The 113,886-nt window shown below is 43.1% G+C and overlaps 1 protein-coding gene across 1 annotated transcript; it reads right to left on the bottom strand.

The window, feature by feature from the left end:
- Positions 1-15,767: 15,767 nt before the first annotated feature.
- Slc35d2 (solute carrier family 35 member D2) lies at positions 15,768-113,570 on the bottom strand. Its single transcript, XM_004656521.2, has 13 exons — positions 113,551-113,570; positions 112,654-112,905; positions 94,938-94,971; positions 89,148-89,234; positions 75,913-75,980; positions 68,787-68,858; positions 66,144-66,212; positions 58,137-58,239; positions 55,470-55,562; positions 43,013-43,080; positions 18,625-18,703; positions 17,669-17,751; positions 15,768-16,241 (listed from the first exon to the last, which is right to left on the bottom strand). Exons 1-13 carry the CDS (start codon positions 113,568-113,570, stop codon positions 16,133-16,135), a joined length of 1,137 nt encoding a protein of 378 aa, XP_004656578.2. The 3' UTR covers positions 15,768-16,132.
- Positions 113,571-113,886: the final 316 nt, after the last annotated feature.

Here is a 113,886-nt window from a genome sequence, read left to right as displayed (position 1 = left end):
AAAGGCCTTACAAATGGGACATGGTATTAGATGCACAATGGGAGCAGCTAAACAATGAAATGAAAACAAAACACCAAAGAAAGAAACTGAGAAAAACAAGAAGATAGAAAGATCATGTTCATGAATTGGAAGAATTAATAATCATGAAAATAGCCATCCTCCCAAAACAATACACAGATTCAATGCAATTCCAGTCAAAATTCCTGCAAGAAAATTCTTCCCAGAAATAGAAAAAATAACCTCAAAATTCATTTGGAAGCATGAAAGGCTTCAAATAGCCAAAAACGTCATCAGTAAAAAGAATACTGTTGGTGGTATCCTCATACCTGATTACAAGATACATTACAAAGCCATAGTGATAAAAACAGCATGGTACTGGCAGAAAAACAGACACTTCGACCAGTGGATTAGAACAGGAGATCCAGATATAAGCAACCTGATATTTGACAGAGGCCAGAACACACAATGAAAAGGCATTTTCAACAAATGGTGCTGGAGAAACTGGATAATCACATATGGAAGAGTGAACAAAAATCAACTCCAAATGCATCAAGGGCCTCAATATAAGACCTGAACCTGTGAAACAATTACAGGAAAGAGTAGGGAAAACACTCTAAGATACAGGCATAGAGAAAGACTTTCTGAATAAGACCCTTAATAGCCCAGGAAATTTGTCAAACACTTAACCATTGAGATCTCATGAAACTAACATGTTATTGCACAGCTAAAAAAAAAAACTACCAACAGAATCAGCAGACAACCTACAGAATGGAAGAAAATCTTTGCCAGCTCTGCAACTGACAGATGATTAATATCTGGAATATATACAGAACTCAAAAAAGCAATAAAAGAATCAATCTAGCCACTCAAAAACTGTGTCAGGTAACTGAACAGCAAATTCTCAAAGGAAGGAATACAAATGATCAATAAATTTCTAAAACATGGTTAGCATCTTTAGTCATCAGAAAAATGCAAATTAAAACTACTTTACATCTGTGTACTTTATATCTATGTAGGGCTGGAGGGAGGGGTGGTTTAATGGTTAAGCCACATGCCAAAGGACCCAGGTTTGACTCCCCAGGACCCATGTAAGCCAGATGCACAAGGTGGTGCATGAGCCTAAAGTTCGTTTGCAAGGGCTAAAGGTCCTGGTGAGCCCATTCTCTCTCTCTCTCTCTCTCTCCTCTCTCTCTCTCTCCCTCAAACAAATAAAATAAAATAAAAGTTTTTTTTTTAAACCTACTTTAAGATTCCATGTCACTCCAGTCAGAATAACTATCATCAAACAACAAATGTTGGCAAAGGTGTGGAGAAAGAGTAAACCTCATACACTGTTGATATGAGTGTAAACGTGTAGAGTTACTATGGAAATCAGAATTGAGGTTTTTCAAAAAAAATTACATTTGATCCAGCTATACCATCCTGGACATATACCCTAAAGACTGTACTCTTTACTACAGAGAGCCTTGTACAGCCATGATTTTTGCTGCTCTATTCACAATAGGTAGGAAATGGAATCAGGCCAGATGCCCACCAACTGATGAATGGATAATGGAGATGTGGTACATATACACAATGGAAATTCTCTTCAGTGGTAAAGAAAAAAGAAATTATGAAATTTTCAAGGAAGTAGCTGGATGTGGAGAAAATTATTCTGAGGTAACCCATGGTCAGAAAGACAAATGTGACATGTTCTCTCTCACATGTGAATCCTAATATTGAATAGTTCGATTTCCTTGTAAGTTGTAGTAAGCAACAGTAGTGCTGGTCACAAAGCTAAAATAAAGCTTAGAGAATAGAAGCAAGAAAGGATTAGAGGACGGGATAGCAGACAGGCAAGTGGCAGGTCAGAATACCAGGGGATGGAAGAGTATAGAGGTGGAGAGGGGAAAGGAAGAAAGAGGAGAGGGAGGAATACACGAAACTAAAGATGGCATGAATTAGTACTATAGAAACCTACTTCCACATTAGCTAAAGAGTGAGTTGGGGCCAAAGTACCCTGCTAGGGTATAATAATGCAAACTCTAATGAGAATACTTTCATTTGAAAAGAGACTGCTAAACAGAGAGACCTCCAGGACATCCTGTTGAGCAGGGTCACCCAGGAAGTCATTTTTCCAAGGCATAGCTGCTCAGAGATCTCTGCAGCTGTGGAAGGGGACCAGGCTACCTTTTGAGCTGGCAGCAGAACCTGATGACAGCATCCACATATTGCTGATTTCCCAGGTATGCAGAATGAAAGCATGATGGGATTATCACTAAGAGATTTATTCTAGCAAGGTGATTTGATCTTTTGTTTCTTTATGGTTTGTCTTTTATATAGTCATCTTTAGTGTTGAGTATGAGGCCATCAAAAATCACCTAAATGCAACAAATTATTTTGAAATGATAACACCTAAACGTGGTCCTTAATTTAAGAAGAAAAACAGAATGAACAATGGAAAACACGCCAGTAAGAATCCTGTCTACTTGCATTCCATTCTGCTTCAGGTGTTGTGATTTTTATTATATTATTTATTTACTTATTTGGCAGAGAAAGAGGAAGAGCGAGAGAGAGAATAGGTGCTCCAGGGCCTCCAGCCACAGCAGACAAACACCAGGATGCATGCACCCCCTTGTGCATCTTGCTAACGTGGGTCCTGGGGAATTGAACCTGGGTCCTTTGGCTTTGCAGGCAAACAGTTTAACCGCTAAGCCATCACTCCAGCCCTCTTCTTCTTTTATGTTTTATTTTATTTTGTGATTTTCTTTTTATATTGACTTGACTGCTGTGACAAAATACCTGACAAAGAAAACTGGAGGAAGAGGGCTTTGTTTGGGCTCACAGTATGAGTGTACAGTCCATCATGTCAGGGAAGGCATAGCAGCAGTAGTGTGAGGTCACATTGTATTTGCAGTCAGAAAACAGAGAGAATGTTGATAAGATACAAATAATTGTTTCTTTTTTTTTTTGGTTTTGGTAAGAGTTGCTTTATAGAGTAAATAGGACATATTTTGGAGAAAATTTAATGGACTGCTAAGAAGAATATGTGTTCTGCAATTGTTGGATATAATATTTTGTAGATGTCTGCTAAGTCCTATACAGTTTAACTCTGGCATTTCTTTGTTAATTTTTTTTTGGGGGGGGTCTGGATGACCTATATATTGATTAAAGTGAATGGGGTACTGAGATTATTCACTATTATTGTACCTGAACTTGTCTGTACCCTTATGTTCAGTAGTGTTCCTTTCATAAAATTGGATATACTAGTGTTTGGTACATATTTACAATCATTAAATCTTACATCTTCTTCTTGACTTTAGGTTTTCTTTGTCATGTATGAGTACAGCTGCTCCTATTTGCTTTCTGATTACATTTTCTAGAAAAATTATTCTTAATCCTTTCACTTTCAGTCTGGGTGTGTTTGTGGTAAATGACTTTTTTGCAGACAGAAAATATTTGAATCTTGCTTTTTAAAGAATAGCTTTACTGGATGTAATAATTGTTGGCAAGGCTTTAGATACATTATTCCATGCTCTCCTGTCCTGTAGAGTTTCAACTGAGAGGTCTACTATGATTCCAGTAGGTTTAACTTTGTTAGCAAATTGGCACTTCATTCTTTAAGCTTTCAATATTTTTGTTTTGTTCCTTATTCTTAGAATCTTAAGGACAATATGAGATTCTTTTCTAGTCATGTCTGAGTTCCTAAATAATCCTTGTATTTGGATGTCTACTTTCTTTCCTAGAAGTTTTGGGGTTTGGGATATAATTTCATTGAATACACTTTCCATTCCTTCAGTCTTGGTGTTATTTTTGTTGTTGCTGCTGCTATTATCTAATACCTGATATCAACAATGTTAAGTGAGGAAGTATTTATTTTGGCTCACAGTTTCAGAGGGCTCAGTCCATCATGACAGGAAGATTATGTTGCAGTAGTTCACATCATGATGGAAAGGAAACAGAAAAAGGAAGAATTCATTTCACCATTTTATTCAGCTACTGAAGAGTTATAAACATTTGGAATAGTCATGTTGCCTTACTTTTTCATTTTCTTGAATTTCTATGTCATTATTTCCCCTTCATTTGGGATGGATATCTCTTTCAGTTTCACAGGGGCATGATCTCAGTGGGCAAGATAAGGGCCCAATCAACAGTATCACTCAGACAGAAGAAAACAAAGGGCCATAATATCAATGACACCAAACTAGCTCAGACATAGGAATACAATAAAAATCAACTAAAGATAACCATTACAAAATTTGTAATCACAGAAGAAAGACAAAAATAATATATAATTATTAATGTATGTACATATATGTTATACTTATGTTTATGGAAGACATATATGTATTATGTTTGTGAGTAGGATATATACATTGCTATTATATATGTGTAGTTGCATATATGAAATGTAATATAATATGCAATACATGTGTGTAATATATATGTATGTTTTTTAAAACTGAGTTTAAAGCTTCAGCTCCTAGCAGGTAGACTCCTGCTACAGGGGGCATGTCATTGGAGGGGGAATCTAATTCCAGTCCAAAGGTATAGGCAGAGCAGTTTGAGTTCTGGGTTCCAGTTTGATGCTTTTGGATTTTACTTGTTGCTCAGTTTTGCTCTCTGATTGGAGCCAGCTTCTACCACCATTGATGGAACTTCCTCTGTACCTGTAAACTTGAAATAAATCCCCTCCTCCCATAAACTGTATATTGTTGGATTATCGTCCCAGCATTGTGGAGCTGACAATAACAGAATTTGGTACCAGAGAGTTGGGGTCTTGCTGTGATGGATAGTACCATGATTATTTTGGTCTTTTAGAACTTGTGTGCTGGAGGAACATGGAAGCACTTTGAACTTGCAATTGAAGATGCCTTACAGATCATTAAGCCAGATTTTATGGGAAATTCTAGTAAGAGTTTGAACATTTTAAGTACATAGAGAATTGTGTTGGCTTATGAACTTTCAAAGGGGAAGGAAGGACATTAGAGAACTTTGTTGGAACTGGGCTATTGTCATGAGGGCTGTCTATGTTCTTGTGCCCAAGCTCTAAATTTTGAGCAATGTTGAATTTAAAAGTAATATACTTGTATGCTTGGCAGAAGATATACAACTGAAAGATGTACAATTGAAGGTTGGAAAAATTCAAGTACATTTAAAGTTACTGACCCTGGGCTAGAAAGATGGCTTAGCAGTTAAAGCACTTGCCTGCAAAGCCAAAGGACCCAGGTTTTATTCCACAGGACACAGGTAAGCCAGATACACAATGTGGCACTTGCATCTGGAGTTTGTTTACAGTAGCTGGAGGCCCTGGTGTGCCCATCCTCCCCACCCCCATTTGCCTCTTTCTCTCTCTCTCTCAAATAAATAGATGAAAATAAAATATTTTTTAAAAATAAATAAACAAATCTGCTCACCCAGAGGCTGATTTTAGGTTGCTACTGCTGTTATTGTTAAACAGATTACCACCATTAAGGGTGGGCCAACTGCTTTATATTGAAACAATGGAAAGGGTGCCTGAAAATTATGTTTATCCAGAAAAAGCTGAATGATAGAAATGCAAATTATTTTGTAAGAAGATGATTTAAAGGACGAATTCTGAAAATGTAACCTGCTTTCAAGGTCAAGATGTTCTTGTTGCCAGGCATGGTGGCACACACCATTAATCCCAGCACTCAGTAGGCAGAGATAGGAGGACTGCCATGAGTTCGATACCACCCTGAGACTACATAGTGAATTCCACATCAGCCGGGGCTAGAGTGGTGAGACCCTACCTCAAAAAAAAAAAAAAAAAAAAAGATGTATTTGTCCCTGGATTAAGAAAATGGTTGTTTTGCTGGTATTGGTTTTGGAAGCACAAAAAATGCATGATCATGAAGTGGGTATTTAAGTGCACATGGTTCCAGGAGCTGCTGATAAAATGCAGCATGTGAAGTAGGGTGATGTGTTGAGAGGCTAGTGTGGTCATTGTTTGATTAACCATGGTTTGCAGTGGAGAACTGAATGTTTTTTATACCAGGATTATATGGAGGCTACCTTGAAGTGTTGTTGGCTTGGGATGAAAGTTTTCCCCTGCTACTCAGCCCAGCTAGAGGGATGGAAATTTGAAATCCAGAGACTATCATCACTGGCTATAGATGTCAGACTTAAATTCAAATATTGATATTTACCTAATAGTTATTGATTTTGCATTGATTCAGTCTCTCTTTATCATGCTTTATAGCAATGGAAATGTTTGCTCTGTGCCACTATATGTTGGACATATTGAACTTGTTTTGATTTTATAGCACTCACTGTTAAGTCTTGAATATCAGATGAAACTTGGGACTTTGAAATAGTCTTAAAGTTGGTAAAGACTATGGGAACCTTTGACTTTGGACTGAATACAATTTGCAGTGTGAGATGGACATAAGTCTATGAAAGCCAGGGGAAGGATATAGTAGTTTGAATGTTTGGCTCCATAGACTCAGTGTTTTATTAAAACTGAGTTTGTAGCTTTAGCCCCTAACAGGCAGACTCCTGCTACATGGGGATGTGTCGTTGGAGCAGATCCAAATTCCAGCCCAAATTTGTATAGAGAGAAGTTTGAGCACTAGTGGTGATTGCTTGTGGTACTGGCTACTGGTTTACTTGCTACTTTTTCTCTCTGCTTGGATGTATAGAATTAAGCCGTTTTTGTTTTGTTTTTTTTTTTTACCATTGATGAAACTACACTTGGATCTGTAAGCTTGAAATAAATCCCTTCCTTTCATGAACTGTGTCTGTTTGGAAGTTCATCCCAGCAAGGAGGAGCTGACTATAACATACATAAAAACAAATGTGTGTATGTATATATTATATAAACTTTATTAATCTATAGTAAATATACATTATTAAAATAATATAAATTATTAAGTTAAATTGATGAGGGGAAAAGTAATAATAAAATAATAAAATGAAGTAGCAAGCAGAGAAATTCTGAGAGGTTTTGGCCTAAGTGTTAGTCATGGGGCTTTGCCTATCATTGTTTTTCAGTATAGTAATTCTCACCCCTGATTTCACATGTTAGGCCTGGACTTATTTCTCTCTTTTTTCCAAAGCAGGAGGCATCATCACTCTCTGTGCTGGGCTAGCTTCTTAGTGTTGAGAAGGGCACATCTGGACAATATTCCTGCCCTCTTTAATACATCTTTTCATTTTATTATACTAAAAGCACCACAGTCTCTTGCCCATTTTCCCTGGCTCTTTTAGAGGCAGCTTTGTGGACTTAATATGGAGTATCAGTGGGGAGAAGAATTCTGAAGGATTTTACTCAGCCACCACCTTGCTCTTTACCATAAATAAATATTTTTAACCAAATTTGGAAAGTTCTCCATTATTTCTTTGAATTTTTTCTACTCATTTCTATTTCTCTTCTCTTTCTGGTTTCTACTTTATTTGCTCATTTTCCTTTATTTTCTATTTTTGGGGGGTTGAACACTTTCTATTGATCTCTCAAGTTCACTGATCCTTTCTTTGATAAGTTCAAATCTGCTGTTGGGCCTCTCTATTAAATAGCTTGATTTGGGAATTGAATTTCCAACTTCAGGGATCTTCATGCAGCTATTTGATCAGACACTGTCTTAAGATCACATTTGCTTCCTTACCCGTGTGTCCTGCAGGTTCTTGAACTATTTATGAAGACTGCCTTGAAGTCTCTGTCAAATGTGACACCTGCTACTTCACAGGTATGATGCTGGTTGCCTGCTTTGATGGTCACATTTTGTGGCTAATCCTGTTTCTCTGAGTGTCTTGTAATGTTTTATTGAAAACTAGACATTTGAGGCAATAAATCACAGCAACTCTGGGTATATGTTCATTCATTTACCCTCATGCTTATTTCTGTCCTTGTCTCATTTGTTTGTGACTTAGGAAGGTACCAGACTAATTTAGTAAATTCTGCTTCATCTTTTCTGTAACTCTTTGGAGGGCAAGTCTCTGAGAAGCACACTGTTACCCTAAAATGATAGTAGGTTTCCCAACCTATTGTACTGGTGGTTTGTGTGTGTATAGATGGCTATGTTTGTATGTCTATGTTATTGGGGGTGAACCAAAAATCTTATATATGTTAAACAAGTGCTCTTTCGTTTATCTACATCTCTAGACTACTTTAGAGTCAGAGTCGTATTAAGGCCTAGGCTGGCCTCCAGCTTTCCATGAAGCCCAGGTTGGCCTTGAACTTGTAGCCATCCTGCCTCAGCTTGTGAAGTAGCTGTGATGGTAGGTGCGCATCATCACACATGACACCTGATTTTCACAGTTCCTAATTAAACCATCTGCTTCATTTGGTCTACTCCCCAGCCCCTCAGGGCCCAGCTACCAGAACTTGTTTCCATAGTGCCCTGGGGCATAACTTGCTCATCGGTCTGATCCAATTAAATTCTGCCAGAGGCAATCACTGAGATTGGTCTTAACTACCACTTGCATTGGTTCTTCCTGGTAAATTAAGGTTTATGATTTACCTTGTTGGTCATATTAAAAGAACAACATTGCTTTCAACAGTATCCTTATGGGTCTGGAGAGATTGCTCAATGGATAAAGTGCCTGTTACACAAGTATGAGAACCAAGGATGAGTAACCCTGGCATTCATGTAAGGGCAGACATGGTAACTCCAGCACTCTTATAGTGAAATAGGAGGTAGAGACAGACCTGGAATATACAGCAGTGAACAAGAGAGCTGCCCCAAACAAGGGAGAAGGCAAAAGCCAACACTTAATGTCCTATGACCTGCACACATGCACTGTGGCACACACATACCTGCACACACATATACCACAAGATTTTTTTAAGTGTCCTTATGTGTGAGTGCCCCCATATTTGTTCCTTTGGGGGGTGCCTTGGCATTCTTTCTTATGAGATGTTTGGGTTTACACAGCCCACAAGAGGCCACCCTCACTTCTGATAGCAGCTGCAAGTTTAAGAAGTTCCCCGAATCACACTTAGTGGTGACAATCTGCTAGCAGGACTTGCAGAGTTCACATGAAGCTGTCACACTGTGGTTACAGTTCATCACAGGAAAAATACGCAGCCTAAAGTCGGCCAGGGAGAGAGAATGATCCTATGGAGATACGGAATGTGCTAAATGTGAGTCCTCCATTGTCTTCTGTTTCTGGAATCAGGACACACCATCGATATGTGACAGTACACATGGACTGTGCCAGCCAAGGAAATTAACCCAGCCTCAGGGATGAATGCCTGGGGGACTCATCACATAAGTTTGGCTGGTTGTCCACTTAAGTCTCTAGTCTCCAGCATCCCCCAGACCTCACTTAAAGCGCCTTCCCTACACCACACTGCTCAGGTGGGTAGCTTCTATTTAGACATGACCAGATCCCTTTCAAATTTGCCTTACTAGACTATCCAATGTGACCCCAGGCCCCAGGTAAACCAAGACATCCCTACTAGGCACGACATTCCAAGAAGATAAAGTTTACAGCCTGAAGGATCACTTGTAAAGTCTATGAACAGATGGACAGTGGTGTATAGAAATCTGTGGATCTATTTTCCAGAGAAATCAGCAAAGCTGGTAAAAACTATAGACAATGTTTCAAAGGCCATTTGAAGGACATCAAGGCCATGAAAAAGCCTTGATGCAGGAAAAACAAATGGAACTTGGGTGAGGACAGTGAGGAACCTGCATCATTTGTGCCCTGACCACGTCCCTTTTGCTCCTCAGCACCTCTCCTTGGTGGCAGCTCCACTTTGAGTAGCTGTGATGGTTTCTATTGCCAACTTGAAGGACCATAGAATCACCTGTAATCTTGAGTAGGTTAACTGAGGTCATGGGCCAAGTTCTGGGTTGTATAAAAAGGATAGAGCTGCTGGGCATGGTGGCTGTGGTTGTTTGATTCAGGTGTCCTCCATTAACACAGGTGTTCTGAATGCTAGGTTCCTAATTGATAGAGATTTGGGAATTAACACCTCCAGGAGGCAATGTATTGTTGGGGGTGGGCTTATGGGTGGTATAGCCAGTTTCTCCATGCCAGTGTTTGGCACACCCTCCTGTTGCTATTATTGTCCACCTTATGTTGTCCAGGGGGTGATGTTCACCCTCTGCTCATGCCATTGTTCTCCCCTGCTATCGTGGAGCTTCCCCTCGAGCCTGTAAGCCAAAATAAACCTCTTTTCCCACAAGCTGCTCTTAGCTGGGTGAGTTCTACCAGCAATGTGAGCCTGACTGCAACAGCAGCATACACTCTTAATCCCAGCACTCGGGAGGCAGAGGCAGGAGGATCACTGTGAGTTCGAAGACAGTCCGAGACTTCATAGTAAATTCCAGGTCAGCCTGGGTTAGAGCAAGACCCTATCCTGGAAAAAAAAGAAGAAAAGAAAACAGCTGAGAGCTGGCTGAGCCCCAGCATGCGTCGCTCTGCTCTTCCTCCTCACTGTGGACTGAAAGTGATCCACTCCTGCAGCCATACCTTTCCTGCCACGCTGAACTGCAACCTGAAGCTGTGAGCTAAAATAAACCCTGGCTCCCTTAAATTGATTTTCATCACATATTTTGTCTCAGCAATGAGAAAGTAACTGGTACAGTAGGTGTGGCCAAAAGGACAGTGCTCACCCTCTTCTGGGATCCCCACTGAGAGTCTCTTTATCTGACTGCACGGGTGAGGGCTTGGAAAGGATAGCTCTTACCTCCTCAGCTGCAACCACAAAGATCTAAATATCTTCCATGGGGAGTAATTGAACACAATGCCAGTGGCTTCCCCAGCCCCAGTCAGAGTCACAATGGTGATCTTACCATAGAAGGCACACACATAATGTTTCCTGACTCTCTGTTACAATTTGGAGAAGTATCTCCCAAAGGTGCATGTGATAATGGCTTGGTCACCAGCCTGTGATGCTAATGGAAGGTTGCGGAACCAGGAGGCAAGGACCTACTGGGAGGGAGTTAGGTCATTAGGGTATACCTGAGAAGATATGAAAACCCCACCACTCACCCACTCACCCACTCTCCCTCCATCCCTTTCATGATGGGAGCCCAATTTCTCTACCTTTCACTCCCCACTATGATGTTCTTGCCTCACTACAGACGCAAAGGCAACAAGGCCCAAGTCCCCAGGGACTAAAACCTCTGAAACTGAGTCAAAAGAAACGTTTCTACCTTGTAAGTTGTCTAGCTCAGACATTTTGTCACAGCAATGGAAAGCTAATTAATACTAATAATCATGTGGGATTTTCTGGTTTCACTTACAGTGATATACTTTCCTTTTCTGTAAGCTTCAGTCAGTGAGAATAGGCAGGAAAGTTAGATGGAGATTCTGAGCTCCTAGAAACCCTGTTTCCTGAAAGCTGCCATAAAGCTCTGGCTATGGGTCAGGTCAGTTTCTGACCTTCAGCAACTTTCAATACCCAAAATATGTGCATTAAGTACACCTGCCAGTCATAGAAAATAGTAATCACAAGTCCATTAATTATACTTACCCAGTCACAGAAAACAGTAACCCCAAGTTTAGGAGCCAGCCTTAATGGTGAAGATGACGGTGTGAAAGGAAAAATTAAAGACTTTTACAGTACTGCTATTTTTTAAACATTTTCATCCATATGTGTACGCATGTGAAGGCAGAAGCCTCGGCACACATGTGGAGGTCAGAGGACAATTCTGAGGAGTCTTGCTCCACCTTCTTTGAGATAGGGTCTCTTGCCACCTGCCCAACTAGCTGATCTGTGAGCTCTGGATTCTCCTCCCATTGTTGAAGGTGGGCTGGGATCACTTCACATCCTTCTTTACATGGGTGCTAGGGAATTGAACCCAGGGTCATCAAGCTTTTCAAGGGAGCTTTTTTTTTTTTAATTTTTATTTATTTATTTATTTGAGAGCGACAGACACAGAGAGAAAGACAGATAGAGGGAGAGAGAGAGAATGGGCACGCCAGGGCTTCCAGCCTCTGCAAACGAACTCCAGACGCGTGCGCCCCCTTGTGCATCTGGCTAACGTGGGACCTGGGGAACCGAGCCTCGAACCGGGGTCCTTAGGCTTCACAGGCAAGCGCTTAACCGCTAAGCCATCTCTCCAGCCCTTTTATTATTATTATTATTATTTTTTTTTTTTTTTGGTTTTTCGAGGTAGGGTCTCACTGTAGCTCAGGTTGACCTGAAATTCACTATGTAGTCTCAGGGTGGCCTCAAACTCACGGTGATCCTCCCACCTCTGCCTCCCAAGTGCTGGGATTAAAGGCATGCATCAACACGCTCAGCTTGCAAGGGAGCATTTTAACTGCTGAGCCATCTCCCCAGCTGCTAGGCTGTATTCTTTCAGCAAACTCAGCTGTCAAAAACAAAACAAAAAATCCAGTACATCTGCACTCAAGATATATTTAATATATAGAAAAAAATAACCAGCAGAAAAAAAGTCCCAGCTAAGTAAAGGTGTCACTGTTATTTACAACAAAATGATCAGTAGTTGCAAACTATCAAGGAAATTAAACGAATTTTCTTTGTCCCACCCACTGTTGGTTTTAGTTGAAAAATAAAAGTTCCAGAGGCCTGTATTACTAGGTAGGTGTCTTTGTTAGCCTCCTGAGGGTAAAACACCCCTTTGGTTCCACCTCTTGCATCCAACACCCAACTAACCATAATTTAGAACCTGGATCAGAAAACTCATCAGCCACATGAGGTTTTCTGATACAGTGAAAATCACTAATGACCACCCAGCTACAAGGGCTGCTATTATGGTGCCCTCTGCTGGTGGCATATGGAAGAGGAGGAAAAACCTTAAGCTACAAAACCCATTTTCTGAAAGAATCCCAAGGATAACAATTATAGATAAGGAAAACAATTTTGAAAGAAAGCACAAAGTAGCTTTTGCTTGTTTTGCTTGGCAAGTTTTGGTCTCTGCGTTTCAAGCTTCAAGGACGTGTTCTAGCAGCCTTTAGAAGTAACCTGAAACACAGCCAGGCGAGACGACTCACACCTTCAATCCCAGCACTGGGAAGGCTGAGGTTGAAGAACTGCCATGAGTTCAAGGTCAGCTTGAAGCTTCACCTACAGAATGAGTTCCAGGTCAGCCTAAATGTGAGACCTTACCTCGAAGAAAAAAAGTAAGCAGAAAGAGTAAAACACTCCCAGAACTCAACAACAACAAAACAAACAGCACGATTAAGGAATGGAGAAAGGGCTCAACAAGGCATTTCTCTAAGATTTACAAATGGCCAGCAAGCCCAAGAAGAAAATGCTCATTGTCACTAAGGCATTAGTTAGGGAAATGAAGATCAAAATCAAACCACTCATTTGAGTGACTGATACCAAAAACTAAGAACAAAGCAGAAAATAAGGCATTCTCTAGAATAAGTTACCCTTCTTCATGCTGAGACCAAATACCTGACAAAAACAACTTAAGGAAGGAAGGGCTCATTTTGACTTACAGGTTGAGGTTTCAGTCCACTGTAGCAAGGACGTCATGGTAGTAAGAACTCAAGGTGGCTGGTCACATTCAGCCCACAGCCAAGAAACAGAAAGTAGCAATGCTGCTGGTGCTCAGCCAGCTTCTACGTTCTGTATAGGATAGTACTCCACCCCATGGAATAGTGATGCCCAAAATTAAGGTGGGTCTTCCTACCGCAATTAACCCAGTCTAGAAACTCCCTCACAGACATGTCCCAAGGCTTGTTTCCATGGTGGTTCTAGATCCTGTCAAGAGGATCAGCCGGGCGTGGTGGCGCATGCCTTTAATCCCAGCACTCGGGAGGCAGAGGTAGGAGGATTGCCGTGAGTTCTAGGCCACCCTGAGACTCCATAGTGAATTCCAGGTCAGCCTGGGCTAGAGTGAGACCCTACCTCGAAAAATAAAAAAAAAAAAAAGAGGATCTAAACCATCAAACATGATAAGTATATTTAATTTTATTAAAGTGCACACTTTAAGATGGTAAGTTTTGTTGCACATTTACAATAAATAAAAACTAATTTTAAGTAAATTGAAAGAACTCATCAGCACACTCGTTCCTTCCTTGGCCACCACTTCCAGCCACCAGCTTCTAGAAAGTTTGAAAGCTGCTGCAGGTAACTGGTTAACTGTTAGGGATCTGGCTGGATTTTACAGATGTACTAGGAGCCATAAGGGGCAAAGCAACTTGTGAAGATCCTTGGAGTTCACCAGTAAATCAGGGCTGGGAGGCAATGTTCCAGTGAGGGACTTTATAAAACCACATCCCAAATATGGTGCCTTCCCAGGCTGGTTTCATTAAATCAAAGGCCTTGGGGAAGGGAGCATGAGAGACACAGCTTTTCTCTGAGGTCCCCTTATCTACTTAAAGATCAAAGCCACCAGAGAGGATTGTAATTGCTTTCACTCAATCTTTCTCTGAAATTTCATTAACCAAGAGAGGAGAAACTCCTACCACAGAAGAGGAAAATGTACACCAAACATGACACCTGCCATCCAGAGCAAGTCTGACTCAGGCCACTGTGTCCTTCCACCCATTCATCTCCTAAAAGTTACTCTCTGCCCCTCTGGAATCACCCACTCTCCCACCTCCTCCTCTCCTATGAGAAGAGTATTTGAACTTAAACCACTTTTCATATTTTGTATGGCTCCCATGCATAGTTGCATGTCAGGAAATCTCTATGCCTTCTCTCCTGTTAATCTCTTCCCAGTTTATTTGGATAGAATTAAGACTCAAACTTTGTGGTGAAAAGAAACAACTTGTCCCTACACTTGAATCACAGCCCCACTCCCTAATGGAGGAGGGTAAGTTAACTCTGTAAGCCTCACAGGCACATAAACCTGCAGGCCACAGGCCACAGGTGACTATGGATAGCTATGAATATGACCCAACACCAAAGCATACACTTACAAAACATTCTAAGATTTTTTGTGATTATTTTTCCAGATTGACTGTGAGGTTCTCAAGCATGAACTTTGTAGACGACATGGTATGTCACAAGGTTGTCACAAAGTTGGGCATCCCTACCAGGAATAGAACTTAGCTTAAAGTCTACCTGATCTAAATTGCATAGTCCCTCGAATAAACCTGGTGTGGAAGGCCATTAGGAAGAGACAGATAATCCACTTACGTATTTTTCCACTATCTTGTAGTGTTTTATTTTTTCTCCAACATGAATCTTGAAAGTAATATCTCACCATTCTCTTAAGGTGAAGTATGCTTTGACTGGGTGAATAACCATTTTCTTTTGTGTGTGTGGTGGGGGTACTGGTGTGTATTGTTCATGCACATATTGTGTAAATTTGTGCACAGGGAGTTTTACACATGCCAAGGTCAGAGAATATCGGATGTTCTCATATCCACGTGTTTCCTTGAAACAGTTTCTCATTGAGCCCAGAGCTGCCATTTTTTGGTCAGATTGGCTAATCAATAAGTCCCTAGTCTCAGCTCCACCCAGGACTGGGGTTACAGACATGTATGGCCATGCCTAGCTAGTTACATGGTACTAGGGATGTAGGTCAGGGAGAATCAGGCCCTCTCAGGCCTTCGATCGTAGGCTACAAAAGCTCTTACCCACTGAGCCATTGTCACAGCCGCATTAATAATGATTTCCTGCCTGTCTATAATAACACACTATATAAGTCATGCATACAAATGACGTTTTTATTTTTTTATTTGATTTTATTTGATTTTCAAAGTAGGGTCTTGCTCTAGCCCAGGCTGACCTGGAATTTAATATGTAGTCTCAGGGTGGCCTTGAACTCACAGTGATCCTCCTACCTCTGCCTCCCCTTGTGCTGGGATTAAAGGTGTACGCCACCACACACAGCCAATTTTTTTTCAATGTTACTTTGATTAGGAAAAATATACCAACATAGTTTCAATCAAAGTTAACTAGCTGAGTTTTTATTAAAATAGATGTTTGTTTCAACTAAAGAAAATCTCCCTGGCACTGCTGGACCTTCGAAGTAAATGCCAAGGTGGCCTTGAGCGCACTCAGTGCTCCACCTTCCAAGTAGCATGGCCCATATACACACTCACGTTGGCTGGTCAGCCCCGCACTGCACTGTGCGCAGGCGCAGGCCGCAGGGCCCCAAGGCTCGTGCTGTGGTGGCACGTGAGGTAGTTCTCTTGGCATTTTGCAGGCTTCCTTCCCTGTTTGTGCTCTGACCAAGGGGGCGACTGTCCCTGTGCCACGTGTGGAACCTCTGGCCAGGTCCGCCAGTCCATCCGCAGCTCCGCCCCCTGCCTAGCTCTGCGAATCCGGCGGGACTGGGACGTTCTCTTCATCCACAGGGGGCTTCGGCTTGAACTGGCTGCTCAGCGTTAGGAAAGAGTATCGTAAACCTCCAGCCATGCTGCAAGAGAAAGGAAGACGAAGTGAAGGTGCCGCCCCAGTGCCACTGATGTCTTTGTAAACACCGTCGGCTATTGAAACAGAATTATTCAACGCCTTTAATCCCAGCACTCTGGAGGCTGAGGGAGGAGGATCGCCCTGAGTTCGAGGCCATCCAGACACTGCAGAGTGAATTCCAGGTTAGCCTGGGCTGGTGTGAAACTGTACCTCGAAAAACTGAAAGAAAAAAAAAAATCCAAAGCCTCAGGAAGAGTTTTAGTTGTGTATTGAATAAACTATATACAATTATCCTAAAAACAGAGGCCATGTCTGGGAGCCCAAGACATCTGAAAGCACAGCGGTCAACTCTCAAGGCATCTTGTGGTGGTTTGAACGGAAAATGTCCCCCACAGCCTGTGATGACACTTCCTGGTTAGTCCCCAGGGTGGAGCTGTTGGGAGGTGGAGCCTTGCTGGAGGAGGTGTGCCTCTGGGGGCGGGCCTTGGGCTCTATTAGCCCTCTGCATGGTCAGAGCTAGCTGGCTCAGATGCTCTCTGCTGCAGAGAGATGGTGGGAGCCGGTTACCATGCTTCCTCCACCATCATGAAGCTGCCTCTCAAAGCTATAAGCCTAAACCTGACATGGTGGCACTCGCCTTTAATCCCAGCACTTGGGAGACAGAGGTAGGAGGACCACTGTGAGTTCAAGGCCACCCTGAGACTATATAATGAATTCCAAGTCAGCCTGGGCCAGAGTGAGACCCTATCTCGGAGAAAAAAAGAAAAAAAAAACTATAAGCCTAAAATAAATCTTTTTCTTCCATAAGCTACTTCCAGGTACGTGTTTTGTCCCTGCTACAACATCTTAGGACATGACATGTTGAAGGGCCATAAGAAGATGCAACCCACTTGGCAGAGGAAGACATTCAGCTTGGGAGGCCTTTCAGTGAGGAACATGCATGAATTAAATTCAGATCTGTGAATTTTTATAACGAACACCCACTGGGTCAGGGAACTGGGGTGTGGGGTGTAGAGCAATGGTGGAAGGCTTGCCCAGCATGCACATGGCCCTAGTTGCATACCCAGCATGGTAGAAAAAATAAATAACATTTCTCTTTCCTTTTTGTACTTATTACATCCCAGTTAGTCACATTACATTTCTTTTTTACTAAAATACGTTTGCTTAAAAATCTCACTCACCAGGGACTAGAGAGATGTCTCCGTGGTTAAGGAACTTGCTTACAATTCCTGCTGGCCCTTTTTCCATTCCCCACATAAAGCCAGATACACAAAGTGACACATGCACTTAAGAGTTCATTTACAGTAACAAGAGGCCCTGGTGTGCCCAAACCAAACCCACATGTTGTCGCTCTTTCTCTGTCTAACACATTCTCTCTATCTTTGTCTTAAATAAATAAATAAAAATATTTTTTAAAATAATCTCACTCACCAAATATTTAGTCCTACAAAGTTTAACAGAGAAAAAATGTAGTCTCCGCCAACTAACATCCCAATGTACGCAACTGATACGTTCTGCAAAATAAAGAGAGTGTTGGTCACTAAAAGTAAAAAAAAAAAAAAGAAGGGTTAGGAAAAATATATATGGTGAAAACTAGACATTTTAGTTACTCTGCAAAGAGACTTATAGAGAAAAGATGTTCATGGAATGCTGAATAAATAACTGAATAAAAACATTACATGTGGCTTTACAAATAACTTTTGACACAATAACAGAAAACGGTATCATCTTTCCCATTTCTAAGCAGAAGACAGAAGAGTTAAATATAGTAGAGCCCATCTTGATACCATCATTGCACAGTGAATTTAAATCATATTCCTCCGCCTTGAATAGGATAGACATCTAATAAATTCAAAGGACTCTGACAGTGTATTCTGGAAAACTCTGAGCAGCCAAAGGACAGATTAGAGCAAGCCAGTTTTCCTCACTCCAGGAGCCTGTGTGAACCCCTCCTCACCTTCATTCACCAATGCACATGCGCACATACCCTTGAGATCTGCAAGTTCATCGCCTTATCAGTGAGCACACACCTACTGGAAAACAGTTCTTCACAAGAGTTCCCTTTCTTAGATGCAATTTTTTCCCCAGAAAACCAAACTGTAGATAATGGGGTGATCATAGGTATTTAGATTTTTTTTTCTTTCCAGTTTCCACTTTTTTCCAAAACCATCCCCATTCACCTCACCCCCAATTTAAAAGAAATATCTTTCCCTTTTCATTTGTAGTTTCTCCTTGTTTCATGAATGACATTAGAAGTAAAAAGGGATCAGATAAGCCCTGCTGAGCATGTCACAAGTTTCCTGCTCACTGCACCAGTGCTAACAAGAGCAGAAGCAAGCAGCTTCTGGAGCACAGCATGGGTTTGATTCCCAAGGCTCCATCCCTACCTTGATGGCTCCAACCACTGCCGTGGTCAAGGCTGAGTTGTAGTAGCTGCAGAGAACAGTGGAGTACATCAGCAGAAACCTGAGGCAGGGAGACAGTGTGAGAGCCAGCCAGGGGTCCATGTACGAGCACTTCAAGCAAACACACAGAAGCACGCATCATAAAACCTTTATAACTACATCTGGACATCTTGTTCATTGTTTGTCATGGGAATATGGTCCAGCCACGCCGTAGCCAAACCTCCCAGCTAGAGTCCTGCTCGTTTCTTTTTGGGCATGTCCCACTGATGATTCCATGAAGTAGGGGCAAGGAGAAGATGTTTTTAGTTTTACTTTTTATATGACAGAGAAAAAGAGATTGACAGAAAGAGAGAGAATTGGCATCCAGGGCCTTTAGTGACTGCAATAAAACTCCAGGCACATGTGCCACCTTGTGTGCATGAGTGACCTTGTGCACATGCATGATCTTGTGTGTCTGGCTTACATGGGTTCTGGCCCTTAACCACTAAGCCATCTCTGCAGCCCAAATTTTGTTGCAACTGTGGTATATGAGCTTCCCTCAGCCTCAAACATCACCATCACCTGTAACAGGCCAGGGCAGAGGGCTGACTTGAGTAGGCTGAAGGTGGGGCACCGGGTGCGCATGAGAGAGAAGCGTCACAGGTGGCTCTTACGCGTCAGCTGAGCAACCGTCAGCACTGGACAAAGGAAATTGAAATCAACAGGGATTCACATGTGGATGATACTCCTGTTCATTCAGGCATTTAACTTGTCAGCAGAATGGCTGCAGTGCTGTGAGCAGCCACCAGGCGAAGAATGCAGACTCCTGGGGACTGGGGAGATGGCTCTGCAGAGTGCTTGTCTCACAAGCATGAGGACCTAAGTTCAAAACCCACATGAAGCTGGATGCGCTAGTACGTTGGCCATCCCCACACTCCTGCTGCGAGATGAGATAGGCAAAAGACGCTCCAGAAGCTCACAGAGCAGATAGGCTGACATATGCAGCAGTGAATTAAAAAAAATAAATAAATAAAAAACAACCTGTCTCTAACAAGGTGAAAGGCAAGGACCAACACTCGAGGTTGTTCTCTGATCTCCACATATGTGCCACAGCCCTTGCAAGCACATGCACGTATACACACACACACACACACACACACACACACACACACACACACAGAGAGAGAGAGAGAGAGAGAGAGAGAGAGAGAGAGAGAGAGAGAGGGAGGGAATAAAGAAAAAGAATTCAGACTCCTGTTAAAGGGAAGGAAATGAGCTGATTCTTAGCAAGTATTGGCAGAAATTAGCTGCTACCTAAGGGGAACAAACCTTACCCATGCAAATCACATGATAACATTCTGAAAGGGATTACAATCAAAATTGGCTGACGGAGAATGGGGTGTATGTTTGCCTAGCCTGAATCAAGTTTCCATCACCAGCACACACGCACACACCCCATATTACTGGCCAGGAGTGGAAACTGAAAGGCACACTAAGAGTATAATATGTGAATACAGTATGTGTGGGACTTAGAAGGCCAGATAGAAGGCATGAACTTGGATCCCACATTTACTAGGGAAATGAACTTGGTACTAAGAAAATGTAACAGAATCAGGGTCACAAGCCTTCAATGTTCTGGCTGCTAATGGTCCTAGTATGTTGATGACCAGGGCTGAATGGAGTTAGGGATGGAGCATCAAGCTTTACATTAGGTTGAAGATTAAAATTACAAATTTAAAGTTTGTCAACTTCAGCATAATACATACATTTGTTATTAGAAATTAAAACAATTTGGAAAGTTTAAGAGACTTTATGGTTTTACTTGCAATTTAATATGAAAGAAATAAGAGTTGGAGTAATCCTATGGACAGTGTGTAATGTTAAGTGACATTTTCAATAAGAGAGTTGGAGTAAGCCTGGACACAGTATGTGAATGTTTCCTTAGAAAGCTGGGTGACTGGGCTGGAGAGATGGCTTAGCAGTTAAGGTGTTTGCCTGCAAAGCCAAAGGACCCAGGTTTGATTCCCCAGGATCCACGTTAGCCAGATGCACAAGGAGGCACATGCGTCTGGAGTTCATTTGCAGTGGCTGGAGGCCCTGGCATGCCCACTCTCCCTCTTTCTCTGCCAAATAAATAAATTAATTATTTTTTTAAAAAAAGAAAGCTGGGTGACCACACTTTCAAGTTCAGTTTACTAGATTTACAGAGATGCTTAAGTGCATAAAGTCATCAATTAGTTTTGGCAGTCAGCCTTGGAGGTTGGAATAGCCAAAAAATCAGGAAGGCTGCAATTGTGAATGCAGCTGAGTGTCCAAAATTGTTTCACTCACTAAGATGTGAACGGAACTAGTTTACAGTGAAGTGTTCAGGCACTTGTAATCAGTTACACTTGAGTTAAGGGGCAGGCTCAGTCTGTAAAGTACTTGCCACACTAGCCTGAGGACCAGATTCAGTTCCCCAATGTCTATGTGGGCATAGTGGCCACCTGCAATCCCAACACAGGAAGGTGGAGGTGGAGTCCATGGCTGAACTGGCTAGTAGACTAGCTGAATCAGCGTGCTCACATGACAGACCCTGACACAGTAAAATAAGGAGGCAAGTAATCAAGGAAGACACCCCTTGTCAACTTCAGCCCTCTACATAGACACATGTACATGGGCACCTGCACACACAGGGACACAACCACACATACACACGTTGAAGTAAAACAACTTGAGTCAGTAAGTCACAAACCAAATAATGAAAGTCAATGTCCTTTAGTTTTGTTTTGTTTTCGAGGTAGGGTCTCATTCTACCCCCAGGCTAACCTGGAACTCCCTCTGTAGTCCCAAACTGGCCTCAAACTCATAGCAATCCTCCTACCTCTGCCTCACAAGTGTTGGGATTAAAGGTGTGCACCACCCTGCCCAGCTAATGTCCTTATTTTTATGTTACTAGTTTTGTAAATAGAGCACCAATATTTAGAGGTTGAACTTTGAGATTTAAGAAAATCTGTCTTTAAATTGTAACAAAATTCCGCACATATAAATTATAGAAAATTCTACATTATAAATAATCCCACTCATACATAAAATGAACAAATTTAAAAACTCAGCCCTATGTCTATAACAGGCCATCTCTGTTGGGCCTCGGGGAATCAGAGAAGTGAACTCACAGCACTCAGAGCCCCCAAAATACAAATGTGCAGCCCTTGGGAGTACAGGACATTCTGTGTCCCATGGCCTTCTGAATGTGATCACAACCCTCAATGGGGTTCACCATGGATTTTGACTTTAAAATCCCAACTCCAGTGTTCTAATCAGGTAGCCCTGGAAACCACTCAGAATCAGTAGCTGGAACCCTAAAATCCCACAATGCATATGCAAGGAGTGTGGGCAGCCAGCACCTTCATTCACCAGCCCAGCTGAGCGAGGGCAGGAGGCTCCGTCTCTAACATCGGGAGTGACTGAATGAACCCCAGGTATCCTTCCAACAAAAAGGCTGCACTTCTCAATAAACCCACTAGATGTCCCCAGAGAAGAATAAAGACAACAAGGACAAAAGTTGTGTTTAAAGAAACCTATTTCTTTTTTTTTTTTTTTTAATTAATTAGTTTTGTACTCAGTGAATACAGTCAGCCCACAGTTATGGGCAGGAGAAATTTCTCTGTATATCATGACCCAATATGTGGCTCTGACATTCTTTCCGCCCCCTCTTCTGCAAAATTTCCTTGAGCCATGTTGGGTTCATTTTGGGTCCGCTTCAGTGATGAGGTGTTGGGAGCCTCTGAAAGAAACCTATTTCTACATGCAAATAGCTACCTGTACAGTGCACTGAGTGAGGCTAAGACCTTGAGTTTGGAATCTCCATTCACTTCCTACTATGGAAACCGCAGCACTTTTGGTTTTCATGTATTTATTTATTCAAACAGGGTCTCACCATACATCCTATGCTAACCTATACATGTATGAATGTATGTATGCAATTTATTATAGGTTTTCACCATGCATCCCAGGCTAGCCTGAAACTCTATTGTAGCCCAGGCTAGCCTCAAATTCATGATCCTCCTACCTCAGCCTTTTGAGTACTGATATCACAGATGTGTGTCACTATGCCAACTTTTTTTGCCACTTTTTTGTTTGTTTGTTTGTTTTGTTTTTCGAGATAGGGTATCACTGTAGCCCAGGCTGACCTGGAATTTACCATTTAGTTTCAGGCCTCAAATTCATGGCAATCCTCCTACCTCTACCTCCTGAGTGCTGGGATTAAAAGCGTGTGCCACCACGCCCGGCTTCCGTCGCCACTTTTAACATTACACCTCGGCAGTTTTGATTTTAGAATCTATAGAGGAACAATGCTGAATTCTCAGTGAACTTTTGTCATTCTATAATTTTTAAGTCATTAAATCGTCTGTGTACATTTGAAAAATAATAGTACATACATTTGTTGCACATTTATTCAGTCAACAGATAGTGACAGTGTTCTGACTCCGGTGAGTAGAGACAAACTGGCAGAAACCTCTAGAATTGCTCAGTGTCCTTCCTGACAAAGTTACAGTGGATTTGCCTGACATATGATCATGATAGTACCAACAACTGAAACGACCTGGTTCAACACTTGTTACAGTACTGTTTAGCGCACCAGTGTATGCAGAAATGTAGCACAAATGTTAACACAATAGGACCAGGAATGTAGCTCGGTTGGTAGAGAGTTTGTTTGATATGCACGAAGCCCTGGGTTCGATCCCCAGCACCGCACAATCCAGGTGTGGTGGCACATGCCTGTCACCCCAGCCCTCGGGAGGTAGAGCTAAAAGGATCAAGAGCTCAAGGTTAACCTCAGCTATGGACTGAGCTTGAGGTCAGTCTGGGGTACACGAGACCCTGTCTCAAAAGAAGAAAATATTCAGACTAATAAAAGACTAATTTATACTCCTGTCACCAACCGCAATGATACCATGCTGGTGAACCTTCATTGTCAACTTGGCTGGACCCAGAATCAATATGGAGCACACCTCTGAGTGTGTCCCCAAGGGCGGTTCCGGCAAGGCTTACCTGAAGAGGGAAGACCCGCTCTAGATCTGTACGACTCTCTCGCAGGGGCTGAGGTCCCAGACGGAGTGAAAAGGAGAAAGAAAAGGCTCAACCCCAGCCTCGTCTCTGTACTTCCTCACCACGGATTTTCGTGTGATCAACCCCTCCTGCTTGCGCTCATGCTCCTGCCTGTGATGGGCTGGACCCACAAACTGTGAGTCAAAACAAACCTTCCGGGCTGGAGAGATGGCTTAGCGGTTAAGCGCTTGCCTGTGAAGCCTAAGGACCCCGGTTCGAGGCTCAGTTCCCCAGGTCCCACGTTAGCCAGATGCACAAGGGGGCGCACGCATCTGGAGTTCGTTTGCAGAGGCTGGAAGCCCTGGCGCGCCCATTCTCTCTCTCTCCCTCTATCTGTCTTTCTCTCTGTGTCTGTCGCTCTCAAATAAAAAAAAAAAAAAAAAAAAAAAAAAAAACACCTTCCTCCTTAAGTGGCTTTGGTCCCAGCAACGAGAAAAGAAACAAGAGGGAGTCGTGTAGCTTTGTTAGGCCATCAGGGTGACTGGGCCCCTGAAAAGGCAGAAATGTCTGCTCTTTTCAATCTGCACTTGCTACAGATCAAAGATGATTTGACTCCTTATCTCCTACCTAAAGGAGATCTGTTTTTCCACAAATGACCTGGGCCCCTCCTGGGAGGGAGGACCCCTTTCCTAATCCAGACATTGTGGTTGATCGAGTTCAGCCCCTAGAACTTGGTGTCATGGCTGGCTTCTTCCTGAGACAGCCTCTAGCCCAGACCAATCGGCAGTCTCTCTGGCACACTTGAGCCAGAAGGTGAGACCCACCACAATAAGGTTATAAATTGATGGGTGCGAGGGGACAAGCCTCCCGCTGGGCTGCCTGACCACTCATGAACCTCCAAGTTCTGGTGATACTCCCCTTGTCTCAGCCAGGCTGGGCCAAGATGACAGGAGAACCCCTCGACCCCTACTTCCCACATGGCAGGAGCTCTTTGTAGCTTCTTTCCTTTCCTTTCCTCTCTCTCTTCTTACATTTCTTCCAGGCCTACCCCAGGGACTCTCAGACCACGTGGGTATATTCATTTTCTTTCCCTTAGTCTGTTTCCCTCAATAAATATAACAATTTAATCACTATCATTCTCAGTTTGAGTTGTCCTATTTTTTGGTTAAATGCCAATGAGAGCCCAGGGTTTGGGGTTCAAGGATCTTCCTAGACCCCTAACCATGGGTTCACGTTTAAGTATCATACATGCTTTTCATCCGTGGTTCCAGGTGCAGAACTCTGCCCACGGCAGCCAATAGAAACTATAATCTCTCCTCTCCAAGGCAGTCAGCAACTTTAACCTCTCTCCACCTTTCAGTCTTGGGACAGGTGGTAAAGAAATTCTCTGACCTCTCCCATCTGGTAAGAGAACATTAAGAACCCCACTGCTTGTTGGAAAGATGACTCAGCAGTTAAAGCAGTGTGCTTGCAAAGCCAAAGGACCCAGAACCCACATAAGCCAAATGCACATGGTGCATGCATCTGGACTTCATTTGCAGTGGCTGGATGCCCTGGCGTGCCCATTCTCCCTCCCTCTCCCCCTCCCTCTCCCTCTCAAATAAATAAATAAAATATGTTTTTAGAAAATTTTAATGAAAGTTTCTGAGGATACTGCCCCATCTAGGAAGAAGGGAAGCTATAGAGAGAGGCATAGAAGGTATAAACAGATAGGCCTTCCAGGATTCTCCACAGTATATCAGAACTGGATCACATCCTTCATATCTAATCACATTTCTACATACATGTCCATGCTTCAACCATATCTATATCATGTGGCCATCATATAAACATGCCAGAAGAGTTATGGGCAGGTTGCTCAGTGATTATGAGTGCTTCCTATGTAAGCACGAGGACACGAGAGGCCCAAGACCATGGTGTCCAACTCCCCAAACCCATGTAAATAGCTGGACATGACCATATGGTTTATGTCATAGTCAGCCTCAGATTTCTGGGATAAACCTCCAAAACAGACATAGTTTATAGGAGGAAGGGAGCTTATTGAAGCTTACAGATCCAGGGCAGGCTACATCATGGCAAAAGAAGCAGATCCACACAGACAGAACCACCACCAGCAGCACTGTAAACAAGCGCAGTCCAGGAGCCCCAGGCAGAGCTCAAGCTCTCCTGTACACCTTTAGACTGGGAATCACATCTGCCCCCAGGAACAAACGCCTAGGGCTGGACCCCAGGATCCTCCCAGTGACACCTCCTCCAGCAAGGTTGCTTCAAATGCAAGAAGTTTTAATAAAACTCCTGCATCTGTTGAGGGATGTTGCAGTCAGGTTCACATTGCTCTCAGAAAACACCCAACCAAGAACAGCTTCTGGGGAGAAAAAGGTTTATTTTGGCTTCCAGACTAGAGGGGAAGCTCATGATGGCAGGGGCGCATATGGCATGAACAGAGGCTGGACATCACCTCCTGGGCAACATCAGACGGGCAACAGCAACAGGAGAGTGCACACAACATTGGCGAGAGGAAGCTGGCTGTAACATTCATAAGTCCACCCCCTACAATACCCTGCCTCCAAGAGGCTTTAATTCCCAAATTGCCATCAGCTGGGTACCTAGCATTCCGAGTATCTAAGTTTACGGGGAACACCTGAATCAAACCACTACGGGGGATATCCATTCAAAGTAGCACAGACTATAACCTCAGTCTTGTGGAAAGCAGAGACCAGAGAATCACTGAGTCTTCCAAAACCACCAAGGCTCTAGAGACTCCATGTTAAGGAAACACAGGAATGCACAATGCAGGTGAATCCAACCTTCTCCACTGACCTCCATGCAAGCGTATGGGCACTGCCACATCTGTAGCACATGTGCATACATCACATGTGCATACACACACACACACACACACACCACAGAAGCACACACAAAACCATTTAAAAAGTGGAAGACAGCCAGGTGTGGTGGCACACGCCTTTAATCCCAGCACTTAGAAGGCAGAGGTAGGAGAATCACTGTGAGCTCAAGGCCAGCCTGGGACTACAGAGTGAGTTCCAGGACAGCCTGAGCTAGAATGACACCACACCTTGAAAAAAAAAACATCAGGGCTGGAGAGATGGCTTAGCGGTTAAGCGCTTGCCTGTGAAGCCTAAGGACCCCGGTTCGAGGCTCGGTTCCCCAGGTCCCACGTTAGCCAGATGCACAAGGGGGCGCACGCGTCTGGAGTTCGTTTGCAGAGGCTGGAAGCCCTGGCGCGCCCATTCTCTCTCTCTTCCTCTATCTGTCTTTCTCTCTGTGTCTGTCGCTCTCAAATAAATAAATTAATTAATTAAAAAAAACATCAAATAAATAACTTTTTTTCACAAATTAAAAATGGAGGACAGTCTGGTGGCACACACCTTTAATCCCAGCACTTGGGAAGCAAAGGTAGGAGGATTGCTATGAGTTTGAGGTTATCCTGAGACTGCATAGTGAATTCCAGGTGAGCCCGGGCTAGAGTGAAACCTTACCTTGGAAAAAAAAAAAAAAAAGGAAGACAGAGTTGAGAATGTTTCTGGACAGCTGAGCACTTAGAGGCTTATAGGATGGAGAACGAGGACTAAGGCCTACACATGCCATAACAGAGTGCATACTCCAATACCATGGGTCTCACCCTGCATCTGCTTATTTTTATCCTTTAACTTATAACTTATAACAGTTGTGTGCACTGCTGTAATAAATGGCTCAAAATCAAGGAAGGGGGCTGGAGAGGTGCTTAGAGGTTAAGGCACTTGCCTATGAAGCCTAAGGACCCAGGTTCAATTGCCCAGAACCCACATAAGCCAGTTGCACATCTGTAGTTTGTTTACAGTGGCTACAGGTGCCTGCTGTGCCCATCCCCCTTCTCATAAATAAATATTTTAATTGAGGAAAGGATCATAAGAACATCAATTATATTTTTATTTTTATTTACTTATTTATTTATTGGTTTTTCAAAGTAGAGTCTCACTCTAGCTCAGACTGACCTGAAATTCACTATGTAGTCTCAAGGTGGCCTCAAACTCAGAGCAATCCGCCTAACCTCTGTCTCCCAAGGGCTGGGATTAAAGGTATGCGCCACCATGCCTGATTTATATTCTATTTTTTGAAACAGGGTCTCATGTAACTTAGGCTGACCCAAGCTTGCTATGTAGCTGAGGATGACTTTGAACTCCTGACCCTCCTGCTTCTACCTCCCGAGTTCTGAGACTGCAGGCATACCCACACCCAGTTTTTGTGGTGCTGGAGATCGAACACATGGCTTTGGACATGCTAGGCAAACATTCTACCAATACAGCTACATCTTCAGTCCTGAGAACCCCTACTTTAGCCAGGCAGTCCATCAGAGGTTCTGGGCTTACAGGCAGTGCTGGGGACCTGCAGGAACTGGTGCTACATCATCTGTAGGCATTTGGGGAAAATGTCACAACTGAATTGAGTTGGAGGATGCCTGGATGGCTCACAAATGGCTTGCCTGCTTGTGAGGAGTAGAGATCTGTGTGGGGCTGTATCATAGGAGAAACTGGATTTGAAAATTTTTCTAGTAGGACCCAAGCACATTATTCTCTTAGAATTCAAGGAATTTCAGGTTTCCCTAGCTTCTCCAGCTCTGGGAAGATCTGGCTCCAACCCAGGACTCCACAATGTGAAGCATTGCACAAGGTCATGAGCTGAACGTAGTCTATCTTTCTAAAGCATTGATGTTCCACTAAGACCTTCCTCACGGAGAGAGGGCATGTATGTTCATTCCCTCAGCATGTTCCATCTCTCCTGTGCCCAAACATCAGTAGACCCCAACTCTCCTGAACCTGTCTCTTCAGAAGTGTGAGTTGAAAATTTAACAATAGCACTCTGTGTGTGTGCACACGTGTGTGTGTGAACATGTGTGTGTGTGTGCATGCACATTTGTGTGTATGCTGTAAGTACGAAAATTGGATAGTTGTATGTTTCAGTGAAGGAGGATGTTTCTGCCTTGTATGAATCAAAGAGCCTGTTACTAGCCCAGAAACTAGACTAATCCTCTTGGAACCCAGGGTGCTGGAGCCAGCTGGAAGAAATGAACAGGAACCTGTAATTTCTCAGCAAGATTAAAAAAGATGGTATTTTTCAAATGGAGTCTGCCAACCTTTTAAATCACAGCCTGCACCCGACCTTTGTCCACGCCAGTCACCTCAGATCTCATGGTCCAGTTCACCTTCCTGAAGCAACTTCACTGCCTCGCTACGCTGTCTCAGCAAGCCCTTGATCACGCAGCACACTTTCTGGAAGCTCACTCTAACCTCACTAATGAAAAGGGAAAATAAACATCTGCCGGGCATGGTCGTGCATGCCTTTAATCCCAGAACTTGGGAAGCAGAGATAGGAGGACCGCCATGAGTTTGAGGCCACCCTGAGACTACATAGTGAATTCCAGGTCAGCCTGGACTAGAGCTAGACCCTACCTTGAGAAACCAAATAAATAAATAAATAAATAAAATCTACCTTTCACCATTCTCTTGACTTTGTAACAAGCTTTTTTTAAAATATATGTATAATAATGAGCTGGAGAGATAACTTAGCGGTTAAGTGCTTGCCTGTGAAGCCTAAGGACCCCAGTTCAAGGCTTGATTCCCCAGGACCCATGTTAGCCAGATGCACATGGGGGCACATGCATATGGAGTTCATTTGCAGTGGCTGAAGGCTCTAGTGCGCCCATTCTATCTACTTGCCTCTGCTTCTTTCTATCTCTGTCTGTCGCTTTCAAATAAATAAATAAAAAATAAACAAAAAAAAACTCTTTAAAAAATGTAATAATGTTTGGAATGGGGTGTGTGTGTGTGTGTTTTAGTGTGTGGAGACCAGAGGACAACTTCACATGTCATTCCTCAAGTATGCTTTCCACCTCGTTTTGAGACAGGCTCTCTCATTAGGGAAGGCTAGCTGGCCAGGGAGCCACAGGGAGCCACTGGTCTCTGTCTCCCCAGTGCTGTGGGCTTGCATCACCACAGTCAGCATTCTAGGTGGATTCTAGGGTTGAACTCAGGTCCTCTTGCTTTTGAGGTAAGCAATTTACCCACTAGGCTATCTCTAAACTCCCAAATGGAATAATTTTCAATTATAGCTTCAACTTGGAGTAGAAGTTTGGTGAAGTCTGAGAAAAGTAAGTTTGGAACACAAAATTGACAGTAGTAATTCTGGTTAAGATGGCGGCACAGGCACCACGCCAAAGCAGCCTTGGGGGGGAAAGACCAAAAGAAACTCAGCAAAATACACATTTTTACTAAAAAGTGAGGTGTATAGGAAATTGAAACAGCAGCAGAGAAGTAGAAGAGATCCAGAGCATCCAGAGGCCACACAGGCCAGCAAAAGCGGCCCCAGCAGGTCTGCGCTGCAGAGGGGCCTGCGCACCAGAAAGGCGCCAGGCTCAGGAAAAGCCAGGTGCGGGATTTTCCCCTCACACCACGCTCTCCGCAACTCAGGAAACGTGAAGAGAGAGCGGCAGCGAGCAACAGAGGAGCAGACCACGAGGTAGAACACGTGGAGCAGCGAGAGAACCGGAGCAGCCGCGGCTCCCTCCCCTACTCCACCGCCTGAGCCCAACTCCAGCAAACAGAGCAGTGGTCCCGGACCCGACCACGCCAACTTGAGCTGACAACAGGACCCAAGCAGGAGCAGAGTCTGGCAGCAACATCAGGGGCTCCAGGACAGACAACAGCAGCCCCAGCAATGGAGGATCCAGCAGCAGCAGTTCCAGCAGCAGCAGCTTCAGCAGCAGCAGTAGCGGTTCCAGCAGCGGGGATGCCAATCTGCAGGGCCACAGTTGCCAGGCTCAGTTTGCCCTGCAGGAGAAGCCAGTGCCCAGCTCCAGAAATCAGAGCAGTGGCCCAACGACCCAGCCAGCAACTTGACTGAGACCAAAATCATCCAAAAAGGTAACTGGGATTGCACCAGGGAAGGGTCTTGTTTGGTCACAAGCTGACTTGGATCCCTCAACAGACCAGAAATCTTAACCTCTTTGTTGATAGAGGATCTGGTTGTTAAAACACCTACTCTTGCATAAATACTCAGTGCTGTTTTTGATTGAATGTGTACAGTGTTTAGTTAAATTTTAGAATCTACCTGTATTGTATTCCACTCAGCCTACTTTAATACTCCCATGGCAGGCAAACTTAACCCCTAGGAACACCTTTGTAGATACTCTGAGAGTCTTAAGAGCCACACCTAACACCTTAAGCTCCTATCCTGAAGATATATAACATCAGATCAATTGATACAGCTAAGAATACCCAGCTAGCTAGAAAATCCAAGCATTAACTTAATCTAAGATGCAAAAATATATACATTATAACACAAGAAACACTAAAAAGCAAGACAATATAAATCCACCTAAAAGTATTAATGCATCAGAAATGACGTCCAGTGAGAACGAGTTAGAGGAAATGCCTGAGAAAGATTTCAAAAGAATAATTGTAAATATGTTCAAAGAAGTCAAAGAACAAATCAAAGGAGTCAAAGAGGAAATCAAAGGAATCAAAGAAAACGCAGGACACCAGTTTAATGAACTAAAGGCAACACAAGGCATAAATAACGAAATAGAAATAATAAAGAAATACCAGTCAGAATTACTAGCAATGAAGAACACAGTTAATGAAATAAAAAAACTGTAGAAAATCTCACCAGTAGAATGGATGAAGGAGAGGACAGAATATCTAAGCTAGAAGACCAGGTGGAAGATCTAATACAGTCCAACAAAGAGAAAGACAAACTAATAGAAAAGTATGAATGGGAATTTCAAGATATTCAGGATACTATGAAAAGATCAAACATAGAATTCAGGGCATAGTAGAAGGAGAAGAATTTCACTCCAAACGCATAGTAGGCATCTTCAACAAAATCATAGAAGAAAATTTCCCCCAAATTTGGAAAGAGGTGCCAATGCAGATACAGGAAGCCTTTAGAACCCCAGCCAGACAAAACCTGTAAAGAACCTCTCCTCGCCATATTATAATCAAACTACCAAACACACAAACCAAAGGAAAAAAAAAAAGGCAATTAGAGAGAAAAATCAAGTTACCTACAAAGGCAAGCCCATCAGGATTACAGCAGATTATTCAACACAAACTTTAAAAGCCAGAAGGGCTTGGAGTGATGTATTTCAAGTTCTGAAAGATAACAACTGTCAACCAAGGTTACTTTATCCTGCAAAGCTATCCATTCAAATAGATGGAGAAATAAGGACATTCCATGACAAAAGCAGGTTAAAGGAATATTTGAAGAAAAAAACAGCTCTACAGAAAAGACCTGAAAGAATCCTCCATGCTGAAGAAAAGAAAAAGCACACATATAAGGAACCTAGAAAAAACAAGCAATACTCAAATACTAGTTAACACAAGAGAGCACAGGTAGAACCGGAACCACAAAAAAAAAAAAAAATGGCAAACATAAATACACACCTTTCAATAATATCTCTTAATATCAACGGCCTCAATGCGCCAACCAAAGACATAAGTTTGCAGACTGGGTTAAAAAGCAGGGTCCTACAGTTTGTTGTCTCCAAGAAACTCACCTTTCTACAAAGGATGGACATTATCTTAGGGTGAAAGATTGTAAAACAGTGTTTCAAGCAAATGGGCCTAGAAAACAAGCAGGGTTGCTATCCTAATATCTGACAGTCCAACGTTAGTAAAGAAAGATAAGGACGGTCACATTATATTGATTAAGGGCACACTCCAACAGGAGGACATTACAATCCTAAACATATATGCACCTAACATGGGGGCTCCCAAATTCATCAAACAAACAGTATTAGAACTAAGGTCACAGATAACACCAAACACAGTGGTGGTGGGTGACTTTAACACCCCACTCTCATCAATTGACAGGTCATCCCGGGAAAAAATAAACAGAAAGGCATCTAGACTAAATGAGGTCATAGAAGGAATGGACCTAACAGATGTACCTGATTTTAACCTATACTACAGAGCCATAGTAACAAAAACAGACATGTAGATCAGTGGAACAGAATATAGGACCCAGATGTAAGTCCAGGTAGCTATAGCCACCTGATATTCGATAAAAATGCCAAAATACTCATTGGAGAAAAGACAGCCTCTTCAGCAAATGGTGTTGGGAAAACTGGATATATATCTGTAGAAGGATGAAAATAGATTCTTCTCTCTCTCCATGCATAAGAATTAAGTCCAAATGGATTAAAGACCTTAACATCAGACCTGAAACTCTGAAACTGCTAGAGGAAAAAGTGGGGGAAACCCTTCAACATATTAGTCTTGGCAAAGACATTCTGAATACAACCCCAATTGCTCAGGCAATAAAACCACAGATTAATCACTAGGACCTCATGAAATTACAAAGATTTTGCATTGCAAAGGACACAGTGAATAAAGCAAAGAGGCAACCTACAGAATGGGAAAAAAATCTTCACCAGCTATATATCGGATAGAAGATTAATATCTAGGATATACAAAGAACTCAAAAAGTTAAATTATAAGGAATCAAATAAGCCAATCAAAAAATGGGCTATGGTGCCAGGCATGGTGGTACACGCCTTTAATCCCAGCACTCAGGGGGCAGAGGTAGGAGGATTGCCAGTTCAAGGCCACCCTGAGACTCCATAATGAATTCCAGGTCACCCTGGGGCTAGAGTGAGACCCTACCTCGAAAAACCAAAAAAAAGGGGGGGGGGCTATGGAGCTAAATAGAGCATTCTCAAAGGAAGAAATATGAATGGCATATAAGCATCTAAAAAAATGTTCTACATCACTAGTCATCAGGGAAATGCAGATTAAAACTACATTGAGATTCCATCTCACTCCTATCAGATTGGCTACCATCATGAAAACAAATGATCATAAATGTTGGAGGGGACGTGGAAAAAGAGGAACCCTTCTACACCACTGGTGGGAATGCAGTCTGGTCCAGCCATTGTGGAAATCATTGTGGAGGTTCCTAAAACAGCTAAGATTGATCTACCATATGACCCAGCTATAGCACTCCTAGGCATATATCCTAAGGACTCATCTCATTTCCTTAGAAGTACGTGCTCAACCATATTTATTGCTGCTCAATTTATAATAGCTGGGAAATGGAACCAGCCTAGATGTCCCTCAACTGATGAGTGGATAATGAAGATGTGGCACATTTATACAATGGAGTTCTACTCAGCAGTAAAGAAAAATGAAGTTATGAAATTTGCAGAAAAATGAACGGATCTGGAAAGGATTATACTAAGTGAGGTAACCCAGGCCCAGAAAGCCAAGGGCCACATGTTCTCCCTCATATGTGGATCCTAGCTATTGATGATTGGGCTTCTGTGTGAGAAGGAAAATACTTAGTAGCAGAGGCCAGTAAGTTAAAAAGGAGATATAAAGGGAAGAGAAAGGAAGGGAGGAGGGTGCTTAATAGGTTGGTATTGTATATATGTAATTACAATGATTGAGATGGGGAGGTAATATGATGGAGAATGGAATTTCAAAGGGGAAAGTGCAGGGGGGAGGGTATTACCATGGGATATTTTTTATAATCGTGGAAAATGTTAATAAAAATTGTGAAAAGATAAAAGTAAAATAAAATTAAACCAAAATTGACAGTAGTGAAATTTACTAAGAGATTGCAGCTAGCTGTTCTGGGGTCTTGCCTTGGGATATGCCTGAACCCTGAACCCCAAAATGTGCCCTGTGGGGATGAACCAAGTTGGGGGCTAGCAGACCTGAGTGACATACAGGCTGCACTCAGAAGCTGGTGGTGACTGTGAGGAAGAAATGATCCGGTCAGTCATGACATCCTTTGAAAACCCAAATGGAAGCAAGACTGAAGAACGGAATATGCCCAAACTGAAGTTTCCTTCTGGAGCATTTCAAGAATTAAGACTTAATCATTACAGTTCAAGTATATGTAAAAGAGAAAGAAATGTTGAAGTCATGGGCAACAGAGCTGAATCTGGGGAGAAAGAAGGTAGCCATGCTGTGATGTTTTGAATCAGATGTCCTCCACAGACTCATGAGTTCTGAATGTTTGGTCCCCAGCTGGTGGCCATTTTGGAAGTGGATCCTCCCCTGGGAAGGTTTGTTGTTAGGGGTGGGCTTAGGGATGTCGCAGTCAATTCCCCTTTGCCAGAGAACTTCTGCTGCTGATTTCCAGCTGCTGTGGTAGAGGTGATATCCAGCCTCTGCTCATGCCCTGCTGTGCCCTCCCATCATGAAGCTTCCCCTTGAGACTGTAAGTCAAATAAGTCATTTCCTTGATCAGCTGCTTTTAGTCAGATGCTCTGTCCCAGCAATGCAAAGGTAACTACAACACATGCCAAATAGGTGGGCCTCAAAATGAAGACACTACAGGTTAGACATGGGTGGCACATGCCTGAAATCCCAGCACTTGGGAGCTAGAAGAAGGAAGAGGAGGCACTCAAGGACAGCCTTGACTACACAGTGAATTTGAGGCCAGCTTAGGCTACATGTTACCCTGTCTCAAACCATAAAAATGAGTTGATGAGATGGCTCAGTGATTAAAGTGCATAGATGGATCTCTCCATTCTGGCTGGTTTGTTTGTCTAGCCGAATCAGTGAGCTCAGGGTTACTGAGAGTCCCTGTCAAAATAATAATAATAATAATAAGGTGTAAAGATGGATCAGCAGTTAAGGTATCTGCCTGCAAAGCCTAACAATTCATTTCCATTCTCCAGAACCCACACAAAGCCAGATACACGAAGTGGCACATGTGCCTGGAGTTTGTTTGCAGTGGCAGGAGGCCCTGGTGCTCCCATTCTCATATTCTCTCTCTCTCTCCTTCTTTCTTTCTTTCTCTCAAATAAGTAAAAATATTTTTAAAAAAATAAGGTGGGGGCTGGAGAGATTGCTTCATTGTTAAGGCACTTATCTGCAAAACCTAAGAACCCCGGTGTAATTCTCCAGTACCTATGCAAAGCCAGATGTGCAAAGTGGCACATGCATCTGGAGCTTGTTTGCAGTGGCTAGAGGCCCTGATGTGCCCAATCTCTCACCCCCTCAAGTAAATAAATTTTTAAAAAAAAAACATTTTTTAAAAGAAAAACATAAAGCCAGGCATGGTAGCACACACCTTTAATCCCAGCACTTGGAGGCAGAGGTAGGAGGATTGCTGTGAGTTTGAGGCCACCCTGGGACTACATAGTGAAGTCCAGGTCAGCCTGAGCTAGAGTGAGACCCTACCTTGAAAAACCAAAAAAATAAAAATAAAAATAAATAAGATGGAAGCCAGACATGGTTGCATACATGTTTAATCTCAGCAGTTGGGAAGCAGAGGCAGGAGGATCACTATGAGTTCAAGGCCAGCCTAAGACTACATCGTGAATTCTAGTCAGCCTTGGCTAGAGTGAGACCCTACCTCAAAAAACCAAAAAGAAAAAAAGAAGGGAGAAAATAATAAGAGAAAGACATCAAACATCAACCTCTGATCTCTACATGTACATAAATACGTGTGCCCAAACATACACACACACAAAACATAAACACATGCAAAAAAATCCAAAGCCAAACCAAACAAAAAGAAACCAAGATACTAGCAACAGGGTCTCCTGCCACTGCAAACAAATTCCAGACACATGCAGTCCCTTGTATATCTGGCTTACGTGGGTCCTGGGGAACTGAACCAAGGTCCTTTGGCTTTGAAGGCAAACTTTGCCTTAACTACTAAGCCATCTCTCCATATTTATTTTTTTTAAATATTTTTATTTATTTGTTTGCAAGCAGAGAGAGAGAGAGATGGAGAAGAGACAGGGAGAATGGGCATACCAGGGCCTCCAGCCACTGCAAATGAACTCCAGATGCATGTGTTACTTTGTGCATCTGGCTTTATGAGAGTACTGCAGAATCAAACTTGGGTCATTACACTTTGCAGGCAAGTTCCTTAACTGCTAAGCCATCTCTCCTGCCCACCATTTCTTTTTCTTCCTTTACCCCTTGCCTTAGAATCTCACTATGTATCCCAGGCTCACCATGAACTGAGATTCATCTGCCTCAGCTCCCAACTGCTAGGATTAGACATGATCCACCAGACCCAGCTTAGCGTTTCTTCTGAGCACTTTGCACGTGAGCAGCATGTTCCAAGTCTTCCTTACTAGGAAATCATTCGATCTGCACAACCACATCTCATGAGTCAGGGTCTTCAGCTCACTATTCCTGTTTTGGAGACAGATCAACCTGCTGCCTAGAGGGGCTTAAAGGCTTGTCCAAGAACCCAGAGCTAGTAAGTGGCAAAGGTCAGATTCAAACCCAGGCATCTGGCTCCAGAACCCAGGGACTTCCACTGGGATAATTCCATGTTAGTACCCATAGAACACTCTTCCAAAACTCATGTCTGGGGCTGGAGAGATGGCTCCGTGTGCAAACATCAGAGGCTGAATTCTGATTCTCTGCGCCCAAGTAAAATGCTTGGCATGGTGGTACGTACCTGTAACCCTAGTGCTGGAGAGAGAAAGACAGGAAATCCTGTGCTCACTGGCCAGCTAGTTTAGTGACATTGGTAAGCTCCAGATTCAGTGAGAGAACCTGTCTCAAATAATAAAATGGATTGCAACTGAGGGAGACACCCAACATCAATTTCTAGCCTCTACACATACTTGCGCACCCATGTACATGTATGCACATGTTTATAAACACACACACACACACAAGTCCTGGCATCTGCCTGATCTTCATCCCAAAAGTTGGATGGAAATGAGCTTGTTAATAATTGTCATGGAGCTATAGAGATGAATTAGTGGTTAAGGTGCTTGACTGTAAACCCACTGCCAACAAACTCCAGATGCATGTGCCACTTTGGGCATCTCACTTTATGTGGGTATTGGGGAATTGAATCTGAGTTTTAAAATAAATGTCAAGCATAGTGGTTCATACCTCTAACCCCAGCACTCAGGTAGCTGAGGGCTGAGGGTGAAGAATCACCATAGTTTAAGGCCAGCCTGGACTGCAGATTAAGTGCCATGTCAACCTGGGCTAGAGTGATTCCCTACCTCAAAAAAAAAAAAAAAAAAGCAGTTGGGTATGGTAGCTCACACTTTTAATCCTAGGACTCAGGAGGCTGAGGTAGGAGGATCACTGTGAGTTTGAGGACAGCCTGGGCTACAAAATGAGATTCAGGTCAGCTTGGCCTATAGTGAGGCCCTACCTCAAAAAAAATTATGACATTTTCATTTTAAAAATAACAACTGATGATAAGTTATCAAACAAATTATAAAATAAGTATAAATCATCAATACAGTGTTTGTTCTCTAAGCATATTATCAGATAGAAAGAAGGGTTCAGTCTTGTACACAAACAAGGTCAGCCCTCAGATGGGAAAGTCCTTAAGCTGCAGCTCACCGCCGGAACTGTCAACCCCTCAGTCCCGGGGACAGCTGACTCCACATAGAGGGTCTATTTCCAATTTCCTTCATGGAATGACTAAATGGGAGAAGACAAGGAAAGCAGTACCTCACTAAGTCTACTCTCAGAACAGACTGTGAAATACTGCCCTATGTGAAATACCAGGGAGGGGCTGGTCTGGGTGTACGTGGTATGGCCTGACTGGTTTTTTACACATCTAGGTGTGTATGACGTGAGTGTATGTGCATGTGTGTATGCAGGCCACAGGGTGACTTCGGGTGTCTTCCCCGATTGTGCTCCACCTTATTTACTGCAGCACAGTCTCTCACCTGAACCTAGGACTTACTGATTCTGCTAGTTTGCCCTCAGCAACCCCTAGCTTGGCCTCTCCAGTACTAGGAATCCAGGCAGGTCACCACCCCTGCTCAACTGTTATGTGGGTTCCTGGAATCTGAACTCTAATCCTCACATTTGTATGGTAAGTGCTTTATTCACTAGTCATCTTCTTAGCCCTTGGACTAATTTTTCTTTTCTTTTTTTTTTATTTTTTATTGTTTGGTTTTTCGAGGTAGGGTCTCACTCTAGCCCACGCTGACCTGGAATTCACTCTGTATTCTCAGGGTGGCCTCAAACTCATGGCAATCCTCCTACCTCTTCCTCCAGAGTACTGGGATTAAAGGCATGCGCCACCACACCCAGCTTAATTTTTCCTTTAAATCAAAGAGAAGGAAAAAAAAATGTTGACAAAGAGTGACTTACAAGCGTGACTTGGGTTTTTTCCCCAAGATTAAATGTTCCCAGTCAACAGCTAGGAAAACTGCAAATACTTAACTAACTTATGTTCCCAACAATGGCTATGAACTCTGAGGACCTCCACTGCAGAAGAAATAGTACTCAGAGAGGGCATGTCACTAGAGGCACTGTGGTCTCGACAGAAGTACGGGAGGTCCCCCAACACCTCACCTGGTTGTAAAGCCACTGGTCGGAATAGGACAAGGTTGCCTCAGAATGCTCTACTGTGAACCTGAAACTTGGCACAATTCCACCAAGCCAGACCCCCAGTAAGGCCTGGTGAAAGCCAGGTCCAGGCCACCTCAAGCAAAATCATAAATGACTTGCCCCTGCAGGAAGTTTCTCACATTCCCAATGGTCACACCCACCAAACACACAAAGAAGCCAAGCACAGCGACAATCAGTCCCCTGAAGCAACCAGCTCTACACTTAGCGTCTCTGAGGACTGAAGACCTTTTAGCCACAGTTAAGACTATAACTGGCTTCAAATAAATAAAAGGTGCAGAAGGAACAGTGGAAAAGGTCACCAGTGAAAGCATGTGGGAATGAACAGGTAAGTTTGAATTAAGGGAAAAAACTATTGCAATAAATTACCAAGTTGGGGTGATAGCTCAGATGGTACAGTGTTTGCCCTGTGAGCATGAGAACCTGAATTTGGTTCCCAGGTAAAATGATGGCATGATGACACACAGTTGTAATCCCAGTGCTGGGGAACAGAGATAGGCAGATTCCTGAGACTCAATGACTAGCCAGTCTGGCTCATTTGGTGAGTTCCCAGGCCAGTGACAGATGCTGTCTCAAAAACAGGTGAATGACACTTGAAATAAAAGGGACCTCAGATAGTCCTCCGGCCTCTACATGTGTGCACATGCACACACCCCACCATACATATGAATATGCACACCTACACATTCCTAAAACAAAAATAAATAAAATATAAAAAGCAGGGTGGGAAGCTGGGTGTGGTGGCTCACGCCTTTAATCCTCAGGAGGCAGATGTGGGAGGATCATCGTGAGCTTAAGGCCAGCCTGAGACTACATAGTGAATTCCGGGTCACCCTGGCTAGGGCGAGACCCTACATCGAAAAACAACAAGAACAAAGGGTAGAGAGATGGCTCAGTAGGTGAGGTGCTCTTTGTGCAAGTGTGAGGACCTGAGTTCAGGTCTCCAGCACTCATGTAAATGCCAGGCAGGCATGGTGATGGCTGGTCTGCAATCCCAGCACTCAGGAGGCAGGGACAGAGGATCCCAGGAGCAAGCTAGCTAAACTAAGGCATGTTGGCAAGCTCTGGATTCACATGAGTGACCCGGTCTCAGTTAATAAGATGGGGAGCAACCGAAAATACCGCTGGCATTAATCTCCCACACATATAAACATTTACATATACGCATGCATTCCACATGCACACTAAGAACACACAGAATACATTCAAGCCTCCATTAGCAGGGTAACAAATCCAGCATGGCCAAAGAAAGGGTTGGCAAACGGGAGATACACGTGGAAGCTTGATGTAAAGATGCCTACATCGTGCAACTAAATCAAGTTTGAGAACTAGAGCTGTGGTCAAAGAGATTTTGAGTTGTCTTAGGTGGTTTTACACATAATGAAGACTGTGGTAGAAATCAAACATAAGATTTTTCTGCCTGGGACTAGACAGTGCTGTGGACAGCGGAGGCCAGCTCAGCAAGGCCATCCCTGACAAGCTAGCTGCTCAGAGCCGGGAAGAAAGGATGCGGCCAAGGCACCCTGTTCATTCGCTTTCACATTTTGAGCTGTTTACTGGTTGCATGTTATCATCTACTAATGGAAGGTAAATGTGAGGTTTTTAGATGATTAGAACAAACACAAACCACATGGGCCCAGTGAGGCATGCCTGCAACCCCCACACTCAAGGAGGTGAAGACAAGACATGGAGACTGCAAGTCTGAGGCCAGCCTGGGGGGGGCTTCCTATGAAAGGAAGGCAAGAAAGAAAGAAGGGAAGGAGGGAAAGAGAGAGAGAAAAGAGAAGGAGCAGAGGGAGGGAGAAAAGAAGGCTATCTGGCCTGTCAATGGGAACATGCCTCTAAAGAAAATTTCCACAACAACAAAAAAAAAATGTTGAGCCAGGACAAGTCTCCATAGAAATGTCCCTGAGCACAGGAGGTACAACACTTAAAGGAAATCAAGAGGCCGCATGATACTGTAGAGCAGATGGTGACATGAATTTCCAAAAACGAAACAGAGTGTACTGCTTGTTCCTGACCTTTGAGGCTGAGCGCCTGAGTGTCCTGGGTCCCCATCAGTCCTTCCACCGCGGGCACAGCCGCCTCTCCATACATACTGGACCTTGATTCTAGGGCTCTATGGGTGCACAACCTTCAGATGCTCTGACCCTTCCATACCATGGTGTATAACCTACACACATCCTACCAAGCCCTGTCCAAATCATTTCAGGTTACTTATAACACCTATGAGTGCAAATGCTAAGTGGGGAGTTGTGAGTGTAAAGTGCACCCAATAGTGAGCACAGCTGGTGGCGCTGGGAGGTTGTGGAACCTTTCAGAGGTAGAGCCTTGCTAAAGGAAGTGAGCCACAGGCCTTGAGGTTTGATAGCCCAGTCCGCTTGGTGTTCTTGCTGGTCCTGACTGCCAGAGTGATCACAGCTTCCCGCTCTGGTCTGTCAAGCCTTCCTCACCATGATGGACTTTACCCTCTAGAGCCGTAAGCCCGGTTAAGCCCTTTTCTTTCCAGAAGTCACTTCTGGCTGGGTATTTGTTCCCAGCAATGAGAAATTAACTGACACAGATGCAAAATGGTTTAGGGTATAAAGACAAGAATAAAGGGGTCTGTACACTGTAGACACAGTATTTTTTTCTCAAATATTTTTCTGCCCATGTATGGTTAAATATACCAATGTGGAGCCTATGGGAAAGAAGGGCACTTCCCAGAAAAGCTATAAGGGGATCTTGACAATAGAACCGGGCATATTTAGACCTGACTTGTGAGAGACACTATCCTCCAGGAAGGGCTCATAAGACCCTACAACTCCCAGAGTTAATGGCAACTAATGGTTGCTGGGAGAAGGGAAGACATGTTCTTCAGTGATGTACCCACTGGTAAGCTACCTGTACTAAACAGTAGATAACCCCCACACCCATACTCATGGATGCAGATTATTTAGGAAGAAGCAGGGCTGGGGAGGTGGCCCAGTGGTTAAAGGTGCTTGCTTGCTTGCAAAGGCTGCTATCCCAGAGTTTAATTCCCCAGTATCCACATAAAGCCAGATGCACAGTGCTACATGCATATGGAGTTCATTTGTGTGGCAAGAGACCTTGTCACACCCATTCCCCATTCCCCTTTCTCCTCACATATAAATAAATAAAAATAGTCTTTAAAAAAAAACATAAAGGGTGGGCTGGAGAGATGGCTTAGCAGTTAAGCACTTGCCTGTGAACCCTAAAGACTCCGTTCTAGGCTCGATTCCCCAGGACCCAAGTTAGCCAGATGCACAAGGGGATGCATGCATCTGGAGTTCGTTGCAGTGGCTGGAGACCCTGGCACATCCATTCTTTCTCTCTCTCTCGCTCTCTCTCTCTCTCTCTCTCTCTCTCTCTCTCTCTTTCTCTCTTTCTCTCTCTCTCTCCCTCCATCTATCTATTTATCTGCCTCTTTCTCTCCGTTTGTTGCTCTCAAATAAATAAATAAATAAGCTAACCAAAATACATATATATATATGTATGTATATATATATATATATATATATATATATATATATATATATATATATATATATGAGCTGGAGAGATTGCTTAGTGGTTAAGACACTTGCCTGCAAAGCTTAAGGACTCATGTTTAAATCTACAGGTCCTACATAAGCCAGACACACAGTGATGCAAACACAAAAGGTCACACACACATGTGCACAAAGGGGTGCATGCATCTGGAGCTTGATTGCACTGGATGGAGGCCCTGGCATGCCAATTCTCTGTCCCACTCTCCCCTGCCCTTCACACTCTCACTTTCACATAAAAAAGGCAGTCCATTGGGCTTGCCTATATACAAGTGTTTGTGCACATGTGTATGTGTGTGTGTATGTTTATATTTATATTTATATTTAAAGGGGGAGATGATAGGAAAGGATAACTGAGAAAATAAGATCAAAATATATACAAGTAAGTTGTCAAAAATTAAAATTAAAAGAGATACCATCCTCCAACACTTCTTATCTATGAATACTTACCCCAAAAAACAGGAAAGAAGAAACTGTATGATAAATAAGATATCCTTCCACTGGTTGAATTCAGTGGCCTATGGTTAAAAAGAAAAGAAACTCACGATTAAGTACAATTCAGGTTAAATCTGTTACTTTGACTAAACTGGGTGTTCTGGTTTAGAAAGCAACTTTCTGCACAGAACATTTGATTCTGTTTAAATCCTAGGTAAGCTAGGTGTGTGACCGGGATAAATAAATTAGTTAAACTCAGGGCTAGGAGTGTAGTGGTAGAGCCCTTGTGTGGCATGTACAAAGCCCTGGGCTTGATCCCCCAGTACTACAAAAAAAGACCCTGAAAAAACTCCTCTTACTACAGTAAGAAAACTTCTCTCAATACATTGATGTGAGGAAGGATTGAGTGAAATCCAGGTTCATAAGTTCACTGACAATAAGGACAAGCTGAAGCCATCAATAACTACAGTCCCAGAATCAAGGTTGATTTTTTCCCCCCCAAATAATCTTAGAAGAGGTATTAATTACATTGCTGGGACAAGATACCTGGCAAAATCAGTTTCGGGGTGGAAGGGTTTATTTCATCTACAGTTCCAGGTCCACAGTCCATCACAGCAGGGTATGCAAGGCAGCAGGAGCTTGGAGTGGCTGGGCACAGTCAGTCCACAGTGAGGAAGCAGAGAGCGATGAACGCCGCTGCTCAGCAAGCTCTCTGCTTTGTATACAGGGCAGGAACCCAGCCCACGGAATGGAGCCACCCACAATTAAAGTAGCTCTTCCCACCTCAATTGACCTAATCTAGATAATCCCTCACAGATATGTACCCAGGCTAACCTAATCTAGATAGTCCTTCACAGGTAATTCTAGGTCCTGTCAAGTTGACAATCAACAATCACAGAAGAAATTTTATTGGCAAGAAAAGTTTAATTTTATAAACTGTTTTGAAGAACTAACATCATGGTCTGGAGAGGTGGCTTAACAGTTAAGGCACTTGCCTCCAAAGCCTAAGGGCCCAGGTTCAATTCCCCAGTACCCACGTATGCTAAATGCAAAGGTGGTGCACGCATCTGGAGTTTGTTGGCAATGGCTAGAGGCCCTGGTGTGACCATTCACTCCCTCTCCCTTTCTCTCTTTCTGTCTCCCCCCCCCTCCTCTTTATCTCTCTTTCTCTCGAATATATAAAAATAAGTAACTAGCATCATAAACAAATAAGCTATTTTTTGATGTCTATGTGTGTGTGGTTTCCATGTGAATATGCATGTTTATATGTATGTAGGTGAGCACATATACATGTATACATGTGTGCATGTGTTTGCACAAGGCTGCAGAGGTCAGAGGTTGACATCAGGTGTCTTCCTCAATCACAATCCACTTTATTCTTTGTGACAGGTTGAGCCTGGTTCTCACTTTCACCAATTCAGCTAGAATATGTAGCCAGCTCCCTCAGGACATAAAAAAAGTGATCTTATATTAACTATATATAGCCTCCTGTGAATTTTGCCTTAGTAAACATTGTGCCTTATTTTATTGAATTGTTTTATTGGAATCCAATTCTGTATTTTGAAAAGTAGCATTTTATTTCTAAGCAAGCATTTACTTTTTAAAAAAAAAGTCTTGAGCCGGGCGTGGTGGCGCACACCTTTAATCCCAGCACCCGGGAGGCAGAGGTAGGAGGATCGCCGTGAGTTCGAGGCCACCCTGAGACTACATAGTGAATTCCAGGTCAGCCTGGACTAGAGTGAGAGCTTACCTCGAAAAAAAAAAAAAAAAGTCTAAAATCTTTACAATGCCTGTAATTGTTATATCATTGTTTATCTGTTGAATTTATATAATATACAAATCTACAAATTTTTTAAAAAATATGTAGCTAGGGAGCCTCCAGTCTCTGCCTCCCCAGTACTGGGGTGACAGGCACCCATCACCATGCCTGGAATTTCAGGTGGGTCCTGAGAGTCCAAACTCAGATTTTCAAGCTTGCACTAGTAAGCATTCTACCCAATGGATTATCACCCCAACCAAAAATAAGCCTGTTCTTTACAAAGCAGCTGAGTAATTGGGGTGGAGAAGATGGTAGACAGAGTTCAATACAGTTTCAACATTCTAAGAACTTAATCCCTAGCTGACAGAATAAAATAATGCCTCTTGAAGTGACAGGTAACAATCTGAAGGAGTATCTTCCTGGTAACTGTCTGTTGCCTGTGTCCAAAGCTGGTGTTTTTTTTTTAATTTTTATTTATTTGTTTTGAGAGAGAGAGGTACATAAAGAGAGAGAGAATGGGCAAACCAGGGCCTCTAGCCACTGCAAACAATCCCCAGATGCATGTGCACCCCTTATGCATCTGGCTTACATGGGTCCTGGGGAATAGAACCTGGGTCCTTGGGCTTTGCAGGCAAATACCTTAACTGCTAAGCCATATTTCCAGCCCCAAAGCTGACTTAAAAAAAAAAAAAAAAAAAAAAAAAAGGACCTGCGTAGGATTCCACAGGAGGGAAAAAGTGTGATCTTTATTTCTCTATAGTTTTTTTTTTAACTTTTTTTATTTATGTGAGAGAGAGAAATAGAATAGGCACAGGGCTTCCAGGCCCTGCAAACAAACTCCAGATACATGTGGCACCTTGTGTATCTGACTTACATGGGTCCTGGAGTATCAACCCGGGAACCTTTGGCCTTAACAGCTAAGCCTTCTCTTCAGCCCTACAGTTTTTTATTTAAATATTTTTATTTATTGATGTGGATGTGTACACCTGAGTGAGAGATCCCCAGCTACACACACACACACTGATTAAAAAGACAAAACACCCAAGAGAATTCATGAGAAAAAGAATTATACTAATGTTTTTGAGGTATTTGTGGGGGTTGGGGGTTGAGTTATTGTTTTTCTAGAGGCACAGTCCCACTCTAGCCTAAGCTAATCTGGAACTCACCCTGTAGCCCCAGACTGGCTTTGAACTCATAGTGATCCTCGTACCTCAGCCTTCCAAGTTCTGAGACAAAGGTGTATGCCAAAATGCCTGGCTCAAGAATATGCTAATGTTTTGGTCAAAGGTTGAAACAAAATAAAATAAAATAATAAAAATTGTGTAAAATATTTAGTATTTTACATTAAAGTAAAAAATAGGAATAAAGGAAAAGCAAAAGCTCCAAATTTCAAACCACAGATAGAAAAACATTTATATACTCAAAGAGCTAGATGTATTAATGCAAACAGTAAAAAAGAAAAACTATATACTCCTGATACCACAAAACCCACCAAAACTTACTTAGTAATTTTCATTTCTTTTTTTTTTTTTTTTTTTTTTTAGTTTTTGAGGCTGACCTGGAATTCACTGTGTAGTCTCAAGGTGGCCTCAAATTCATGGCAATCTCCCTATCTCTGCCTCCCAAGTGCTGGGATTAAAGGTGTGTGCCACCACAGCTGGCAGTAATTTTCATTTTTCAAATTTAATTTCATTAACCAGCCTAATTTGTATGGATGCTGCTTTTATATTGCAGGCCACATTGGGAATTTTAGGGAATAATGTAAGATGCTGCTTATTTGAAGACATTAAATAGGACTGAAAAGATGGCTCAGCAGGTGATTCAAGCATGAGGACTTGAGTTTGATCCCCAGCACCTAGCAGAGCTTGGGCAGGGAGGAGGGGAAAGATGGTGCCAACATATGATGCATCCATACGAACTATGTTTTTAATAAAAAACTATAATAAATAGGGCTGGAGAGATGGCTTAGCGGTTAAGCGCTTGCCTGTGAAGCCTAAGGACCCCAGTTCGAGGCTCGGTTCCCCAGGTCCCACGTTAGCCAGATGCACAAGGGGGCGCACACGTCTGGAGTTCGTTTGCAGAGGCTGGAAGCCCTGGCGCGCCCATTCTCTCTCTCTCCCTCTATCTGTCTTTCTCTCTGTGTCTGTCACTCTCAAATAAATAAATAAATAATTTAAAAAAAAAACTATAATAAATAAATTTTTAAAAAGCAAAATAAAAACTTGAGCCTGGATAATACCTAATATAAAGATATTCCTCTAGATAGTGAAGGGAAAAATGTCTTTGATCCATTAATGTAAAAATGACTTCGTGGTCTATGAGAAGCAGCTTTTCACTGGAAATGAAACATGAATTTGTAGAACTACAAAAAGAAATCATTCATAATGATGTATACAGAACCCCAACACTGAGGTAGGAGGACACAAGGAGGCTCCCAGAAGTTCCCTGGTCATCCAGTCTAACTGAAAAATGGGGAGCTCCAGGTTTAGTGAGAGACTCTGTCTTGGAGAAATAACGTGGAAGAGCCATAGAGGAGGACACACAATGTCTTCCCTTGCACCTGTACCCTTCCCCCCACCCCACCTAAGAAAAGACCAGAGGTGAAGAGTGGCTAGTACTCCATCCTTGAGACTTAACCGCTGTGGTCAAAGCATGCTGGGCTGTAAATCTTTTTCATTTTGAACTTTGGAGCTTTTTAACTCAGAAAAAGTCTTAATTTTTACCTGTCTTCCTCCACTACCACACACTACATGTACTTTGGACCACGGGTCAGATGACTGCATGTTTTGCAGGGGCCTGCCTTGCTTACAGGAAGCTGTCCAGCTAACTGCATTGCTGAGGCAGCATCATAATGCTATTAATTATCCACCCACTGTGAATCCAAAGTCCAGGACTGAATGCCTAGAGCCATGAGCCATATGCCTCACCACCAGCTTTCCTCCCTCCACCTCACCAAGTCAAATGGGAAAATGACTCACCCACTCTTCCAGCATGAAAGGGGAGTGAATATTTTACTCAGTTTCATCTATAAGCTCTCATCACATTTAAGTCCAACCTGGCGAGTAAGACATGATTTTATACCAAATTTTTATACCAGAATTTTATATGTAAACTCGTTTCTTTTCTTTTTTTAATTTATTCTGAGAGAGAGAGAGTAAATGGGCATGCCAGGGCCTTCAGCCACTGCAAACAAACTCCAGACACATATGCCCCCTTGTGTGCATGTGTGACATTAAGTGATTAAGTGCTTGCGTTACTGTGTATCTGGCTTACATTGGACCTGTAGATTCAAACATGAGTTCGTAGGCTTTGCAGGCAAGCACTTTAACTGCTAAACCATCTCTCCACCCATAAACTCGTTTCTTTATCACATTTGGTTCATGATCTAATGTAGATTTAGTCTGGAAGGATGGCTCAGTGGTTAAAAGCTAGGCAACTGGAGTTGGGCTCCCTAAAACTACATGTCAATAGCACAAGTGCCTGTAATCCCAATGCACCTATGGTAATGGGAGGCAGATCCACAAGAATCCAACTGCTCACCTACTAGCAGTGGCAAAAACACAACAGAAAGGCAGGAGAGATGCCTTAGCTGTTAAGGTGCTTGCCTGTGAAGCCTAAGGACCCAGGTTCAATTCCCCAGTACACACATAAGCCACATGTGCAAAGTGATTATGCATCTGGAGTTTGTTTGCAGTGGCTAGAAGCCGTGGCATGTCCATTCTCTCCCTCCCTCCCTCCCTCCCTCCCTCCCTCCTTCCCTCTCTCTCTCTCTCTCTTTCCCTCCTTCCCAAATAAATAAATAAAAATAATATTTTAAAAAACACAATAGGGGGCTGGAGAGATGGCTTAGCGGTTAAGCACTTGCCTGTGAAGCCTAAGGACCCCGGTTCGAGGCTCGGTTCCCCAGGTCCCACGTTAGCCAGATGCACAAGGGGGCGCACGCGTCTGGAGTTCGTTTGCAGAGGCTGGAAGCCCTGGCGCGCCCATTCTCTCTCTCTCCCTCTACCTGTCTTTCTCTCTGTGTCTGTCTCTCTCAAATAAATAAATAAAAATAAAAAAAATTAAAAAAAAATTAAAAAATTTAAAAAAAAAACACAATAGGAAAAACCCATCTCAAACAAGGTGGAAGGCAAGAACCAACACCCCAAAGCTGTGTTCTGAACCCCACACGTGCCCTGTAGAATGGACACTCATACATACACACATACACACATCAATAAAACAAAATAAAAATGGATTCAGCTAAAAGTAACCAATTGAAAGAAGTAATCTTGATTCGATGAATACAGACCACTGTTGAGGACTAAAAACCATTTTTTCCCCTAAAAGGTTACTCATATCTTTTTTTCTTACTGATTACAGTACATATCCTGCATCATTTGGTATCTTCTCCCTCATACAACACTTTGAGAGAGAGTGAGAGAGAGAATGTGTGTGTGTGTGTGTGTGTGTGTGTGCATGCATGTGTGAGTGTGTGTGTGTAGTGTGCATGGATGTAGGGAAGTTTGCATGTGTGTGGGTGCAGGTGAGTGTAAGTGCATGTGCACAAACATGGAGGTCAGAGGTTGGTATCAGTGTCTCCCTCAACTTTCAGTTACCTTGTTGAGACAGGGTCTCTCACTGAACCTAGTATGCACCAATTTGGCTAGACTACCTAGCCAGCAAGCCTCAGTGGTCACCTCTCTTCCCAGGACTGGGACTGCAGAAGCATGTCCCCATCCCTGACTTTCATGTGGGTGCTGGGGATCTGAATTCAGGTCCCCATATGGCACTTTCCCAACTGAACCATGTCCCCAGACTTGCAAACTTTTAAGTAGTAGTCATAGCTTTCAGTTTATTATGGTGTTTATATTTTATCATTTTATAGAACCAATCTCTGTGTACCCGTGTGTGTGTCTGTCTGTCTCCGTTTTAAGTACTGGAGATCAAAACCCTAGCACTGTGCATGGCAGGAAGTGCTCTACTACTGAGCTACATCCCAATTCTAGAAGGTCTTTTCCTATGGTTATAAATTTTTTCTATTTTTCTAATTTAAGCTTTTCTTGATTAAAAAAAAATCTGTATATTTAGCCTTTTGGAATTTCAGTGAGTGGTAAATTCAGAAAAAGAAACTTCAACTTGAAATCTTCTATCTGTCAATAAAGATGCTAAACCGGGTAAAAACTGGGATGCTCCCGCTCCACAAGGCAGGATGGCATCCTCCTAGAACAGAATATTAGGACCTAATACATTAGCAAGCAAATGTTGTTTGACATACGATGAGGCTACTTCCCAGTAAACTCATACTAAATTGAAAGAATCATAATTCAAAACTGCATTTAACATGTCAAGCTACCACACATCATAACTTAAACATGCCCAGATGTTGCATTAGCCTACAGATGGACAAAACCTAACACTGAGCCTAGTTTGTGTATTGTGTTTATGTGATCTTGAGAATTCCTGGGAGCTGAGGCTCACTGCCTCTGCCTAGCATCCCCTAAGAGTATTCAACACTGTCACTAGAAGAACAGCATTTAAAATTTGAAATATGAATCCCATAAATGAGCATGGCTTTCTGTTTTATCTTTTATTTTTAGGAGATGGGGAGGGGACATGGCAAAGCCTCTGGCTACTGCAATAGAACTCCAGATGTGTGTGCTACCTTGTACATATGTGACCTTCTGTATATGTGTGACCTTGTATGTATGGCTTATGTGGGTTCTGGGGGGGGTTGAACATGGGTGCTTAGGCTTCACAGGCCATTTCCTTAAACACTAACCCATCTCTCCAGCCCAAGCATGGGTTCCTTAGTGTTGTAAGTTCAAAAGAACCAGCCAGGCTGGTGGCACATGCTTATAGTTCCAGCTATTTGAGACAGGAGGCTCACTTGGGCTCAGGGGTTTAAGAATATAGCCTTGATAACAGAAGAGAGCACAGGTAGAACCAGAAACACACACACACAAAAAAAATGGCAAACATAAATACACACCTTTCAATAATATCTCTTAATATCAACGGTCTCAATGCCCCAACGAAAAGACATAGATTTGCAGACTGGGTTAAAAAGCAGGATCCTACAATTTGTTGTCTCCAAGAAACTCACCTTTCTACAAAGGATAGACATTATCTTAGCGTGAAAGGTTGGAAGACGGTGTTTCAAGCAAATGGGCCTAGAAAACAAGCAGGGGTTGCTATTCTAATATCAGACAGGGTAGACTTTAGTCCGACGTTAGTCAAAAAAGATAAGGAAGGTCACTTTATATTGATTAAGGGCACACTCCAACAGGAGGACATTACAATCCTAAACATATATGCACCTAACATGGGGCTCCCAAATTCGTCAAACAAACACTAGTAGAACTAAGGTCACAGATAACACCAAACACAGTAGTGGTGGGTGACTTTAACACCCTACTCTCATCAATTGACAGGTCATCCAGGGAAAGAATAAACAGAGAGGCATCTGGACTAAATGAGGTCATAGAAGGAATGGATCTAACAGATATATACAGGACATTTCATCCAAAGGCTGCAGAATATACATTCTTTTCAGCAGCACATGGCACATTCTCTAAAATAGACCATATATTAGGACACAAAGCAAATCTTAACAAATTCAGGAAAATTGAAATAATTCCTTGCATTCTATCTGACCACAATGGAATTAAACTACAAATCAGTAGCAAGAAAGGCTATAGAGCATACACAAAATCATGGAAACTAAACAATACACTACTAAATGATGAGTGGGTCAATGAAGAAATCAAAAAGGAAATCAAAAAATTTATAGAGTCAAATGATAATGAGAACACAACATACCAAAATCTCTGGGACACAATGAAGGCAGTTCTAAGAGGTAAATTTATAGCCTTAAGTGCCTATATTAAGAAATTAGAAAGGTCGCAAGTAAACGACCTAATGCTTCGCCTTAAAGCCTTGGAAAAAGAAGAACAAGGCAAACCAAAAAGTAGTAGACGGGAAGAAATAATAAAGATTAGGGCAGAAATTAATGAAATAGAAACAAAAAGAACAATCCAAAGAATTAATGAAACAAAGAGTTGGTTCTTTGAAAGGATAAACAAGATTGATAAACCCTTAGCAAATCTGACCAAAAGAAAGAGAGAAGAGACAAATTAATAAAATCAGAGATGAACAAGGTAACATCACAACAGATTTCACAGAAATTCAAAAAATCATAGGGACATACTATAAAAGCATATACTCCACAAAGTATGAAAATCTGAAAGAAATGGATGATTTCCTTGATCTATATGACCTACCTAAATTAAATCAAAATGAGATTAATCACTTAAATAGACCTATAACAAACATGGAGATCTGAACAGTTATCAATAATCTCCCAACTAAAAAAAGCCCAGGCCCGGACGGATTCACTGCTGAATTTTACCAGACTTTTAAGGAAGAGCTAACACCATTGCTTCTTAAGCTTTTCCAGGAAATAGAAAAAGAAGGAATCCTACCAAACTCCTTCTATGAGGCCAGCATCACCCTGATACCAAAACCAGGCAAAGATAGAACAAAAAAAGAAAATTACAGACCAATCTCCCTCATGAACATAGATGCAAAAATTCTCAACAAAATATTGGCAAACAGAATACAAGAGTATATCAAAAAGATCATTCACCCTGACCAAGTAGGCTTTATCCCAGAGATGCAGGGATGGTTCAACATACGCAAATCTATAAATGTAATACATTACATAAACGGGTTGAAGGACAAAAATCACATGATCATCTCATTAGACGCAGAGAAAGCATTTGACAAAATCCAACATCCCTTCATGATAAAAGTCCAACAGAGACTGGGAATAGAAGGAACATATCTCAATATAATAAAGGCTATTTAAGACAAGCCTACAGCCAACATATTACTAAATGGGGAAAAACTGGAAGCTTTTCCACTAAAATCAGGAACAAGACAAGGGTGTCCTGTCCCCACTTTTATTTAATATAGTTTTGGAAGTCTTAGCCATAGCAATAAGGCAAGAGACACACATAAAAGGGATACAAATTGGAAAGGAAGAAATCAAGTTATCATTATTTGCAGATGACATGATTCTATACATAAAGGACCCTAAAGACTCTACTAGCAAGCTGTTAGAGCTGATTAAAACCTACAGCAATGTAGCAGGATACAAAATAAATACACAGAAATCAGTAGCCTTCATATATGCTAACAACAAACACACAGAGGATGAAATCAGAGAATCACTCCCATTCACAATTGCATCAAAAAAAAAAATAAAATACCTTGGAATAAACCTAACCAAGGAAGTAAAGAACCTATACAATGAGAACTTTAAAACACTCAAACGAGAAATTGCAGAAGACACTAGAAAGTGGAGAAACATCCCTTGTTCCTGGATTGGAAGAATCAATATCATGAAAATGGCAATCTTACCAAAAGCAATCTACACATTTAATGCAATCCCTATCAAAATTCCAAAGGCTTTCTTCATGGAAATAGAAAAAACAATCCAGAAATTCATTTGGAATCACAAAAAAACCTCGAATATCTAAAATAATACTGAGCAACAAAAAAGAGGCTGGTGGTATCACCATACCTGATTTTAACCTATACTACAGAGCCATAGTAACAAAAATAGCATGGTACTGGCACAAAAACAGACATGTAGATCAGTGGAACAGAATAGAGGACCCAGATGTAAGCCCAAGTAGCTATAGCCACCTGATATTCGATAAAAATGCCAAAAATACTCATTGGGGAAGAGACAGCCTCTTCAGCAAATGGTGTTTTGAAAACTGGATATATATCTGCAGAAGGATGAAAATAGATTCTTCTCTCTCGCCATGCACAAGAATTAAGTCCAAATGGATTAAAGACCTTAACATCAGACCAGAAACTTTGAAACTGCTAGAGGAAAAAGTAGGGGAAACCCTTCAACATATTGGTCTTGGCAAAGACTTTCTGAATACAACCCCAATTGCTCAGGCAATAAAACCACAGATTAACCACTGGGACCTAATGAAACTACAAAGATTTTGCACTGCAAAGGACACAGTGAAAAAAGCAAAGAGGCAACCTACAGAATGGGAAAAAATCTTCACCAGCTATATATCTGATAGAGGATTAATATCTAGGATATACAAAGAACTCAAAAAGTTAAATAATAAGGAATCAAACAAGCCAATCAAAAAATGGGCTATGGAGCTAAATAGAGAGTTCTCAAAGGAAGAAATACGAATGGCATATAAGCATCTAAAAAAATGTTCTACGTCACTAGTCATCAGGGAAATACAGATTAAAACTACACTGAGATTCCATCTCACTCCTGTCAGAATGGCCACCATCATGAAAACAAATGATCATAAATGTTGGCGGGGATGTGGAAAAAAAGGAACCCTTCTGCACTGCTGGTGGGAATGCAATCTGGTCCAGCCATTGTGGAAATCAGTGTGGAGGTTCCTAAAACAGCTAGAGATTGATCTACCATATGACCCAGCTATAGCACTCCTAGGCATATATCCAAAGGACTCATCTCATTTCCTTAGAAGTACATGCTCAACCATGTTTATTGCTGCTCAATTTATAATAGCTGGGAAATGGAACCAGCCTAGATGTCCCTCAACAGATGAGTGGATAATGAAGATGTGGCACATTTATACAATGGAGTTCTACTCAGCGGTAAAGAAAAATGAAGTTATGAAATTTGCAGAAAAATGGATGGACCTGGAAAGTATTATACTAAGTCAGGTAACCCAGGCCCAGAAAGCCAAGCGCCACATGTTCTCTCTCATATGTGGATCCTAGCTACAGATGACCAGGCTTCTGTGTGAGAATGAAAGTACTTAGTAGCAGAGGCCAGTAAGTTGAAAAGGAGACATAAAGGGTGGAGAAAGGAAGGGAGGAGGATACTTAATAGGTTGATATTGTATATATGTAATTACAATGATTGTAATGGGGAGGTAATATGATGGAGAACGGAATTTCAAATGGGCAAGTGTGGGGTTGGGGAGGGAGGGAATTACCATGGGATATATTTTATAATCATGGAAAATGTTAATAAAAATTTAAAAAAAAAAAAAAGAATATAGCCTTGAAACACTGAAAGACTTCCCATGTCAAAACAGGTAAGTAGAATAAACAGTTGGGACTGTCTGAATACATTAAGCTTCTTGTAGCTGATAGATGTAAGAGTTACAGTTTTTGTGTGATCATTGGATGGTTGGCTTGTTCTTAGGCTCTTGGGCTCAAGCAATCTTTGGACTCAGTCTCCTCAGATGGAGGACTACAAGAGCATACCCCCACACTAAGGACTCTAAGGCCTTGGTGTGTGCATGCGTGTGCGTGTGCATGTGTGTTGTGGGGGTGATGTAGAGGCCAGAGATTGACACTGGGTAGACATATGTTTTGGTAAACAGTATGTTTTTGAGACACAGTGTCTCATAGAACCTGGAACTTACCAATCACCCTACACAAGCTAGTGGGCAAGCCCAGGACTTCTCCTATCTCTGCCTCCCTGGCGCTGGGATTTCAGGCATGGGCCACCACACCAGCTTTCACGTGAGTGCTGGGACCCACATTCAGGCTCTCACGCTTGTGGGATGGTGCTTCATCCACTGCCTCTCCCCTTGCCCTGCCAACACCTTGTTTGTACGACCCTCCTGGGAATTATAACCACCTTTATACTTTTTATTCAGTAAGTACCAAATTTAAGTATTAAAAGTGTACGGGATGACATGAGCTCACCTGCTGCAAGTCTCCAGTGCAGACACTCACGGTAAGAGTTGGAAGAATCATGAAGCATGCATTGTAGAAAAGCACTCCGTATTTCCCCAGCTCCTACAGACACACACACACACACAAAAAAAAAAAAAAATCAGTGCACTGTAAAAACTATGAAGCAGGGACTGAAGGGATGAATCATTGGTTAGACGTGCTTTCCTCAACAAGCCTACCAACCTGAATTTGGGTTTCCCAGCATCCATTGGTGTGCAAGTCTGTAATCCTCATGTGCCTACAGCAATGGGGAGTGGAGTCAGAAGAATCCTAAAGCTCACAGACCAGCTAGTTTGTCCTGTGCAGTGGCAGAGACAGAGAAAGAAACAGAGAGAGAGAGAGAGAAAGAGAGAGAGAGAGAGAGAGGGGGACCCTGTCTCAAAAAAGAGAGAAGAGAGGGAACATATGCTGATGTTGTCCATTCACCTCCATATTCACATTGCAACATGCACGTACACATACACACACACACACACACTTATTTACTTACTTAAAAAATGGTTAAGTGTCACATTTCCTAGTACTGGTTGTACAACTGTTTTATGCAAAGTCAGAATGTATACTGGAGTATTTTCAGCAAATTTATCATGTAACATGTTCCATGTCAATTGCACTGTGATATCAGGGTAAATATTTATTTTACAACAACAGCTACAGATACAATGAGAAAAAATGAAAGGCCTCCAAGGTTCCACCCATCTCTAACATTCTAATTGAGTGTATTTTCTTTCTTAAGCACGTTATTCCAAATAGGAAACCTAGAATGAAATCAAGAAGATTTAAAATGTTAACATAACTCCCTGAAAACATCTGTTCTCCCTGCTGAAGAATAGCAACATTATGTGTTCACTGTCACGAAAGCGGCCATGCCACCTAGCTATCAAAAAAGGGTGACATACTGTGATCTTTCAAAAAGGCAACAAAACCTGGTTTTGTAAAACTGTCACCATTAAAAGAAACAAATGGCCATGTGAATTAAAAAAATCCCTCAAGGCAATGAGCCCATCAGTCACAGAGAACTCCCCCACAAATACAAAAGCCATGGAAACAAAGAACCTTATGCCTGGCTTATCCCAGAGAGCTTCCGGTAACAGCTGGGGTCGGAGTGGGCTGAGACCGCCACATGACAGGCAACCAGGCAGAAGCAAACTCCGAAGGGGTGGGGGACACTGGAGGACCTTACAAATTATATTTACTCCACTCCTCTCTCTCCAAAGATAAGGTAACTAGGTTTGATGAAATTAAGGTTCAAAGACATGATGGCCAGTGAGCGGCAAACCTGGGTCTGGAGCCCAGATCCTCAGAGCAGCACTCTCAGAACACCTATCTTGACCCCCCGATTTTGCCATAGTCACTAATGATGTTGACTTTAAAAGATGAATTTATTGAGCCGGGCGTGGTGGCGCACGCCTTTAATCCCAGCACTCGGGAGGCAGAGGTAGGAGGATTGCCGTGAGTTCGAGGCCACCCTGAGACTCCATAGTGAATTCCAGGTCAGCCTGGGCTAGAGTGAGACCCTACCTCGAAAAACCAAAAAAATAAAAAATAAAAAATGAATTTATGGGCTGGAGGGATGGCTTAATGGTTAAGGAGTTTGCCTGCAAAGCCAAAGGACCCAGGTTCGATTCCCCAGGAACCATGTAATCTAAATGCACAAGATGGCACATGCATCTGGAGCTTGTTTGCTGCAGCTAGAGACCCTAGCATGCCCATTCTTTCTCTCTCTCTTCCTCCTCCTCCCCCTCCTTCTCTCCCTCTTTCCCTCTTTTTCTCTGTCAAATAAATAAATAATAAGTAAATAAAATTTTAAAAATAAATTTACTTTTCAAAATTTATATGTAGACTTGGGCTGGGGAGATGGCTTAGCAGTTAAATGCTTGCCTGTGAAGCCTAAGGACCCCAGTTCAAAGCTTGATTCCCCAGGACCCACGTTTGCCAGATGCACAAGGGACACACGCGTCTGGAATTCATTTGCAGTGGCTGGAGGCCCTGGCATGCCCATTCTTTCCCTCCCCCTGCTCCCTCTTTCTCTGTCTGTCACTCTCAAATAAATAAATAATTTTTTAAAAAAAATTATATGTAGTCTTATTATACATCCAAAATAGTGACAGGAGGCTGGGGAGATAGCTCAGTATATAAAGTTCAATACTCAGGCAGGCCCCATATAAAAAATCAGAGGCATTGGCAGGCTTCTAGAATCCCAGTACTCTGAAGGTGAGATTGGAGGCAGATAGGAGAAATTTCCAGAAGCCTGGACCCATGATCCCCAAACCCCACACACATGTGACCTGCACATACACATGATCCCTTGACCTTCCTACATGCATGAGATGCACACACCCATACTCACCTCCACAAATGTGTGACATGCACACCCCCATATTCACACACAAAAATATATATACAAAAAATAAATTTAAATAGTGACCTCTTTTCCCTCCTTATCTATTTTTTACCCAAGCTTTTGCAATGCTAGGAGTAAAAAGTATTAGACAAGATAGTGACAAAGAAATTAGTTGACAGATCATATGACATGAATGGAATCTCATACCAACTGCACAGTTCATTTTCACTTTTTATGTTATTTCAGGAGGCAGATGACGAAGTCTTAAGTCTGCAGGAGGAAATATCAGATACCTTTGGGTCCATTTTCTGTTTGGTATAAACTCCATTTGCCGCTGTGAAGATGTCATTCAGGAATACCAAAATATAGCCTTCCAGGTTAAAAGTGAGGTCAGAACTGGCAGGAAGAACAAAAAAAAAAAAAAAAAAAAAAATTTTTTTAAATGAAAATGATTACAAAGAAACTCCCAGCTTGGCCTCACAACCTGACTGGTTTTTCTTTTCCTCATCAAATCTGTGTGAAATGCTAATGGCTACCTTTTCTGGAGCAAATTATTCCCCTTGCAGTAGCCAGTGGTTAACTCCCCTGCTCTGCCACCAGGCAGGGGGAAAAAGATAGCCAGTCAGGCAGCTTTAACTGAATTACTCACAGCTTAAGCCCCAGGGACACAAACTATTTTGCTTCAACCTGGAGGCCTATTCTTTTGCTAACTGATCAGTTGACATGATGATCAATTAGTGAGCTGACTGTCCTGAGGGACATGATCTGCCCTCCCACCAGTAGCTTTGCTTATTGTAGGAAACGGAGCCATCCCCAGGGTAGAGTCTGTGGTGGACAGCTGGGCAGTAACTGGGGCAAGAAGGGTTGGTGAGGAAGTGACCCCTCCATCTGGTACCCAAACAGTGCCCTGTCTGTCACACAGGCGGGGCAAGTCTCCCTGCAGTCCAGGAACCTTTCTTCCCAAGACTTTGAAACATCATATCATCAATTTCCACTCTGAATGAATAATGGCAACATAAAAACATTTGGGGGATACAATAGCAAGAAGCATAGCAGATACATGATGTGAGTCAGCAAGCCACCAGACACACGCCACAGTGCATACAAACAAACTGCCAAGGAGGGAACCCCTCCATCTACCTCTTAGGATGAGCACTTGGGGTCTTCAAAGGTAGCTAGTTAGGTTGGTTGGTTACTTAGCTAAACTAGTTAGTTGTTGGCTGTTTTTGAGACAGCATCTCACTGTGTTTGCCCAGGATGGCTTGGAACTCCTGTACTCAAGAACTCTCTTGGCTTCATAGTAGCTGAGATTACAGTAGTGGTATCATTTCTGACTAGTTTGTGGGCCTAAATTAACTAACAACAACAACAACCAAAAAAATGGATTGAAGGAGAAAAGGAATACAAATCTTGTTAACATGTTACATACACAGGAATTCACAGAAAAAGGAGACTCGGTTTTCACACAGGGAGGTTTAATAACATTTTAACAAAGGAAAGAGGGTTTGGATGTCCAGAGACAAACTGGAAAGTGACCAGGGAATATATTAGGGAAAACAATGACTAGCAAAAGGTTATTTTCAGGTTTAACTTTGTAGACTCATCTGAGTGTTGACCTCTATCAGCAGTAGCTGTCTGCTTCCTAGTCCAGAAGGAGCCGTCTCTGTAAAGGGAGATTCATGGCCAGCTTTTAGGCAGCAACCCTCCCTGTATATCTTGGTTCTCAATGGCCTTACATTCATAATAACCCTGATGCCAAAGCAGTGTGTTTTGGAGTAGTTAATATTGACTCTCCTTCAATATCAACATAAGACCATCTTGAACAAAATAGAGGGCAAAGATTGCATCAAAGTATGAACTCAAATTAAATCATTTTTGTTTCTGGCATCCATTGGTATTATGAGAATATAAAGTTGCTTTGTTCATCATCTACTAGAATTCTCCAGCTCAATCACAAAGAGATTTTCTCCAAAAAAAAAAAATCTTAGTTTTTGCATGTGTATGTATTTGTAATGGGTGCCCGTGTGTGTAGGCATGTGGGCACACGTGGGCATGCAGATGTGTACGTGTGACCAGAGAATATCAAGTGTTTTCCTCAGAACTGCTGTCCACTTCCTTTGAGACAAGGTGTCACATTGGCCTGGAGCTCGTCAAGTAGGGAGCAAGGTCCAGGGAGCCACCCGTCTTCCGCCTTTTCAGTGCCGGAATTGCAGGCATGGACCACCATGTCTGGATTTCCATGGCTACTGGTAATCAAACTCAGGTCTTCATGCACTGTTACAAGACAAGACTTCTTCCCATGGCCCCCAAAAAGGTCTTTTCTAAGTCTCCTAACTACTCATGCTTGATGCAGCATCAAGGAGTGTTTGCTGTCCCTGAGACAAAAGTCAGGATAAGGTTAGCTAAATTTGGTCTGCGGATGTCTCAACCTTGAGTCCTTACATAATGAACTACAAACTAACTGAGTATGTAAGTTAACTAAAAGCCTCATCCACTATATGTTTCATAACGAGCAGCTGAGTCTCAGCCCATCACTGACACCCAGCAGCCGTGGGTCGCAGCGAGCAGCGAGGGTCAAATAACTCAATCCCCGGGCTGTAACCAATAAGGCTTGCTCTACCGCACTCCCGCCTCCAGCCGGTAACCGGTGCCCGGACGTGCAGCTGTGCGGAGCTCCCCGCGTCTATGCTGGTTCTGCGGACTACCCAATTTGCAGGTCGTGCCTTTGCTCAGCTAAACTCCATTAACTTCAAACTGTCATTAATTTGGAATGAGTAGGAAAAGTTGGACTTCTAGAACCCTGGGGAAAAGGTCTTGCCCACTTCCTGGAAGCCTGAGGGAAATTCCAGAGCTGCAAACGACCAAAAGTGGTGAGCCTACTTCTCGCTGCACAGCATGGACCATTCCTTACCAGCCAGTCATTTAGGCCAGCAGTGAGAATACAGAAACGTTACAAAGAATTTATTTATATAAACTATAGCAGATTCATGGTCAGCCATTATGGTTGTTATTTAAGGCCACTCCTAGACATTCTCTTTCAGCTTTTCTGGCTATGTGACTTGTTTGATGACTAATGCACAAGAGAGGGGGTGCACATCACTTCTGGCTTTACACAATTCCCCACATGTTCTTTTCCTGCCTGGATGACTACGGAAACCCCCTCTGAGGTAGGAAACCCCTCATGGGCTCCTGAGCTACAGTGAGCAGAGTGACAGCTGAAGGTTTGCATTTTCAACCTGGGAACAGACACTGGTGTGTAAAATCAGTGAGATAAGGGCTGGAGAGATGGCTTAGCAGTTAAGCGCTTGCCTGCAAAGCCTAAGGACCCTGGTTCGAGGCTTGATTCCCCAGGGTTCACGTTAGCGAGACGCACAAGGGGGCGCACGCGTCTGGAGTCCGTTTGCAGTGGCTGGAACCCATGGTGCACCGTTCTTCCCCCCTGCCTCTCTGTCGCTCTCAAATAAATATATAAAAGTAACCAAAAAAAAAAAAAGATTTGCTTAGCCAGGCGTGGTGGTGCACGCCTTTAATCCCAGCACTCGGGAGGCAGAGGTAGGAGGATTGCCATGAGTTCAAGGCCACCCTGAGACTCCACAGTGAATTCCAGGTCAGCCTGGGCTAGAGTGAGACCCTACCTCAAAAAAACAAAAAAAAAAAAAAAAAAGATTTGCTTTAAAAAAATCAGTGAGATGAGGTAAGACACGGGGCTTGTTTGTTACAAAAGCTTAAACGGACTCATCCTGACAATGTCTGATCAACAACCAACAGCATTCACACTGGGATGAGCGAACTTCTGTGAGAGAGCAGAAGGCTGGTGTCACAGTAGTACTATATAGCTCAACACCATGAACGTCACCCACCAGGAAGGAGTCCACTGAGTGAGTGCGGAGAGCCGCTGAGAAGTGCTGTTCCACGCCGCCTCCGGGGTAAAAGTGAGATGCTTGTGCAAACACAGCTGTGCTTTCAGCTCACTGGAGTATCATCAAATATGCTAAAAGTAAGATGTCCTTGCCCACAGGTTCTGGAAACATGCCTACAGACATACAATGCCATTTCTCTAAGACTTACACTTTTTGTTGTTGTTTGTTTTTGTTTTTCGAGGTAGGGTCTCACTCTAGCCCAAGCTGACCTGCAATTCACTATGTAGTCCCAGGCTGGCCTCGAACTCTCAATTAGTCCTCCTACTTCAGCCTCCCGAGTGCTGGGATTAAAGGCGTGTGCTATCTTGCCTGGCTACAAACACTTTTTATTGGGTTGTTGTTTGACAAGAGGTCTTGCTAAGCAGACTTGGCTGACCTGGAACTCATGTAGTCCAGGCTACCCTCCCTGCCTCTGCCTCCCAAGTGCTGAGATTACAAAGACTTTGGGGGGGGGGGGTCAAAGGACAGCCTGAGGTGTGGGTCCTTGACTTTCCGCCTTGTTTGAGGTAGAATCCAGCTGTTCACAGTGCTGTGTTGTTTTTTTTTTGTTTGTTTTTGTTTGTTTTTTTTTCTTATTTGAGAACGACAGACACAGAGAGAAAGACAGATAGAGGGAGAGAGAGAGAATGGGCGCGCCAGGGCTTCCAGCCTCTGCAAACGAACTCCAGATGCATGCACCCCCTTGTGCATCTGGCTAACGTGGGACCTGGGGAACCGAGCCTCGAACCGGGGTCTTTAGGCTTCACAGGTAAGAGCTTAACCACTAAGCCATCTCTCCAGCCCCACAGTGCTGTGTTTACTGGGCCAGCTGGCCTGCAGGCTTTGAGCAGTTCTCTTGTCCCTGCCACCCTTCCTGCTCTAGCACGCTGCGATTACAGACCCAGCACCACAGCATGTAGCTTTACATGGGATCTGGGGACACACACTCGGGTACTCAGGCTGACATGGCAAGTGCTTTATCCACTGAGCCATCTCTCAGACCCTTACAAAGACTTTCATAAACTACTTGTTGTGAAAGCCTTCAACTGGGTCTAAGTCGGAGGTTTTCAAAGTGAGCCCTAAGGAAGGAGGGATTGGCAGCATTGCAGAAGGGCACCTTCAGCACAGCCCTGCCCTTTTTGAGCTCTTTACTCACATGATGTCATCTGAACAAAGTCTGTGACTAATTGGTGCCCCTGTTCATTGTCTGTGCCCTCCTATTGCACAAGTTTTTAAAAAAGTGCCAGGGGCTCGTCTTAGTCTAGGCTGGGCCTGGTAGCAGAAGAAGCATATGAAAATATGATTAATAGGGGTGGAGGAAAATGGCTCAGTGGGTAATGTGACTATTGCACAAGCATAAGGTCCTGAGTCCAGATCCTTAACATCCACATATAACGTCAGGCATTGTGCTACGTGACTATAATCCCAGTACTGGGGAGGCAGAGACAGCGTTCCCCAGGGTTTACTGGCAGGATGCATTAGCTGAATCTGTGAATTCAGAGTTCAGTGAGAGGAATCTTGTACCACAATTTTAAACGAAGGTGGGGAAAACAATCAGACTCCTTCAACCACTGAGCCAAGCAGAAGACACCTGACACCAGACTGTGGCCTCCACATGCACCCACACACAACACACTGGTATACTCACTACCTGAACAAACACACACATGCATGCAAGCAACACATGTGCAAATACTAAAAAGATAATTAATAAGCCACAGAGGATACAATGGACTAACTACCCTTGTAACCATAATAAAGACTACTGTTGCTAACAAGACTGGTCAACGATCAGTAATCATGCTATATCTTCCTGCTATTTCTTTTGCTTCTTTAATTGTCTCCACAACAGGAATGGAGGATCCAAGAAGGCAAAGATCCTTGAGTATTTTTCTTAACTGTTGGATTTTCAACCTCTACAATGATGCGTAGCATTCGGGATGTGCTCGCTGTTTCTGTTGAACTTGGTCGGCCCTGAACTGTACCAATGCTTCGTGTGAATTATTTCACTAAGCTCTCACAATGGCCCTCTTTGGTGGATGCTACTTTAATCTCAGTGTTACCATCTGAATAACTGGGGAACAGAAAGCTAATTAACTTTGCCCTGGTCATGCAGGTAGTAAATTAGGAAGCTAGAAGAAGATCCCAGCTGGGCGTGGTGGCGCACGCCTTTAATCCCAGCACTTGGGTGGCAGAGGTAGGAGGATTGCCATCTGTTCAAGGCCACTGTGAGACTACATAGTGAATTCTAGGTCAGCCTGGACTAGAGTGAAACCCTACCACGAAAAACCAAAAAAAAAAAAAAAAAGATACTGAAAAAGATCCCAGGTGGGCTAGAGAGATGGCCCAGTAGTTAAAAGCACCTGCTTACAAAGCCTGATGGTCTTGGTTTGAGTCCCCAGTACCCACATAAAGCCAGATAAACAAAGAGCATGCATTTGAAGTCCATTTGCAGTGTGGCAGGAGGATGTGGTGCACCCTCTGCTCGTTCTCTCTATATTCCTTTCTCTGTCTCTCTCTCTCAAATAAACAAAGAAACTATTTTTTTTTTAAAGATCCCAGGTATTCTACAGTCACACTATTATTTAATATGCAATTAATAATACAGACGCCTGGTGGCTCTAAATGAGCTTCAAACAAAAGTACAAGAATGTTATACTGAAATTCCTCCAACCACTTCTTTCTTCCTTGCATTCAAGTAGGTTTATTTTCTATTGTCTTTTTTTTTTTGGTATGTGTAAATGCATGTGTGTATGCACATGTGTGTGCAGTTGCATACAACCCATGCACACTCGGGAAGAGGCCAGAAGATTTTGGGATCCTCAGATTATTCTCCTGAAACAGTTGCTCACCAAATCTGGAGCTCCCCTCAGCACTGGAGTTACAGACATGTGCATCCATGTCTGCCTTTTGTTTGTTTGTTTGTTTTTGTTGTTTTTTTCAAGGTAGGGTCTCACACTAGCCTAAGATGACCTGGAATTCACTATGTAATCTCAGGGTAGCCTTGAACTCACAGGGATCCACCTACCTCTGCCACCCAAGTGCTGGGATTAAAGGTATGTGCCACCACATCTAGCACCTGGCTTTCTTTTTCCCATGAGTTCTGGGGACCAACTCAGGCCCTTGTGCTTGCTCTTACCCACTGAGGAGCACCAAGTGCTCTTACCCACTGAGCCATCTCCCCAACACCCCCTATTCTCATTTTACTATATAGATGAGGAAACCAAAGTACACGGCAACTCAAAACTTACACAGAATAGAGCTAAACTGTAAAGCCAGGAAAGGTGACCACACAAACACATTTGTCACCACACCACAGAAGGCAGGGATCCAGCCAAGTCCCAGCCTGCCAGCACGCACGCAAGGCCCTCACTCTCACTTCTGCGTGTCAACGATTAGGGTAGGAAGCTCGCCAACACACAAGCTTATGATGACAGCATCGTGCCAGCGCAAACAGAGAATACTGAGTTATTGCACAATGAGAAAGCAAACAACAAAGGCTTTAAACTTATTGTGGGGGCTGGAGAGATGGCTTAGTGGTAAAAGCACTTGCCTGCGAAGCCTAAGGACCCATGTTCAACTCTCCAGGTCCCACATAAGCCAGAAGCACAAGGTGACTCAAGGGCGCCCATGCGCACAAGGTGGCGCATGTGTCCAGAGTTCAATTACGGTGGCTGGAGGCCCTCGTGCACCAATTCTCTCCCTCCCTCCCTCCCTCTCTCTTTCTCTCTCTTCCTCTCTCTCTCTTGCATTAAAAAAAAAAGGTAGTCAGTTGGGTTTTCCTCAAAAAAAACCCTATTGTGGGCTTTTTGAGGAACGCGCGTGTGTGTGTGTATGTGTGTGTGTGTGTGTGTGTGTGTGTGTTTGGTGCTAAAAATGAATGTGGACCTTTGTGCCTGTTTTGCACATATTCTACCACTGAACTCTAGCCCTAGCCAAAATCCGTTATTTTACTTTAATTTTTTTTATATATTTATTCATTTATTTATTTTGGTTTTTCAAGGTAGGGTTTCATTCTAGTCCAGGCTGACCTGAAATTCACTATGTAGTCTCAGAATGACCAGGAACACACAGTGATTCTCCTACCTCTGCCTCCCAAGTGATAGGATTAGAGATGTGCACCATCACGCCTGGCTCAAAGTCTGTCATTTTAAACTGAATAAAACGCCTAAGAACTTTTCGAGTAAAAATTTTATACTGAGGACACTCAAAGATAAAATTGAGCCAGTGTGGGCCTCAAGGGAACACATGCGATGACCCAAACTTCATCAGATTTGTTTCTTAACTGCTCGGTTCAACTGCAGCCAGATGGAAAAACAATTTTTTTTTAGCTTGAAGAAGAGGCTGGACCTATTGTCAAAGACAAAGAAGTCACTGAGCAGAAACAGAACAAGGTCTTACCCGGCTGCTACGACAGCGCCCAGGACGATGGTGAAGACACTGGCAACGATGGTCAGGGAATACTTCCTCCTGTAGCAGAGAAACAAAGAAGGCGACGGGTGGAAAGGAGAACCTAAAATAGGGATTTTATACTTAAAAACTGAAAATAGACATGAGTAGTTTCCTGGCTGAAACTCTCTCTAACTGACACTGCTCATTTGTGATGGCACAACAAATGGTTTCAAGTAAGGCCAAGTATCTTTCTTTCTAAGCAGTGTTGATGTCTCTGTTCACACTGACCAGTTGCTTGCTACTAAATACAAAGGAGGAGCCGGGCGTGGTGGCACACACCTTTAATCCCAGCACTCGGGAGGCAGAGGTAGGAGGATCGCCGAGAGTTCGAGGCCACCCTGAGACTACATCGTGAATTCCAGGTCAGCCTGAGCCAGAGTGAGACCCTACCTCGAAAAACCAAAAAAAAAAAACAAAGGAGGCCCTCCTGCCACAGAATCGATGCAAAAAAAAAAAAAAGACTGCACTTCCAGGGCTCAGCCTGAATCTCCTTAGGAGAATACTTTGTAATAGCAGCTATGAAATTTGGTGTATTCTGAGGATATGATTCCACTTGGTGCTTCAGAGCTGCTTTTCTAACTGGGCCCCTTCCCTGTCAGTACACATGAGAAGTGTTCACTGCTGCGTCCAAACAGGGCACATTCCATGTGACTCAGCAAACAGATCCCCTGTGTTTGGGATGTCTGTTGTTTCTTTTGTTATTTTCTACCCCAGGCACCTGATATAAAATGACAAATTTTTCTGGTGTTTGTGCGTTCTTGGGTGTGAGTGTGGGCTGCACACATGCCACCGAGCACTTGTGGGGGTCACAGGGCGACCTCGGATGGCAGTCCTTCCATTCTGCCTTGTCTGAGGCAGGCTCTCTGTAGTTCCCCACTGCTTTAGACAGGCTGGTTGATCCATGAGCTTCCAGGAGATTCTGCTGCCTGTCTCCCATCCAGCCAACACTACTGCTACACGCCACAGCGGCTGTGGGACGTTGCACATGGCTTCCGGGAGGGCGGACTCACGCATCCACTGAGCCACCGCCCCACCCCCGAAATGACAACTTCAAATGCCTCATTAAGGTGGGGATCATAGAAACAGATGATTGCTTTGTGTAGTGTGTGTGTATGTGTGTGTGTGTGATACGTACATGTGTGTAGATGAACATGCCCTGTGCTCACTTATGCGGAGGCCAGAGGAGAACTTGAACTATGTCTCTGTATATCATGCTGATATAGAATCACAGAAGCTCACTGATTCTAGAGCAAGTTGTTCTTACAAACCTCAATGATTCTCTGGCCTTCACCCCCGCTGCATGACTGGGGTTATAGGCATGCATGGCTATGCCTAGCTGTTTTACATGTGTGCTGGGAAACCAAACAGACCTCTCAGGCCCTCATGCTCATACAGGAAGCACTCTTACCTTCCAAGCCATCTCTCCAGCCCCAGATAACTACTTTTTAAGAACTTTATTGGCAGCTTCCATATTGTTTATATTTAACAATATATCATGATCATAATCCCCTCCCACCACCCGCCTATTTCCTTCACCCAAATAGCCCTTCCACTGAGTTCTTTCTTCTTTCCAACTAGTCTCCCTTCTACTTTGATGTCATCATTTTTCCCTCGTATTATGCAGGTCTTGTGCAGGTAGCCTCAGCCACAGTGAGGTCATGACTACCAAGGCTACTTTGTATCTTGAAGCCAATATTGTAAGCACCCCTTCCCTTTCTTTGGCTTTTACATTCTTTCCACCACCTCTTTCTCAATGGTCCTTGAGCCTTGGAGGGTGTGATAGAGATGTCTCATTTTGTGCTGAACACTCCACTGTCGCTTCTCAACATTCTGGTGAGTTTCTAGTCATCACTAGATGACTACTTTTTTTTTATCTATTTCATTTGCAAACAGAGAGAGAGAGAGAAAGATAGTGATAGAGAGGAGATAGAGAATGGGCGTGCCAGGGCCTCTACCCACTGCAAACAAACTCCAGACGCATATGCCCCCTTGTGCATCTGGCTTACGTGGGTACTGGGGAATCGAACCTGGGTCCTTTGGCTTCACAGACAAGTGCCTTAACCACTAAGCCATCTCTCCAGCCACCCTCCCAGATGACTACTTTTAAGTGGATAAACGATTTGTCATTAAGTTGAAGCAACTCAAACAAGCTCACGGGAGAGAGGACTAGATGATGAGACGTCCCTGGAGCTGGACAGATGACTCAGCGGTTCACTGCCCTTCCTGCACAAGCATGGGGGAGGCTGAGGTGCAATCTCCAGACCTCACACAAACAGCTGGGCATGGTCACACACGCCTGTAACCCCAGCACTGTGGAGTGTAGAGACCAGTGAATTGCTGGGGTTCATGAACAGCAAGCTCCTAAATCTGTAAGAAACTCTGTCGCAAGGGAAAACGCAGGCATCTGCGTGATAGAGGGGGACATCTTAGTTACACTTCCCCTGCCACGGATGAACCAGCAGGATACCACGGGTAAGCACATGGGGGGGGGGGCACATATCAGTATTTATACATGTACCACACACATGCAAAAATAAATAAATAATTCAAAGGAGGGGGAACACACCACAGAAATGAAGGAACAAAACTCACCCGAGTATGATGGCTTCCAGAAGTAAGGTAAGTGGAATGGTGAATTTCCTGAGCACAGTGAACATTGGCAAGCTGTCAGGAGAGATTCAAGAGAAACATCAGACACCCTGTGATTATTATTCTTGTTTTAAACATGCCTTATTATTATTATTATTTTGGTGTTTTGAGGTAGGGTCTCAGTCTAGCCCAGGCTGACCTGGAATTCACTATGTAGTCTCAGCATGACCTTGAATTCATGGTGATCCTCCTACCTCTGCTGAGATTAAAGGCATGTGCCATCACACCAGGCCTATCTTATATTTTAAATCTTATTTAATTTACATTTTAATTAAGTCCACTTATTTTCCAAAGTAAATATAAGGAATTAACCTTAATTATCATGTATACCTTTAACAAATCATGTCAAGTAATAAAAAATCAAGATTAAATAATTTTAGAGGCTGGGGAGATGGCTTGGTAGGTCAAAGCACTTGGCACCAAGTATGAGGGTCTGAGGAGGCCTGATTCACCCCTGTAAACAGCTGGGCATAGCCACACACTTCTGTAATCCCAGTCCTGTGGAGAACAGATACCAGAGATCACTAGGGCTCCACTGGTCAGCCAGCCTGACATAAAATGGTAGCTCTGGAGTCAGTGAGAGACTATGTCAAAGAAACAAAAACAGAAAAGTAAAAAGGAGGAAATACATGATGTCTCCTCTAGTCTTTGCCTGTATATGGGGTGTGCACATCTGCACGCACACACACACACACGTGCGCACACACATGTATACACATACCACAGCACAGTCAGCACACAGATGCAAAATGATTGAATGAATAAATAAATAAATAAATGGATAGCTAGATAAATACTTTCATACCACTTCCACATACTGATTCAACATAAATTTCATCCAAATTTTAACTGCCATTTCTTTTTCTTTTTCTTTGCAGAAACTGGCATGTTGATTCTAAAATTAACATGGAAATTCAAGAGACTCAGGGAGAAAAAAAAAATCTTTAAGAATAAGAAAGTCAATGTCCTCACACTTCCTGATTTCAAAATTTATAGACAGCAATATCAAAACTAGCTCATGCTGACTGAATGACAGGATCATAATCACTGGATTAGAACAGAGTCCAAAAACAAGTCTTTACAATTATGATCAACTAAGTCACTTTCCTTTTTTGTTTTGTTTTGTTGGGATAAGGTCTCACCATGTAGCTCAGGGTTGTCTAGAACTTGTAATCCTCCTGCCTCTGCTCTTCAAATGCTGGGATTACAGGTGTGCATCACCATCCCCAGATCCGTCAAATGATTTTCAGTAAAGGTACTGAAATAATTCCATAGAGAAAAGAATAGTCTTTTCAACAAATGTTGCCATGCAAAAGACTGAAGTCAAACTCCTATTCACACCGTATTTAAAAATTAATTCAAAATACATAAAGGATCTAGATGGATGATGAGAAAGTTCCTGAAATGTAACGTGGAGATGGTGCACACAGACATGCGTCAATTTATCTATCTGTCTGCAGTGTTAGGGTCTCACTCTGTAGCCCAGGCTGGCCTTAAGCTCATTATGTAGCACAGACTGGCCTTGAACTTCTGCCTAAACCTCTCATATACTAGCAGGCTTGTGCCATTGTACCCAGCTGTGAACATATATAATTTAATAGATTTTACACTTAAAATAGTTCCAATGGCAAGTTTTATATTGTATGTATTTTATCGAAATTACTACTTAATAAAACTTGGAAACTTCACTCTTCCTCTAAATCACACAAGTTTCTGACTACACAGTTTCTTGCTATCACAAAAGTTTCATACTATAGTTTCTTTATTATTTTCATTTATTTGCAAGCAGAGAGAGATAGAGAGAAGAGAACAGAGAGAATGAGCACACCAAGACCTCCAGCCACTGCAAATGAACTCCAGATGCATGAGCCACCTTGTGTATCTGGCTTTACGTAGGTACTGAGGAATTGAACTGGAGTCATTAGTCTTTGCAAGCAAGAACCTTAAGTGTGCTTTAACCACTAAGCCACCTCTCTGGCCCCTACTACAGTTTCTGATTGAACCGTTTCTTAGTATCCCAGGAGTTTCTGACAACAATGGGCAGGAGTTAATACACAGATGCCTAGCTGACAAAATTGCCAACAACAGGTGCCTGCTATGTGCTCGGCCTCAAACAGAACATCTAAACCAGCTCTCTAAGACTCAGAAAACCTTCCAGAAAGAATGTAAGAGCAGGAGGATTGAGAGGCGGGCTGGGAAATGCCATCTTCTGGATAGACATGGTCGTTACACTCATGAACTCATGGCAGCTGTGGCTTTCAGCACAAGATTAAGCCTGTCAGCGTTTCACCTTTGATGGGGGAAGAGTCCTGAGACCCCAGGCCTCCCAGAGTAGCTGGTGGCAGCTAATGATTTGCTGGGAGACCATTCAGGTTCATGAGTCATGCAGCCACTAGTAAATCACCCATTCCACCCATGAGCATGCAAGCAACTCTAATTCAATGGGTTTAAAACAAAATACATGAAAGTAAGATAGTGCTTTACGAGGACAAAGAAGGATGTTAGTGGAAGAGGGAAAGGGATAGCAGAGAGTAAACAGGAAAAACAAAATGTATTTATGCATGCATGAAAGTGTCAGAAATGAAAAAGAATTTTAAACTTTTTTAAATAAAAATAATAGAAGAGGGACTACTTGGAGCTAAGGAGTTCAGTAGAAGAGGGAAAGGGTGGAGACAAAAGAAGGTAACTGGAGGGGTTTGTGGTCAAAAATACACTAGTTGCGGGCTGGAGAGATGGCTTAGCGGTTAAGCGCTTGCCTGTGAAGCCTAAGGACCCCGGTTCGAGGCTCGGTTCCCCAGGTCCCACGTTAGCCAGATGCACAAGGGGGCGCACGCATCTGGAGTTCGTTTGCAGTGGCTGGAAGCCCTGGCGCGCCCATTCTCTCTCTCTCCCTCTATCTGTCTTTCTCTCTATGTCTGTCGCTCTCAAATAAATAAATAAAAGATGAACCAAAAAAAAAATTTAAAAAAATACACTAGTTGCATGTATAAAAATTGTCAATTAAAAAGGTTTCTGGGATGGAGAGATGGCTCAGTGGCTAAGGCCCTTGCCTGCAAAGCCTAACGACCTGAGTTTGATTATTCTGTACCCATGTAAGCCAGCTGCACAAACTGATGCATGTATCTGGAGTTTCTTTGCAGTGGCAAGAGGCCCTGACACACCCATTCTTTCCCCCCACCTCTCTCTCTTTCTCTCTCTCTCCATGCAAATAAATAAAACATTTTAAAAAATAAAGTTTAAAAGGTTTTTTTTTCCTAAAACTTTGTTGTGTCAAAGTACACTGTTAAGGAATAAAAAGAGAACCAAATATCTTCCTAGCAGGTTGAACAGGATCATATTAGGTCAAGAGATTTTTTTGCAGTCCACAAATATAGTTTACCTTGTCTATTTAAGTCTTTAATTTTCCTTTATAATGTTATGCCAATTTCAATATAAAGGTCTTAAAAGGGTATTAAATTGATTCCTAAATACTTTACCTTCAAAAGAGAAATAAAGAAAATCTACAGAATAGGACAAGATTTTACAAAGCCTGAGGCCTGGGTTTGGTTAAAGGTACTTACTTGCAAAGTCTGACAATCTAGATTGGGTTCCCCAGTACCCACGTAAAGCCAGATACACAAAGTAGTGTGTGTATCTGGAGTTCATTTAGAGTACCAATTGGCCTAGAGCACCCATCATTCTCATTCTCTTTCTCTCCTTACAAATAAATAAAACTATCTAAAAAAACAAAAACAAAAACAAAAAAGGGGGCTGGAGAGATGGCGTAGTGGTTTAGGCATGCTCCTGCAAAGCCATTGGACCTCAGTTCAATTCCCCAGGAGCCATGTAAGCCAGATACACAAGGTGGCACATGCATCTGGAGTTCCTTTGCAGCAGTAGGAGGCCCTGGCATGCCCAATCTCTCTCCCTCCCTCTCTCTGCCTCTCTCTATATATTTTCTTTCTCCCTCAAATAAATAAATAAAAATAAAATATTTTAAAAAGAAAGCTGAAAAAAAAGAAAAAGAAAAAAAGAAGCCGGGTGTGGTGGCATATGCCTTTAATCACAGTACTCAGGAGACAGAGGTAGGCAGACTGTTGTGAGTTCAAGGCTAGCCTGGAACTACAGAGTGAATTCCAGGTCAGCCTGGGCTAGAGTGAGACCCTACCTTGAAAAACCAATAAATAAATTAATTAACTTAAAAGAAGATATATGAATGGCCAGTATGTACATATAAAAATATAAGGGAAATGTTAGCCAGATGCACAAGGGGGCGCACGCATCTGGAGTTCGTTTGCAGAGGCTGGAAGCCCTGGCGCGCCCATTCTCTCTCTCGCCCTCTATCTGTCTTTCTCCCTGTGTCTGTCACTCTCAGATAAATAAATAAAAAATGAACAAAAAAATATTTAAAAAATATATATATATATAAGGGGAAAAAAAAGCAAGATTGGGGTTGGGGAAATGGTTCATAGATAAAGTGTTTGCACACAAGTGTAAGGACCTCAGTTTAGATCGCCAGCACCCATGTAAATGCTGGGCAACCAGGGTGGTGCACACCTGTCATTCCAGCACTCAGGCGGAAGAGTCAGGCAGAGCCCCAATTCAAGCGAGGTAGCTTGAGCAGGGAAATCACTGAGTCCTGGGTTCCACGAGTGCCTCCTATCTCAGTAAGCGAGGCAGAGAGAGAACAAGGAAGACACCCGATGTTGACCTCTGGTCTCCACATGCACCTACACACACATGTGCCCACACGCCTATAAACACATACCCATGTGCAAACTCGACATGCACATGCACAAGAAGAAGAATCAAAAGCAAGTCAGCAGGCCTGAGAGGTCTGAGGGTGATACCCCAACACACACATAAAAAGCTAAGCATGGCCATGCGCATCTGTAACCTCAGTCCTGTGGGGAGCTGAAACCTGAGGATGGCTAGGGTTTTCTGGTCAGCCAGTCTGAATGGAAACAGGAAGCTCTGGATTCAGGAGAGACTGTTTCAAGGAAACAATATGTATCAGTGGTAGACATGCAACGTTCTCCTCTGGCCTCCACATACACACACACATCTGCACACCCATGCACACACCACACACTAAACACAACACATATACACACACAAAACTAATACATAAAATTCTGGTTTCATGACAACCTGTCCTTCAAAAAGAGTGGAGGATATCAGACTTAACAAAAACATTTCTCATTTCTGTATAGCTTTTTTCTGGCTTTTCCACTCTCACCATAGTCTCTCTGACATTTGTCATCTCATTTCTCACAGATCTTCATTCACTAGGCTATACATTACCCACAACATTTTCTGATTCATAGGATGGCTTGGTCTTTCCACATTTTCATTTTTATAGTAACTTTTTAAAAAATTATTTATTTACTTATTTATTTAAAAGAGAATGGGAGTGCCAGGGCCTCCAGCCACTGCAAACAAACCTCAGACTCATGTTCCACCTTGTGTATCTGCCTTACATGGGTCCTGGGGAATCAAACTTGGGTCCTTAGGCTTCACAAACAAGTGCCTTAACCACTAAGCTATCTCTCCAGCTCTTTTACAGAGACCTTTTTTTTTTTTCATTTTTCAAGGTAGGGTCTCCCTCTAGCCCATGCTGACCTGGACTTTACTATGGAGTTTCAGGCTGGCCTTGAGCTCACAGCGATCCTCCTACCTCTGCCTCCCAAGTGCTGGGAATAAAGGTGTGTACCACCATATGTGGCTTACAATGGCTTTTAATAAAGTTATTCAATAAAAAAAAAAATCTGAGGGCTGGAGAGATGGCTTAGTGGTTAAGGAGCTTGCCTACAAAAACCTAAAGACCCATGTTCGACTCTCAAGATCTCACATAAGCCAGAGGCACAAAGGTGAGACAAGCTCAAGATCACACATGCCCACTAGGTGGTGCAAGCATCTGGAATTCGGTTGCAGAGGCTGAGGACCTCTCTCTCTCTCTCTCTCTCTCTCTCTCTATCTCCCCCCTCTCCCCCTCTCCCTCTCCCTCCCTCCCTCCCTCCCCCCCCTCTCTCTTTCTCTCTCTCTCTCTCTCTCTCTCTCTCTCTCTCTCTCTCTCTCTCTCTCTCGGTCTCTTTAAAAATAAAAAACAAAGCCAGGCATGGTGGTGCATGCCTTTAATCCCAGCACTCGAGGCAGAGGTAGGAGGATTGCCATGAGTTCAAGGCCACCCTGAGACTCCATAGTGAATTCCAGGTCAGCCTGGGCTAGAGTGACACCCTACCTCGAAAAACCAAAAAGTAAAATAAAAATAAAAAAATAAAAAACAAATGCTGAAATAGATGCAGATGCAAATTTCATACATATGTATTCCACTCTTGAAGCTAATGTCTATAATTTATTTTTCCTTACATCAAACATGATCTATAACCAAGTCTGACAGAATGTTCCTGCTTTTATGAAACTGTGATGAAACAATAAGTTACACATAACCATATTCATATAAACAAATCCGCACTGATAAATCAAACTTTCTCTACATAATATCCACAAATTTCATTCTATGTTGAGGCATAAGTACAAGAAAAAGTATAAGCCTGTAAGCATTCCTAAAAGCATTTCAAATTAAACCCAAAGCTATATTTCACTGACTCAAATTATCAAACAATACTATTTTCTTTTCACAAATATTTCTATTAATTCTTCATTTGTGTATCTGCATATGTGTGTCTGTATGTTTCTGTGTGTATGGAGGTGTGCATGCCACGGAGCACATGTGGAGAACAGGGGACAACTTTGGGGTTTTCTCCTCTCCTTCCACCTCCTTTGAGACAGGACCTCACTGTTCTGCTACTACTGCTTGCAAGCTTCAGATTCTCTTGGCTACCACTCCCATTGCCATAGACACACTGGGATCATAGACGCATGCACAATTTTGCAGATGACTTTACTTGTGTGATGAAGGTCAAACTTGGGTCAGCAGGCTTGCAAGCAAGTGCCTTTAACCACTGAGCTATCTTCCCACCCTAAGTATTATTATTTTCTATATGAAGTTCAAACACTTTAGAAAATCAAACTGGTTCTTTGAAACAGTGGAAGCAGGTAAATGAGGAATCCCCTCCCCACGGTGTACCTTAATTTTCTTGTACTTGATAATCCACTTATGTGGTTCCCAACGTAGAGAAGAGGCAGAGGAAACAGCTTCAAAAAAGAAGTAAGAAAGTGATTAGAACTCCACTAAGGTATTTCCCTTCACCTACAAATGTGGTGATGTCCACACCCCATTAGTACACAAATCATTTGAGTCTCTTTACCTACAGTGACTGTGAATCTTCCAGAACCTAAAACATAAAGCTCCTCCATGAGATCAGAACAGTTAAACAGTGACATCCATTTTCTTGGTGTAGAGGTGGTAGAGACATTGTGAAGAACTGAAATCCTAGGGCTGAGGAGATGGCTCAGTGAATAAAGTGTTTGTCAGGGAAACAAGAGGATCTGAGTATGGATCCCCAGCACCCACATAAAAGCTGGGTACAGTGGGACACAGTTAAAATCTCAGTTCTGGGAAGTGGGAACAGGAGAATCCCAGGGCTTGCTGGTTAGCTAGTCTAGCTGGATCAATACGTTCAGGTTCAGTGAAAAATTCTATCTCAAACTAAGGGGGAAAGTGATAGGGGAGGACACCCACCACACTCACATACATACATGAACGAACACACACACACATAAAAGCACATCACACATATACATACATATACATATACATATACATATACATATACATATACATATACATATACATATACATATACATATACATACACAAAACTGAAACTGAACTCTTGCCCTTACCCTCCTAGAAGAACTAAACAGGGTATCCCTTGTGTGGGACCCACAGTTGAGTTGGTGAGATAAGACAGGTGCTCAAAGTCCAAGCATGAGCTTGTGGGGCCAGTGAGAAGACATACAAGCTTCACCCATGTGTATATGCACTCTTTTTCCAGACTAAGGCAAAGATGCCTATCTCCTTGGAACGTCTCAAGGTTGATGATCCTCTCAAAAAGTTGTTTTCGGGGGCTGGAGAGATGGCTTAGCGGTTAAGCGCTTGCCTGTGAAGCCTAAGGACCCCGGTTCGAGGCTCAGTTCCCCAGGTCCCACGTTAGCCAGATGCACAAGTGGGCACACGCATCTGGAGTTCGTTTGCAGAGGCTGGAAGCCCTGGCTCGCCCATTCTCTCTCTCTCCCTCTACCTGTCTTTCTCTCTGTCTGTCGCTCTCAAATAAATAAATAAATGAATTAAAAAAAAAAAGTTGTTTTCGGGCTGGAGAAATGGCTTAGCGGTTAAGCGCTTGCCTGTGAAGCCTAAGGACCCCAGTTCGAGGCTCAGTTCCCCAGGTCCCACGTTAGCCAGATGCACAAGGGGGTGCACGCGTCTGGAGTTCGTTTGCAGAGGCTGGAAGCCCTGGCGCACCCATTCTCTCTCTCTCCCTCTACCTGTCTTTCTCTCTGTCTGTCGCTCTCAAATAAATTTAAAAAAAAAAAAAATGTTGTTTTCAACAGCCACATTATTTGTGGGGTCACTATATTTGTTTTAAAGGCTTACAATGACCAATTATCTAGTAAGTCAAACAATGTGACAGCTGTACTTGCACAGGTTGACACAGCTCTAAGCTATTAATTATTTCCTAATTGTTAAGAGAAATATGGCTCCAAATATACTAAAAAAAAAACACAAAAAAAAGCTGGGCGTGGTGGCACATGCCTTTAATCCCAGCACTCGGGAGGCAGAGGTAGGAGGATCACTGTGAGTTCAAGGCCACCCTGAGACTCCATGGTGAATTCCAGGTCAGCCAGGGATAGAGTGAGACCCTACCTCGAAAAACAAAACAAAACAAAAACACAAAAAAAAAAATATATGGACTAGTTTCCCACAATACCATTCTTTCATAAAATCAAATGACACATTAGAACTTTTAAACTGATATAATCATTCATAGCTATCAAGGTGAGTCCAACTTTTTTTTTCCATTAAAATGATACTAAGTATGCAGTTCAGATAAGACTGCCTTGAAACACCAAGTGTCACCTACACAGAGGTAATAAAGAATCATTATCAGACTTTTTTCAATGTAGAGTCTCACTCTAGTCCAGGCTTACCTAGAATTCACTATGGAGTCTCAGGGTGGCCTTGAACTCATGGTGATCCTCCTACCTTTGCCTCCCAAGTGCTGGGATTAAAGGCGTGCGCCACCACACCCAGCTCACATTGTCTTTTACTAGTTAACATCTGAGTGAACAGCCAGAAATGACTCAGCAATAATAGCTCATGGCATGACTGTATTGTTGATGAGCCTCAATATCAAAAGGGTCATGTGTCTATATGAATATATAATTCAAAATAAAAACAGTGGTAGGGAAGAACAGATTTCTAGTTTCTGGTAACAGCAGATGAGAGTCTTTGCACTGTGAGATCATTTTAAATATATCACAAATAATATAAAACCATAAAAAATGAAGGAGGGGGCTGGAAAGATGGATTAGTGGCTAAGGTGCTTGCCTGCAAAGCCTAACAACCTGGGTTCAATTACCCAGTGTCCATGTAAAGCTAGATGCACAAAGTGGTGTATGCATCTGGAGTTTGTTTGCAATGGCTGGAGACCCTGGAGCACCCACTCTCTCTGTATCTCTCTGTGTCTTTCTTTGCTTGAAAATAAATAAACAATAACATACATTTTAAATAAATGAAGGCTGGAGAGATGGCTTAGTTGTGAAGCCTAAGTACCCATGTTTGACTCTCCAGATCCCACATAAGGCAAACGCACAAAGGTGAGGCAAGTGCAAGATTGCACATGCCCACTAGGTGGCACAAGCATCTGGAATTTGATTACAGTGGCTGAGGCCCTGGCATGCCAATTTTCTCTCTCCCTATCTCTAAATGAAAACAAAATAGGGCTGGAGAGATTGCTTAGTGGTTAAGGCACTTGCCTGCAAAGCCAAAGGACCCAGGTTCAATTCCCCAGTACCCACATAAGCCAGATGCACAAGGAGTTGCATGCATCTGGAGTTTGTTTGCAGTGGCTAGAGGCCCTGGTGAGCTCATTCTCTCTGTCTATCTCCTCTCTCTCTCTGTCTCTCTTTCAAATAAATTAAATCAACAAATAAAAAGAAAAAAATAAAATGAAGAGGGACTGGAGAGATGACTCAGTGGTTAATGGTGCTTGTTTGCAAAGCCTGCCAGCCCAGGTTCAATTCCCCAGCACCTGTGTAAAGGTAGATGCAAACAGATGCAAGTATCTGTGATCCCAAGGTGCTTATGACCTTATAAAGTGGAGCCAGGAGAATCTGAAGGTCCTGGACAGCTAGTTGGCATTCATTTGCAGTCTGGCAGTGTGTTTGCAATAGCAAGAGACCCTGTCTCAAAGAAGGAGACGCTCAGACCCCTCTCTAAGTCATCTGACCTCCACACATATGCAGGGGCACACATGCCTGTTCATACACACATTCGCACGCATGCACACACAAATTAATTAAAATTTCAAATAAGTGGTGATATGTCTATTACCATTAAAAAAATATGAAGGCTGGAGAAATGGCTCAGAGGTTAAGGCACGTGCCTGCAAAGCCTAATAACCCAGGTTCAATTCACCAGTATCTTCATAAAGCTGGATGCACAAAGTGGAATATGCATCTGGAGTTCATTTGCACTAGCTAGATGCCCTGGAGCACCCATTCTCCCTCCCTCCCTCTCTCTCTCTCTTTCTCCCTCCCTCCCTCCCTCCCTCCCGCTCTCTCTCTCTCTTTCTCCCTCCCTCCCCCTTGCAAATAAATACATAAAACAAAAACATGAAAGAACTAGAAAGACAAAGAGGACCAAAACCTAGCCAAAAGTACAGAAAAAAAAAAAAAAAAACCAGAAGCTAAAAACAACAGCAGCTGGAAAAACAGCAGAATTCTATCTTCAAAGTTCACCATGCTAGAATTCTACCCTTTTGAAGGCAAAGGTAAAATTCAGATGCTTTGAGATGCTGAAAGACAAAATTGGGCTGGGGAGATGGCTCAGCACTTAGATACTTGCTTGCAAGCCTGCCAGCCTAAGTTCAACACCCTGGCACTCACTAAAGCCAGAGAAGCATGCATCTGTGATCCAGATGCACTGTGCCAATGAGAAGTGGAGCTAGGAACATCCAGAAGCTAGACTGGCACAATAAAGGCATCAAAAATAAACAACTACTACTACAAAATTACAAGAAAAGTACTTTTTCAGATCTTACTGAGTTTTATTTCAATTCTGAATCAAGTAGCAGCAATTGAGCAAAGCTGGTTTAGAATACTTCTCCCTGCTCCATGGGAAGCTTCCTGCAGAAACCACAAGTGAGCACAGGTGAGGTTTTGGCTACGGCTCTAGATTCATTTGAACATGGTTTGGACAGTGGGCCACTTGTTAGTGGCTGACACTCAGCAAGAATGGACAAGTGTGTTCATATGTCAAGTTATGCTACAGTTCACTGAGTACGGAGAAATATTTAGGACAAATTTAATATATGTATTGTGGTAGTTAGAATGGATGTCCCACCAATAGATCCAGGGGTTCTACTCAAGCTATAATTTGGATATCCAGCTGCCTGGCTAGAGGAGGTGTCACTGGGCGGACCTTGGGGTCCAGCCCTAAAGTGTGTGTTACTGGGGGGTGGATCTGAAGTCCAGCCAAAGATATGCAGAGAGCTTGAGTTCTGCCTGGGGTTCCTGGAGAGTGCTTGCTGGTGTTGGTGGTGGTTGCTTTTCTCTATGTGTGTGTTCCTGGGAAACTGGGCCAGCTTCTTCCCCCATTACGGAACTTCCCCTAGATCTGTAAGCTTCAATAAATGCCATTCCTTCCATAAACTGTGCTGGTTGGAAGTTCATACCAGCGGCATGAAGCTGACCGTGACACGTATAAAGCGAGCTTTGAGTCAAGCTTAATTTAACACAGTCCAAACTTGTGGGGCTAAGGAAATAACTCAGTGTTAATGTGCTTGCCTAGAATGTGCAAGACCCTGAATTCAAGCTCCATTATTGGGGGGGGGGGGATAAAAAGAGTGCTGGAATCTCCAGGTCCCACTTAGAGCCAGACGCGAAAGTGACGCAAGCTTGCAATGTGGCACATGTGCACAAGGGGGCGCACACGTCTGGAGTTCCTTCACAGAGGCTGAAAGGCCCTGGCGCCCATTCTCTCTGTGTGTCTGCCTTTTTCCTTCTCTCTCTCTCTCTCTCTCTCTCTCTCTCTCTCTCTCTCTCTCTCTCTCTCTCTCTCTCTCTCTCTCTCTCTCTCCCCCTCTCTCCCTCTCTCCCTCTCTCCCTCCCTCCCTCCCTCCCTCCCTTCCTCCCTCCCTCCTTCCCTCCTTCTCTCTCTCTCAAAAAACAAAGTCACCTCCAGAAGCCCTGTTTCATAGTGAAGTATGAGAAGCTTTCCCTGAGACCAAAGACACCCAGTATTTCCATTTCTATCCTATGTTTCACATTAAAGGAAGTAACAGAAATAAATGTTAGTTGTGATGGGGAGGTAGTATGATGGAGAATGGAATTTCAAAGGGGAAAGTGGGGAGGGAAGGAATTACCATGAGATTTTTTTTTTATAATCATGGAAAATGCTAATAAAAATTTAAAAATAGGGCTGGAGAGACGGCTTAGCAGTTAAGCGCTTGCCTGTGAAGCCTATGGACCCCGGTTCGAGGCTCGGTTCCCCAGGTCCCACGTTAGCCAGATGCACAAGGGGACACATGCGTCTGAAGTTCGTTTGCAGTGGCTGGAAGCCCTGACGCGCTCATTCTCTCTCTCTCCCTCTATCTGTCTTTCTCTCTGTGTCTGTTGCTCTCAAATAAATAAATAAAAAATGAACAAAAAGTATCTTAAAAAAAGCTCATGTTTAAAAAAAATTTAAAAATAAAATAAAATGAAAAAGAAATAAATGTTAGGATGTTGGAATGGGACTGTAATTTTATGCACATGATTTGAATGTCTGTATGTTCAAGCAATCCCCAAAAGGGCAGGGGAGATGACTCAGTTGTTAAAGCGCTTGTTATGCAAGTGTGGGGACCATAGTTCAGATCCGCAGCACCCAGGTGAAAAGCTGGCCTGGTCGCATGCACCTGCAAGCCCAGGACCAGGCAGGTGGGGTCAGGAGGATCCTTGTGGAGGCTGGTTGGCCTGACTAGCTGAATCAGTGAGCTCCAGGGTCACTGAGAGACCCTGCCTCAGTAAATAAAGTGCACAGTAATTGTGGAAAGCACATGAAGTCAACTTCTGGCCTCTACACACATGTACACATATGTCCCCACACATATACCAACACACATACACACAAACACATGCACACACGTGTTCACAAACCCCTACACTAAAAAACAAGGGAAAGGGATGGAGAGATGGCTTAGCAGTTAAGGCATTTGCTTGCAAAGCCAAAGGACCCTGGTTTGATTATCCAGGGCTCATTTTAGCCAGCTATACAAGGAAGTGCATGCATCTGCCTGAGTTTGTTTGCAGTGGCTGGAGGCCCTGGCCCACCCATTCTCTCTCTCTCTCTCTCTCTCTCTCTCTCTCTCTCTCTCTCTCTCTCTCTCTCTTTCTCTCTCTCTCTCTCCCTCCCTCTTTCTCTGTCAAATAAAGAAATAAAAATAAGATATTAAAAAGGAAAAGTGGCAGAAGGGAAAGAGGAAAGAGTTGACAAGGCCAAGCTGGAAGAACCTGTGGTTGGAAACTGTGTTGACTGACGGGGAGTGGGTGGGAAGGGGAGGGCTTGCAGATGCTGGCAGGCAATACCCAGAAACCTAGAGAAATTTTGAGTGTCTTGTTAATTGCAGCATTCCTCTTTTTTTAATTTCTTTAAAAAATATTTTTTGATTTATTTATTTGTTTTTGGGGGGAAGAGAGGAAGAGACAGACAGTGGGCACACCAGGACCTCTGGCCACTGCAAAGGAACTCCAGACACATGTACCACCTTGTGCATCAGGCTTACATGGGCACTGGGGAATCAAACCTGGATCCTTACACTGCTCAGGCAAGCACCTTAACCACTAAGCCATCTCTCCAGCCTGCAATTCTTAATTCTCAGAAAGCTAGCAGAGCAAAAACGACTCCACGGGCAGAAACTTTATCTGAATCTGAATCTGACTGATGCAAATTGAAGAGATGCGCCAATAGGCAAGAGGCTTTGCCGGAGGCCTGCATCCCGAGTGGATCAAGGGCTCACCCAGCAGCAGAAGTGATCTCCTCATGAGGCCGAAAGACTGCGGTGTGGCAGGCTTTGCTGCCCAAAGAAGGCATATACGAAGGGTCCTCATTTGCAATTGCTTCGTTGTGTGTTTGAGGCAGGATCTCACTCTGTAGTGTAGGTTGGCCTCCAACTCATGGCAAACAATCTCCCACACGTGATGGGACTATAAGCTTGAGCCATCACACCCAGTTTTGTAATTGCTCACAAATGAAGAGAGGTGAATAGGCATTCTTCTTCAGAAGGTAAAGGTCAATAATCATTTTATCATTTACACACACAACCGCACACACTCAGGAAAGCCACCTAAAGACACAGATGGAAGATGGCCATCTGCAAGCTACGAAGAGAGGCCTCATAAGAAACCAACACTGCCTGGCCCCTTCATCTTGGACTACCAGGTAAGAAAATATATTTCTGTCATTTAAGCTACAGCTTCTTAAACTGTGGGTCACAAAGCCCTTATGGGGTTATGTTACTGAATGTGGAGGGCTGTAAAAAGTTAACAACAATAAATGGTTTGTGAACACACAATAACCAAAAATTAATTCAAAATAAAATACCTAAGGAATTGATGGTGTCGCTGGCATTGTTTGCTCAAGCTGTGTCACATAACTTCACTGCAACCTTGGTTCTAAGAGCACAACGTGTGCGCTTTATGCTGCATGCAACCTCACATCACACAACATCAACAAATACTGCCCAAGATACTGTGGCTCCGATTCCAGACTATCGTATATGATGAACTTGATGTTTTTACCGTACACACAAAGTTTTCGGTTCTCAGAAAAACAGAACGGGAAAAGCTGGGCATGGTAGCATATGCCCTTAATCCCAGCAATGGGAAGGCAGAGGTAGGAGGATCACCATGAGTTCAAGGCCATCCTGAGACTACAAAGTGAATTCCAGGTCAGCCTGGACTAGAGTGAGAGCATACCGAGAGAAACTAAAAAAAAAAAAAAGAAAGAAAAGAAAAGAGAAATTGTGGGGGTGAGGGGCTGGAGAGATTGCTCAGTGGTTAAGGTGCTTGCCTGCAAAGCCTAACAGCAGGTTCAATTCCACAGTACCCACATAAAACCAGATACACAAACTGGCATGTGCAGCTGGTGTTCACTCACAGCTGCTAGAGGTCCTGGCTTGCCCATTCATTCTCTCTCTCTCTCTCTCTCTCTTTCTCTACTTGAAAATAAATGATTAAAAATAATTTTGGGAAAAAAAACACAGAATGGAAGCTGGGGAGATGGCACAGCGGTAAGAGCAGTGGCTCCAAGCAGGAGGATCTGAGTTCAATTCCCCAGGATCCACATAAACAGCCAGGTGCAGCCATCTTTGTCTGTAACCTCAGAGACCAGAGAATCCCTGGCGCTCAAGAAAACCACACCTAAAAAAATGTTCTACGTCACTAGTCATCAGGGAAATGCAGATTAAAACTACATTGAGATTCCATCTCACTCCTGTCAGATTGGCCACCATCATGAAAACAAATGATCATAAATGTTGGCGGGGATGTGGAAAAAAAGGAACCCTTCTGCACTGCTGGTGGGAATGCAATCTGGTCCAGCCATTGTGGAAAACAGTGTGGAGGTTCCTAAAGCAGCTAGAGATTGATCTACCATATGACCCAGCTATAGCACTCCTAGGCATATATCCAAAGGACTCATCTCATTTCCTTAGAAGTACATGCTCAACCATGTTTATTGCTGCTCAATTTATAATAGCTGGGAAATGGAACCAGCCTAGATGTCCCTCAACAGATGAGTGGATAATGAAGATGTGGTACATTTATACAATGGAGTTCTACTCAGCGGTAAAGAAAAATGAAGTTATGAAATTTGCAGAAAAATGGATGGACCTGGAAAGTATTATACTAAGTCAGGTAACCCAGGCCCAGAAAGCCAAGCGCCACATGTTCTCCCTCATATGGGGATCCTAGCTACAGATGACTGGGCTTCTGTGTGAGAATGAAAATACTTAGTAGCAGAGGCCAGTAAGTTGAAAAGGAGACATAAAGGGTGGAGAAAGGAAGGGAAGAGGATACTTAATAGGTTGATATTGTATATATGTAATTACAATGATTGTAATGGGGAGGTAATATGATTGAGAATGGAATTTCAAACGGGAAAGTGTGGGGGTGGGGAGGGAGGGAATTACCATGGGATATATTTTATAATCATGGAAAATGTTAATAAAAATTTAAAAAAAAAAAAAAAAAAAGAAAAAGAAAACCACAGCTCCCAGCCCAGAGAGAAAATATTCGGATGAGAGACAGAGGAAGGACACCCATTGCCCTCCTCTGGCTTCCATGGGCCTGAAAGCACATCTACATATACACAGACATGAACCACATACCCCCATACCAAACCATGTCAAAAAAAATTATAATAGTTTGATTACAAAAACATAGTGTTTGGCTGTTGTCTGTGCTGAGCAGTAAGTATCAAACTATGGTTGGACTGCATTGTGTTCAAGTATTTGAGTTTAAAAATTACTGTTTGAGTTACTGACTTGGGTTTCACAAAAGAATCATTACATAACTATTGGCTTAGGATTCAGACTTATTTTCCAGCTATTTCTAAAATGACCCCAAACTTCTTCTGTTGTTTTGTATTATGTACTTATACAAGCAATATTCTTAGTGTTGATGATAATAAAATCAAAATATACAGCGACTCTGAAAACCACTATAGATGCTGAGCTCTACAACACAAAATATTAGCCAAAACTTCATTCTTTACACTGAAAATAAACGTGCACATCCACCTCACTAATATGTATACTTTTCCTCATCTTTAAAAATGTGAAAATTGGACTGGAGAGATGGCGTAGTGGTTAAGCGCTTGCCTGTGAAGCCTAAGGACCCCAATTCGAGGCTCGGTTCCCCAGGTCCCACATTAGCCAGATGCACAAGGGGGGGCATGTGTCTGGAGTTCGTTTGCAGAGGCTGGAAGCCCTGGCGCGCCCATTCTCTCTCTCTCCCTCTATCTGTCTTTCTCTCTATGTCTGTCACTCTCAAATAAATAAATTTAAAAAAAAATTTAAAAAAACATGTGAAAATTGGGCTGGAGAGATGGCGTAGCGGTTAAGCACTTGCCTGTGAAGCCTAAGGACCCTGGTTCGAGGCTCGGTTCCCCAGGTCCCATGTTAGCCAGATGCACAAGGGGGCGCACGCGTCTGGAGTTCGTTTGCAGAGGCTGGAAGCCCTGGCGCGCCCATTCTCTCTCTCTCCCTCTATCTGTCTTTCTCTCTGTGTCTGTCGCTCTCAAATAAATAAATAATTAAAAAAAATGTGAAAATTATGTATGTACCAAAGAAATATTTTAAAATAATTTTTATGACTTATTATCAGTAAATGTTTGATTTATGTTACCTATTTTATATACCTAGGGTTGCTTAAAAATAGCGCCGGCAAGCCGAGCGTGGTGGTGCACGCCTTTAATACCAGCACTCAGGAGGCAGAGGTAGGAAGATTGCCATGAGTTCAAGGCCACCCTGAGACTCCATAGTGAATTCCAGGTCAGCATGGGCTAGAGTGAGACCCTACCTCAAAAAAAAAAAAAAAATAGCTCAGGCAGAAAGAGGTCACAAGTAGAAAAAGTGTAAGAAGCCCTGGTTCAAGCTACCAGGCCTGTGGTATTTCATGATAAGATCACATGTGTACCAAGACCCCACCACAACTGTGTGCAGAGAAGTACTTTTAATTTCTTCAGCCCCTAAACTGGAGATAACCCAAATAACTATGAACAACAGAAAAATAAACGGGAGCCTTTGCAAACAGCACAAATAAAAGAATGGAGCTAAACGCAACATGGATAAAATCTAGCCATCACAGTAGTAAGTGAAAAAAGTAAGATACAAAGAATATATGGAGATGGATTCAGTTGCTATAAAGCTTAGGACCAGGCAAAACTACTCTACAGAATTTAAGGGCACATACATATAAGTTGAGAACAATTACAAAAAAAATGAGAATGTTCTGACTGGGCTGGAGGTGGTTCAGCGGCAGATCTTGACTAGAACTAGTCAAGTCTTTGGGATTAATTGCCTGCAATGCAAACAAAAAGTTATTGTTGTAATAACAGAACAGTTGATAAGGATGACTGGATGACTCCACTTCATGCCCCAAGTAACTGTTTACAAGGGCATGATTTCAACTACACATTCAGGCATGATGCTGTTTTTTTTCTCTATGCTTAGGTTGAATTTTATCTTTTAAATTCTTAAAATGTCTTGAATATGACACTAAGTCATAAGTATAAGCAGGGCAATAAGCAAGCTTTTCTGGAGTGTTCACATTCTTCAATCTTTTTCTCTCTGTGGATTTCCTGATTCTAGGTGCTACGAGCATTGCTCAATCGGTCTGGTAAACAGTCCAGTGCTAGGGACGCTGGACCTTTTCCAAGCGCCAAGGACACGTCAGTGCACAAGCCATGTGAGAACCTTGCACTCAGGAACTGACTCTTCAATTAAACCTAAATCCAAATGCCATCATTGAATGCCAACTGTCACACAGGACTGCTCTGGGAGTAAATGTCTGGCCTCATGTCGTGCTCTGCGCGGCTCTTCAGTAAAAATGGCTTTCATCTCATATTCCCGGGCAGAAACTGCGGATCATACGGCCCCACGGCTGTGCTCACTTCTACATACCTCAGCTCACGTTCTCACACACAGCTCTTACCAGTTCCAACTACAAATGAAAACTGACATTAGCAAACTAGGGCCAGAGCTAATTCTGGCCCATCTCTTATCTTGTTCATATAAATAAAGTTTGGGGCACTTGGGAGGCAGCGGTAGCTGAGAGTTCGAGGCCACCCTGAGGCTACATAGTGAATTCCAGGTTAGCCTGGACCAGAGTGAGACCCTACCTCGAAAAACCAAAAAAATAAAATAAAAATAAAAATAATGAGCCGGGCATGGTGGCGCACGCCTTTAAATCCCAGCACTCGGGAGGCAGAGGTAGGAGGATTGCCAAGAGTTCGAGGCCACCCTGAGTCTACATAGTAAATTCCAGGTCAGCCTGGGCCAAAGTGAAACCCTACCTCAAAAAAACAAAAATAAATTAAATAAATAAAAATAAAAAAATCAATTTTGGGTTTTTTTGTTTGTTTGTTTTGGTTTTTCAAGGTAGAGTCTCACTCTAGCACAGGCTGACCTAGAATTCACTATATAGTCTCAGGGCGAACTTGAGCTCACAGAAATCCTCCAGCTCTGCTTCGAGAGTGTTAGGATTAAAGGTGTGTGCCACCACACCCAGCTTTAAATAGTTTTATTGGTACTAATTTATTTACTAGGGCTGCTTCCATTTCCAAGGTGTAGTGACCAAACTGAATAATTGAACAGAGATGGCCCTTAGCCAAACTTTCACAAATACTGGTTTAGAGTTTAGGCATTTCAGAAGACACAGGATTTTGTATTAGTTGTTAAGTACAAACATTTATTTCATTATGTAAATGGACAAATGAATGATATTTATTTTATTTTATTTATTTATTTTAGTTTTTTGAGGTAGGGTCTCACTCTAGCTCAGGCTGACCTGGAATTCACTGTGTAGTCTCAGAGTGGCCTCAAATTCACAATGACTCTCCTATCTCTGCCTCCCGAGTGCTGGGATTAAAGGCATGTGCCACCACGCCTGGCTTATTTTAATTGTTTAATGTTTATTTATTTATTTGAGAGAGATAGAGGCAGAGAGAGAGAGAGAGAATAGGTATACCAGGACCTCCAGCCATTGCAAATGAACTCTGTATGCATGTGCCATCTTGTGCATCTGGCTTACATGGGTCCTAGGGATCAAACCATGGTCCTTTGGCTTTGCAGGCAAGCACCTTAACCACTAAGCCATTTCTCCAGTCCTTAAAAAAAAATTTTAAGAGCTTTCTATCATAGCACTGGATAGGCTGAGGCAGAAGGATTTTAAATTTGAGGTTAACCTGGGTTACACAGTGAGATTCCATTTGAAAAAAAATTTAAAAAATAAAGAACTTTATGCCCAGTGTAAGCCGGAAGTACTATGTGTATAGAACAGACCTCTACTCCCAGATCAATTTTAAAATCTATTTTATATTTAAATTCAATTTTATATTCTGTTTATTTCACGTATTCTGTCACAACTTTCATCACATACCTTTATAGGAATTTTCTTGTCAAAATCGGGGAAGTGAATTATTTTATTTAGCTTGGACACATACAGTATCATTACTGTGGCTGCCATCTGAAGAAAAGAAAAGAAATTTCAGCAAAATATCTGGAAAGCTTGATTGAGGTGCAGTGACATAATCAGAAGAACACATTCATAAAAAAGAAAGCCAAACATTTGCATTTTCCAGGTTCAGAAAAAAAATTTCATGATGGGCTGGAGAGATAGCTTAGTGGTTAAGGCACTTGCCTACAATGCCAACGGATCCAGGTTCAATTCCCCAAGACCCACATAAGCCAGATGCACAAGGTGGGGCATGTGCCTAGAGTTTATTTGCAGCCACTGGAGGCCTTGGCATGTCCATTATCTCTCCCTCCCTCTCTCTCTGTGTCTCTCTCAAATATATAAATAAAAATAAAATATTTTTTTAATTTCATGAAATGCTAAAATGTTTTCCTTGCCACTTTAAGAGTTCCATCAAAACTGTAAAAATTTATCATCAAATATACTCACACATGGGCTAGAGGGATATCTCAGTGGTTAAGATGCTTGACTACAAAACCTAAGGACAAGCTAGGCATGGTGATTCACACCTTTATTCCCAGCACTCGAGAGGCAGAGGTAGGAGTATTGCCATGAGTTCAAGGCCACCCTGAGACAACATAGTGAATTCCACATAAGCCTGGACTAGCGTGGGACCCTACCTCAAAAAAAAAAAAAAAAACTAAGGACCTGGGTTCGATTCCCCAGTACCCACACAAAAGCCAGATGTACAAAGGGGTGCATACATATGGAGTTCTAGAGGCCCTGAAGTGGCCATACCTTCCTTCCTCTCTTTATTTCTCTCTCCCTCTCTGTATCTCTCTGCTTGAAAATTAAAATATTTTTTAAAAAATACATATGCACATTATCTTAGGAGACTCTACAAAAGGTGACAGAGGCAGAAAAGGAACTGTCACTGAATGACCAACATGGCCAGCGCTGATGTGGCTCCATGTTGACCTTGGACCACACTTGTCTTATTTCAAGACTGTGGTCTATCAGCTTCTCCCGTAAAGGGCCAGTGAGGATGGAAGAAATTTAAAATAAACACCCTTTTAAGCAGATGAAGGTGGAAGAAGACTTTTTGAAACAAAGAACAATATAGCAGGTTATTGGGGCTGAACATGATCAAAGTATACACGTGAACAATGTCATGAAACTCATCTATTAAAAGTATCTTTAAGGGGCTGAAGAGACGGCTTAGCCTAAGGACCCCGGTTCGAGGCTCGATTCCCCAGGACCCACGTTAGCCAGATGCACAAGGGGGCGCACGCGTCTGGAGTTCGTCTGCAGTGGCTGGAGGCCCTGGTGTGCCCATTCTCTCTATCTCCCTTTTTTCTCTCCCTGTCTGTTGCTCTCAAATAAATAAATAAATAAAATAATTTTTTTTTAAAAGTACCTTTAAGAAAGAAAAGTAGAGCCGGGCGTGGTGGCACACGCCTTTGATCCCAGCACTTGGGAGGCAGAGATAGGAGGATTGCCATGAGTTCGAGGCCACACTGAGACTCCATACTGAATTCCTAGTCAGTCTGGGCTAGAGTAAGACCCTACCTCGAAAAAATTTTTAAAAAAGAAAGAAAAGTAAAAACATACTTTTTAAAAAAATTCCAACATTTGGGCTGGAGAGATAACTCAATGGTTAAGATTCTTGCCTGCAAAGCTTAATGAACCATGTTTGATTTCCCAGTGCCCACTTAAAGCCAGATGCAGAGTGGCACAAGCATCTAGAATTCGTTTGTCACAGCTGGAGGCCCTGGTACTAATATTTGTGTGTGTGTGTGTGTGTGTGTGTGTGTGTGTGTGTGTGTGTATCTCTTCTCTCTATTTCTCTCTTCTTACAAATAAATAAATAAATATTTTTTTAAATTCCAACATTTTGGGCTAGTGAGATGGCTTAACAGTTAAGGTGCTCGCCTAAAAAGCATAAGGACTCATATTTGACTCTCCAGGTCCCTCATAAACCAGGCACACAGTGACACAAGTGTATAAGGTTGCACATGAACACAAGGGGGCACACACATCAGGAGTTCGATTGCAATGGCTGGAGGCCCTGACACACCAATTCTCTCTCACACACACTCTCGCATTAAAAAAAAAAAAAAAAAAAGGCAGGCAGTTTGTGGAGCTTGCCTCAAAAAAAAAAAAATCCAACATTTTGATAACACAAAAGACAAATTAAGAAAACAGAGAGCCTGGCATGGTGGTACATGGCTTTAATTCCACGATTCAGGCAGCAGAAGTAGAAGGACTGCTGTGAGTTCGAGGCCACCCTGAGATTATACAGTGAATTCCAGAATTCCAGATCATCATGGGCTCCAGTGAGACCCTACCTCAAAAAAAAAGAAAGAAAAGAAGGAAAAGAAATTGTTGTAAAATGGATTTTTTTTTCTGTAATCAAGCCAATAAAATAAACATCTCAGTTAAGTTTTATAAGTCTAGAATATGCTAGGTATTCTAGAAATATTCCCTATTACTGAGGGGGGCATAGGATGTTTGTGTATCTGTGTGAGAACAGGCACCGGTGCATGGTGTGGGGATCCTCACCTACAGCCCTGTCTGAGGCAGGATCTCTGCTGCTCTCTTCTATAACGTTCCGGGCTAGCTGCTCCTCACCCTTTGGAGGATGCTCTCGCCTCTACCTTCTTTGTCGCCACAGGAGTGCTAGGATTACACCACAATGCCCCGCTTCATGTGGGCTCTGGGGATCAGAACTCAGGTACTCAGGCTTGCATGGCAAGTGCTTCATCCACTGAACCAACTCCCCAGCCCTCCATATTAGCATTTTGAAACTGGAAAACAAAACTTTTAGCCACATCTTCCTGTGCAAATTTTGGAACCTACTCATTCTCATCATATTAGCATTTAAGAACTGCTTCACCCAGGTTGTCATCCTAAATGTAAATCCTAATGAATTTGCAAATATTTCTGATACATTTACGTAACTTGGGCTCAGCCTGAATGAGGCTAGGTTTTTACATAGCTTTGTAATTCTTTGCCCAACCCTGAAATTATAGAAAGTAACCCTGGCGTCATTTATCCAAGAATGCAAAAGTTGCTTTGAGGAGCAGAGCCTGAAGGATAGGAAAGTAACTCAGAAGTGAGCCAGCACAGCCTGGGAGAAGAGAAAGAAAACTAACCCTTGGAGTGGTTTAAACAAGGCTGAACCTGCTGCTTCTGCTGAACATCGCTGCTGATCTCCTGTTCGGAGCCTGTAGACTGTGATCACAGGCGCTCATTGGGGTTTTTATTGAATAGCCAAAAAATAGTAATACATGAGCAAGCCAAACAATGTATGGACAGAGGGCAAGGAACTTGTGACTTTGGGTAATCCTCAAATGTTTGCTAAAGGAAGGGGTGTAGGGGCCACGCATGATGGACTCTGCTGACCCAGAACTCACACCCACTCCACTCACAAACGCAATCACACTAAGCCCTGTCATCTTCAATGGCTCTGAGCAGTTCTGTGGGCCATTCACTACTGACTATGTTGTCTTCAACACTGTGGCTAGCGTTTCTCACGCATGCACACTTGTTCTGGGCCACAAGTCTAACCCGGCCACCAAGAAAGTTGGGCAATGAGCATAGCTTAAGATCATTGCTTGTCAATGTTGGCCATCTGTACTGTACAAGCCAAAGGTATACCAAGGCACAGGAAACCTAGCCAGTCACATTGCTTTCAATGGGTGGATGGCATGGTTGTGAGATTAACTTCAGGGCAAGTTACAAGCCATTAATTTAGAAAATTGGGGCTGGAGGGATGGCTTAGCACTTAAGGCATTTGCCTGCAAAGCCAAAGGACCCAGGCTCGATTCCTCAAGACCCACCTTGGCCAAATGCACAAGGTAGTGCATGCGTCTAGAGTTTGTTTGCAGTGTCTGGAGGCCATGGTGTGCCCGTTCTCTCTCTATCTCTCTCCCTCTCATTCTTTCTCTCTGTTTTTTCTCTCAAATAAGTAAATAAAAATATTTTATTTTAAAAAAAGAAAATAAGGCATTTCACAGAAATATACTCACAGAAGTTATTTGTAAGATTCATAAGAAAGTTTCCCATAGTTCTTTCCCAGAGTTCATTCCCAAATTTTCTTCTTATAGTTTATTCCCACAGTTCTTAAATGGACTAGTACCTATTTTAAAATGAGTATAATTCAGATTTTCAAAATTAGGTCTGATTAGTCTCTTTCCACAATCATTTACAAATCAGAAAGGCTTTTACTTCACTGCATATAAGCATGGGTTAAAAAAATAATGAAGGATTACTGACTTGGGAATAACCAAGAACACAAGATCATATAGTCACTGACCTTAAGTATTCATTTCTACATACTTTTGCATTAAAACATTTAGAAAGTATTTTGGGGTGTAAGAAAACATATCTTTCAGCCAGGTGTGGTGCACACACCTTTGATTCCAGCACTCAGGAGGCAGAGTTAGGAGGATCATCATGCGTTCAAGGCTACCCTGAGACTACGTAGTGAAATCCATGTCAGCTTGAACTAGAGTGGAACTCTACCTCAAAACAAAAAAAGAAAGAAAAGAAAAGAAAAGGAAACATCTTTCTCTTGTTACAATTTCCGCCCCCCCCCCCCATAATAACGTTGTGAAGAATTACTTCTTAGCAAAACCTTTAACCAGTAATGTTTATGTAAAGGACAGGCTTCCTTGGATTCATAACTAGATAATTACTGACAAAGGCCAGGGGTGTACCTTGGTATTGAGTACATGCTTAGGCCCCAGGTTCTCTCTCTAGTAACACACACACACACACACACACACACACACACACACACAAATTCAGTTAGCAAATGCAACTTCTATTACTTGAAGTTTTAAAGATTTCCCTCTACACATAAAGCAAAATCAAAACAGAAAAATCCTGTATTATTTGTCACTGTTGTCTTCTGGCCATCACCAGCCCAGATAAAAAAGAGTAACAAGCCACAAATTAATATTAATGGGAACTGGAAGGACAGGCAAATGGGTTCATTATGAAAGCTGAGCCAAGTTTATTCTTGTACTTGAAAGCAAAAATCGGTCAATAAATACATCATCACAAATAACCAGACGTAATGTCTCACACCTGTAACCTCAGCACTCGGGAGGCTAAGGAGGGAAGATCGCCATGAATTTAAGGCCAACCTGGGCTACAGAATGAGTTCCAAGTCAGCCTGGGGTAAATTAAGACCCTGCCTCAAAAAAATATATATATAGCATGAAGCAGATCGTAAACATATCCTGCCTGGCCCATTGATTTTTGCAAAAATTTCCATCATTGCTTAAAGTTTAGGAATTTGGGGCCTTGGTGTGAAAACACAAACTCTCTTTTTCTTTTGAAGAACTCCTGAGTCCTGACATTAGGAGGTGGTAGGCCCCACCTCATCTCCATGACCGTGGTCTTACCAGGGCAACCTTAAGTAGGCATGCTTCCAGGGCACAGGTATTCCTCCAGCCCACGCTGCCTGCCCCCCACCCTCTCATTCATTCAGACCTCAGAGGTCAGCTTTCAGTCTTCTGGCCATCTGCTTTAAAGTAATTAAAGCCAAATAAGGAACTTAAAATAACTGCTTTTCCCACTAATCCATGGCTCCTAGACTACAAAATAAAATGAAGTGCGGCATCACTTTATGTTGTCTTGCCAAGAGCTCCATGATACTCCAAAATGCAGAGAGCATCTATGCGAAAGAACTGAAATTCTCTTGTACCCCATGACTAGTTAAGAGACTGATTCTCTTTCACTTACCTGTCCAATGCCAAGAACAAGTGGCGATGGGAAACTACAAAGAATATAGAAAAACAATTCAGTTAGCAACATGCATATAACATATGTGAGACTACATGAAACACTGATAAAAGCTTTGTAAAGTGACAGACAATATAAATTTTCTTTTCCTTTTCTTTAATTGGCCATTGCTACATTTGGCAATTCTCTTAGGCCCTTTGAGGGTAAAACACATGATTATGTAAACAGAAAAACTAAAACAGGGCTGAAGAGATGGCTTAACAGTTAAGACACTTGCTTGCAAAGCCAAAGGATAGAAGTTCACTTATCCAGGACCCACATAAGCCAGATGCACAAGGAGGTGCATGTGTCTGGCATTCATTTACAGTGGCTGAAGGCCCTGGCATGCCCATTCTATGTCTTCCTCTCTCTCTGCCTCTTTCTCCCTCTTTCAAATAAATAAATCAATCAATAAATACTAAAATAATCTGGTGATTATTAAAATCCATCATTTTAGAAAGAACACTGAATACAAGCTAATCTCTATATTAAAAAACTATGTGAGTTCCAGGTCAGCCTGGGCTAGAGTGAGACCCTACCTTGAAAAACCACACACACACAAAAAAAAAAAAAAAAAAAAAAAAAACTCTACACATTAATGTTAAAGAATTTGAAAAGAGGAGCTGGAGAGATGGCTTAGCAGTTGAGGCACTTAACTGCGAAACCTAAGGACTGAGGTTCAATTCCCCAGAACCCGTGTAAGCCAGATAAATATGGTAGCCCTGGTACACCCATTCTCTCTCTCTCCCATTCTCTCTGTCTCTGTTCTCTCTCTCTCTCTCTCTTCCCTTCTGCTTACAAATAAATAATAAATTTTAAAAATTAAATAATTGAAAGAGAAGCCAGGGGTAGTAGAACACATCTTTAATCCTAGCACTTAGAAGGCTGAGATAGGAGGATTGCCTTGAGTTCAAGGCCACCCTGAGACTACAGAGTGACTACAGGTCAGCCTGGGCTAGAATGAGACTCTATCTCAAAAAACAAATAAAAGAAATTGAAAAGAGTCAGGTCTTGTAATGCATGTCTATACCAGCTTCTTTAGAGACTAAGGCAGAAGGATTGCAAGTTCAAGGTCTAAGCCTGAGCAACTCATTGAGACCCTGTCTCTGAATAAATGAAAGCAAAAAGGAAGCTTAGCATGGTGGCACACGTCTTTAATCCCAGCACTTGGGAAGCAGAAGTAGGAGGATCGCTGTGAGTTCGAGGCCAGCCCAAGAAAGACTACATAGTGAATCCCAGGTCATCCTGGGCTACAGTGAGACCCTACCTCGAAAAAACAAGGAAAAAAAAAGTAAAAAGAGAGCTGGGATATAGATATGTAGTACAACACTTGACCTGGCATGCATGCCATTCAACTCCTATCAGCACAAATATAAAGTAAATAAAATAAGGAGCTGAGGGAGCTGGAGAGATGGTTCAGTGGCTAAGAAACTTGCTACAAAGCCAAATGACCCAGGTTTGATTCCCCAGTACCCAACTAAGGCCAGATGCACAAAGTGGCTCATGCATCTGGAATTTGTTTGCAGTGGCTAAACACCCTGGCACACCCATTATTTCTGCGTGTGTGTGCATGTGTGTGTGTGTGTGTGTGTGTGTGTGTGTGTGTGTCTTTTCTCTGTCTCTGCTTACAGATAAGTAAGTAAAATTAAAAATAAATGAATAAGGGGCTGAGGAGATGGCTCCGTCATTAACGTCCTTGTTGTGCAAGCATGAGGACCTGACTTTGGACCCCGAGCAGCCACATAAAAGCCAGTTACAGCTGCGTGTGCCTATGACCCCAGTTCTGGGGAGATGGAGATGGGATCCCTGGAGCTTGCTAGGCAGAATAGTCTAGAAGGATCAGTGACCCTACCTTTTATTGAAGGTAGAGAGTGACTAAAGAAGACATTGATGCTGACCTCTGGCACCACACATACCTGCACATACGTGCACACCCGCACACACATAGCCACACGCATACGTGCACACAAACTACATACACATATATTTGCAAAAAATAGACAAATTAATTAAACTTCTTTTTTGGAGGGTAGGGTTTCGAGGTAGGGTTTCACTCTAGTCCAGGCCGATCTGGAATTCCTTGTGTACTGTCAGAGGGGCCTCGAACTCATGGCAATCAGCCTAGCTCTGCCTTCCAAGTGCTGGGATTAAAGGCATGCACTACCACACCCAGCTAATTAAACCTTTTTCCTTTTTTTTGAGGAAAGCCCAACAGACTAGCCTTTAAAAAAAATACATATATGACAGAAAGAGAGAGAAAATTGGTATGCCAGGGTCTCCAGCCACTGTAATCGAAGTGCAGACATGTGTGCCATTTTGTGTGCACAGGAGACCTTGTGCACTTCCGCCACTTTGTGTGTCTGGCTTCTGTGGGATCTAGAAAGTCAAACGTGGGTCCTTAGACTTTGCAAGCAAGTACCTTAACTGCTAAGCCATCTTGCCAACCCCAATTAAACTTTTAAAAGAACATGTAAATAAAGGTCATGATTTAAGAACTCATTATTGGGATGCATTTCCCAGGACCCACATAAGCCAGATGCATAAGGTACTGCATGTGTCTGGAGTTCGTTTTCAGTGGCTGAAGGCCCTAGTATGCTCATTCTGTCTGTTTCTCTCTCCCTCTCTCCCTCTCTCTCTCTCTCTCTCTCTCCCTCAAATGAATAAAATACATTTTTTTTTAAAAAAAAAATCAGTTTTGCTGAGACTACATAGTGAATTCCAGGTCAGCCTGGGCTACAGCAAGACCATACCTCAAAAAATCCAAACAATAAATAAATCTCAGTATCCCCATGAGATCAATTATACTCAAAAAAAAAATCTAGAGAATCAGTGAACCTAGGTGAAAAGGGAAGCATGTAAATGTTATGGAAACTGACATACTGATCCTGAAACTGAGTAGAAAGTCAAAAAAACAAAAATCACCCCAGACAATCTTGACACAGAAGGGATTTAGAGAATGGCTCTACTGAGTGTCAGAATTCATTTAATCAAATCTATACAAGACTTCACAGCATCTGTGTAAGAGGAAACAACCCAGAGACAGGGACAAAAGGTTCCCATGGACCCCTGCTTTATAACAAGGTTTGTCTACAAATGGCACTATGAGCCTGATCCTTACCTCACACATACAAAATTCAGCCCATCTTGGCCTTACCTTTTCCTCCATTTTGCAAACCCTTCCCTGACTCCACATCATTTTCTTAGGCTACTGAAAACTAAAATACCACCAAAAGCCTCAGTATCAAAGTAGAAATGCAGCTGTCTCCACCAGGATAAGGAAAGAGTGAAGAACATGTCTACCTTATGAGACAGTGTCCACTCAAGGACAATGACAGTCCAGTGAGCTCTAGAGAACCCCAAATGGTGCTGTCCACACACCCCCTTCCCAACAGAAGCATGTATTCCCAACATGAGTGACAGAAGCTGCCTTCTGAGACTCTATCAAGGAGCCAGTCTAGGCAGGGTATAAAGGCCAGGGCACCTCACCCTAAAAAGGAAAGCTCCGAGTGCCATCCCAGATCCAGAGCCCATGACATCCATGGTGTGCAGCCTTTGTTGTGACCACATCACAGCCCAGCTCCTCCCTCTGCTCCATTGGTAAAGCCCTTGCTGGGCAAGCCTGAGGACTCGACTTTGACCCCTCGGCAGCCATGTAAATGCTGGGTGCAGCTGGTGACCCTTGTGCCATCTCGGTGCTTAAGAGGCAGAGACAAGAGATCCCTAGGGCAAGCTGGCTAGCTAACCTAACCAAATCAGTGAGCCCGGTGTTCAAATGAGAGGCCATCTTGCTAAATAAGTTGGAGAGTGACTAATGAATGACGTCAAGCTCTGGTCTCCAAGTACATGCATGTCTGCATACAAGTGAACACATATGCATTCACATCACACACAAGGAAGAAAAGAAGCGAAGAAGGGAGGGAGGGAGAGAAGGAGGGAAAGAAAGGGAAATTTAAAAATAAAAGACTAGGGCTGAAGAGATGGCTTAGTGGTTAAGGCACTTGCCTACAAAGCCAAAGGACCAAGGTTCAATTCCCCAGAACCCACGTAAGCCAGATGCACAAGGTGACGCACGTGTCTGGAGTTCACTTGCAGTGGCTGGAGGCCCTGGTGTGCCCATTCTTTCTCTCTTTCTCTCTCTCTCCCTCTCTCTCAAATAAGTAAATAAAATTTCTCCTCTTTAAAAATAAATAAAGACTGGTTTTCCTGACATGAAGAAAAAAACAAACATGTGAAATCTGCAGATCCAAAAGCACGCAGTGTGTTGTAGAAGCACCTGCTAAAGCATATTCAACAAAAGAAATAGAGAAAGGAGACCTACCCGACTATAGGATTTCACCAGTCAGGGGAATGAAAGCACTGAACTCAGGACTGGAGATGCCTCAGGACTAAGAAGGACTTCTGTTGAAAGATGCATGAGACCCAAGGAAATGTACAATCCAGATAACAGCATTCTATATTATCACACAGGATTATGGAGGGCAGGAGAGACAGCAAGGAGTATGCAGCTGCCTTCCTCTTTCACGTGAGAGAACCTGCCTCAGTAAATAAAGAAGAGGGCTGAAGACTGGCGTGGTGGCTCATGCCTCTAATCCCAGCACTTAGGAGGCAGAGGTAGGAGGATTGCCATGAGTTCGAGGTCACCCTGAGACTACATAGTGAATTCCAGGTCAGCCTGGGCTAGAGTGAGACCCTACATCGACGAAAAAAAAGAAGGGGGCTGGAAAGATAGCTTAGTGGTTAAGGCACTTGCCTGCAAAGCCTAACAACCCGAGTTCAATTCCCCAGTACCCAGGATAAGCCAGATGTACAAAGTGGCACATGTGTCTGGAATTCGTTTGCAGCAGCTAGAAGCCCTGGTGTGCCCATTCTCTCTGGCTGTCTCCCTTCTCTATCTCTTTCGCCTGCAAATAAATAAAGAACTTTTTTTTTAAATTTTTTTTTAACTTATTTATTTGAGAGTGACAGACACAGAGAGAAAGACAGATAGAGGGAGAGAGAGAGAATGGGCGCGCCAGAGCTTCCAGCCTCTGCAAACAAACTCCAGACACGTGCGCCCCCTTGTGCATCTGGCTAACGTGGGACCTGGGGAACCGAGCCTCGAACCGGGGTCCTTAGGCTTCACAGGCAAGCGCTTAACCGCTAAGCCATCTCTCCAGCCCAAGAACTTTTTTTTAAATAAGTAAGCTAGATGTGGTGGCACACGCTTTAATCGCAGCACTCGGGAGGCAGAGGTCTGGATACCAGTCTCTCCTGCAAGACTGCTGAGAAGCCGCCAGCACTGCTTGAGATCTCTCTCTGGGGGAGAGAAGTTCCTCCTCTGACTGGTACCAGGCTTTGGCCTTTTTCTCACAGCATGAGATTCCTGGGGAATTCCAGTATCTTGGGGTTCCTTGTTCCAGTAGTCTGATAGCCTAAGGAAATGACACAAGTGTCTCTTTAGAATACCTTCCTGCCTGCCCTGCCAGTTATATTTGCACATGCTCACAGCAGGACAGGCATGTTGTTGTGTCCCTAGAAGAGTTACTGTGTGTCTGCAAGGGACTGTCAGTGGTTCCAAGGGCAAATAACAAAATGTGAACAATTGGTTCAAGTGCTAAGACTTTAAAGACCATTTTCCATTAACTGGTGTACAGCTAACTCTGCAGTAACACAAAGGGAATAGAAAGTTCAAGATTTCAACAGTATGTATGAGCCCAGAGCACAAGGACAGTCCAAGCCCACAGCTTGGGACTCCAGCTGCTTTTAAGGGGTCTGAAGGAACAGTGTGTCCAAGAGAGAACCAGGTGTGGGGCCTGGGAAGGTAGCTCAGGGGATAAAGTGGGAAGCCTCCCCAGCACCCCCATAAATGCCTGCATGCATGAGGGCCACACTACAATTCCTGAAATCCCTGAGACAAACTTGCTAACTAGACTAACTGAATCAGTGAGCCTTAGGTTCAAGAGAGATGCCTTGCCTCCATAAATAAGGTGGAAAGGGGCTGGAGAGACGGCTTAGTGGCAAAGGCCCTTGCCTGCAAAGCCAAAGGACCTTGGTTCAATTCCCCAGGACCCACATAAGCCAGATGCACAAGGGGGCACATGTGTCTGGAGTTCATTTGCAGTGGCTGGAGGCTCTGGCACAAAGTGATGCAAGCATGCAAGGCTGCGCATGTGTACAAGGTGGCGCACACATCTGGAGTTTGATTACAGTGGCTGGAAGCCCTGGTGCACCAGTTCTCTCTCTCCCCCCTCTCTCACTCACTCTCTCTCTCTCTCATTAAAAATTAAAAAAAAAAAAAGGCTTGGGCTGGAGAGATGGCTTAGTGGTTAAGCGCTTGCCTGTGAAGCCTAAGGACCCCAGTTCAAAGCTTGATTCCCCAGGACCCACGTTAGCCAGATGCACAAGGGAGCACACACATCTGGAGTTCATTTGTAGTGGCTAGAGGCCCTGGCGTGCCCATTCTCTCCTTCTCTCTCAGCCTCTTTCTCTCTCTGTGTGTCACTCTTAAATAAATAACTTTAAAAAAAAAAAAAAAGCTTAAGACATCAAAATAAAAGAGTGACTGATTGGGCTGGAGAGATGGCTTAGCGGTTAAGCGCTTGCCTGTGAAGCCTAAGGACCCTGGTTCGAGGCTCAGTTCCCCAGGTCCCACGTTAGCCAGATGCACAAAGGGGCGCATGAGTCTGGAGTTCGTTTGCAGAGGCTGGAAGCCCTGGCGCACCCATTCTCTCTCTCTCTCCCTCTATCTGTCTTTCTCTCTGTGTCTGTCGCTCTCAAATAAATAAATAAAAATTTTAAAAAAAAGAGTGACTGATTGAGATGGGCAGGGGATATGATGGAGAATGGAATTTCAAAGGGGAAAGTAGTGGGGAGGGAGGGTATTACCATGGGACACTTTTGATAATCATGGAAAATGTTAATAAAAATTGAGAAAAAAATAATAATAAAAATGAAAATAAAGGCTTAAGTGAGGTCAGGGGAAGAGATTGAGTAAAGGAAAAGTTGAGAGAGGGCTAACCAAAATCTAAGAGGATATAAATAAATCATATGGAAACCTACTTTTTTGGACAATGGAACACTCAAGAGTCATAGATTGTTACTAGAAAATTTTCAGTGCCAAGGATGGGATACCTTCCAGTAAGTTGTTGTTCAGGGAGGTCTCTGATGTGCCCAAAACATTACAGGCCACTGCCAAGGCTCTTGGTTTCCCACCAGAAATAGATGGTAAGACCCTATTTCTAAAGACTCCACATACTTGGGCTGCAAGGCCACTGAGAAATCATGCTGGAACTGAGCTGCAAACCTCCTCCATGTAGATCAGCTGACAGAAAGCTGGAAGAAGACAGTCTGCATGCAGTTCAATGAGAGAGAGAAAAATCACCAGTGAAGATACTCAACAGTGAACACTGAAGGCCTTATATTTGGCCAGCCAGGCTAAATGAGCCAATGGGTGCAATAGTGGCACGTCTGTCATGGTGGAAACCAACTGCCCTCTAATTGGACTGAAGGCCTGCTCCATGGGAGGGAATACATGCCTGATACTGAAAACCTACAACAGGGGTAGTCATGAGCCCTAGGGGTGTAACATCTGCTGCTGTCTGGCTAAATGTATATACTATGCTCATCAAACTGCCCAGTAAGCACTTATCTTAATGTTCATACCCATATAATGCTACTCTCACTTTTGGTAGAGAACCTTCTTTTTTTAGATGGCGGTGACCTTGAGATGACTCAGAAGGCATTGTGGTGCTGCAAAGAAGTGACAGAGGAGTGTTCAGCACTGAAATATCTCTATCACACCTTCCATGGCTCAGGGTCCATTGCAGAAGAGGTGGGGGAAAGAATGTAGGAGCTAAAGGAAGGGTAGGGCTCCTTACAACGTGCTCCCCCAGACACAATATGGCCTGGATATCCATGACCTCACAGTGCCTGACACTACCTACTCAAGACCACCATAATAGGAAGTAAAAGATCATGACATCAAAATAAAAGCAAGACTGATTAAGACAGGGAAGGGATATGATGGAGAGTAGATTTTTAAAGGGGAAAGTGGGGGGGGGCAGTACCATGGAATATTGTTTACAATCATGAAAGTTGTTAATAAAAAATAAATTATTTTTTTAAAAAATCTCCCACCAGGTGTGGTGGCTCACGCCTTTAATCCAGCACTTGGGAAGCAGAGGTGGGCTGATCATTGTGAGTTTGAAGCCACCCTGAGACTACATAGTGATTTCTAGGTCAGCCTGGGCTAGAGTGAAACCCTATCTCAAAATAAAAAATAAAAACTCGGGCTGGAGGAATGGCTTAGCAATTAAAGCAGTAGCCTGCAAAGCCAAAGGACCCAGGTTCAATTCCCCTAGGACCCACATAAGCCGGATGGACAGGTGACGCATGTATCTGGAGTTTGTTTGCAGCAGCTGGAGACCCTGGTGTGCCATTCTCCCCCGCCCTCTCATAAATAAATAAAAGTTTTAAATATTTAAACAAAAAAATAAAAAAACTCCCCAAGCGATGCAGACTGCCAAAGCAGGTTTGGAAACCTCTGTGTGAAAATGCCCCAGGCCTCTGATGAATCATGAAGGAAACATATACAAGCACTGAGCAAATATTTGTTGAACTGAATACAACTAAATTTAATTCTCTGCTTTTCTTTTCTGGAGGCAAGGGCTTGCTATGAAGCCCAGGCTGGCCACAAAACTGGCAATCCTTCTGCCTCTACCTCCTGAGTGTTAGGATTATAGACACGTGCCATAATTGATACAAATTAGGAGCAAGGGAGCCTTTTGTTTCCAGTAGGTAAGTTAGCTAGGCCTACAGAACATGGATGCCACCTTACCTGTTCTGACACAACTAGAACTGTAGAACTGGGTCTGAGGCAGTCTGATCACACATGGCCACAAGCATCAACTCTAGCATCGCATTCCTGCTTCTTCCTCAGTTTGTCCCGGGATTAACTCTGTGGCTGATTCTTCTGAGTCAGCCTCTTGAGAACCAGCAACCAATCAGGTCCCTCCCTTACACACCTGGGCCTGATGATTGGCTCATCCTAATTGGATGCCTGATTCACATAAATGGGCCTGAAATACATGTGTAAGACTTCTTACTCCTCTTCTTCTGCTCTTGGCCCCTGTGGGAGAGGGTCCTTCTCCCTCTCCCCTCCCCCTGCCCAGACAGAATGGGAAATAGGAGAATCCTTTGGCTTGGATTTTCCATCTTAATCCTCTTCCTAAAATAAAAGGCATAATTTATCCTCCTCTGTATTTGTGTTCTCAATGCTTTGTTGATGCAGACAAGAACCTGAAACTTGAGAGCTTCTTGGCAAAGAAGCGCTAATTCCACAGAAAGCAATCCTTCATCACTATGTCCAGCTTTTGTATAGTGTGTGTGCGTGTGTGCATTCATGCATACTCATCTGTGTGGAAGACAACTTTAGAGGTTGGTCTCCACCTTCCACCTGGCTTAAAGCAGGGTCTCTCCCTTCACCAGGCCAGTTAGCCTGTAAGCTTCCAGACAATTCTGTTGCCACCTTCCTTCCTGCTGTGGGCATATTGGGATTATACCCAGTTGCTGTGATAGTTTGAATTCACGGTCCATAGACTCAGGCATTGTTGATTAAATTTCCTACTAGAGCCCCAAGCTGGCAGATCCCTGCTACAGGGGGTGTGTCACTGGAGGGCAGATATGGGAGTCCAGCCCTAAGGTGTGTGGAGAACAGTTTGAGCTCTGGCTGTTAGTGCCTTGTGGTGTTTGCTGACTGTTTGATGCTATCTCTCTGCTTGGATCTATCAAAGTGAGCCAGCTTCTGCTGCCACTGATGGGGTTCCCCTGGATGTTATAAACCTGGAATAAACCCCTTTCCTCCTATAAGCTGCTTTGGGGTGGGTGTTTGTCCCTCAATGTGAAGCTGACTGCACCAGTGGCGTTTAGGCATCTGGCTTTCCATGGGGGTTGGGAATCTGAACTCAGCTCCTCACTCTTATTTTTTATTTAATTTTTATTAACATTTTCCATGATTACAAAAAAAAAATCCCATGGTAATACCCTCCCTTCCCCCCCAACACTTTCCCCTTTGAAATTCCATTCTCCATCATATTACCTCCGCATCTCAATCATTATACTTACATATATACAATACCAAGCTATTAAGCACCCTCCTCCCTTCCTTTCTCTTCCCTTTATATCTCGTTTTTAACTTACTGGCCTCTGCTACTAAGTATTTTCCTTCTCACACAGAAGCCTAATTATCCATATCAGCTCCTCACTCTTGCGTGGCAAGCACTTTTATTCACTAAGCTATCTTTCCAGCTCCTTGATTCGATATATTCATTAAGCATCATTAGTAAATACTTTCATGTCATGAAGCACATTAATGAGAAACTCAAAATCCCCAACACCAAACCACCAGCAATAGTCCTCATGAATGGGATCCCCAAAAACCACGAGTGTCACCAATTGGCCACAGACTCCTACAATGCCTTTTGCTGCGGCTCCTCCAGGGCCTCACAGTTCACATGCTTCAGAGGACTTTCTTTCTAGCCAGCTAACTCTAACATTACCGTAAGTTAAAACTAACCATAAACTAAGACTACCCTTCTGTACCCCAATCAGAAATAATCTGTCCAAAAGGAAAGAGAAAAGAGTCCCCTAAACTACATTCCCACGACCTTGTGAACCAGAGAACTGGCAAAAACTCCTTCCTTCTGTCCTCCAACACATTCTATCCTCAAACAGCTAATACTGGGATCACATTTCCAGGGTTTATTGTAATTAAATCACTCCAACGTCTCTCCCCTCAAAATACGTGCCTCAAGCACTCTGAAATGAGAGAATGAACAGTACTTGAACAGAGCTCTCTAACTGTATAACATATCACATTACAGAAATATAGAAAATATTTATTTACATGGAGTTTAAAGTTTCTTGCCTTCCTGGGGCAAGAAACTCCATTTCCTCCTTCAGCCATACAACTCACGTTTTTCTTTTTTCAGTGCTGGAGATGGAACCCAGAGCTTCCTACATATTAGGCAAGCACTCTACCGCTGAGTTACACTTGACTCCCAGTCTTAAACAACATGTTACAGAGGAAAGGGCTATATAGTGTTAAGATGCTTCATCTCAATTTGTCAAAAGCTTTTCCTAGTGTTCACCTGCTTCTAATAACAGGAATGTGCTTTTGGAAGCAGCAACTGCTGTGGTCAGTTGGCATCCCATGAGCTCCCAAACAGTCCCATAGCATTCTGTTGCTTTAAACTGTACATGTTGATGTTTTCTTTCTTTCATCTTTCATCAGTTTGCACCATATGTACTTAATGGCTTAGTTTTGTGTCCACTTTAATTGCTCTGGTAGAGTTTGTGTTTCCTGTGAACACCAGAAAGCATGTTGCAAACACTAGTAGCAACTTGGAATATCAATAGCTATAGATCATCAATAAACAAGGGCTGGGAGATGGTTGTGCTGAGCAAACATATGAACTGAATTAGATTGCCAGCACCCACCTCAAAATCCAGGTATGGTCACACACACTTGCTCCCCCTCACCCCAGTGCTAAAGGGGGCAGAAACAGGAGAATTCCTGGGCTCCCTGGTCAGCCAGTATAGCCGAAAAGCAGGGAGCTCCAGGTTCAGTGAAAGACTCTGTGTCAGAGAAATAAAGCAAAAGGTAGAGGAGGACATTTGATGGCCTCTTCATGCATGTGCACATCAGCACATACATGTGCATATATCACACCCTATACATACTGCACATATACATACACACACCCCAAAGCAAATAAGTAAAAATAAATAACAAACACTTCCCTCTGCATTTGCTGTGTGCCCACACAAGCTCTGGCCATCTTTACAGAGGATCCTGTGCCCTTCCTGGCCCCGCTCCCTCGTGCCAGTACTGTCAGTTCTCCAGCTCCCACCAGCCAGGAATTCTTTGTACATGTGTGTATACTGTGTGTGTACATGGCCTGAGTGTTTACGTGTATATGAATGCACATGTGTAGAGACCAGAAGACAACCCCGGATGTCGATCCTCACCTTGTACCTTGTTTGAGGGTCTCTATGTTTGCCAAGCTAGCTGGCCCATGAGCTTCCTGGGGGTTCTCCTGTCCCCACCTCCCTTCCGGTTTTAGGTGCACCGGGATTACAGAAGCTTGTGCTCTAGCGTCCAGCTATATGAGGGTCCATAGGATCTTAACTCTGTACTCACATTTGTACAGGAAGCACATTTTCCTCAAACCTCCAAAGAAATCTGTTTAATCACATGTACTCTATCATGTGATTCCCATGCTAAAACCTTCCCAGAGGCTAGCAATTGCACCTAGACTAAAATTAAAACTATCACAACCTCCTGCTTCCACCTTGGCCTCCCAGTATCTGCTCTCAACACAGAGGCCAAAGTCATTTAGGTACACCCCAATGTAGAGCTCCCACCTCATAAACTAGTGATGGCCTCTGATGCCATTCCAAGCTAGGCACCCAGGATTCTCAGCCCGCCTTTTACCACTCCTTAGCAAACTCAGAATGTTCTTCCTCCATCTCCTGCAGTAGCTCGTTCCCTCGCTCAGATCTTAGCTAAATGACTCCTTCAGATCACTAATGGGCAATGGCTTAACTCTCCATATATTTAAAAAATAAAAATAAAGAAGGGCTTGAGAGATGGCTTAGTGGTTAAGGACTTGCCTGCAAAGTCTAAGGACTCATGTCCAACTCTCTAGATCCCACTTAAGCCAAATACACAAAGATGAGGCAAGCACAAGGTCGCACATGCCCACTAGATGGCACAAGCATCTGGGATTCTATTGCAGTGTCTGAGGTCCTGGCACACCAATTCTCATTCTCTCTCTCTTCCTCTCCCTCATCCTCTTCTCTCTAAAATAAACCAAAGGGACAGGAATCCAACTGCTTTTAAATTGTTGGACACATAGAGGTTGCTGGAGGGTGCTATGTGGAGGGCGGACACAGGAACTCTGCCCCTTCTCACATACCATAGCCTCCCCTATCCTTTGTAAGATTTTTGTTGTTGTTGTTTTGTTTTGTTTTTTGAGGTAGGTAGGGTCTCGCTCTATCTCAGGCTGACCTGGAATTCACTATGTAGTCTCAGAGCGGCTTTAAACTCATGGCGATCCTCCTACCTCTGCCTCCCGAGTGCTGGGATTAAAGCCATGCACCACCCACACCTGGCTAAGATTTTTTAAAATATTTTATTTATTTATTTGAGAGAGAGAAGAGGCAGATAGAGAGGAAGAGACAATGGGCACACCAGCCTTTAGCCACTGTAAACAAACTCCAGACACATGCACCCCTTGTGCATCTGGCTTACTTGGGTCCTGGGGAATCAAACCAGGGTCCTTAGGCTTTGCAGTCAAATGCCTTAACCACTAGGCCATTTCCCCAGCCCCTTTGTAAGATTTTTATAAGCCAGCAAAGGTCAAACAAGCACTAGCAATCCTTTCCCACTTCCTGTCGTATTTTCCCTCAAGAACCCTCCCTGTATGTGGCATGGTATAAATATTGCTAGTTTGGTCCACTAGAATGCCAGGTTAAGGATTTTGATGTGCTCTGCTCACTTTGGTTGCCCACATGCCTGGCAGCGGCTGGTGCACCCTGGCCTCATAGTAAATACCACTGAATTACTGAATGAACCAAGGCTCTGACCCCCCCCCACACACACACACCTTCCCTGCCTAATCTAGTGCTCTCTCCTACTTGTTCTCTTGGTTATCCTGCCACAGTGACTTCTGCTTCTCCAACAAACCAAGCTCATTTTCACTTCAGCACAGTGCTTTTGATATTCTTTTGTCTGGAATGTTCCGGCACCAACCACCCATCCCTGGCACTCTTGCATCATTTCTTCTCTTTCTCCTCCTCGACCTCCTTTTTTTTTTTTTGAAGCAGGGTCTCTCACTTTAGCCCAGGCTAACCCAGAACTCATTCTGGAGCCAAGGGTTGCCTTGAACTCACACTCATTGTGATACTCAATCTCAACATCCTGAGTGCTGGGATTAAAGGTGTGAGCCACTACAGCTGGTTCCTGACCTGTATCTGAAACCTGTTTTTAATTCTCTGTCTCCACCACTGAAATAGAACCTCCACTGCAGGAGACCTTTGCTGTTGTCCACGGCCAGTTCCCTCGTGCCGGCCATGGGCCCAGCACACAATAGGTGCTCTGTTTGCATCTATTAGAAGTGCAGCTCATCAAGCTGATGTTGGTCTCAGTTCCTCCAAATATAAAACAAAAAGGTGTAATAGACCCTCTCTTGGGTCTCTTTGAGCTCCAAATGTTTGTATGTTCTTGCCACACATGGTAGTTTACCCTGAGCCCTCACTGATGGCAGCCCTGGGAGGTCATTAACAGGCAGTACCTGGCCAGCTTTTGATTCTGAGAAAAGAGCTGACTATGGGCCTGATTCCAGGAGGCAAAGCCATTCACTGGTGGGACTGGGTTAAAACCCACCATTCTTTCAAGCTGCTGTCTCCCCAGCAGAACCCAACAGGACTGTCTAGTCTTCACAGACAGGTTCTAGGAAGCCTAGATTTGCTGGTTTGTTTCACCTAGTCAAAAACACACCTTGGGAACTTGTACTTATGTCCCCTCATTTTCCATAAACCCATACTTGTGATTTGACAATGAATCAGTTGATCAATATAAGCAAGATTTATCAACTCAGATCCTGTGAGGATGGGAAGAATTGTTCATTCAGTTAAAGGCTAGGGAGACAGCTCAGTGGGTAAAGTGCTTGCCAAGCATTTTGCCTTAGTTTGGAATCCAGAACCCACACAGAGCGTGTCTCAGTAGCACTGGTCTGTAATTCCAGGGCTCGCGTGTCAACATGGGGTTGGCAGGCGGAAAGCCCTGGAGGTCCAACCAACACACACAAATAAATAAAAGGAATTGTTCTTTTAAAATACACTTTGGAAACCCTTCATGATAAAACTCCTACAGAGACTGGGAACAGAAGAAACATATCTCAACATAAAAAAAGGCTATTTATGACAAGCCTACATATTACTAAGTGGGGGAAAACTTGAAGCTTTTCCACTAAAATCAGGAACAAGATAAGGGTGTCCACTGTCCCCACTTTTACTTAACTCTTACTGGAAGTCTTAGCCATAGCAATAAGGCAAGTGACACACATAAATTGGAAAGGAAGAGATCAAGTTATCATTATTTACAGAAGGCATAATTCTATACATAAAGGACCCTAAAGACTCTACCAGCAAACTGTTAGAGCTCATAAACCCCTATAGCCATGTAGCAGGATACAAAATAAACACACAGAAATCAGTAGCCTTCCTATATGCTAACAACAAACACACAGAGGATGAAATCAGAGAATAAATCCTATTCACAATTGCATCAAAGAAAATAATAAAGTACCTTGGAATAAACCTAACCAAGGAAGTAAAGGATCTCTACCATGAAAGCTTTAAAACACTCAAACAAAAAAGTACAGAAGACACTAGGAAAGAGGAAAGACATCCTTGTTCTTGGATCAGAAGAATCAATATTATAAAAATGGCAATCTTACCAAAAGCAATCTACAAATTTAATGCAATCTCCATCAAAATTCCACTGGCATTCTTCACAGAAATAGAAAAAACAATCCAAAAATTCTTTTGGAAGCACAAAAAAATCTCGAATATCTAAAACAATATGGAGCAACAAAAATAAGGCTGGTGGTATCACCATACCTGATTTTAACCTATACTACAGAGCCATACTAACAAAAACAGCATGGTACTGGCACAAAAGCAGACATATATATTAATGGAACAGAATGGAGCATCCAGATGTAAGTCTGGGTAGCTATAGCCACCTGATATTCGATAAAAATGCCAAAATTACGCATTGGAGAAAAGACAGCCTCTTCAGCAAATGGTGCCGTGGAAACTGGGTATGCATCAATCAAAGGATGAAACTAGATCCTTCACTTTCTCTTCATGCACAAGAATTAAGTCCAAATGGATCAAAGACCTTAATATCAGACCTGAAACTCTGAAACTGCTAGAGGAAAAAGTAGGGGAAACCTTTCAACATGTTGATCTTGGCAAAGACTTTCTGAATATAACCCCAATTGCCCAGGCAATAAAATCACAGATTAACCGCTGGGACCTCATAAAATTACAAAGATTTTGTATGGCAAAGGACACTGTGAATAAAGCAAAGAGGCAACCTACAGAATGGGAAAAATCTTTGCCAGCTATACATCTGATAGAGGATTAATATCTAGGATATACAAAGAACTCAAAAATTAAATAATAAGAAATCAAACAATCCAATTAAAAATGGGCTATGGAATTAGAGTTCTCAAAAGAAGAAATATAGAAGGCATATAAACATCTAAAAAATGTTCTATATCCCTAGTCATCAGGGAAATGCAGATTAAAATTATGTTGAGATTCTACTTCACTCCTGTCAGATTGGCTACCATCATGAAAACATAAATGCTGGTGAAGATGTGGAAAAAAAGGAACCCTTTATGCTGTTGGTGGGAATGCAATCTGGTCTAGACATCGTGGAAATCAGTGTGGAGGTTCCTAAGACAGCTAAAAATAGATCTACTATTTGACCCAGCTATAGCACTCCTAGGCATATATCCTAAGGATTTATCTTATTACCTTAGAGATACTTGCTCAACCATGTTTATTGCCGCTCAATTCACAATAGTCAGGAAATGGAATCTACGTAGATGTCCCTCAATTGATGAGTGGATAATGAAGATATGGCACGTTTACACAATGGAGTTCTACTCAGCAGTAAAGAAAAATGAAGTTATGAACTTTGCAGGAAAATGGATGGATCTGGAAAGGATTATACTAAGTGAGGTAACCCAGGCCCAAAAAGCCAAAGGTTGCATGTTCTCTCTCATATGTGGATCCTAGCTATAGCTGATTGGACTTCAGTGTGAGTAGGAATAAAACTCAGTAGCAGAGGCCAGTAACCTAGAAAGGGGATATAAAGGGAATAGAAAAGGAGGGAGGGGAAAGTTAATAAGATGACATTGTAGGGCTGGAGAGATGGCTTAGCGGTTAAGCGCTTGCCTGTGAAGCCTAAGGACCCCGGTTCGAGGCTCGGTTCCCCAGGTCCCACGTTAGCCAGATGCACAAGGGGGCGCACGCGTCTGGAGTTCGTTTGCAGTGGCTGGAAGCCCTGGCGCGCCCATTCTCTCTCTTTCCCTCTATGTGTCTTTCTCTCTGTGTCTGTCGCTCTCAAATAAATAAATAAAAAATGAACCAAAAAACTTAAAAAAAAAAAAGATGACATTGTATATATGTAATTAGAAGAATAGATGGGGTGAAAAGGCCTAAGTGAGGTCAGGGGACGAGACTGAGTAAAGGAAAGGTGGAGGGAGGGCTAATCAAAATCTAAGAGGATGTAAACAAATCATATGGAAACCTACTTTCGTTGGGACAATTGGACACCCAGGAGCCGTAGATTGTTACTAGAGAATTTTCAGTGCCAGGGATGGGCTGAGGAAACTGGATTTAAGTTCCAGGCAAACTTGGGCTACTGCGTGAGAAGCTGTCTCAAAACTCAATAAAAATCATAAACTCCATGTCGGGGATCACTTTTTTCCCCCAGCTCAGTGAGCACTAATTTACAGCTCTCCAAACGGAGCCGGGCGGCGGTGTGGCCCATGCCGGGAGCAGAGGCACGTCGCCGGGGTTGGGGAGGTCCCGCCCCGCCGCCCGGCCTCCCCCTCACCCGTAGGTGGTGAGCAGCGCCTTGTTGACCAGCACCAGGAGGAAGGAGCAGGTCCCGTAGAAGAGCGCCGACAGCAGCCGCGCCAGCCGGGAGGGCTCCGCGCCCGCGCCCGCGCCCTCCGCCGTCATGCCCCTGCCTCCCGCTCGCTGCGGCCCGGCTCGGCGGGAAGAGGGCGCGGCAGGAACAGGAAGAGCCGCGACGCGAACCCCAGATCCAGGCCCGCCCCCCCGGGCAGCGCCCCAAGAGTCGGGGCTGGATGCGAGGCCTCAGGCCAAAGCCCCACCAGCGCGGGCGGGGTGCGCCTTTCTTCTGCTGGAGTCTCACGTGTACCGCACGTCCAGGGACGTCGCCACGAGCCGGGTTTGAGACGTCTGACCAATGCGTGCACCCCACGACTCCAACCAAACACTTCCTTAACCACCAACACTTCCCAAGCGGGCGCTCCGTCTGGTGGCTTTCCGTTCCGCAGGCTCTGCCCGTGCGCCCCGGGGCTCCTCACCGCTCCGCACTGCTGAGAAGTAGCAAGCAAGCCCTTGTTTGCCCAGTACCCAGTCGATGGGCAGATTGGTTGTTTGCAGGGAACTAGCATGGAAAGTAGTGCCGGAAACATGGCTGAAGTGAGTTTTCTTTTCCTTTTTTCCAAAATATTTTAATGTAATGAGAGGGAGAGAATGGACCCCAGACACATGCACCACTTTCTGTGTCTGGCTTTATGGGAATCCTGGGGAATTGAACCCAGGCCATCCGGCTTTGGAGGCAAGCTCCTTTAACCTCTGAACCATGTCCCCAGCCCCTAGTTTTCATTTCTTAATGCCAGGAGTGGGCTGGATAGTAGGAGGGAGGCTTGCTCTGGGTACGCTTTGGCTTGTCCTCTCCTTCCTACAGCATGGGGGTTACCTCGACCTTGTGAAACCCATCTCCAGGATCCTCCTGCTCCACTGTCTTCAAGCAAGGATCCTGTATTCTCCACCTAAACTATGACTTTCGAAAATCTGTTTCATTTTAGAAATGCTAGACTTCCAGTTAAATAACATAGAGGCCTAATATTACTTTAAAAAAAAAAATAAAGTTCAGGGCTAGAAAGCTGCTTACCGATTAAGGCTCTTATTGGCAAAGCCAACAAACCCAGGTTGGATTCCCCAAGACCCACATAAGACAGATACACAAGGTGGCACCTGCATCTGGAGCTCGTTTGCAGTGGCTGGATGCCCTGGCACGCCCATTCTCTCTCTC

This window comes from Jaculus jaculus, chromosome 2 (assembly GCF_020740685.1).
Source record: "Jaculus jaculus isolate mJacJac1 chromosome 2, mJacJac1.mat.Y.cur, whole genome shotgun sequence".
Lineage (NCBI taxonomy): Eukaryota > Metazoa > Chordata > Mammalia > Rodentia > Dipodidae > Jaculus > Jaculus jaculus.
The sequence above is the reverse complement of the archived record's forward strand: the minus strand, read 5'-3'. Positions and strand labels throughout refer to the sequence as shown.

Coding starts and splice junctions, on each gene's coding strand:
- Slc35d2 (XM_004656521.2), bottom strand. CDS start 113,570: ATGGGTTTCACAAGGTCGAG. Junction 89,235..94,937: donor TTGTTCTTGGCATTGGACAG/GTAAGTGAAAGA, acceptor TCTTTTCTTCAG/ATGGCAGCCACAGTAATGAT. Junction 75,981..89,147: donor ACAAGAAAATTCCTATAAAG/GTATGTGATGAA, acceptor TCTTTTTTGAAG/CTGTTTCCTCTGCCTCTTCT.